The sequence below is a fragment of the Nyctereutes procyonoides genome, unplaced genomic scaffold (genome assembly GCF_905146905.1).
Source record: "Nyctereutes procyonoides isolate TBG_1078 unplaced genomic scaffold, NYPRO_anot_genome, whole genome shotgun sequence".
NCBI lineage: Eukaryota > Metazoa > Chordata > Mammalia > Carnivora > Canidae > Nyctereutes > Nyctereutes procyonoides.
In genome coordinates, this window is record NW_026575140.1 from 23,758,957 (window position 1) to 23,901,484 (window position 142,528).

General features: G+C 48.9%; 1 protein-coding gene across 4 annotated transcripts; it reads left to right on the forward strand.

Annotated features, from left to right (window-relative positions):
- Positions 1-9,223: 9,223 nt before the first annotated feature.
- On the forward strand, positions 9,224-115,003 carry BANP (BTG3 associated nuclear protein). Of its 4 annotated transcripts, none has more exons than XM_055305159.1 (13): positions 9,224-9,311; positions 35,419-35,557; positions 39,850-39,941; positions 40,852-41,051; positions 58,159-58,275; positions 59,833-60,008; positions 73,552-73,791; positions 82,139-82,306; positions 86,917-87,047; positions 88,680-88,751; positions 90,142-90,180; positions 110,798-110,941; positions 114,367-115,003. In XM_055305159.1, exons 2-13 carry the CDS (start codon positions 35,488-35,490, stop codon positions 114,436-114,438), a joined length of 1,521 nt encoding a protein of 506 aa, XP_055161134.1. In that variant the 5' UTR covers positions 9,224-9,311; positions 35,419-35,487; the 3' UTR covers positions 114,439-115,003. The 4 variants fall into 4 exon arrangements, with proteins under 4 accessions (XP_055161134.1, XP_055161135.1, XP_055161136.1 ...); XM_055305160.1 differs by having other exon boundaries at positions 88,689-88,751; XM_055305161.1 differs by lacking the exon at positions 58,159-58,275.
- Positions 115,004-142,528: the final 27,525 nt, after the last annotated feature.

Consider the following 142,528-nt stretch of genomic DNA (forward strand, 5'->3'; position numbering starts at 1 on the left):
GATCACTTGGGCTTCGTGAAGATGCTCAACCAACTGAGCCACCCAGGAACCCCTACATTAGTGTTTTTTGCTCTTTTTTTGAACTTTAGAATATTCCATTAAAAGATATACCATAATTTATCAAATCACTCCCCTTACAGATGGCCTCTTTTTTTTTTTTTGTCTCATAAATAACACTGCACTGAGCATCTTTGAATGGAATTTCCAGGTCTGACATCTGTGGGTTAATGGATACATGTATTGGAATAGAGGATACATGAGCCAACTTGCTCTCTTGAGACAGTGTACCATGTTCTATTCTATTCTTGCCCATGCTTCTTGTATTTTGAGCCAAAGAGCCTCACGTGTATTCAACCCAACACCTTCTAATTCCTTATTATCTCCCTTGCACATGAAATACCAATCAGTGGGCTCCATATGATCTATAATTATCTGCTAGAACTGAACATTTTTCACGGGAGTCTTGATGGTTAATTTTGTGTCAATTTGGCTGAGCCACAGTGCCAAGATGTTTGGTCAAACATTATTCTGGATGTTTCAGTGTAGGTGTTTTTTGGATGTGATTAATAATTAAATCAGTGGACTGTAAGTAAAGCAGATCATCCTCCGCGTGTGGGTGGGCCTCACCAAATCAGCTGAAGGGCTGGCTAGAACAAAGACTGACCTCCCCTGAGCAATAGGTAGTTCTGTCAGCACTCTGCCTCTGGGCTTTGCAGGTCTCCCTTAGGTCTCTAACCTGTCGATCTCCCCACCCCCCACCCCCTCAGATTTTGGACTTGTAAAGCCTCCAGCCACATGAGCCAATTCCAGACTGTCCTTCAAGATGGAGGAAGAAAAGGTAGGGATTTCTATCTCTATTTTCTCTCACACCAGTTACAGTGTCTATTTTACATGTTTCATAGAGCACACAGTGTCATACCTAATACAAAAGTATGATTTATTCATAAGTATACATGTGTTGCAAGGGCATGCCAAAAGTTTTTTACTGAACTGAGTGTGTGATCAGAGTGTGAAGCTCGCTGTTCTGTGAGACCCCTCAGATTTCTTGGCATCACTCTTGCCAAATAGGGCTTTATTCTTACATGTTAGAAATTCAAATCCATTCCTAAATGCGACTAAATGCTCCCCAAAGTACTTTAAGATCTCCAAATGATACAGACACTGTCCATAAAGAAATTCTATTCCAGTAGAAAAAAAAGAGGAAATAGGAGAAACTCTGGACAAAAATATTGAAAATATATGTACATTTCAATGTGCATTTCATTCGCAGCAATTTCTTTTGTTCTCCATGGATTTTTCATAGTACAGTTTTGGGCACACACTTTTATTGATCTAATGGATTTATAAACCTGTTTCCCTGACCCAAAGAGCCCAAGGGGATGTTTTGTAGTGGAAACCTCTTGTTCATAAGGATGCTAAGACCCAGCAGTGCTTTTGTGATATTCATCACCTGCCTGGCTTAATTACACTATATTCTGAGTCAGATGAAAAGAATGAATCACGACTGTCTGGGAGCCCAAAAGAAACATTTTCTCTTCCTTTGCTTAAACATATTCAGCCTCTCCTTCAGAAAGTATGAATCAAGAGCTTCCAGGGGACAAAGCTGCACCACTAGTCAGACATCAAAGTTGACATCACTGCTCACATGTGCTCGGTGTCTCTTTTGGGTCTTGTGAGAGCCCTGTGTCACACACGCTGGGGGCAAATGCTGTGTATGCCTGCCTGACACCTGGCCACTTTCCTCTAATAACACCTGACAATCGCCAGAGTTTTTCCTGGGACACTAGCCCTCTCTGAGTGGCTGTCCATGCTCAAGGTGACCCCTGTCCCTGATGTACCTCATGCTTGACCAATCAGAGAGAAAGGAATTTACAGGTAAGCTTAGCTGGCCAGTGAGCATTAGCCCTGGGGGTTTTGCTGCAATTATAGGGAAAAGAGGCACCATCTCTCCGTGATGATCATTAAACTGGTAAGATATGCACTGTATGCAGTTGCTGGGAACCCTTCCTCAGATCTTGCCCAAGAATGGAGAGAAGACTGAATCCAGGGATGAGAAGGTTGGAGAAGGAGAGACAGAGAGAGAGAGAGAGAGAGAGAGAGAGAGAGAGAGAATGACATTGTTTCATCTAAGTGATTACTATTCCTCTATCCTGAAGTGCACTTCCAAACTTTTCAGTTGTGTGACTCAATGAGTTCCTTTTATTTTATTCAGCTACTATACACTTCCTCTGAATTCCAAAGAGCCCTAACTTAGTAGGCACCTTGGTCTCCATCCTACGGCTGAAGGAACCAAAGTTCAGAGCAGTGATACATATTGTCTAAGTTCTGCCTTGCTGGGAAGTGGCAGAGGCAGGGCTCACACATGTGGCTGTAAGCTCATGATCTCATTGAGCCTTGCCTCACGGCTCCTCTTTGCTTCTAAGAGTCTACCCATGAAGTGCGTGCTGAATTGCAGAGAAATGGCCAATCACCCTTTCCAAATTCTTACCTCGTGCAAGGAGATTTGGGGTTTGGAATAAAAAGTGTGCATGGAAGGCTACACCAATTACCTGCTACTGCCTGACAAATCACTCCAAGGTGTGGTGGCTGAAGACATTTACTGAGCTTCACATGTCTCTGCCTCTTTCTGTGTTTCTCATGAATAAATAAAATCTTTATAAATAAATAAATAAATAAATAAATAAATAAATAAATAAGAAAAAAAAGAGGGGGGGGGGAAGCAGTCAAGCAGGTTTGGCAAAGTGTAGGCAGACCGGCAAGTTATTACGTGATTTCCACAAAGGCACAGCATTGGCACCTACAGAGCAGGCAACAATGGTGGCTGTTAATGCTTTATTGGCGATAATAGTGATGTCCAAGTCCTTGGCATGGATACAAAATTTTACAAAAAAAAAACTCTGGTAAGTGTCCGCTTTGTGCCAAATGCTGTGGTGAGCACTTTCCCTGGTCAATTTCAAAATTTAGACACACCTCTGCAAAGTAGATTCTATTGTTCCACTTCACAGATGAGGACATAGAGGCCAAGGAGGTCTTGTTACTGGTCTGGAGCCACACAGAGGAATGTGAGCTGGAAGTGGAATGCATATCAGGCTGAGCTCAAAGGCAGGTGATCTCACAGGTGACTTTTGTGAGGTCTTACCACCCCACTTTCCAGGGGCGGAGACGAAGTCATAGTGTAGTTTTGGTAGCATTCCCAGATTCACAGGACATCATAGTCACATGGCGGCGATTGAGTAGACTCCTTATCTTTCAAAAAAAATTTTAACAAGACATTTTTCAGCTTTATTGAGGTATAATTGATAAACAGCATGATAGTTTGATACATGTCTACATTTTGGAAGTGCTACCACAGTCAGGCTAATTAACAACTCTGCCACCTGACACAGTTAGCCCTGCTCTTCTTGTGGTGAGAGTACCTGAGGTCTTAGAGACTTTCAAATACACAGTGCAGCGCTACTGGCTGTGGTCCCCATGCTGTACATTAGATCCCCAAATGCATTCAACTTAAAACTGGAAGCCTGTATGCTGTGACCAAAGGATCCTATTTCCCCCAACCCCTGGGCCCTGCTAACCACACATAGCTACTCTCTGCTTCTATTGGTTTGACTTTTTTAGATTCTACATCTAAGTGAGACCATGCTGTATCTGTCTGTGGCGGCCAGGCTTACTTCGCTCAGTACCATGCCCTCCAGGTTTGTCCACATTGTCACAAATGGCAAGACATCCTTCTTTCTTAGAGCCGAATAATATTCCATTCTTTATCTATGTCATAATTTCTCTATTTGTTCAACCGTCGATGGATGCTTAGCTCATTTCCATTCTTCCTGTTGAGAAGAATGCTACAGCATGCAGACATCCTTTGTTCTCATTTCTTTTGGGTATTTACCCAGAAGTGGCTGCTAGGTCATATAGTAGTTCTGTATCAATTTTTTGAGGACGCTCTGTACTGTTTTCCACAGTGACTGCACCAGTTTGCATTCCCACCAACAGTGCATGAGGCTTCCTTTTCCTCCACCCCTACTGACACTTGTTATCAATTGTGCTTTTGATGACAGCCATTTTAAGAGTTGGGACATACCTCGTGGGTTTGATTTGCATTTTCCTGGTGACCAGTGATGTTTCATGCACTTGTGTGTCTCCTTGGGAAAAATGTTTATTCAGGTCTTCTGCCCATTTTAAAATTTCTTTCCTTTTTGGCTATTGAGTTATGTGAACTCCTTATACATTTTGAGTATTAACTGATTTTCAGATGCATGGTTTGTAAATATTTTCTCCCATCTTTAGGATGCCTTTTCAGTGTGACATACAAAATCTTTTTAGTTGGTTGTAGTCTCACATTTGTTTGTTTGTTTTGCCTTTGTTATGATTTTGGTGTTATATCAAAAAAATTATCACCGAGACCCATGTCAAGGAGCTTTTATCCTATGTTTCTTTCTAGGAGTTCCATGGTTTTAGGTCTTACATTTAAGTTTTTAATCCATTTCGAGTTGATTTTTATGTATGGTGTAAAATGGGGGTCAAATTTCATTCTTTTGCATGTGAATGCTCATTTTCCCTGACACTATTTGTTGAAGAGACTGTCTTTCCTCCATTGTGTATCATCTTGATGTCTTTGTCCAAGATTAGTTGACCGATTGTGCATGGGTTTATCTCTGGGCTCTCTATTCTGTTCCGATGGTCTGTGTGTCTGTTTTTATGCCAGTATCATACTGTTTTGATTATGATAGCTTTGTGATAGTAGTTTGAGATCAGAAAGGGTGATGCCTCCAGTTTTGTTATTTCTCTTAGGATTGCTTTGTCTATTCAGAGTCTTTTGCGGTTCCATATGCATCTTAGCATTGTTTCTTTTATTCTTGTGGAAAATACCATTGGAATTTTGTTAAGGATTGAATCAAATATATAGATTGTTTTGGGTAATATGGACATTTTAACAATATTAAATCTTCTGATCCGTAAACATTGGATGTCTTTCCATTTTTCTGTGTGTCTTCTTCTGTTCCTTTTATCAATGTCTTATAGTTTTCAGTGTACCGCTCTTTCTTCTCCTTGGTTAAACTTATTCTTAACTATTTTATTGTTAATGGGATTGTTTTCTTCATTTCCTTTTCAGATTATTTTTGTTAGTGTATAGGTTTTTGCATATTGTTTGTAAGTTCTGAGAGTTTTTTTGGTGGTCTTCAGGGTTTTCTATGTGTAAGATCATGTTATTTGCAAATAGAAAATTTAACTTCTTCCTTTCTGATTTGGTGGACTTCTTGCCTAATTTTCATGGCTAGGACTTCCAGGACTCTGTGGAATGTGGACTCTACCTTTATCTCATTTTTGGTCTCAGAGGAAAAGCTTTCAACTTTTCATCATGGAGTGTGATGTAAGCTGTAAGCTTGTCATACATAGCCTTTATTATGTTGAAAGTTTTTATCACAAAGGATGGTGAATTTTGTCAAATGATTTTTCTGCATCTTTTGAGGTGATCATATAGTATCAATTTTATTAATGCGATGTATCACATTATGGGTATGTTTCCCTCTGTGTTCCTGGGTGGGTGGGACTACACCAGTTACAAGTGGCTAGAGCTGGGTCTCAAGGTGGTTTCAGGAAGGCCTCAGCCATGGATGGCTGTTAAATTGTCGTTGCTGAGGGGAGATGTGATGAGAGAACCTCCTATTCCACCACGTTGCTGATGGACTTCCTGGTCCTTAAACCTCTTGATGGACCAGAATATGTGGCTGTGGTGGAACTATGCCAGTGGGGAATGAGGCTACAGTTGGATCTCAGTGCTACTTCTTTCCATTTCCCTGGAATTATCCTATGGACTTTACCTCCAGGACTCCAGGATGAATTCCCTTTCATCCCCAAACTTTATCTCTTCCCAGCAAGTGCTTTCGTATGAAGCAGAAAAAGGAGTCCTGGAGTAGGAGAGGAATTACAAAATAGCCCCCTTAGGTGGATAATTACAAAGAGACACTCTTCAAGGTTGTCTCCACAGCCATGGGTGGTGGTCAGTGACTGGTAGTGCCCAGAGTTTCCCATATCAGGGAATGGTGATTCCATCCATCTGGTTATCCATATTTGCAGACCCAGACAGCATCTCAGATGCCCCTCTCCCTTATCTCTGCCCCCAGTATCGGGTTTATGGTCAAATCCTGTTGATTTCACCCCATGACATCTCTTGATACTGTCCACTTCTCTGCGTCTCAGGCTCCATTGTGATCACCCCAGTTCAGGCCTCCATCATCTCTTGCCAGGACCCTTGCCACAGCCTCCGCAAGTGCTCTCCCCAATCCACTAAGAAATTCTCCCCTCCACCCCCAATTTATTTTCAACATTCTAGCTAGAGTGACTTTTGAAATGCAAATCTGATCATATCTACCCTTGTCCAAAACCTTATAAAGGCTTTCCATTATTTTAGGATCAAAACCAAACCCATCTCTTGGCCAACAAGGACCTGCACAGGCCACAGCCTAGCTGCCCTTCCTGCCATATCTCACAATCTTTCTCCTCAAAGCTCTAGCACTGCCTTGGCTTTGTGACCCTGGATGTGTTGCTTAACCTCTCTGAACTTCATGTTCTTCACAAAGAACAGAGATTATGTGTTTAGCTGAAGGAATGGCAACTTAACACAGGGTAATATGATCATTTCTTGAGTCAGACCTTCTGCTAAACTCTTTACAAACTCTACTTCACTGAATCCTCCTGATATCCCCATGAGCTGTAACTGTGAAATAACAGTTTCCAGAGGAGATGACTGAGGCTCACAAGGCCTCGGCATGCAGTTTGCTACAGAAAAGCTTGGATTCCAAGCCCAGGTCAGGCCAACTCAATGTCCTTGCTCTTGTAGACAATAGCACTGTTTTCTAGGCTTTTCTTCTGCAACTGAGAGTTTCATGAATAAGAGTTCTCTCCATCCTAGTGACATCTTCATGAATAGGACCCTTCTGGAGAATTCTATGGTTTACTTGAAGTGAGCAATGCACAGTTTTGAGATCTTCGCAAATGCCCAACGCACGCATATGGAAGGGGTCCCCCATTTCTGGTGCCATTCAGGCCAGAGTGCACCTCCTTCTCTTTTCATAAAGTCATAAATCCCCCACTAATGTGACACCAGTCTCATTAACTCCAGAACTGAACTGGGTTTTTTTTTTTTTTTTTTTTTTTTTGAGAGGGAGACAGAGTGGGAGGGGCAGAGAGAGAATCTAAAGCAGTGGATGTGGAACTTAATTGCACAACCCTGAGATCATGACTTGAGCTGAAATCAAGAGTCAGATGTTCAACCCACTGAGCACCCAGACATTCCTGGACTGGATCCTTGTATGGATTGACTGGCAAGGAAGAGGACCCTCTGCAATAAAGAAGAAACCCTCCATTGGTAGATAGCTGTCTTTGTCAGTTTCCAGCTATTGAATTATTTTTAAAACCATGGCTAATCAGCTAGATGTCAATACAAAGTAACATTCTCCTCTATTTGAGCTTCCTGGGCAGCAAAATTAAAAATAAATTAATCTGAATAATCAAAAACGTAAAAGAGAAGTCCATGACTCTGGCATAAGTATAATTATAATTTTGATTGGCTTAATTCCTGATGATGACTTAGCAGTGGTATAGAACCCAGTAGTGTGCTAGGCCTCGCCAGGAAGGAGCCAACAACCCATATCCACAACAGATCTACAGACAGAAGCTTTGTTGAGATTTTGAAATAACATGAAAAAGATCAGTCTACAAAAACAAAACAAAACAAAACAAAACAACCCCCCCCCAAAAAAAAAGATCTGTCTACATTTATCTACTCTGTACTCAGATATTTGCATGTCCATGTTAAGAATTCTTAGTTAAGTGTTTAGTTTTGGCTGTGGTTGAGGCAGAGGTGGGGACAGAAGACATTGCCCTCACTTATTTCTCAGGATTTGCACGTTTAGCTTCTGCCACCCTCTTCCCCACTATGAGCACACTCTAGACCAGAGTGTTTTTGGTTTCTAAACCCTGGTTTTGTGTTCTTCCAGCAGTGTGACCTTGCTGAGCAATTTCCCTTCACATCTCCCAGGACAATTCTCATTTCAATGTGAGCATCTTTTCCAGCACCGATCTTCTGTGATTGTTCTCTGTAATTTCTTCAAGGCACCTTTCCTGTAAAGCTAACCCAAAGATCAGCCTCGGTAGACCCCCAAGTGTGCATTCTGGAAGAGACTATTACTAGCAAGGTTGCCCAAGGGCAAGCAGCTCATTACTGCCTCCGAGAAACAGGTTTTTATCATCGGCAAAAAGGGAAGTAGGCAGGAAAGTTACAGCAACAGTAGAGCATTTTCTTTTCCAAATGAAAATAGCTCCACAGTCTTGTTTTTGGACAACCGAAGGAATTCTTGCTCGTTGTAAACAATTCAGAAAACAAAGGCAAGTATAAAGAAGAAAACAAAAAGCAGGGTAACCCCAACGCCCATGAAGAGCAACAGCGATACCAGTGAGCAGGAGTAACATTGCCGGATGGTGTGTACAGCCAGTGTTTATTCCCCATGAGCACCAACAGACCAGCACGTATGCTACACACGTGTAACACAGCCACATGCACACCGCATGTTCGTGTACATACGCACACACAGAGATTACTTCCACACGGGACAGGTCACACCACGAACACACCATTTTCCCCCACGCGTGAGCCCTGGGAAGTGTGGTCAGACTCCGGGGACCCGGAGCACCAGCTATTACTCCGGGGCACCCCTTCGGAGCCGCAGCGGCCTCAGGCCCCCCGTCTCCAACTACAAGTCCCAGCAGGGGCGGGCGCGGGCGCCGACGGGAGGCCGGAGTCCGGAGAGACTACAAGTACCAGCAGGCTTGGCGCACACGCCGGGACTACGACTCCCAGGAACCTCAGCTCGCGGCTCGCGCAGAGCCCTCCGGGATATGTAGTCGTCGCGCGCACCTAATTCCTATTCATTCAGCCTCTGAAGAAACGTAAATTCCTCTCGCGGTCCACCGACGCGACTTCTCACGGGGCTAGCGAGGAGACGGAGCGCGCGCCGGGAAAGGAAAGATTCCAGGCCCCAACCGTGGCGCGGCCGGAGGACGCGTGCGCATGCTCGGCGGTCGCCGGCGCCGGCGAAGGCGCGCGCGGGAGGCCTGGAGCGGCAGGCCCCGCCCCCTGGCCCGGTCCCCCGGCCCGGCGCGCCCCGCGTGAGGAGCCTGCGCAGACGGGGCGGGGCGGAGGGCCTCGGGGAGGGACTCGCGGCGCCTGCGCAGAGCGGCGGCTTCTCTCGCGAGGACGGACGCCATTATCGCATCTCCCCGACAAACACCACGAGAATTCCGCAGCCCACACGGTAATTGCAGCTCCCGCAGCCGGTCGCGTCTCCACCTCCCCCTTCCCGCGGGGCGAGAGCGAGAGCGAGAGCGAGATCTCCCCTCCTCCCTCCTCCCTGCGCCCTCCTCCGGCCGCCGCGCCCGCGCCCGCCGCCCCCGCCCGGGACGCCCTGCGCGGCCGCCCAACGGCCCGCCGCCTTCGGCCCCGCCGGCGCGCCCCGCTCCCGGCGCCCTCCCCGCCCGCTCTGGCTCCCCCGGCCGGCCGCCGCCGCCGCCGCCGCCGCCCCCCCCGCCAGCCTCCCCCCGCCCCCGCCCCCCGCGAGGGCCCCGCGCCGCGCCGCGGACCGACCGGGGCACAGGCCTCTCCTGTCAGTCGGCGCCCGGGGCCCGCGGGCAGGCCGACCTGCGCCCGGTGTGCCCGCCCCGCGGGGCCGAGGGCTCACGGAGAGGGGAGGGGAGGGGAGGGGAGGGCTCAGGCTTGGGGAGTGCGGCCTGGGGTTTGCCTCGAGCCCCCCGCCCCGCCCCCCCCCCCCCGGTGGGCGCCCTGCACCGGGCGCTCCTCGAGGACGCGGGGGCTCGGGGCTGGCCGCCCCTGGCGCCCTCTGCACCGGCTGCACCCCCAGGCCCGCCTCGGGGAGGGCCCCCGGCCTTGCCAAGGTCGGGGTAGTCCAGGGGGTAGCCCAGGGGTCGCCCAGGTGAGGGACACGGGGCACCGCCCGCCCGTTACTCGGCCTCCGGACCGCCCTGCATACGAGGATCTAGCGGCTAGCGGCGGGGAGACAGCGGAACAGCCCCCGAGATGAGGCGTCTCTGTCTAGCTTCGTTCTCCCTTGCGTTGCACCAGAGTGAGAACCTGTGCCCAGGATGTTGGATTCCGTCGACATCCCTTGGCCTTAGGGTCTGGAAGTGGCTGCCATGCGCGCGCTCTGTGCTGTGGCTGGGCCTGCGGACCACTCCCAGGGCTTCTCATCGCAGCCATCTAGAGAGGCGGAGGTGGCCACTTTGTAGAGAGAGGTGACCGGCGCCTGGAGGTTAGGACACTCGTCCAAGACGCGGAGAGCCAAGGCCTTGAACTGCTCTCTCCGAGGTCCGTGCTCTTGAATAATAATACATCCATCAGTCATGCACACGGTAAACCCTCAGTGGAAAACTTGGGTTGAAGAGCAACAGCCCCGTCTCACTCCTCAAAGACTTAACATCTTTTTGCTCTTGGAGAAGGTCTCCGTAGCTCTGGAGAGTACCTTGGTATTTTACTAGTCTTACACGTTGTTGACATTCTGTTATCATACGGTGATTGAGCCCTTCCTACCACATCCCACCTTTTCTATCCCCTTAATTCACTGTGTTCACTAAGCTCAGACTGTTTAAGACCGAGCAAAGACTGTTTTTCACTTCTACAGCTTTCTGTTTTTTTTTTTTTTTCTGTTGTTTGTAGTGGCCTTTCTTTTTCTTTGCATTTTCTGTTCCCATTGACTCTCTACGTTGTAAATTCTCAAGGGATAATGTCATCTCTCCAACTCCCCACTCCTCCCTCCCCCCCATCCTCCTCAGCCCTCTGTCCTCTTTTTCTAATCTGGATTGATTACTCAGGCCAGTACAAGTATTCTTCTGGTATTTTCCTTTATTATACATCCCAGTTTGTACAGGATTCCATGTTTTAATCTTGGCTTTCTTCATTTCAATATCATTTCTGCCAAATAGTCTTATTCCTTTTGAGTAAGGATATACATGTCTCCTTACAATCCTCTTTGGTGTTAGGACATTTCCAGAGTGCAGTAGGATGTGGAGTCTCACTGTGGATGTTCTGTGCTTCTGGGCGCTTGCCCTTCAGCTCTGGGAAATTCTCTTGTATCTGAGAATTTCCCCTGCATTTACTCTTTTATTTTGATGATGGACATCTTGGATTGACCCACTGAATCTTTTGTCTTTATCCTCTTTTGTCATTTTCTTCTCTTTTTTGGGAGAGGGCTTCAAGTTATTTTCCAATCCTGTTTTAAAATTTTTTATTTCCACAGTTGAAAATTGATCAAGAACTTATGTGTTCTCCCCGCCCCCCCCCATAGTAGCTACTTGTGAACATATTCTTGAGGATACCATATTGTTATCCATATTGTTGAGGATACCAACATGGAATTTTTTCAATTCTTTTGTTCTTTGATTTCTTATTTCCTCTAGTGCCATTGTTGCCTTTTAAAAAATATTGGCTTCATACTTCATGTGGCAAATATTCCTTAAATATTAGTAATTGTTTAAAGCAAGAGGAAATGGGCAGAGAGCTCTGAGTCTGTGGGGCTGGTTTTGAAAATGTGTGGGTCTCCCCTCAAGTCATTGGGAACTTGTTACTGTGTGGGACTTGGAGTGCCAGATTGCAGAGACTTTTCCTGTGGGTCTTACAGCTTAAGACCAGACCCCTTTGATTTGGGATTGGTCTACCTGGTCTAGGGAGGGTGTGAGCAGGAACAGCCTGTGCTCTGCTGAGTGTTCTGGCCTGCCACAGGCTTACCCACTTTGGCTGTACCCACTCCTGTATGCTCCAGATTGTGGTTTCCTTTGCCTCCATTAGATCCTATCAGTCTCCCAGAAATTTGCAAAGTATCTTGTCTGTGTCATATTTTCTTTCTTGTGGGATTGTTATATGCAATTAAAAATTAATTTAATGGGATGAGCAGAGATCACCTTTGTGGCAAGTTGCTCCTTGCGAGCAGGAATTACAGAGCCCGTTCTTGTGATTCTGCTCTGCTGCCTCTCTTGGTAATGGATGCCATCCATCAGTGGAACTGTTGCCTTGATCATTGTCCCCGTGGTCATCTCCGCGTTGCAGTGTGGGCGGATGTCGTGTGTTCCTCCTGGAGGTTCTGGCTCTGCAGCCTTGGAGGCATGCCAAGCTCAGCTGGGGAAGGCCAACCATAGACAAGTGTAGCAGAGGTTGTGATTTCAGACTCTAAGGTTGTCCTTATCACGCTGGCTTCTTATACCATGTCATTGTACTAAGGTAGCACTTCAGTGTGCCAAGTTTAAGGATTGCCTCTAGTTAAGCAGTGATTACTGTACATGAAGTGTAATCTTGGTGCATTTTAGTCAGCTGTCCTTCGAAAGTTGTGTACAGTGAAATATGTCAGCTATATCTGTCAGGGCCTAGCAAGGCCCACATGACGTGGTTCATGGGCCAGTGACATTACCATCACTGGGTGTTTGAGAGAAAGGCAAACTCTCAGGCCCCCACCAGACATACGGAATCAGAATCTGCAGCTTTGTAAACTTTTAATTTTGAGACTTTTAATTTTAGATTTACAGAAAAGTTGCAAAAATAGTTCATAGAGCTTCCCTGTTCCTGTCACCCACTTCCCGCAATGCTGACTTCTTACATAACCAGATATCCGTATGAAAATCAGGAAATTAACATCGGCACAGTACTGTTAACTAAAGTACAGACTTAACTGAATTTCGTAAGTTTTCCATTAATATCCTTTTTCTGTTTCAGGATCTAATCCAGGATCCCACTCTGCATTTAGTTGTCATGTCTCCTGAAGTCTCCAATCTGTGATCTTTACATAGCCCCAAAGTATCTCTCTAAAGATATTTATAAATTACAAGGGGAAAAATGGTAACTTCACAGTGGAAAAACCTACAAATACCACCTTAACATCATCAGTAATAAGACATATGATATCACGTACCCCAGTGTGATACACTGAGACAAATGCTTACCGTAGTTCAGTCACGAGACAACCCAAATTGAGGGTCACTCACCAAAATCTTAGCTGGTGCTCCTCAAAAAGTATCCAGGTCTTGAAAAAACAGGGAAAGACTCAATTTGCATGTAAAAAGATTGCTGGGTGTGGTATATGTCCTTTGATGCAGAAGAAATACTTCCTGTGCTAGATGGTCACCAAGGAAATGAGATAAAGCACAGTCTTGTTTTGTGGATTGCTACTTGGGTGCTTCAGGCACAGGTTCTGGGTGAGCTGTGGTAATGGTTTAGTGATAGCACCCAGTATAGCTGAGAAAGCCATCATCTTTAAGGTCTACATTGTATAAATCCTGACAACTTTAGCTGTATGGTTAAATACATGACCCACAAGACTAACTTTAAAATGTACACGTAACTATCAGTTTAGCTACTTAAGTCTGGGAAAAATAAACATTTTTCTCATTTTGAAGGAGCTCCTGGGGGAAAATAACATTAAGGTTTTCTTTTCTTTTTTTTTTTTTTTAAAGATTTTATTTATTTATTCATGATAGTCACAAAGAGAGAGAGAGGCAGAGACACAGGCAGAGGGAGAAGCAGGCTCCATGCAGGAAGCCCGACGTGGGATTCGATCCTGGGTCTCCAGGATCGTGCCCCGGGCCAAAGGCAGGCACTAAACCGCTGCGCCACCCAGGGATCCCAACATTAAGGTTTTCAATGAGAACGTCTCAGATAAAAGCTTTAAAAAGTCCTCCCTATAACAGGTAAATAAAGATCGTTACTGTGTTCTCTGACTTCACGTATATGATGGTCATGACAAAATCACATGATGGATTGTTCATTGGAAGTACTCTGAACCATTCTGAAATGTTCATTTTCTTGGGATGTGAGGAGGAGTTTTAGGGAATCTGAGAGCCAAGTACTGAGTGGCATCATATGACTGGAATTTGCTCTTAAAAAGCTACACTTGTTTTTTTGTTGGGGGCCAGTACCTGGAGGTTATTTAGCTCATGGCGGAGAATTAGAATCAGCAGTCACCCCTACTTTTCCCTTTTTTTTCTAACCCTTCGGTTTTCCACTTTTGTACAGGCTGTGAAACCAGTTAAAAATTAGAGCTTTAGCTAATACACTATCTTTGCCTCGCCTTTTGGCTCTGTTCATTGTCCAGGACTATGCCTGGCTTTTCCGGGAGAAAGTTCTTGACTCCTCACCCCCAGTGCAGTGATGAAGGTATGGCCTCCTCACAATGCTCCAGAGTACACCTCTAAGAGGAATCAGAACTGGGGATCAGCACCTGGAGCCTCCCATTGCTTGAAACCTGTGGATGTTGTTGAATTAAAATGTGATGGGAATATTAAGCCACAAGCAGGTAGTATGCCCAAAATATTGTGATGTCGCATGAAATTGATTCCTCTTTTAATTTTTCTGCACCTTTCATTTCTATCCATAGTCAGGAACTGTCTGATTTCATGAAATATTTTGGAGCCATATACCTCCATAGTAGAGTGGACAAGTAAGATTCACTTTCTGACTGTAAGAAGTGTCACATTGGAGGGGAGAGGTGGTGGTGATGGTGGATGACTGGTGAATAACCCATGAGCTCAGATTGCTCCCAGTGCATAAGTAATGGAAGAACAATATCATCCAACAAAGGTCCAGAGAAGGCAGAGATGAGAACGTGTGTTAATTAGATCGCTGACAAAGTAGTAGGTGGAATGGATGCGTATGTGGAAATTGACTGCCATTTCCTTGCCTTATATTATCTTGTATTCGCATATAAAAGAATTGAGCACACGTAGAGCACTGGAAGTGAAGGTGGGTTGGACAGGGCCCCCGGTTAGACAGAGGTCTGGCCACGAGGGTGGGAGTGTGGTCAGGAAACCAAGACTACGTTGAGCCTATCAAGCTGAGGCCTCAGCATCTGTGGGCAGAACCCTGTACTGACAAACTGTTTAGTAATAAAGATTTATATTCTGTGCTTCAAAAAGTGCTGTTTGTGGTTTGTAGTGATTTTTCCTTTTTTCACAAGGTAGAAAATCATCAAATAATTTGAAGCAAAGTTTAACCTTTCTGAGCTGGAAGGGGGTTTGGATGAAGCTAGCAGGGAAAACTTGGTGTGTGTACTGCTGGCACTCCCTCCCTGCTGTCAACTGTGTCCAGTGTCCCCAGGCATCTGAACCTCACAGAGCAGGGACGGATGGACTCAGGCTGCGGTTCCTGCTGTCACCGTGGTGCAGCCCTGTGATTCCGTCGGCAGGTGGATGGCCAAGATGCACCTGTCTGCTGTCACACCATCCTCCTGTGAACTCTCGTCGGCAGGAGCCGAGACTGGGCCTCAGGAGCAAAGTGCTGCATTAGGCTTCCTTGTCTGCCAGAACGCTTCCCTGGAGATGCTGTGTAATTCACACCCCTTGTGCTTTTACACTGAATTGGACAGAGAAGGCCGAGTGTCCTGTTGATTAGCTAAAAGTGGCAGCTGCCTGTTGGCAGTGAATTGGTCTTCTTAGCTTTGTAATTAAACATCTTGTGAATTTTTTAAAATTTGTGACATTCAAGTAATTTTCACATTTTTTGCAAAGTGAGGGTTTAGTATGTTATTTTAGATTTGTGTAATTCAGACCTGTACAATGCAATCATCCTGTGTTAGGAGAAAGAAAGTGGAAGGGCCCACATAAAATAATAACAAGTATGTAATGCTTGGCTTAGCACAGCTGCTAATAAAAAGTGCAGTTAGACTTAGTTCTTGAGTTCTGGGGATCATTCAAGAACTCCGTAAGCCTGCTTTACCTTATTGGGATTTCTATGGATCCAACTATAACGAATCAGAAGCCACTCTCTACGGCTGACAAGAGGTGGAGCAAGAAGAGCCAGTGGAGACCTGGAGACAGTTGAACCGCCCTGTAATAATAGTGCAGGCACCTCTTTCAGAGCTCAACATCCGTGTTCTACGGTAATAGGTCCTGATTTCTTTATTCTTCAGTCTCAAGGCAGTTTCAAGATCTGAAGATGCCACCAATGTCTCCATAAACACTTTTGAGCTCTAGGGCAGAAGGCAATAAACTTTTTCTATAAAGGGCCAGATAAGTGAATATTTTTGACTCTGGTGTCTCTGTCATAACTGCTCAGCTGTGCCCTTTAGGGTGGAAGCCAGCATGGGTGTAGTTGTTTTCTGGTAGAACTCTACAAAATAGCAGGATTTAGTCCCTGGGCTATCGTTTGTGAGTTCCCCAAGCTCTAAACTAAAAATACTAATGCAAGTTGGAGAAATAAATCAAAGTTGGGGGTTCAGTAACAGTGAGATGGTAGGAATACTTCGACTGATGCAAGTACTGTTCAGAGTGTGTCCTCCCCTTACGGGTGGTGGTGCTGTTCGCCAGCGGCATCACGCTCTTAATTACAGACGTCGTGACTTGGGGCAATCTGGAAGAAGGCCACTGAGCTGTCTCATTCACCTGCTGAAGGTGCTGAGAGTGTAGGTCAGAAATTTAGTTCATTTTAGGGAAATCTTGGAAAGGAAGTGTCAGTGGCAGCCTTTCAGAAATAGAATGGGTGATGACAAAGTTGCCTTCAAATGAGAATGCGTCCATCCATCCTCACTGCTGTTCCATGGAGAAAAAGCCTCAGCATCTCTTCGTAGCAATTGGGTGTTTTCAGACTTAAAAGTTGCAGGAATATTACAAAGAATTGTGACAGTCTTCTAGATTTTTAGGTTTTCTCTCCTCTCTACAAATCTATGTGTGTGTATTTTTTTCCCTGAACAATGTAAGATATGATGCCCCTTTGGTCTTAAATCCTTAAGAGGCTGTTTTCTATATTCCAGGGATATTCTTTTATACAACCACAACATAATTATTAAAATTCAGAGTTTCTCATTGATACAACTCTATTATCTGAGCAAGAGATTTAATTCGATTTTACTAGTAATTCCAGTGATGTCCTTAGTAAAAGAAAAAGGGACTCATACACTTTGACGCATCTGTTTTTCCTCAAGGATATTTTCCCTGGCATACGTAATCATAAATTAGGCCCACACTCCTTACAAACTATAAGTTCAGTAAAATTAAAAGTGTGAACTGTTGATGAAAATCACTGAATAACCCATTTCTTTCTGCCCTTCTGTTGAGAGAGGAATGGGAGGACTCATAAAGAGACAGAATGCTAGCTCTTTCTAAGGTCTGCTCAGATCCTTAGCTGCATGTGTCGATGCATTGTGATTAGAATGTACTAGAACAGTGGGTCAGAAATGAACATGACCTCCCATGGTGTCATTACCTAGATTTATTTTTTAAAAAGTTAAAATTTCCTAAGGTTCCTTTCAGGTAGATGTTATCCTATTGGGCTAGGTAAGAGTTCTTTTCCAAGGGTACCTGGTTAGTGCTGGACCGTTTTTTTTGTTTTGTTTTGTTTTGTTTTTTGTTTTTTGTTTTTTAAATCAAGAGTCTAAATATTTTGGGTTTCCAAGTTGAAATTTGTCCCCCTTGAAAGTCAGGTTAATGGGCTAAGGTGAAAACATTTTTGAGATGCAGATAAATTATGTCGTGTCTTTTTTTTTTTTTTTTTGTAAGATTTTATTAGAGCACGTGAGGGAGCAGGAACAGGGAGAGGGGGTGAGGGAGAAGGAGAAGCAGACACCCCATGGATCAGGGAGCCCAAGGTGGGGCTTGATCCCAGGACCCCAGGATCATGACCTGAGTGGAAAGCAGACACTCAACTGACTGAGCCACCCAGGCACCCCTATGTCATGTGTCTTTAATCAAAGGGAATTATTTGGTGTAGCAAACAGATTTTCTTAAAATATAAAAGTAAATATCATCTGGAAATGATCTTAACCTGTAATAGTTCTGGGCCCCTCCGCTGCTGTCCAGTCTGAAGTTGTGCCTGGAGTCCTGGTTTCCTTGGCCTCCTTGTTTGGTTCCCCCACTTTAGTCTAGACTAGAGTTCTGTGCTCCAGGTAGCAGGTGTTGAGATGTTTCTGGGTTTGGTGGAGTAGTCCTCTCCAGAGAGGCGTTTCAGCTCTGTCGCCCATAAGATTGTCTTAATGCTATGTGGGCTAGTAGAGTGTTGGGGCCTGAGACCCAGAGCTCCTTGTTCTGGCTGTTTGGCTCCTGCAGGGAAGGGCAGCCCTGGCCCCACATGCCAGGTGGTGTGGTGGGGAGCACTCCTGAAACCCTCAGCTCAGCATTTACCAGGCTTGCAACCTGGACTCTCAAGTCCTCATCCCACCGCACACAGGCTTCCTGATGTTCTCGAGCCCCAATAGGAAGGCCTACTAGTTTGAAGAAGATATTTGACTACTAAAGTGGCTTTAAAAAATTAAACTGTAGATACATGCTTTACATGGACATTTTTGTTGGTATGAACTTTCAGTCTTCTACCTGATCCAGTTAGTTTTGGGGTTCCAAGTGGTTTCTTTTTGTATCGTTTTCATGACTGAGTTTGGACTACATAATGAGAACTCTGAGCTTGACAGACCATACTGAGAGACCATAAACTTAGATCCCTGGGCCCTGTGACGATAGTGGCATGGGATGTGTCCACCATTCTTGAACCCGTGTGAGAGCTGTGCATGGGTCAGCCAGTGTCCTTGACATGACTTTAGCAAGTCTTCCTAGACTCTGTTTTCTGTTCTAGATCATATTAATTACTTCTCCTTGGTTATCAGCCGTGCCTCTGAGGGGTTGCACTTGCTTGACGTGTTGTGTGGATCAGAAACCTCTAGAACTGTCCCTGCATCTGCTACCTGTCATTGTTACTTATTTTAATGACTGCTCGAGTTGGGAGTTAATCTTTTGTTTTTGTGTTGCCTGGTTAGGATTACAAATCCCCTTAACATTTTGGCACATGCTAGTTGTTTCGTTTGGTTTCTGTGAAACTGCGAGGTGGAAAAAGCAGATTAGGACACCGTAGTATCCTTACCCTTGGACTGCTGACCACCCTCCTCCCTTGGCTTTGCAGTATGTGGCATTGAGCAGGAGAAACAGATGGGTGATAAAAGGCTTTCAGTTTCCGGAGGGAGCTACAGGATAGATGGTTGGGCAGACGCCAGGGAGGAAGAGCAAGCATGGGTGATGGATAACATATGGGCCCTGTTAGCAGGACACAGAGGTTTGACTGTGGAGCGTGCTCTGCTTCCTCCCCATCCCCACCCCCCATTTCTTCAGGGTACTCTGGTCTCATTTCCCTTAGTAAACATTCATACTATGTTCATCTAAGGGGAGTGTTTAGGGATGGGCCTGTCTGTAAAATGGGGGCACAATGGCCCCCATCTATTGTTGTGAAGACTGAATGATATGATGTTTAATACATGGCAACTCCTGTAATTACTGTTATCAGCATCACCTTCCAGGTCCTGGGTCGTCTTATGCTTGTCAAGCTTGTAAGGTGCTAGCTTAATTGATAGAAATTTTCATGTAGCCAGAATTTTTTTTTTTAAGATTTTATTTATTTATTCATGAGAATACACAGAGAGGAAAGAGAGAGAGGCAGGGACTCAGGATGGCTGTAGGCTGTGCTAAACCGCTGAGCCACCAGGGCTGCCCCCCTCCCTTTTTTTTTTGTAGTCAGAATTTTGTTTGTGGTCAACTTACATCATAGAATCTTGAAACTTTAGAACTGGCCAGAAACTTAGAGGTGTTTTAAATTAGTAAACTTGCTAAGGAAAAGCTTGGCCATGCTTGTAAAGTACACATTTATTGTAAGTGCAAGAACCTGCAATGACTTTTGTGTTCCTGCTGTGAGGGACTGGTCAGTATGTGCTCCACGGACCACTGTCCCAGCAGCCCTCCTTGATAGGCATTAGGTTTCAGATACCCTCTTGTTCTCTCCAGGGAAGTGACTTCTCTTGCACTTTTTATTGTAAATTGTGGTAGATGCTGTAACTACACAGTGCTGTAATTTGTGTTGTTATTCAATGATACGTCGTTGATAATTTTTTTTTTTAAGATTTTAAAAAAATGTATTCATGAGAGACACAGAGAGAGAGAGCCAGAGACACAGGCAGAGGGAGAAGCAGGCTCCCCATAGGGAGCCCGATGTGGGACTTGATCGCAGGACTCCAGGATCACCCCCTGGGCCGAAGGCAGGTACCAAATCGCTGAGCCACCCAGGGATCCCCTACTTCGTTGAGAATTTTAAATCTTATTAGATGATTTTAGACAGTTTGCAATAGTATGAATTCTTATAATCTTAGGGTCAATATTTCTTATATGAACATGTCTGTGGAGAAAGTGTTTAATTTGTCTTTAATTCAGTGTCATAAAATGAGCTATCTCTGGATTTAGGTATATGATCATAAAAATCAATACAATGTTTCTTTGAAACATAGCTTTCTTCTCTAGAGGTGGAAAAATTGGCCCATGTCATCTCATGCATTTCCACACGTCTGAATGTCTTCCATCTTAACTGAAAAAATAGAGGTACAGACAGGTACATCAAGTGTATAGGAGAGAGGTTGACTTTCAACTGCAGTCTCCAAGTATTGAATATTTTTTTCTTTTTTTTTTTTTAATGAGATAAAACCAAGATTTCTACTGTCCTATAGCTGAAGGGTTGAAAGACCTGTCAGGCCCAAGACCTGAAGCATGGGTTTCAGGATTATCTTTGTTTACAGGAACATTTGAACTGCAGGGTCATTCCTTTACTCAACTAGTATGTGTGGATGACTTCCACATGCCCAGCATGATTCTTGGCAACATTGGTCACCTAATGCCTACTGCAATGGTTTTAACATTAAAGGGAGACTTTCAGGCACTGGACAAATCCTTACAGCCCCAAAGCAGCCATAGACAGCATGCAAACAGCTGGGCATGGCTGTGTTCCAATAAAACTTTATTCATGGACACTGAAATTGAGTTTCATGTAACTTCATGTCACAAAATAGCATCCTTTTTTTTTTTTTTTATTTGGCTCGTGTACAAAAACAGGTGGAGAGTTGCATTTGGCTTAGAATACATTTGTTAGGTGGATGAATAAAAGGAGGCTATCAAGAGGCAGACGGGGCAGAGCCAGATTGGGGAAGGTTTTTGAAACCTAGGGAGAAATTTGGATGTAACACTATAAGCAGAGGAGGGCATGGAAGGTACTTAAGCTAGGCTTTGAGAGGATGAGCTTTCTTTGGAAGAATGTTAATGTGGAACTTGTCTACGGGTGGATGAGAGAGGATTGGTTTCTTGCCTGAGCCCTCTGTGGCTTTGGGATGGACCAAGGGGACACTCAGCCTGCCAGATTAATGGACTCAAATTCAGATTGTGTTACAGAGAGATGGTGCTGTGTGTCAGGGGCTAGAGGAGGAATTGGTGAGAAGCCAGTTCAGGGATGATGGGGCACCCAGCAGACCAGGTGCAATGGAAGGAAGCAGAAGGAGGAAGTGGAGGAGGAGGAGGAAGAGGGGGAGGGAGGGAGGGAGGATGGGAGGAAGGAAGGAAGGAAGCAAGGAAGGAAGGAAGGAAGGAAGTCAGGTCAAAATCAGCAAGCATAAAGAAGCCGTGGGGTTTGGTAATGGTTGGATACTTAAGGGTAGCAGAGCAGAGGAAGTTCAAAAAAGTCTGCAGAGTTCTTTGTGGGAGGGGTCAGGAGATTGGTGGTATCTCCTTGAGCTTTCTTGGGGGAAGATTAGTGCTGGTGCAGGAAGAGTTCAGCTTTGAAAGTGTTGGAGTGGATTTTATTGTTAAAGGCCATAGTGTGTTTGAAATACGGGGTGAGAGGGCAAGGTGGGAGATGGGGATTACTCCCAATCATTGATGTGTGAGCCTGCTGGCAGTCCTGGGAGACCATCTATCCATCTAGCATCCCAGGGCTATATCCTGGGGGCGGGGAAGGGGCCTCACTAGTGCCCCACAGCGTGTGGGTCATTTGGAACCAGGTGGATGAATGCTCCGCAGATGAAGGGGGGAGCGTTTGCAGGAGGGCAGAGGTACTGGGAGAAGGAGGGAGAAATGGAAGGGCTAGGGCCCAAAGGTACTCAGTCATTGATACAGGGCTCTTGTCTGGTCCCTTGGAGAAAAGCTCCAGTCTGACATTGAGTTTGGAAACAGTATTGTTTGAGATTCAGAGGGAGAGGGAAGAGACGTTGTGGATGGGCTTGGATGAGGGTTCCAGAACATGCCTTAAGAGTTTGGCACAGGAAGGATGTTATGGCAGCTGGTGGGCAGCTAGTGGATTGGAGAGTTTTATTATTTTTGTTTTTTTCTAAACATTTACTTAAGAGCTTTTATCAAATACATTGCGGAGTAGTATAGGTTGTTCTTGTGTATCCACACCCAGTTTCTCCCTGTATCGTCAACACACACCAGCATGATGTGGGCCCGGGGCCGTGACAGGGAGCACTCCAGGCACTGCTTGGCCTGTCAGCATGAGCAGGTTCTGTGGAGTCAGTGGTTCTGTGCTGCCCTTCCTCCCCTTAATCCAGAGAAAAGTTACTAGAAGAGAGCAGTGAGTTCACAGGTGTGTGTCCTCCATCTAGACTCAAAAAGGATTAGTATTTTGGGGCATTGTTTCATCCATGTGTACAGGCACCCCTTGGAGATACTGTGGGTTTGGTTCCAGACCTCTGCAACAAAGCAAATATTGCAATAAAGTGAGTCAAATGAGTCTTATGGTTTCCCAGTGTATATACATGTTTACACTATAGTTGATTAAGTGTGCAATAGTGTGCGTTATGTCTAAAAAAGCAGTACACCTACCTTGTTTAAAAACACTTTACTGTTAAAAAATGCTAATCATCATCACCTTTGCTTTCAGTGAATCATAATTACTGATCACAGATCAGCACAACAAGTAATAATGAAAAAGTTTGAAATACTGTGAGAATTACACGTTTTGGTAATTTTTGGTAACCTGTATTTTTTTCTGCTTTTGAAAATTAGTTGCAGAGATCACTGTATTTCACCACTAAATGCTTGAGTGCTCACGTCCTGAGAGCGAGAACATTCACATAACCTCTAAAAAATGAATATATTAAGTGTCACTGAAGATATAGTCCATATTTAAATGTCCCCCCAAATTTGTTTATGGCTGATGACCCCCACCACTAGGACCTCACTGCCTCTGGCAGGTCTCCTTAGGTTTTGTTAATTGAGAGCGAGCCTCTGTTAGTTTTATGCTGTGGGCTTTTCCATGGTCCTGGCCAGTAGACGTGTACCTTTATCCCCTCTTTCTGCCAACTCCCCAGATCTCTACGAGGGCTGTGGGGTAGCTGCCTCAACCTGTGTTCCCTCAGCTAGGCCTCTTCTTAGCTCTAGCTAAGCAGTAGATCCCAGGTGGATCCCAATTGTCACTTGTACTTAGTCACTATTTTATTGAATATCTTAAGGGCAGGGTCATGTTCTCTTTCTTTGTAGCATCTGTTGGGCGCAGTGCCCAGGGGTTATTTTTTGAAGAATGTGGGAATGAACGCAGGAAGATCACTTAATATTGTGTGAAAGAGTTCACAGAGACTAAAATTCCTCCTAGAATGAAGAAACAAGGCTGAAATATTTAAATCTGCAGTTGGGTGTACATTATCGTACTCCTGCATCTTTGGCAGAGGTAGTATTTTATGTTGTCAGAGTAAATACTTAACATCGTGAACAATTTATAGCTACCAGGGAAGAATTAAAATATAGGTATTATAATAGTAAACACCAAAAATTTTATTGCAAGGTAAACACAAGCTTCTCTAGTGTATTTACATTTATCTTTGGCAGTTGGTTAATCAAGTAAAAGTTGCTTGTAATTGTTTATGGTTTGTATTTTATACCAGAAGTTATCTGAAATTCACTTTAAGTCATACATGGTTCTTATGCTTTCTTTCTGGATATACAATACCTGAAAGCAGTGGTTGTTAAAAGTGTGGTCCAAGGAACCCCATGGGTGTCCTTGAGACCTTGACAGGGGGTCTGTGAGATCAGACGGTTGTCATAATGATCATAAGACGTCATTTGCTTTTTTTGTGTGTTGACATTTGCACTGATGGTGTGGGGTTGATGTGCCAAAGCTGCTGCCGCCTGGCTGCAGTTGGGTCCTTATATTCTTCACTGCAATTAAAAAAAGCCATTTTCACCTAAAAATGTCCCTGATGAAGTAGTAAAAATTCGTTTATTAGGTCTCAACGTTTGAGTACAACTCTTTTTAATACTCAGTGGGACAAAACAGGAAGTTTGTGGAAAACACTTCTACTGCATTTCAGAGTTGGAGCATTGCCTGGAGGACAAGCTTTTCTGCACTTAAGTTGCTAGCTGAACTAGCCCTGCTTTTTCATGGACCAACATGAAAGAATAATTGATAAACTATGGTTATTTCTTACTAATTGAACAAAGTTAGCTTGTTACTTCAAGGAAAGCAACTAATGCTATTGCTGAAGAGAAAATTTGAGCTTTCAAGTGGAATTGGAATTTTGCAAAGTATGCCTCTGCCACTGTGATCCTGACAGCTTCTCAATACTTAAAGATGTTTCTGATATCAGTGTTAATATTAATGAATGTAATGCTGTTGATAATACATAATGAACTGCGTTTGGAAAACTTGCATGACTCAATGAACCAGTATTTTCCAAATGATCAATGCATGATGTTGCAAAGTTGCATTTGGGTGGAAGATCCATTGAAAGTTCAAGACAGACCAATGGATTTGAAAGTAATAATTTGAAAGTAATAAAGTAAAAAGTTTACCGATAAGGTTTTAGATTGCACACTGCAACACGATTTCAGGGAAAAATAAAACACCTGTCGAGTGTTGGTATTGTCTTAACAAAGAGTACCCACAGTTTTCTGAATTGGCTGGTAAAATATTGTCCCCACAGGACTTCTTTGTGAGGGTGGGTTTTCTTTGTGTGCATCAACCAACATATTTCCTAGTGTAAGATTGAAAGCTGACAGATATGAAAACCCAGTTGTTTTCCATTAAGTCTGACATGAAGGAGCTGTGTGAAAATGCCAAACTACGTCCCTCTTCTTGCTAAGATTTTGCTGCTGTTGTTTTGGAAACTATAGTTTATCGTAAAAAATATTTTACATATAATATGTTGATTTTTATAATTTTTTGTTGATTTCTATAATTTTTAAATGAATAAAGAAGTATTCAAACATTTTCTGTTCTAATTTCAAATATGGTAACTACTGATGGATATACCTATACAAGCACAGGCTTTTGGGGACCTCACTTACTTTACGATGGTAAAGGGGGTGCTGAGCCCAGGATGCATGTGAACTGGGGCAGTAGGTGCTGTGGGACCAGTTTCAGTGCAGCCACTTTTCTTTCCTGCATCATGGTTGGTATTCGAGGAGGTGTGTACCTTTTGGAAAAAATGAGTAAAAGTGGCAAAGTTAATCAAACATGAACCCTAAGGGGAAGGACCTGCATCTGAGGCCCATTTGGGGTTCTTTTTCTAATTTTAAATGTAAACACATCTGGGCCAGCTGTCTTAACCAAGGAGTGGTGTGGCTGGGTTTTCCCATGAAGAAGGGGAAACCATAGGAAGAAGGGTTTCCTACTTCCCAATTTCCTTGTTTACCTGTCCCCAGACAGGGTGTTGATAGTTATATATTCCCTTCCTTCCCCAGTTTGTCTTTGGTATACTGCCCTCCCACCCTGCATTGATTTCAAAGAAAAAAAAAAAGCAAGCTGCGTCTTTTTCACATAATTATCTTAATTATGTTCTTACTACACTTAGATCCAAAAGAATTTGACCTAATGGAATGATCTTTGGTTTTGTGGAGGTTTCCCTTTTTCTGGAGATTCAGCTTCAGGTTCTACTTAGCCACTTCTTCACGTGGGAATGGAAATAATTGTTGTGATTTTTATGGTGTGGGCTTGACATTCCTGCTCAGGTGCACACAGAACCCCCAGCAGGAGCCATGCAAGATGAGAGGCGGTGGCTCTAGGGGCGCTGGGCAGGCTGCAGGACCTCCGTGCTGGCGGTCCTCGTCTGCACTGCCGTTTCAGGGCTCAGCATCCATTCGGGTGGTGGCACCCTGAGACTCTTGGACTCGTGTAGGGACGCTCCTACCCTCAGAATTGTTCATTCAGTTCACATCTTCGTCATGGACAGTGTGAAGTCACACCAGTAGTCTATTTTGAGGCCCCTCCAAGCTAGGGTTGTGCCTGACTTTCTCCCGCGTAACTGTGCCTCTTCCGCTGGCCACGCTGTGTGTATCTGATGGTGGGTAGCCTACAGTAGTAGCACAGAGTCACTTTGCTGCTGTGGGAGGTTGTGTGGAAAGACCCTCATCCAAGACAGATTCAGCATCAGAGCTTTGTTTAGGGGTTAATATAAGAAACAGCTTTGCGGGCAGCCCTGGTGGCTTGGTGGTTTAGCACCGCCTGCAGCCCAGGGCGTGATCCTGGAGACCCTGGATCGAGTCCCACATCTGGCTCCCTGCATGGTGCCTGCTTCTCCTGCCTGTGTCTCTGCCTCTCTCTCTCTCTCTCTGTGTCTCTATGAATAAATAAATAAAATATTAAAAAAAAAGAAACAGCTTTGCAAAGAATTTCTGCCCTAAAAAAACTGGTGGGAAAAAGAAACCTGTACATGTGACCCCTGAGACAGACCAAGTGATGTTGTTCTTGTGGTGCCAGAAGATCCCAGCGTAGACATAAGGAGGCTTTCTTTGTTTTGCTTATTTTTTTCTTGCTGCCTTTTTCCTAATGAAAGCTGATAGTCCGGGATGCCTGGGTGGCTCAGCGGTTGAGCATCTGCCTTTGGCATAGGGCATGATCCCGGAGTCCCAGGATCGAGTCCCTCATCAGGCTCCCTGTATGGAGGCTGCTTCTCCCTCTGCATTTGTCTCTGCATCTCTCTGTCTCTCTCTGTCTCTGTCTCTCATAAATGAATAAAATCTTTTTTTTTTTAAAGCTGATAGTCTGTCCATAGCATTTTGTGCTTTAACCTTTACTGCTAAAGTCAAGTTGCATGCTCAATTACAGTAGCTTTTCTTTTATTCCTGTTTTAATGGCCTTGTGGTTTTATTTTTGGGGTATCCAAAATATTTAAAAATTAGCAAAATTAAAAATAAATTTGTGGTTCTGTATTTCAGCTGATGAACAGCTGCTAGTGTCTGCTGCTGAAACTGATGAGCAGTTTGCTGTATTTTCATTGTTAACAACTGAAAGTGCCGTTCACATGAAGGTCGCTGTCATAAACTAAACAGACTTGGGACTTAATTATAGTCTAGACTTTATTGGAACCAAGACATAGATCCAGTACTTTGAAGACTTTACTCTCTGGCTCTTAAGTAGACATGCTGACAGTCCTAGTTCTGCATTGATGTGTGACCCCACCGATAAGTCCAGTGGATTTATCATCCAGGTGCTTGTCGTGGCCCAGTGTGTGCCAGGCTCTGTGCTAGGCAGGGAGCAAAGTGATTGAAATTCCTGGAGCTTCTCTTCCAGTTAGGGGAGACAGGTGCGTATGTAGTGAGTTAGGCTCTCAGTGCCTTGTGACAGGGCAGAAGAGGGGAGCAAGGAGCCATGCAGGTGCTGATGGTGGGTTTTGAATGGGTGTAGTTGTGTCTCTGGGAAGATGGTGTTGGGGCAGAGGCATTAGGTGGCAGAGGGCCCAGTGGATGTTGGAGGGCTGGGGCTCTGAGCTTGGACAGGTCCAGCAAGGAGCCGTGGGGAGAGCCTGAGGGGCACCGGAGGGTGCCAGCTGGTACACAGTTGTCTTCAGAGTGCCAGGAAGCTCATGAATTAGGAAGAAGCCTTTGGTGGGCTTTGAATAGATGAGGGATGTGGTCTGACATGTGTTTTAATGTGATCTGCATGGCTTTTTAACTAGGTATTGGGAATAATTATGGGGCAAAGACAGAGCAGGGGGATTATGCAGAGGCCAGTGCACAAATCCAGATGTGAGAAGATGAGGCCAGAGTGCATGAAGTGAGAGATATGCCTACAGCTTGGCTGTAAGAGGGACAAGAGCCAAGGACTGAAGGTTTTGACATGGAGAGTCGGAGGAGCAGGGTGGTTGTGAGGTGGGTATTGAGTGCAGTTCAGGTATGTTGAAACTGAGACCAGACACCCAGGCATGGTGTCCTGGACACTGTTGGCTATGTGGATCTGGAGTTCACGGGAGAGGTCTGAGTTGAAGGGTGGGCCTGCGTCATCAGCCACAGATGGTATTCCAGTGCTACTGAGTGAGAAGAGGTCCTCCACTGAGCCTGGGCATCCCGCCAAGTCAGGAAGATGATGAGCACCCCCATAGAGAGAAGGGAAGGCAAGAGAGAGGCAGGTGGAGGAGGTGGGAGCAAGCCTGTGCCAGTGTTGCTGGCAGGGAGCATGGACCCACCTGGTTGGTCTAATTGGGCTAGGTTCTACAGGGAATGGAGGCAGCAAGTCTAGGCAGCTCTTAGGGGGGTGGTTTGCTCTGAAGGGGAGGAGCAAGACGGCCAGCTGAACCCTGGGAAGGAGGGGCTGTGATGTGGAAGGGGGAGCAGAGAGGGAGGTGAGGTGGGGAGGGCCCAGGGCAATGGCGCTTCGGGAGCCCCCAGAGCTGTGTGGATTCGAGCACATGGCCGGCTGAGGCAGTTGCCTGGTATTTGTCAGGATTTGATGTGGTTGGACTTGCCTAAATACTTACCGGTTTTAGAGGGACAGTTTCATAGTGATAATAATACGTGCTTACAGAAGACTGAGCACTCAGCTGAGGGAGGATAAAGGATGAAAGTTGTCTGTACTCCTCCTCCCTGCCAGATACCAGGAAGTTCACCATGATGCCTTTACACATGCACATGGACCTGTGACTCCACAGGCATGCAGTTATTAGAAAACGGGATTGGGATCATATATGTACTGTTCTATAATTTTCCTTTTATATATATATATTATATATATATTTCTGTTAGTATTATATTCTGGAGATCTTTCCATTTGGTTCACATATTAAACCAGTCTCGCTCACATTAATGAGTGTAGTGTTTTACAGTGTGGTGTGCCATTGTTTATTCCACCATTCTCCTGAGATCGAACACTTTGGTTGTTGATTTGGGTTGGTGGGTCCTTTTTTCATGTGCCCCAGGGGAGATGCTCTCTTCATGGGCTTGCTAGGGTCGAACTGGTCATTTCCATCAGAGACATTATTGACATTAATCTCAGCTCAGCTGCTTTATTGTATTAAGACTGGACTACCTCCAGGACTTCTGAGAAATGGTAAATTTAATTTGCCAAAATGGCAGCCGCATGTAGTACTCTGCTCCAGTTTTCTTGGGCCTGTTGCCCTAGTTTTTCCTATTCAAACCTTCACTGTTAGCAGAATTTTAAATGACTCTCTCCTGGCAGCTGAACCGTTTTGAGTAAACGACTTGGATAACGTGTGGCGTCCTCATTGGGAAGAGCTTGGGATTGAGGATTTTTATGGTGAACTTGGAGGATTTTCTTAAGCTGCTCATAGAACTTTCCGAGACCAGGAAAAAGCTCGAACTAGGTGTTTGAAAACTTTCCATTAGCCCTTCGTGAGGGATGCTATTTAACCTGGAACCTGTGAACCCAGGGCCATCTGAACGGACTTGAGGGTGCCACACTTAAGGTTAAGCCTGGCTGCGTGTGACAGGTTCCAGAATATGCTGTTTAGTGCAGGTGGTTGGTTATTTTCCGATGAGGGAAGTCTGAGGCTGGTAGTTCTGGGACATGTGGCAGCTTCCGTCTTGTTCTTTGCTCTGCTCTTCTAGTTCTTTCTGTCCCACCCTCATCTCTGGAGTCCAGCAGCAGGAGGACAAGTGGGAGGGCCATGGCCACATACCAGCTGCCCTGTAAAGAGGTGTCCTGGAAGTTGCCATGCACCATGTCTGCACTTAAATCCCATCAGCGAGAACTGGTCACTTGGCTACAGCATGCTGCAGGAGTGGCTGGGGTAGGGGGTGGGGGGCGTCTGCCTGGTGGCCTCACGTCCCAGGAAATGAGGACTCTTACCCCGAGCATCAGGAGAACAGCTTCTGGGATACGCAGCTATGGTTGGTGTGGGTGAAGCTCCGAAACTTGGCACAATTTTGTCTCTCTGTGCTTTTTTTTTTTTTTTTTTTTCCTGGAAAAGAGCTCATAGTGTTTTGTTTTGTTTTAGATTTTGAAAGCAGTCTGCGACCTGAAAACGTTTAAATCCACCCCTCAAAGCTTGGGTGCGTGGTATTATCTCACTGAGGTCTTACTGCCTACATTAAGCGATTCACTGTGTCCTTTAACAGTCTTCACTTAGGTTCTTGATTTGGACAAAGGAAGACCGAGTTTATGGCATGAGGAGTTCTTAGAGGTCATCTTCAGAGGACACAGAGGTAGCACAACACCTGTTTCTTCACATCTGACAGGCTCCCATGTCCGCTCTGCCCACTAGATCTCCCTCCCACGGATGAGCACAGGCAGCAGCATTCAGAACTCTACTCTGCAATTGAGGCCGGAATGGGGAATCCCTAGCAGTTTATGCCCATGTTTAGATGACCAATATTTTTTTCCTCTTTTTTTTCAAGTAGGCTCCACACTGGGTGTGGGGCTCGAACTCATGACCCTGAGATCAAGACCTGAGCTGAGATTGAGCAGGATGCTTAACTGACTGAGCCATCCATGTGCCCCTATTTGACCATTTTTAAAAAGTGCTTTTTATTTCTGAAAAGGTGATAAATGCACAGAATAAAAATGCAGATATTATAAAAAGGTGAAAAGGGAAAAATAATTTCCTGTCCCTTGTATGTCCCAGGAATAGTCTGTGCATACTTAGCCTATGTCTTTAAGAAAAAAGCATGCTATACACTTCTGCCCTGCTTAATGTTCATGTAATTCCACGTCTTGGGAGGTGTTTCTTAGAGGCATCCGCCTCATTCTTACACACAACTGCTTGGTGTGTCCATTGTGTGTGCCTTGTTTTAAAAACTCCCTGTTGATGGACACATAGTCCACAGTCCCTCTTTTGCATCTAAAGCAACACCTCCGTTATTATGGGTTCTGTGGGTCTGCGGATCTCTGCAACGTGGATATGAATGTGGGTGCTGGAAGGATTCCTGAGTGGTATGTGGGTCTAGGCCATGGCCATTGGCATCGTAATTGCCCTTGCCTGCTGCCCTGGAAGGAGCCATACCCATCTACGTTGGCCCTGGAAACATTGGAGCGTGCCCACCCCTCACCCTCCTGGGAAACACAGTGGTGCTCCCCTGTCTGATGGTGGAAGATGATGTCTTGTTTAACTTTGCAGTTTATAAATTGCGTGAAGGGTTGAGTTCTCATGTTCAAAAGCCTTGTGCCTTCTTTTTTCTGTAAATTCCCTCTCATTTTATATGCTCATTTTTCATTAGGTTTATTGGTTCCAATAAACCAAGAAAGTGACTTTCTTGCAAAGTCACTCCTTCGTTTCTTAGTGGCAATACTTCCATGCAGAGATGCTTCTTACCATGGGACTGTTTTCTCTGTGGCACAGTTTAGGTAGAAAGCAGGATAAGTGTCCAATTCTTTGTTTTTATCATCAATGTTAATAGTTAATGACTGGGTTCATAGCACCTTCCGAAGCTGACCTTCTGTGTTGTTAGTATCATGAGGTCATGAACTTAAAAATAGTTTTTTGAGTCCACTGACATGGGTAACCTTGTTGATGGTCAGTGTTTCTTTCCTCTTTGGCGAGGAGGAGCTGCTTCATGTTGACTCTGCGCCCTCTGCGGCGACCCCAATATCTGTCATAGCTTCCTTACCTCTGGCCTGGCCAGGTGTTCCGGGCTCACTCTGCGTCATCCTTGTCCCAGACCTGGACTCAGTAGTCCTGGAAGCCCGGATTTCTTCTGGTGAAAAAGTGGTATTTAAGCATCACAGTGTGGGCTCTCGGGACACACATTGCTCCTGATTCGACCACTGTTTCTTTGCCTTTTTGGTGAATTCTTTCTTTTTAGAGAATTAGAGTGTGTGTGCAGACATACAGCACATTTGTTCGTACTTGCGACCCAATGCACAGCCCCAGGGTGTTGTCTGACCTCTGGTTCCACTTTCCTGGTTCCCAAGGAGTCAAAGAATGATAGAGTTGGAATATCCCGGAAGTCCTTATCTGCACATAGGGTGTTCTCAGGAAGGAATTCCAATGCCACCAGTCAGTGTGATCACAGAAAGTTGTTGGTATTTATTTTGTGTACATTCTTCCAATTTTTCTCCCCATTTTAAACAGTTAAAATTATATGTATATCAGTGGGCATAGGACTCTTGTGTACAGTGTTTTTCCTTTATATTCTTCACTTAGTTCTGTTTGTAAGTCTGGAATTCTTGCCACTAACCGGTTCTTATGTTGTCTCTTCAAGTGATTTTGGTTTTCTAAGGTTTGTTTTCTCGCAGTTTTTTCAGGAAGGGTTTATGGAATACCCTCCTGAGTACTAGATGTTTATAAATGTTTGCTACCTTTACACTTGAAAGTCATTTTGTCTGGATATAAAATTCTTGCCTCATGTTTCTTTGAGTATCTTAGTTATGTTAGTCTATTTTGTTGTTGTTGTTGTAGTTTGATAATTAATTTTTCCCCCTACTTTAAGTCACCTGGTCTTTTAGCTTGGATGTGTAAAGAAATTTCTCTCTTTTCTCTCAATAATGTTTTCATTAGAATGTATCTTGGGATTGGGTATCCGTCTTCACTCCCCCCCCCCCCCCCCAAGTTTGTGATGTGTCTCTTTCATAAGTAGTTTCAGAGTTTCCCCCTTCCAGGGAGTTGCCTTGACTCACACTCTTGGGCACTCTGTCCTTGGGCTTTGCCCTGCTTTTCCCTCCTGGAGCCGCCGCCTCCACGTCCACTAGGCCATCTTTGCCCACTGTTTGTGCTCCTCTTTCTTGAACTATTTTCTTTCATCTCTTATTCTTAAAATTTTCCTCCACTTCTCATTTCCCGTGCCTGGTTCCTTCTGGTTTCCTTCATCTCTGACCCTCTTGGGTTCTATCCCTGCACTTTTGTACTTTGTAATGCTGGCTTAGGGTTCACCGTGAACCTTGTCCCTCAAAGCATGCTTTCATGGTCTTTAGTGGCATTATTTTCCTCCTTATTCTCTTTTAAAATGTATTATCTTTGCATGAGATTGGACTTCAGTGTTTTCTGTTGTTCATTTTCATGTGGAATTAATTTTCCTGAATATTTAGAAGGCAAGCATGATTTAGAATAGTTTTTTCTAATTTCATTGTTCTAGAGCTCTATATTCTATTGATTTTAGAAAGTTTTAAAATGCAGCAGTTTATTTTCTGAGCTCTCCTGGCTTTGATTTTCTCCCCCATCCCCCCCCCCCTTTCTAAAGTAGGCTCTACACCTAACATGGGGCTTGAACTTACAACACTGAGATCAAGAGTCACATGCTATACCAGCTGAACCAGCCAGGTGCCCCTTTCTCTCCCACCTTTCATTTCATTCCCACCAATCAGACTTTCATTTTCCTCTCACTTTTCCCTGTCCTATACATCTGGTATTCTATTCCTAGTCATTTCTTTTTAGTGTATTTAGCCTAGAAGGGAGGATAATTAGCTCTGAAAGTTCCTGGGGCCCAGACTGTCCTAGGCCTTCTGGATGCTTCTGCAAAGGCCTTTGCAGTTTTCTGCCCTTGGACTCTGCTCACCTCCTGGTTGCAGCTGCTGTCATCAGGTGGACCGATTGCTTCTTTCTGCTTCCTGCTTCATCCCTGCTTCCACCACAGTGATCTTGTAGCTCTCAGTGGTTTATCCCAACTTGCTGGTATTTTGGGGCTCATTAGGAACACCTCATCACTCAATCTTGTTGTGGATGTTGACCTGGAGTTTGTTCTTACTATCCTAGTTGCTCATATGTTTTTATGGGGGGGGGGGTTGGGGAGGGTTGGAAACTTACGGCACTGTGTCCTGGTGCCTGGGGAGGCCTCCTTTCCCTTCCCCATAGTGTGTCATCAGTTAGGGTTAGTCTCCTTTGTTGAGGACCGTTGGTGCTTGAGTACTTCATTCAGTGTTGTGTCAGGTGTATTAGCTGTGAATAAAAATGCCTTTGCGATCTTATATTTGATCGTGCATTTATGTAAAAATGTTACACATACTCTATAAAGGAAAGTTTAACGTAGGAGCTTAACATATGAGTTCCTCCTTTTACAAATTTTGTCTCTAAGAAGTTCTATAAATTTTAAATCTGGTTGAAGGAGAAGAGCCACACTATTTAAAGGATATAAGAATGTGTGTGACACCTCCAAATTTAACTTCATGCCTCTTGGACTTACTTATTAAAAGGAGATGTCGGGATCCCTGGGTGGCGCAGCGGTTTAGCGCCTGCCTTTGGCCCGGGGCGCGATCCTGGCGACCCGGGATCGAATCCCACGTCGGGCTTCTGGTGCATGGAGCCTGCTTCTCCCTCTGCCTGTGTCTCTGCCTCTCTCTCTCGCTGTGACTATCATAAATAAATAAATAAAAAATTAAAAAAAAATAAAATAAAAGGAGATGTCATTAGGCCCCTAGTTGAAAGTAGGTGATCTGAAAGTTAATTTGACTCCTCCTGCCCCACAGGAATGGTGATTGGGGGCTGTGAGCACTTCAGTGGTGAGAGGAACTGTGCCACAGAATGGAGGGCATTGCTCCTGCCCCCAAAGAACATGGAGCCAGGTTGTGGAAAGATCAATAAATGGTTTATTTTAAAAATATTTATTTACAAATAATTAAAACATAAAGTATAATATGTGAAAATATTATGGTGACATTGATCCTAAAGATCTCCAGGACATCCTGTTTTTAAGTAGTATGTTTAGATCTGTGTATAGATAGCCCATATCTGGCATAACGTGAACTCATTTTTGTTTTGGAAGATAAGGTCCTTCTTGACCTAATCAAAGTGTTTCAGGAGCAAGAATAAAGGAACTGCCTGTTCCAGATATGGTTTTTGGCTCAGGGATGATGGCTCAAACCCCTGCCCTTGAGGGTAACAGGACAGCAGTGCTCCCAGGGCCATGGTTGTGAGGTGGTGCTGTGGTTTGGGTCTGCTCTGGAAGCCAGAAGAAAGCAAAACAGAGGCACTTAGTTGGCGGGGGGGCACTTTGAGTAGCAGAAAGGGAATATGGGAGCACCCTTGGAGAGGAAGGGTCCACTCAGGTAAAATCCAGGAAGCGGGGTGCGTGTTCCAGTTGGAGAACAGCAGTGGGCATGCAGTAGTCCTCCCGGGTGCAATACAGGTTGATGATGGGCAAGTGTACTTCCGTGGAAGGCAGGGGCCCACTGAGACTACCAGCATGGGGATGGCCTGGTCAGGCCATCACAAGAAGCTGGCTTGGGAGGTGGCGTAGGGAGTGGACCAAGGAAGTGGGAGACCGTCAGGTAGGGGCTGGTCTAGTGGGCAAAGATGGAGACAGCAGGGTTTGCGAACTGCTTCCGGCTTCTCAGAGAACACTGCCATGTGGTGGTCTGAAGCCAGGAGAGCCCTGTATTAAACCTTGCGCAGCACCTGACGTGCTCTGAGATACACCTGCTTAGTAGTTTGTCTCACGTCCCAGGTCACGATCGTGATCTCCCTGTCTGTCTTGATTTTGTAGGTGGCAGAAACCCAGTCCTCCGTGAATCTGATTCCTGCCCCCTCACCGGCCACTCTCTTCTCTCTCTGGATGATGTCAGAACAGGATCTGGCGGATGTGGTGCAGATTGCTGTGGAAGACCTGAGTCCTGGTCACCCAGGTACGGCGCTGTGGGACAGTAGGTGGATTCTTATACTCTCTTCTTCACAAATCCAGAAGCACTTCCAGAAATTTTCTTTCCTTTAAAAGTAAAGTAAGAGAAGAAGTGATACATGTGCTAGGCATGGAGGGTGGACATATCAGCGCCACATCCATCCATCCTGAGGGGCAGCCCCCCAGCACCCGCCTGCAGCAGTCCTGTGACACTCAGGCTTCCACAGCTTTCCTCCTTACAGTTTCCTGCCTTTACAATCCATTCTGTAATGCACATTAGAAACCTTGCTTTGTTGGTGTGGACAAATCTGCCTCAGGTGTAGCCCAACCGCTGGACCTCTTTCCCATACACACCATTTACCTTGTGTGCACTGTTTTCCCTCCCTGTATGCCCTGCAGCAGAGAGCCTTGCTGGGATCTCTTGGCAAATATTTTTGTAGGGTAAGTTCCCAGAAGTAGAATTGCTCTGTATGTTCAAAATTTTGATAAGACACTGACAGATTTCCCAGAAATGTTTATTGATTCTTTCATTGACTGTGTGTGAGAACAACTTTATTCCTGTACTTTTGTTAAGGCTGGTAATTTTTCTTAATGATGCTAACAGCACACATCTACTTTGAAACTTTAAATATTTGTTTTGAGAAGACTCTTTATAAAAGAAACTGTAAAATTGAGGAATTCTATCTATGAAAAATCTTTGTCTATACATTTATTTTAGAAGATTTCTTTGTAAATTTCTTTTTCTTTCTTCTCTTTTTTAATGTTTGAAGTGAGAAGTGCACACAACAAAATCACTGGGTCTTATAGTTGCCTGGTTATTATTTTTGGAATAGTAGGATTGAAATGCTGACTTTTTTTCCCCCCACAGAAAAGAGGATTTAGAAATCTCTTAAGAAAGTAGGAAGATGTGTATCTTTTATGATCTGTTTGATATATTAACTGAAAAAAATTCATTTGAAAAATAAGAGAAAAAACTTCATTCGGAACGTAGTTGTGGTCTGGAAGGGAGAGCAGTGTAAATGATTTTAGAATTAAATGAGCGGTCACAAAGAAATAGAGGCACTCCTTCAGAAATGCTGTGCCTTTTTCCTTATTTTGCCTCTACTTTGCTTGTAAGAACTGCTGTCACCTATTGGCTGGTGAGATCAAGAGCCTGTCAAGTCATTGGACAAAGTTAGGGCCTGTGAGTGTAGCTGTGTGACCAGTCTTTTCTGTGAAAGCTGACCAATTTGTTGAGAGTGAGAACTTGCAGCCTTGGCCTCATTAGCACCATGCCTTAGATGCCACTGAGATAAATACATACATACATACATGCATACATACATGCATACATAAGAGAACCACTATCACTGCCCATAAAAATTTAAAAAATAACTTCGTATTTTGGTAGGTGAATGACTGTTCCTTTAGAAAACACACTGAGATGTTATAAAATAAAAATGTTTCAATTACATAAATTTTAAACCTTTTTAGAACAATTAGAATTCTGGACTGTTAACTTAATAAATTGTTTCTCTGGAGATTATAGTTCAAATAAGGCTTAGAAAAACCATTTCTAACCTTGGTTTTGTCCAGTCTGTGTTCCTTACATAACTGGGGACTATAGTTTATTGACTGTTTGATGAGACCATTATGTGCACGGCTCTCTGAGGCCTTCGTACACAGAAAGCTTCCAATACCTCGTCCAGAAGAGCTTGCACACACCCAGCAAATACCATGGTGCATACATGTGTTTGCCTTCAGAGTGGGCTTAAGATGGAGATGATTTTGTCCTTCATTTCTAAAATACAAACTTTTAAAATTTAGAAGTAGTTAAACAAGTAGGAGAAATAAAAGTGTCCCATGATCCTAGCAGTAGAACTGCTTATTGACATGAACATCTACTTTTTTTCTGATTTCCACTTAAAACAAAGATGTGTAGGTTTCTCTGCATCTGCACATCTTCCCCATGTAGCTGCACTCTCTTAACCTATCTAGCATGGATGTAGGTTTGCAGACTTTATCAGGCCTGGCCTTCCAGTTGATTGGTCTGGCTTTAAAATGAACATTGAGTTCTTTTATGTAATTCTAAAAGTAATGTGTGCAAAATTATAAAAAGCAATGCAGGCAATGTGTGTAAATATAGCAAAGGATGAAGAAGGAAGTATATTTGCAACTGTACCACCCATAGAAGGTTGTTGCTGGGGATCCCTGGGTGGTGCAGCGGTTTGGCGTCTGCCTTTGGCCCAGGGCGCGATCCTGGAGACCCGGGATCGAATCCCACGTCAGGCTCCCGGTGCATGGAGCCTGCTTCTCCCTCTGCCTGTGTCTCTACCTCTCTCTCTCTCTCTGTGACTATCATAAATAAATTAAAAAAAAAAAAAAGGTTGTTGCTGGAACGCTGGCATGTCCTCCTCCATCATCCGCCGTGGACACACTTCCTTTGACGCGTCGCTCTGCTGCCCTTTGCTTAAAGCTGGAAGTACTTCATGCTGCTGCAGGTCATCTTTTCCATAATTATAGGAACTAGCTGTGTGGCTCTGGACAAGTTGCTGAACCTCACTGGACTTGCTTCCTATTCAGCAAATTAAAAGAACTGGAATAATGACTGCCAGGATCTCTGTCTTCCAGTCCTTGGACAGTTCACCAGTTTCCAATGGTAGTAAATAGATGAAAGTTTTTGAGAACTTGTGTTTTGCTAACCACAAACACTTGTAGGCATGGATTTTTCCTTTTACTTAATTAAATGGGCATTGATTTCCACACATTTCTATGGAGGTGGTTGAGCATTCCCTGCTGCCCATGACCCACAGTGTGCTTCGCCAAACCTTTTGGTAGGCAGGGTAATTCTTGTTTTGTTGGTCCTTGGCTTGTTTCTGCAGATACAGATAATTTACCTCTAGGAAATCAGTTTACAGCTCTTATCTAGGATGCATGAAGGGTTTGTGTTTGAGCCACGGGACTAATCATCATCTTTAAATTTTGGGGTTTTGTGATGAGTCATCTAGTATGTACAGGCTTCAAGGCATTGGCACGAAACAAATCGAGATTCTGATTTGGAACCTCAGTGTGCACAACCTGTCAACCTGTAATGCTTTGATCGAGGTGGGGACAGGGCACCTGGCTCTCCCTGAAGCCTCCCTCAACAGATAAGGAGGACAGATGTGGACAGCTTTGTGTGAAGGCAGCAAGGGAGAGGCATTGTGCCACAGCTGGGATCACAGTGGGAGCTGGTTTGAGTTCTAGCATCCACACGGGGCTGCAGGGAAGGTGACTCAGTCTCCCTGAGTGGAGGTGGCTGGGCATTTGATGGTTCTGGGAGGGCTGTGGAGGAGCAGGGATGTGCTCAGACAGCATTGTCTGAGCAAGGCAGATGGTGGTACCTGTCACAGCCAGTCTGTCCTGCTTGACTGGAATGTGGGGTGCACTTGAAAGGTGGGATGAATGATGCCCCAAAGTGTACGTGCGCTCTGGCTTATTCCCATGAATGCCATGGCAAACATGCTTCTGCTCATGTTCCACATGTACACTGGTATGGTCCCACTCACCAGTACTCACTCTGTAAAATACATTCCCAAACTCATATGACCATCAGAAAGTGAGTTGAAGCCACTAAGCAGGAGGGCCAAGTGACAGATGTCCATGTGTGGCAGTGCAGGATGAAGGAGAAATACTCTGTGCAGTGGACACTGGCAACTCCAGGCAAGGAGAGGACAAGGGAAAATACTGCAGTGATGTGGGAAGGTCCTCATGGTAATCCCTGAGGACAAATGCTGAATTGGGACATTCTGTCCACAACTGCAAGTCTGTTTCTGGGTTGGCGATCTGCGGCCAAGGTTCAGGAATGGAGAGAAGTGTGGTTCACAGAGATGATGTGATTGTGGACAGTTCTGGTGTTTGTGTTTATCTTTGGTGCTGTGCTTGTAGTGAACTTGGGATAGAAGGAAGGGGGCCGGCCCTGACCGTGGGTGGAGCCACTGTGGGGGGGCAGGAGCTGGGCGTAGCAGCACCTTGGCAGGGAGTGCTTGCGGTATGGCCATGTCTCGTCTGAGCCTAGGAAGGTGATATGCACACTGTGGGTTTGATTTTCAAATGAGGTAGCCAATGGACAGGCCTTGAACTGAAGAGAAGGCCTCACTGTTCTTGGGTTTTGTGAAGCTGGAAGCCCTGGGGCAGAGGTGCTGGCTCCTGTGTGCGGAGTCTCAGAGTGGCAGGAGCTAGGACAGAGTCTGGTGCCTGGGGATGGGAGGCTGAGCCACATGGGTGAAGGGTGGCGGCAGCCGCAGTGCTCACACTTGCTGTGTCTGCGTCGGTTTGCAGTCGTGCTAGAGAACCATGTGGTGGCAGACGATGACGAGCCGGCTCTGAAGCGCCAGCGCCTGGAGATCAACTGCCAGGACCCCTCCATCAAGGTAAGAGCTGCCAGGGCTGCCCGCACCCTTGTACCTGGGGCCCCACGGAGGGTGGTCCACCGACCCGGAGGGGTTTCCCACATGGCCCTCTCAGAGTTGGTGAAGACGGGACTTCCCTGTGCCTTTGCAGCTCTGTGGTGAGGAATCCACTTGGGCTGGGGGCCACTGCTATCACAGGGCTGTGATCAACCCATGGCTGGCCAAGACACAAGCATGTTGGTTCTTGAGAAGCTCAGTTGGCTACACGTGCACTCACGGCCCCCACAGCCCCGCTCCTGTCCCCTGTCCCTACATTCCCCAAGGTGTCTGCTACGGGCATTCCTCCCCTTCCCCCCCGCCCCAAAGTTGAGGGTGGGAGAGAAGAGGACAAGCAAATTCCCATTTGTAGAGCATTGCCCAGGCTGTGGCCAGCTGTGGGGACCAGTGCGAGGCGTTCCTGGGTGCGGGCGTGGGTGTGTGGCTGGTTGGCTCAGCCTGGAGGTGGGGGCTGGGGGTGGGGGTGGCTATGACTGTCACAGGAAACAAGGGGCTCTCCAGGCCGAGGGTGGGCTGCCAGGGACCTTGCTGGGAGGAAGCAGGGGAGAAAGTGGGCCAGTGCAGGGTACCTGAGCCCTCAGAGTGGCAGCTGGAGATGCCGTGCTGGCCACTGGGTGGCAGGCTTGCCGTGCACAAGCGGCACCCTGAACTGCTGTTGTGTGTTCTGCTGTGGGCTGGGCTCCCGCCTGGGGATGGTGTTCCGCAGTGACCCTGGCTCAGTGGGAGCGCCTGTCCTGGTGTCTGCGTGTGCTTCTGCTGAAACAAAGGAGCCAAAATGCAGGGCCACTTCTGTTGCTGTAGATGCATTTGGAATTGGGCAGCCACCCTGCAATCACAGCATCCCTTCTGAGCAGTTTCTTTTTTCCATTTGCAGTCATTCCTGTACTCCATTAACCAGACAATCTGCTTACGGTTGGATAGTATCGAAGCCAAGCTGCAGGCTCTGGAGGCTACTTGCAAATCATTAGAAGAGAAACTGGACCTGGTCACGAACAAGCAGCACAGCCCCATCCAGGTCCCCATGGTGGCAGGCTCGCCACTCGGTGCGACCCAGACGTGCAACAAAGTGCGATGGTAAGAGTGGTATGGAGGGCGGGCCTCCTGCTCACCAGGCTTCCCGGCCTGGTCTGGCCGCTGGAGCCTTGCATGTGGCTCTGTGGCTCTGAGTTTAGTTAGCTGCAACCTTGACACGTGACACCCAGCCCGACTGCCTTGAAGTCGTTCCCGTGGTTTCTGTTGGGCAGAAGCCACACTAATGCATCTTCTCTCTGGAACTGAGCCATCAGGTCTTTGAAGATGTGCATCTCTCTCTTTTTTTTCTGTTCTGCATGGCTTGTGTACACATAGGTAGCGTTTATCAATTTTATTGGAGAGACCAGATTTTCCATTCATAGCAGTAGTTTTTATTGTGCCTTTAAAAAAAACCTTTAGAATCTCATGTCAGTGATGGGTGTAGTAGTCTCTGTACTGTTTGAGTAGAGACTTGATAAGAATTTACTTAGATGGAAGGGGTTCCTCAGAGTGTTCATGTATTGGCCTGTTCACGTTCGTCCTTGGGACCTGTGAGGTGCTGGCGCTCCTGAGGTGAGCTCCGTCAGTCTTGGTATCCTTCTCTTCTCCCACAGCTGGCTCCTAAGAAGTCCTGTCTATGGTGGTGGCAGAATTTGTCTTTGTAGTTGAGAGCTTGAAGCATTTTTGCTGGCAGGCCCCTTCTGTCCTGGCCTTGCTGCAGTGTCTGCAGAGTCAGAAGCAGCATTAGGGGCCTGGTGGACTTTTTCAGGGGGATGTGGGGGTGGAGGAGGGGTTCCTGGTGTGCTTTGGGGATGCCACATGCTTCACTTTCACGGTAGCCACCTGTCCTGGTTTGTCCGGGACAACTGTGGATGACACCTGCTGTGTGGATATAACTAGCAGTGTCTCCAAGGACTCTGGAGTGTTCTCGTGTGTTTGCCACACTGCATGGCCCCACACCTCCTCTCTGGGCCTGAGGGAAGAGGGGATAGTCCACGGTGTTGCTCTGAGACAGGCCTCTGGCCCTGTGTTTCTGCCAGCAGACATTTGTTGAACTTGCTCTCTGCAGGCAGGGACACTCAACCCTATCAGAACCAGCATCTTCCATACAGAATAATTTCTTACCCTAAAATATGATGTTTAGAAAATATTTGTAATGGAAAAATGAGTGTAATGTCTTAGGTGTAATGTGAAGAGAAACAAAAGGGTAGAAGGTATAATAAAATAATATGTGTTTTTGACTTGTAAACTATTGGGTGAAGTACATAAGGAGGCAGTGAGTAGGCCAGATGCCCAAACCTCGTATGTGGAGTTGTAGTGACAGGGAGAGCTGTTGTGCTTGACCACACAATGCTGGGAACTCAGGTACCAGGTAGAAGTGGAATCTTACAAAGTGATGAGCAATGCTTGATGAAGTTCCAAATAATGCAAAATGTAATTTTTTCTACACTTGAATTCCTGGAAAATTTGTTACAGTAGAACTATCCAAAAGTATTTTGTGTATAAACATTGAATAGAGTAAGATTTTAGGCTCAGAAAGTTGTTAACAATCATGTTTTTCCTCATATGAGCATCTGGGACATTTGAAGTTTGTGCAGCAAGACTTTTTGTTAGATGAGTCTCTGTCATGTGCTGAAGGATATTTTAATCTTCTTGGCCCACACTCACTAAATCCCAGTAGTGTCTCGTAAATGTGATGACCAGTGTGTTGTACTGGATTTCAGAGCCCCTGGCCCACCCGACCCCCAGAACCTCTCTTGGGTACTGCTACTCTGAGGAGTGAGAAGGGAAAGCATGACCTGCAGCTTCCATCTCATAGGCACGAAGCTGGTGTGTGTGGATGATGGTCTCCTTAGTTTGTCACTTTCTTACCTGTGCTTGAAAGAGCTACTCTTCATGATTTGGGAGACATGTAGACAAAGTACATCCATCCACATCCCGCTGTTGAATACTTGTGACAGTTCCAGCAGGGTCACGTGGACGAGTTCAAGGTCTGAAGAGTGCTGTTGCAGGTGTGGTTTGGACCTGGCAAGCACCTTCTTTTGGGATTCCTTCTGTGTCCAGAGCAGGGCCCCCATATTCTTGGGAGAACAGGCCTCTTCATGCCACACAGGCTGCCCTGGTCTGAAGCCTTGGGGTGACCTGGGCTAGGTCACATAGTTTTATCAGCTGTCCATTTTCACTTTTCCTCTTCTTGAAAAACAGGACAAGATGAAAGTGACCTAGGCCTGCCTTCGGGCTCTTTTGGCCTCTCCTATAGTTTAAAGGATGCAGCTAATGGTTGGGGGAGGAAGCGGCCCTGCTTCTTTTGGGCTTGTGCCTCTAGACTGGTGTGCCATATTCCTCTGGGCTTTGGGTTGTCTGATGACGGAGTGGCTCACTTGGATAAAGGCATTTCCAGGCTGCAGGAAGCAACCGGCTTTTTCGGCTCTCTTCAGCATTTTTGTGATTGCAGGGCTAGTGGGGAGACCCCATCAGTAGAAATTCCACCGTGCTTCCTGCTGCCAGCCATGGCTTAGACCTGCTATGGTTTTCTCCGTGTAAGATTTCATGGAGTAACAAGAGGTAGAGTAAAAGGAAAGTTTTCAGATACTGACTCAGATGTCTAATCTCGTCAATCCATTGTCAGTTAGGTTTTCTACCTTTAAAGAATTGTCCTGGTGACAAAATCAAACCATTATAGAATGCATTTACTATGGCACAAGGTCTCAATATTGTTAGTGAAATGATTACATACAGAAACTGACAGGAGAGTGATAAAAGGGACGACAGTCCTTTCTCTGTTCTCTCTGAGGCATGGTTTTTTTTTTTTTTTAAATATATGAAAGTGTTTTTTTTAAATTTTTATTTATTTATGATAGTCACACACACACACACACACAGAGAGAGAGAGAGAGAGAGAGAGAGAGAGACAGAGACACAGGCAGAGAGAGAGGCAGAGACACAGGCAGAGGGAGAAGCAGGCTCCATGCACTGGGAGCCCGACGTGGGACTCGATCCCGGGTCTCCAGGATCGCGCCCTGGGCCAAAGGCAGGTGCCAAACCGCTGCGCCACCCAGGGATCCCAGAGGCATGGTTTTAAATAGGATGTATACATATGATCTTTAAAGAAATGAGAGTTGAAAACTGCTAGCATAAAATTTTGGGGAGAATAGATAAGAATTTAATCCCAGTATATCAGTGAAGAAATATATAGTTTAATTAGCAAGTTACTAATTTGTGAACACAGAAATCATTGAAAATTGTACGTATCAAGTGTGGATGGTGAGTGGGACAAAGAGGAGGGAAGTTTCCAAAACAAACTAAAAATCACTTAACATTCTGAGTAATGAAGTACTTTTACCAAATACTTATTTGGCCTCAGGTATTTAAGATAAAAATTAGAGGTATATAAGTTCTGGATAATTTTATGTGCAAACCATATGCTTTTAAGAAGAACTTAAGATCCCTTAGGTCCATTTGCATTTGTTGTGCATGATTGGTGGGGAGTCTGAGTATAATTGGGGCAGACAGATGGAGGTATGTAGAGGTCTCTTCAGGTACAAAAGATTCTGGGTAGTACATGAGAAGCTGTCCCCTCAAACAGTTGCCCGTCCATTCAGTGAGGCTGCCTGTGGCCCAGGTCAGCCCCGACCCCGCGGTGTGCAGCTCAGGCCCTCCACACTCCAAGACTCACTCACCTGCTGGTGTCTGCTGACTGCAGGCCCACACAGGACTGTCCTCTTAACTCTAAGAGTTCCTTACGTCTCCTTACTCCCTGGAACGCAGAAGGCAACAGAATGCAGCCAACCTCACCTGCCATCTAGGATCCAGATTTTTCAGATTCTGCACCTGTATGAGATTTACTATATAAATTCAAGAGAAAGCAGTGAAATAAAGAAAATGTTTTTCTTTGATGCTAAAGCTTACTCATTGTACTACAAATGTCTGTGAGGGTGTTTGGAGGGGTTCCATGCAAGGATGGTGCCCTCCCTGGGGGAGAAGGAGATGGACTTGGATCACTGCAGGTAGATGCTTTAGTTCCTTGAAGGGGCACCACAGATTCGGATTTTGCATAACCTCCAAGGCTTGACCGCTGAGGCTGCCTTCACGCTGGTGCTGAAAGTGGCAGATGGCTGGAGAGCCCCATCATGAGCTGTGCAGTCCCTATACGGAGGCTCATCCTCTCAGGGACTTTTCTGTCTTACAGTGTGGACTGAAGGGATCAGGTGTATGGACAGGGATGCTTACATAGATGGGTATAGAAATTCCTCCTTGGCACTTCTTTGAAGCTAGACACAGCTATTGGAAGAGAGTACAGTGAGCAGGACATGGCTGAGTGTGGCTCTGCCCCTGTGGATGGCTGCTCGAAGGCTGGCAGGACTGTGCCAAGCAGTGCCCAGCTCACGGGACAGGGTACCTGCTTGTCCAGCGGTGTCTTGTAGGGATGGGTCAGACAGCAACACAGACCTGGGTGTTCCAGGTTTGTTTTCATTAATGGATGTACTGGCTAATTAGAAAAATGCTTGTGTTTCTTTGTGTGTTTCTTTTAAAAGTGTGTTTTTATATTTTTGTGTACAAATGGTTTATTTTTATTAAGATGTAATTGCCCTACAAAAGTTTATTTTTAAAAACTTAATTTTTTTTTTAGAGTTTTAGTGTGTTTCTACAATTTTATTTATTTATTTTTAAAGACTTTATTTGTTAGAGAGACAGAGACAGAGAGAGCATGAGCAGGGGTTGGGGCAGAGGGAGAGGGAGAAGCAGGCTTCCCGTTGAGCAGGGACCCCGACGTGGGGCTTGATCCCAGGACCCTGAAATTATGACCTGAGCCGAAGGCAGATACTTAACCAGCTGAGCCACCCAGGCACCTCTGTTTCTACAGTTTTAAAACAGTTGCGGTAAGTCAGCAGACTCTTTATAATACTCAGACATAAAAGTGGTTTCTCTTCAAAATCATCTTTTCCTTTAGAGAGCTATGTCATACAAGACATATGGAGGAGGAAAATTGTTTTATTTTCCTTTAGGCTGATTACCCACAGAGAACTGAAACATTTGATCAAGAATTATTTAAATTCCCTCTGCTCTGCTGGTTGCTGAGTCTTTATTTGCCAGAGGACCTTTTGTTTTCAGTGTTGATGGATATTTGTGGAAAGTCTCTTGGGGCCCTTGTGGCTTGTGGATAGAGAGGGTCCCCTTCTGAACATGTCTCTCTCGCGCGTTGGGGCACTAGCAGACATCTGTGTTCAGAGTGTCTCTACTCTGGGCCGTTGACCTTTCTAATCAGGAGGGTAGCATTTAGTAGGTTTGGGAATGTGACAAACTCCAGATGAGGCTGTTTGAATCGTGAAGAAATGGTTTGGTCTCAGCCATGATGGACTTGTTTACAAATTTTGAATTTTTGATGTTTCTACTTAATTTCTATACATAGGTTTCTCTTTCCCACTACCTACACAGCTGCACACTCGTAGTGACCTAATCACGATACCTGTGCGTGACAGGGCTAATTATGAGCCAAGGAAAACACACAGCTTATGCACATATGATTTGTGGAATCCTTAGCATAGTCTGATGACTCAGATACAATCTGATAACCAAAGCAGATAAGAAACACACAGTCAAACGTTTTCTTAGATCATGCCTGTTCTCAGAATTTGGAGTACTTCTCTAGTGTTAGAATAACTCATACCTCATTGATTGGGGTCTGTGGATCAATGTGGAGAGAATTGCCACCTTACCACCATGGTGTCTTCTCCCCTTACACAGGTCTCTAACGTCTTGGTTTTAGTGTGCAGCTCTTACTCCTATCTTGTTAAATTTTTCTCTAAGTACACCCTAATTGTAGATGCTGTTGTTGATGGTACTGTATTTTATTTTATTTTTTTAAAGATTTATTTATTTATTCATAGAGATGCAGAGAGAGAGAGAGAGGCAGAGACACAGGCAGAGGGAGAAGCAGGCTTCACGCAGAGAGCCTGAAGTGGGACTCGATCCAGGGTCTCCAGGATCACGCCCCGGGCTGCAGGCAGCGCTAAACCGCTGCGCCACCGGGGCTGCCGGATGGTACTGTATTTTAAATCCCAGTTTTCAGTTGTTTATTGCTAGCATGTAGGCGTACAGTAGGTTTTTGACGACCGACCTTTATCCTGCACTATTTCTAAATTCACTTGTTATGTAGCTTTTATGTAGAATTTAAAAGCAAGTGGAATGTATGTGGTCATACTTTTTTTTTTTTTTTACATAAAGAAAGTTTTATTTCTCAACAGCTTTCTCTACCCTTTCTTACTTTACTTTGGTGGCTAGGATCTCCCATTTCAGTGCGTACTTTTTTGTATTTTTACCTTATTTCTGATCTTTGCATGAAAGCATCCAATCTTTCACCATTAAGTGTGGTGTTAACTGTAAATCTTTTGTTCTTTATCTGATTGAAGAAATCCTATTCTTGATATCATGGTTTTTTTTTTTTTTTTTTTTTTTTTTTTTTTAAATCGTGAGCAGGCATTGAATTTTCATGTGCTCTTTATCTCCTTGAGACTGTTGTGTGGCTTTTCTTCTTGGTTATATTGTTAGAGTGAGTTACACTGCATTTCTGTCACAATAGGCCTGATGGTCATAGTGTATATTATGCTTTTTATGTATTTTTGGATTGATTTGCTAATGTGTAGTTAAGGGTTTTTGCATCTCCCTTTATATAGGGGATGTCAGTCTGTTGTTTTTTTCTTAAACTGTCTTTGTTGCCAGTGGTAGCGGGAGGGGCGGGAGGAGAGAGAAAGAGAGAGGATCCCAAGCAGACTCCACTCCCAGGGAGGAGCCTGACATGGGGCTGGGTCCTGGGACCCTGAGATCATGACCTGAGCAGAAATCAGGAGTCAGACACCCAACCAACTTCACCACTCAGGTGCCCCTGAAAATGTTTCTATAGGATGTTTTATTTTTTCCTTAAATGTTTGATCCACTTTGCCAGAGATTTATGAATTCAGTTTTTTTAAAAAATGTGGAACTTCTTGAGTCAGTATTGTTTAATTTGTATTCTTGAGGGATTTTTTTTTTTCATCTAAATTCTGGAATTTACTAGCATAATGCTTTTCATAGTGTCATCGTGTTGTGGGTAGGTCCACAGGACATTTAGTTGCCCTGTGTCCTTGGGCTCCTCTGGTCTACGATGGTCTTATAGACTTTCCTGGTTGTTATAACTGTGAGGAGTGCTGGTCAGGTCTTTTGTAGAATGTCCCTTGATTGGGATTCATCTGGTGCTTTTCTCATGATTGGACTGGGATTGTGGGGTTTGAGAGGATGACCTCAGAGGTGATGTGTCTCTTTGATTACACCTCACTGAGAGCACATGCTGTCCTCATGACCAGACTCTGTTGCCCTATGTCAGTGGGCTGAGGTGACAGTCTTCAGATTTCTCTGCTGTCAAGTTCCACCCACTGCCATCCTGTGCTCTTGGGAAGGACATCATGAGCTCAGCCCCAGCTTTGGTGGCGGGGTGGTGGTGGTGGTGGTGTCATGCTCTACCTCCTGGATATATTGTTGTGCTTCTGCACAGGAGATTTGTCTCTTCTTCCCCTTTTATTGATTGAACCATTTACTTATGTATATCAGTGTTGACTCAGGGATATTTATTGTATACTTTGGGTTAGAATCCAATACTCCTATATTTTGTTGCTCAGATGTTCCAGCTTTGGCCATTGGGAGTGCTCTTAGGTGGCCCCTTTGTCCTTTGACATGCCCCTCCCCCATCATTTTGGGGTTTTTGTTTGTCTTGAGCACTTCCTTCCTTCCTAGTGCCATAAGATGCTCCAGGCTCAGCTTGCATGCTCCCTGTACCAGCCCTAGAGTCTGTCATTTCTTCTTTATTGGAAGATGGCATTAGAGGCCAGGGTCTGGGTGCTAGGTCTCACTGCTGTGGTCACCTGCAACCCCACGCCCTCTGTGTGGTACCTGCTACAGAGTACCTGCTCCACCCAGGAGTCCCTCTTGTCGTTCAGTTTTTCCCTTCCTACTTTTTTTCTTTGGTAGTCATTTCTGCAGCTCCTTGCAAGGGAGAAGAAAGAATATGCATTCCTAACCAAGGTGCTCTTCTGATCTGGGACTGTGAGCGTGCATCCAGAGGATTTTGTCACCATATAGCATGACTTATTTGGGATTAGAACTCGACCCCTCCAGGGTCTGTCTGCTCCAGAATCTTCTCTCTTAAGCTGCTAGTGGTTGAAATTTGTTGTGTTTGGCTATCCCCATTTCTCTGTTGCACTTGGTTATTTTGGGGGAGTTGGTTTTTTACTGTATCTTGCTCATCTCATTAGATATTGGAAATAATTTTTTGAAGTAAATTTTTAATGCTAATTTATCCTTATCCCCAAGAATATTGTTCTGAGTCATGTTTTTTATGGCTAATATTTAACCTGCAAAGAATGGAACTAAACCCTGTAAAACAAATTTCAGTGAGTATTTCATTTGAATGCTTTGTGTATATGTTGGGGGCACGAGCTGCTCTGATATAGGATCCTCTGAATCTGTGGGGTGACAGTTGCAGGTTGGCACATCCTGTTTCTAGAAATGGAGCCTTGCTCCCGTTTACCTCCCATCCGTGAACACCTGTCTCAGGGCTCTGTTTGCTTCGTGGGGACCTGGGAATGTAGCCTGACTGCATCGTGGCTCCCAGGAATGGAACCACCCTATGTGGAAGGTAGGGGAGTAGCCCTCTTGCCTCTCTGGGGCTTAAAGACCTCAGTTACTGTGTAAGTAAGGGTTGCTCCCCTGCTAGTGCTCCCCTGGTGAATAGTTCAGTGTTTGTAAGGACAATGGACTGCACATGGTGTGTTTTATTATGACCCAGATTCCTTTTTTTTTGGCAAAATATAACTTTATTGAAAAAACTAAACAATATCCAACTTTATTTAAAAAGCATTTACAATACATGAGCTTTATAAAAATGTAAATTAAATTTAATTAACATAGTGTATTATGAGTTTCTTTTTTGGGGGGGGAAGGACATCTCCTTTATTATTTTTTGTATATTTTTTTTATTGGAGTTTGATTTGCCAACATACAGTATAACACCCAGTGCTCATCCTGTCAAGTGCCTCCCTCAGTGCCCATTACTCAGTCACCCCTTCCCCCCGCCCACCTCCCCTTCCACTACCCCTTGTTCGTTCCCAGAGTTAGGAGTCTCTCGTGTTCTATCACCCTCTCTGTTATTTCCCACTCACTTTCTCTCCTTTCCTCTTTAATCCTTTTCACTATTTTTTATATTCCTCGAATGAATGCAACCATATAATGTTTGTATGACCCAGGTTCCTGTGTGCCATTCAGGAGTACGTTTGTGAAAGCTGGTAAGAGAGTATATGTGCTTAGGGAATGTATGCATATCTGTGGAGTTTCAGAAGCATCTGCAAACCTGTTTTCTTATGAATAGAAAGTGGAGTTACTTGAGATTTTTGCTAGCTCTCTTTTGTTAATTGAGATTTTTTTTCTATAAAAAATTTGTATTATATCAGCTTTACCCAGCTGAACTTCACAAATGTTACTTTGAATTGCAAAAGGATCAGCTGTCAGCAGAGTGTGGTGCAGAGAGACTTCGGTGTAGGGGGGAGGGAAGCAGAAAAGTTTCCATATGTTTTTCCAATGTTCTGGCAGGATTCCTCCTCCCCCAGCCATGAAACACAAAGCTGGATATCCGTGTGTGAATAGAAGCCATACCTGAGCTGCCTGCCTCACACGGGTGGAGAGAGGGAGGCATGGTAAATTAGCCAGCGCTGTGAGAAAACCTTGTCAGCAAGGTCCCTGCCAGGTTCAGGTTAGTACACATGGCAACTGGGAGCACCCTGAGGGTGGGGCATTTCTTCTCTGCCGGGAGCAGGGCTCTCACTTCAGTGAATTCTCATAACATTCAGAGGCACTTGCTGTGAGTATTTTAAGTAATTTAAATGTGTGTCTGGAAGGTTAGTTTCTCCTAGGATAGTCATGTTCTTAGCGCCTGCCTGCATAAGGTGAGGTTGAGGCCGAGAACACAGTTGTGGCCTTTCTTTCCTGCCTTGCGGCTGATGAAGGGTATCTGCCTCACCCCAGCCACGAATGTTGGTTCGCTGAACATCCACGGGCATGCCTCTGTTGATGATTAATCAGACTTGCTGGCAGTTGGCTTCTTTTTTTTTTTTTTTTTTTAAATTTTTATTTATTTATGATAGTCACAGAGAGAGAGAGGCAGAGACACAGGCAGAGGGAGAAGCAGGCTCCATGCACCGGGAGCCCGACGTGGGATTCGATCCCGGGTCTCCAGGATCGCGCCCTGGGCCAAAGGCAGGCGCCAAACCGCTGCGCCACCCAGGGATCCCGGCAGTTGGCTTCTTATTTCCTGGATGAACACTAGTGTGGAGTAAAAGCAGGCAGTGCCAGTGGACGTTTCCTTTGGTCATTAGGACCTGGAAGCAAGGACAGACCGCTTATGCTGCTCATATGAACCTGACTTTGCAGGGGCGCCCCATGCTGCAGGGGAGCTTAAGAGGCATTCTCCTGGGTACTCCCAGTGCACCAGAATTCTTGGGTGGGGAGGAAGTCAACCCCTTGCCCCACCATGCCCGTGGCAGACTGGCAAGTTGATGGCTGCTTGTCCCCTCTGAGCTCACAACAGCTTCAAACTCCAGTCAGCGTGCTGTTTCACTAGGGTGGAGCTGGCTGCAAGCCTTAAGCTCTCTTGTCATCCATGTTGAAGGGGTTCTTGTGTTAGGACACAATGTAGGTTTGGGTGTATGCATGCACATATGTGTGTCTGCATGTACACGTGTACATTCAGAATCCAGTTATGCGCCCCTGAAATCTGTGTGAGGAGTTAGCTAATTCAGTTAGAATTTTTATCAAGTTCTCTAAGCTTACAGAGATCTGACATGAAGCTCTTCCAAATAACTGTTGAAAACTCTGGGTTCACCTGACTTGATGTGATTTGTCGTCTTCTCTTTGCCCAAGATCTGTGTGTTTCTTGCTGGGCACTCTGCACGTCATATGCTGAGCTCCTCTTGTGTCGGCTGGGTTTTGTCCTGGGTGCCCCTGCCCTTCCTCCTCCCTGGGTCCCTGCCTGCATTGACCATGGTGTGGTCCTAAAGCTCTCTGTGTCAAACCAGCTTCTTTTCTATTTTTTTGTAATAAAAAGTGGAAAATACTGACTTGTGAAAAATAGTTTAAATCCAGCATTTTTCAAGAAAATATTTAGGTCTTCTGTTTTTGTGGTTTGTTAATTTTTGCATAGTCTTCAACTGAGCCCCTTGGCATATATGCAAATGGTAGTCCTGTTTTATGTGAGTGATGGACAAAGGGGACAGAACCATTTGTGTTCTAAATTCTAGTACAGGTACCTCTAACATGGTCACCAAGCAGTTTCCCGAAACAGAGGAGACATTGAAGACCGCGTTGTAAGTGTACCTTGGAAAATGTTAGCATGATGCCTCTGACAGCTGAAGAGGTCTTGTTTTAAATCCATCAAAATAAAATAGTTTCAACACCCAACCCTGAAGGGGTAAGTGTTAGCAGTGATTGACATCGGATCCTTTCTGGTCTTGGCTAACAGGTGACAAGGAGCATGACAGGCTCTATTACCCATAAGTGGGAGACCTTGGGCACATTCATACCCTTGCCAAGCTCCGGTCTCCTCAGTACAGTGAGAATAAAATAAGATGTAAGGATCACGGTCCTTGAGGTCCTGCCTATAAGCACTTGGTGTACTTTGACCCTCAACACCCTTATGAGGTTTAAGAGATTAATCCTGTTAAGGCTTCTTGTTCACTGAGGGTCTAATACCATCCAGGCCTCATGGTCACCCTGAGTGGATTGCAGCGCCCTAGGCTGTCCTTTGGGTGTCGTTTTGTTGGGTTTCTGTCCTGGCTCTTGACTCTTGGTCTCTTTGAGCACGTGGCCCAGCAGCATGAGATCAAGGAATCTAGCTAGAGGCAAGAGCCAGAGCACTGAACAGTCATGGAGCTTATTGTTGAATTTATTCATGTGTCAAACATGCAGGGTTGCCTGTACTGTGCACTCACCTAAGTAGCCGGGGTACCTCCTTGAGAAACGGACAGATTGCTTGTGTGGGGGATGGCCACATGACAAGTTAAGCTGTAGGAAGTGAGCCACGTAATAGGTTAGCATTGTGGGGAAACAGCGAATGGAGTGGATTTGTGCCTCTTACACAGGGTTGAATATGTGTGTGATTTTGTTTGTTGTTTGAAACCAGGGACACCCATCAGAATCATCAGGGAAAATGATTAAAAAACAAAAGCCTTGAGCTCTCTGGGGGTGACCCCTGGATTCCCCAGGAAAGTCTGATGTTCAGAAAGTAGTGGGCTATGGACTGTTGCTTTGTTGGTGTTGGTTGTTAGTCTCTGGAGGATTTGAGCTCAAATCGAACTTGGCTGTGTGAGCTTGGGCAGGTTATTACATTAGCCTTTCTGAGCGGTGGGCTGCCCGTCTGCACAGGGAAGGTAAGGCACGCTTCGAGGATTGAGTGTGTCTCTACCACCTGGAGCCCTGGGGGCAGTGCTGTCCTTTGGCTGCCCCTGGGGGGGTTGCTAGAGGCCCCATACTCACTGTCCATAGAGAGGGAGTGGTTCTTGTGACCCTTAGTCACAGGTCACTGGGCCACATCACAGAGTAGCTCTTACTTCTGAATGATACCATTTTTATGTGAGAGTGTATGATGGGTAATTAACATATCTTAGAATTAAAACAATCAGGATAGTCTGTGAAGCTAGTCTTTCCCACTTTTCCTTAATTTTGGTTTTTATTTAATAGGAACTGAAAAAGCAAAATGGCAAACATATAATTAAAGGTATAGGACATGATTTAAGATTGCTAAAGAGTGAATTGAGCACATCGTTTTTAGAAAACAAGATGAGAGATGAGTGGAAGGAACATCACAGAGAGCCTAGAACTAGGCCCACTGAGCTTTGACAAGTGCAGAGGCCAGTGAGTGGGGGAAGTGCAGCCCCTGAACACCTGGAGCCAGGGCTTGGACATCCGCAGAAGAATGAGAGAAAGGACCCTTGGTGTCATGTCACACCTGGAACAGAAATTAATTTGAAATGGAGCATAGATGTCAGTTTACAGCTGTGAGACTTGCCGATGCAGCTGTAGGAGACTTGATACTGAATGTACTGCCCATGAAAACAGTGATGAAAATGCTGAACTTAGGCTCCTCTAGAGACCAATAAGGAAGATGAAGGAAACAGGCTACATACGGGGTGGAGGGAAGGCTTGCACACCATACACCTGACAGGGATGGATGGCTTGCTCACCTGCAGGAGAGCAGCCCAGTTAGAGAGTGGGCAGGAAATGTGAACAGATAGGTTGCCCAAGAGGAGATTTGGATGGCAAGTGAGCACATGATCATTAGTCATCAGGGAAAGGCATGTAAGTCCAAACCACACAGCGTGTGGCTCCACATCGGTCAGAATGATTAAATGAGAAATAGTAACACCACCACATGCTGGCGAGGATGTGGAGAAACTGGGTCTCTCATCCACAGCTGGTGGGAATGTAAAATGGGGCAGCTGCTCTTGAAAAGTCTGGCAGGACTAACTGTATGGCCCAGCAGTCCTATTCCTGGGTGTTTAGCCCGGAGAATTGAAAACGTGTGTTCACAACCTCTGCATAAATGTCCATGGCAGCATTAGTTTTAATAACCCAAACCTGTGAATACCCCATGTGCCCTTCTGGTGTTAAAGATTAAAAAGCCTGGGCTGCCCGTAAATAAAGCTCTGTGCCGTAGGAAAGTCCTCGGCAGCAACACCAGTGAAACTGAAGGTGGGTGCTAGCAAGATCTTGGGGATTCTGCTGAGCACAGAAGCCAGTCTTGAAGGTCATGAGATGTGTGATTCCACATCCCTAACCTTGCCGAAGTGTAAGAACCATAGGTGAGAGCAGGTTAGCAGTTGTTGGGGAAACAGGAATGAGGCTGGGAGGGTGGGTTTTTCTAAGAGGGCAGCACGAGGCTGCTCCTTGGCAGCAACACAGGTCTACACATGGGGTCAATCCACCCAGAACCACACATGCATACAGGAGGCATGCAGAACTCATGAAATCTGAGTAAGGACTGTAGACTCATTAACCGAAGTATTCCAGGGTGAAATCCTGTTTTTGATGCTGTGCTGTATGACAGGTGTTATAGGATGCCACCCCTGGGGACATGGGACGTTATGTACTACTTTTATTATTTCTATAGTGATTTCAAAGCAGAACTGGGAGGGGATACATTCCTGTGTGTGTGATAGGAGACGAGGGACGGCCACAGTACACCCGGTGAGGGTTTGTTACTTGGAGTTGGCTCACACGGTTGTGAGGGCAGCCAAGCATGTTTCCAGTCCAGGGCAGGAAGGGGAGAGCAGGATCAGAGGAAGGAGCCAGTTGGTGTCTCCAAGACCGGGAAAGAGAGCCTAAACCTCCCACCTGATCAGGCCAGGCTCACCTAGGATAGGACTTTTAATTACCCCTGCAGAATAATTGCTTCATAGCATGTGCCTGATTGAATAATTAGAGAGAGTAATTCAGCCTAGGCAAAACACACTTATACTATTGAACCAGTTTTCCCATAGCAACCTTTAGATGACTATTTCATCTTATTAATGTGACATGGATGTTTCTTAATTTTTGAAAAATGAAATTTTTTAATATAATTTGAGGTTGATATAAATGCATTTGATTAGTCAGAAGGGTATAATTTCTGGTACATTGTAATGTTGATTTATTACTTTCTCAGATGTTTGCATTATAGTCTAAATACCATCATCTGCTTAAAAGTACCCCACGAATGAGCTTTCCACCATTGAATTTCACCTTATTCCTTTGCTTTTTGACAGTTCATTCCCATCTCATCCCCTCCCTGTGCAACGGGAACACAGAAATTGGAGCTGAAAAATGTACTTCCTGTTGCCACAGGCCCCAAGCCTTAAAAAGGTCTTTTGGATTGAGTTCTCCTGACAGTCATTAGTACACATTTGAATAAAACAGAATATGTGTATAACTAATTCTTAATAATTCAGTGTTGTGAATGCAGTCTTGAGATGGATGGGGCTTTTGTTTTGGCTAATTTTTGAATCCGCCGGTGATCATGACTTATCACTTAAAGTGAGAGAAGGTTCAGCCCTGTTCCTGCTTCCAGTGTTTTTAAGGTTTTAAATGCTGAGAAACCTTGTTCACAGAAATAACTACGTGGGAGGAGAAGTGCCTCTCAGTTCCTCAGGTTGTGTCAAAGGTCTTTGTAAGCTGCTGTCAAAAATGATTTTTGATGTCCTCTGAGCTGAAAAGGCCAGTAGGTCCTCTGTCGGTTTTATTGAAAGCAGAGAACACTAAAGCATTCACATGCTCTGGGGTGCTTCGTTGGTCGATGGAGGTGTCTCTACGGCTTTCTCATGCCCAGCGGTGTCCCCTGGGGTGTTGATATTCCGGATGGACAGTGCACATCTGTGCATTTGCAGGGACAGGTCATTTTCTTTTAAGGTGGGAAAGGGGCTTTGGGAGAGGGAACAGAGACCAACCAGGTGCTCTTTCAAGGGGAAAACATTGTTGTTAGGAAGGAGTATGCAGTGTGGGAATTCGGACGATGGGCTGCTGAGAGCTGTCCATGCCCAGGAACCCCCTGGGCATCTTGGTGGACCTCTAGGGCTACCTGTTTACATTGAAGCTTGTTGCTTAAGAATATTACTTCTTTGACCTTAATGAGAACTGTTAGGTATATTTAGTCAAATAATTTTGCTAGATGGTGCCATGAGTAAGTTTCAGTCTGTTTCCTTTGGGACTTCTGAGACTGCTCATGTGCTGCCATCTGGGTGGAGTCCCATTAGGGGGCCCTGTAAGCCCCAGGGTGGCTCCACTTTGCTCATGGAGGGAGAGAGGTGGAGAGGCACATGTGGGACCCTGGGGGACAGCAGGGTTCCTTGGAATATACTTCACGAAAATACCAAATGCGTGCAAACCTGTCATCTCCTGTTGTGATACGTAAGACCTGAAATCTTGAAAGCCTGCGTGTGACCACAGTACCAAGCTGAGGTCACCCAGGCCACTTGTGATGCCTGCCCTGTGGATAGGCTGCAGGGATTTGGTGGGTTACTTTCGCTATCACCGAAGAACAAGTAGAATCCCTGAAAAAATACTACATTGGAATGAAATGGAGTTGATTTTGCTTTTATTTTAGAAAACCACCCCATGGTCCTGTGATGTACTTGGGCATGGAATGGCACTGTTTGTGTCTCTCATTTTGGGAGGGGGCATTTAACAGCTGTGTGGCTGTGACACAGGGCTCCATTTTCATATGTGCTTTTGGTTCTATGAAATCTTTTCCCAGAGTTGTGAAATTCAAGAATGACACCTTCTCAGGTCAGATTTCCATGCATTCCATGGGAATACCAGTCCATGCATGGTATTCCCATGCATTCCCAGTGCTCCCGGCCGCCTCATGACACAGCATGCTCAAATTTTCTATGGCCATAGCACCACTGGCCAGAAGCTTAATGACTGAGCATCTCCAGGAGTACGTGCCTTGAGATAAGCTGTTGGCCACTGCTTATTTGACCATACCGTGCCGCCTCTAGGAAGGCCTCCTGATGGGGGCTCTATTCCTTCACATAATCATGTTCCTTCAGAGACCCGAGGCCCTTTGTGGTTGGTGCACCCCCCTAGTAGAACATGAGGTGATAAATGTGTGGTTTTGCCTGCAGCCTTCCTGTCACATTTGCCCCTGTCCTTCCAGAGCTAACTAACGTTCTGGAATGATGTCGACAAGCATGGTGGTTATGAAAGCCTTGATTTGTCACGTAGGGGCGGAGTGAGTAACAATGTCAAGCTGTGTTTCATGCAGAAACCCTACTAACTGCAGAAGACCCCGGGACCCCCGCTGCCTTCTGTATGAGGGTGTCCGTGTTCCTTTCTCCGCCCACCTGGGACTACAAGCAGCAAGGGTCGAGGGTCGAGGGTCAGTAAACTCTCTCCTAGGAAGAAAGCAAGCAGAGGGAAAGGAGAAAGAAAGCCCCACCCAGGCCACTCCCTGCCCAGTGTCAACTGTAAATGCCGCGTGAGCCCCGCGGGGGCCCCCCCTCCCCTAGCGCAGGTCATTGGGAGCTGACTGTATTGAATGACTCTTATGTGCTCTTCAAATGAATGTTGTTGTGTTAAGGTCTTCTTTTTTCTTTGTGATTCTTTTGTTCCGTAGCGTCGTCCCCCAGACCACAGTAATACTCAACAGTGATCGGCAGACCGCCACTGTAGCCAAGATGGACGACCCCTTGAGCAACAGGGCGCCGGATTCCCTGGAAAATATCATTAGCAAGTCAGTAGCCACCACACCAACCCCAGCACCTCTCACTGCCACTGCCACCGCGATGAGTCCCCCCGAGGACCAGTCGACGTTCCGCGCGGGGCACGGCCCACGGTTCTGTGTGGTCAGGGGGCGGTGCCGCGCCCGCCACAGAGGGGTGACGCGGCCGGGGAGACGGCTCTGCTGCGTCCCCCTCCCTGACCACCACGTGTTCTCACCTGTCTGTCTAGCAGCGTGTCAGGCCAACGCACGGCCTTAGTCTGCTAAGTGATGGAGACCCTTCAGGGTGACAATTTTTTTCCTCCCACCTTTTTCTCTTGAGACTTTGTAAATGCAACCTTGGTCAGACACGGGAGTGCACAAAAGGCATCATGCGATGATGGAGGCCACCGCGGGTGCCCCTGTGTAGGGCTCAGGGCCCAGCGTGGCCTGGTAACATGCCCCGAGAGGGCCCCTCTGCTGATGGCTCCCCTCTGTGTGTTCACAGAGCTCCATTTGGCCTCTTCTCTGGGTCCTGTCTGCAGATCGTTCCTCCCCCAGCTGTGTCCTGTGCCCTTTGTTGTTCTAGCCACTCCTGAGGGCCCCATAGTGCTGCGGCCTGCTGTGCTGGGGGGCGGGAGAAGGCCTGGCTAGATGCTTGGGGGCCAGGGAGCTCTTGCCAGTGGTGAGACACAGGGTCAGGCATGCCAGGGGCTGACCCCGAGCGATTAGGAGCCAGGGCAGCTTGAGCAGGCTGTTGTGAATCGAGTCCAGAAGGCGGAGCCCCCTTCCCGTGGCACAGCCAGGATAGGAAGCATGTTTTGTCTCTGTAAGCAGGGAGGTGGCATTTCTTCCACTTTCTTTGTGCCCACTAGTGCCCGCGAAGGGTATGTTGTTGAGGCGGTCTTGGAAGAGCTGCGTAGCATGTCTCCAGGCAATAAATACAGATGCTTTGGGCCTTTTTTGGAGCTGGTGACTTATGTCCTGTTTTCCTGGCAGTATCTTACAGCCCCATATCAGGACCCCTTAGGGTGGTGAAACTGTCCCTTAGGAAGTTCTTGGCTGGCTTTTTAGATCCATTTCAGTGGATTTTGTTGGTGGGAATAGTTGGGAGTGATAATGGCCATTAACAGAGTCTAGTTGCTTCTGGTAGGTCTAAGTAGGGAGTGGATTGGATCAGTGAAAAGTCTCCAGGTTCACTTTCTCTTAATCCAGTCTTTCCTTTGCATAGCCTCAAAAGTTACTCAAATGTCCACGTTTTGCAGGATCACCTCTGTGATCAGAGAGTTGCATTCTAGGCCTTGAGTCACAGTGGGTTGTGATTTTTTTTTTCTCTTGTGCTACAAACATGATTATAAACTTTGCAATTTCATACAGTTTCTTTCCAACCCCAGACTATTTCGTGCTGCTCAGTTGCTGTTAATCTTGGTAGGGAGAGCTGTATGGGGAGACTTGTGAGCTGCTGCTCCATGCGCAGTTAGTCTCTGATAAATGAAGGTGAGAAGAACATGGCAGTGCCTCAGTGCTAGTGTCTGCTTGTTGCTCATGGCACACTCACAACATTGGCTGGTGTTTTTGTTTCCCGCTCAGCGCGGTGCCCGGGCGACGACAGAACACCATTGTGGTGAAGGTGCCGGGTCAAGAGGACAGCCACAACGAGGACGGGGAGAGCGGATCCGAGGCCAGCGACTCCTTTTCCAACTGCGGACAGTCGGGAAGTCAGAACATTGGCAACAACGTCACCCTCATCACTCTCAACTCAGAAGGTGCGCCCGCAAAGCTTCTTTCCTTTGCCTGAGAGGCGGTAGGTACGGCTTCCTGTCCTGTTCTGTGTGTTTGCCGCGGAGGAAAGCAAAACAGTCAGCCTCACAGTGTTTCAACTTGATGATGGCTCACAACCAATCCATGCTTGGTGGAAACTGTACTTCAAATTTTGAATTGGGGTCTTGTCCCCGGGCTGGCAGCGTGCAGTCTGGTCTTGGTGATGCGAGGTAGTGGCTCCCAATCAGTGGATCCGTTTCAGTGGATTGGTGCCGTGGTCATGCAATCAGTAGCCACCAGCCCGACCACTGTTCCACACCTCCCCCGCAAGCCCTTCTGTTTGCCCCTTTCAGCGCGCTGTGTTCGGTAAGTTCCATGAGCTCTCTCACACGGTATTTGTGTGACATGATTTTGCCCAGCTGTAGGCTAACGTGGATGTTCTGAGCACGTCTAGGGTGGGCTGGGCGAACGTGTGATACTTGGTAGGTTAGGGGTGTTAGATGAATTTGTGACTTAAGATTTTTTCAACCTATGATAGGTTTCTTGGGACATAGCCCCATCCCCAGTTGAGGAAGATCTGTACATGTTTACTGTTTTTAAAAAGTGATGGAAGAAAGTGAGAAAAACATAAAATTTCATGTCCAGAGAGCTCTGTAGAATCCTGTGGGCTTTTTCCATGTGAGCATAAACATGGTATGATTCATGGTGTGACACGGACCTCATTCATGCATGTCTAGTCAGCTTCTGGAGGCTTTCTAATGACAGGCATTGTGCTTCTATAACTAGTAGCTGGTCACTGCCTTTGACCATAGGTCTCTATCCACGTCTCTGTTGAGGACCAGACACAGGTGCTCAGAGGGGATTGTACAACCTTTCATGAGATGTAGAGGGAGCTGCTCTGCTGGCTGGACGTGAGCCTGGACGTGAGCCTCTTTCACCCACACCAGGGCTCCTGTCCCCCCGTCTCTCCTGCCAGGGTCTGATGTATGCTCTCGACTGGCCCTGGTCCCTGCTGCTGGCCTGATGTGCCTCTCAGAGGCTCCCTGCTGCCTGGCACCTTTGCCCTGCCTTTGTGGGCCAACCTCGGCTTCCCACATGGCTTTTCATAGCATGGGGAAGAGGGCAGATTGATGGTTTAGCGCTGTGTTACTGACTTCTAAAGCCTCTGTTTCATTTACTAGTAAACTTGTCAGGTTTATTGGTTTTATGTCTGAGTTGTTGATTATTACTAGAAGCACAATATCGATTCCTAAAGGCAGTGATGTAGATTTACTGAGCAAAGATTTTCCTATTAGGTTACCATATCTGAAAGATTGAAGACAGTGTTTTTCTCAAAGTTTTGCTCAATTCTGACATAAATTGCTAGGATTGGGACAGCACAGCAGGAGTGGGGAGAGAATCAGAGTTTAAGGACAGCGTTTTTTAAAAACTTAGATCGAGGGCAGCCCGGGTGGCTCTGCGGTTTAGCGCCGCCTTCAGCCCAGGGCCTGATCCTGGAGACCCGGGACAGAGTCCCACGTCGGGCTCCCTGCATGGAGCCTACTTCTCCCTCTGCCTGTGTCTCTGCGCCCCCCCCCCCCCCATTTCTCTCATGAATAAATAAATAAAATCTTTAAAAAAAATAAAATTAAAAAATAGAAACTGAGATCGAATTTAAATACCATAAGGTTGACCATTTTAAATAAGCATCCAAATCAATGGTTTTTAGTACATTCACACGGTTGTGCAGCCATTGCCCAGGCTAATTCCAGAACATTTCTGTCAGGACGGAAGCCCTGCTACAGTCACTGGCCATTCTCTCTGGTATTCACCAGTTCACTCTCCATCCCCGGAATTATGTGTTGTAGGCGCTTCACACACGGGGGAGCCGTGTAGAGCACACCATCCCTTCTGTGGCTGGGTCCTGCTCCATCATGTGGGTGCACCACATTTTGTCCATCCATCTGTTCATTTGTCAGTGGACACTTGAAGTGCTTCCAGTTTTTAACTGTGATGACAATGCCTATCTAGGTAGTTTGCGAGAACATGTGTTTTTGTTCCTCTTTGTAGGCACCTGGGAGGGGAATCACTTAGTTTTTTTACACATTAAGTTTGAGGAAGAGAGGGATGCCATCAATCTCAGCTAATGGAGATTTACCATCCATGGTAGAGATGGCGTCTGCAACTACGTGTTCTTCCTGTCTGTGCACGTGGATTCTGGGTAGATGCCCACATAGGTCTGGCTGGCCACTCAAAGCTTCATGTTTGTTTGGTTTAAACTGCATCAGGGAGCATAGCACCTAGTTCTGTGAGTTTCTCAGGTTATCATAAAAACAAAATATTTCAGCTTTTTATGTGTCTTACTGTGATGTGATTAATGTAAGATATATTTCATTTGGGGAAACTGCAGAATGCTGCTCAGTGAACACAGAAAAGAGTCCAGCTTTGAGGTTAGTAACATCTGGGAGACAAAATACAGATTTTCTTTTTTATCTGAGTCTGAGCTCTTGATGAGCTGACGCACTTTGTGGAAAGCATTGCTTTCTAGTGGACTGTGTCCATTGGGCATGATGGATGGAGAATGCCTGTTGTTAGGATTGGGGCAAGCTAGAGAAATCTCTCTGATGATGAATTTTACTTTGGGGAGATCATAATTCAGGACCATTCTGTTTGTCTCACGAGGAGAAAGCGTGCTGTGTTGTGTGCATCCTGCTGACTCTGCCCTTGGAGGGTCTCCCCCAGAAGTTTGACTGCTGTGAGGAGGCCAGGCTGTGCTGCCCCAGCCACCACCATGGTCAGGGTGAAAGGACATGGAGGCGGACAGGGTCCTCTTCATGTGGTTGCCGTGTATGGAAACATTGAGGAAAAAAAGCTCATTCATTTGTGTCTCTTGTATGAGATTTACTGTTGACCTGTAGTGGCATCATGGGTTTAGTCCTCTGAGATAGACGAGTGTGCTGAGAGGTGGATTAGCACTTTCCCTGCCTCATCCTCCCTGAGACCTGCGTGGCTCAGCTGGAGACAGTGTCAGGTCAGCTAGTTTATGTTAGGGAAGCTCTTGTTCACATGCAGAGCTCTGAAGGGCCCTGGGCTTGGCGTTTGTTTGTGGAATCATTGAATTCCTGATAATGGCCCAGAGCTGCAACTAGACAGATTGTTCTTAGAACAGTATTTAAGTGGCTGCAGTTCTAAAAAACCATAGGTTTCAAAATGGTTATTTCTTAAGAATTCCAAATGGTTTACACGAATTGATGTGTGTTTTATATCAATTTGGAGCCCATTATTTACTCCAAGGCACCATATATATTTTTTTTCTTAAGAGAGAGCAAGTGAGCATGTGGTGGTGGGGGGGGGGGGGGAGAGGCAGACTGAGCGAGGATTTGAAGCAAACTCCCTGCTGAGTGAGCCAGCCTGGAGCCCAAGGTGGTACTCGACCCCAAGGTCATGACCTGAGCTGAAATCCAGAAGTGGATGCTCGACCCACTGCCACAGGTACACCAGGCCAAATCATGTGATGCCCATGTTCCTAGCTCCTCAGAGTGAAGGAGGAGTCTAACTGCCATGGGCACCTCGCTCACCTGGGTTCTTGCTCCTCTCATCTCGTGGCTGTTTGGTCCATTTACTCCTGCCTTTGGAAAGTACTAAGTGTGAGAAAGATAAAGGGACTCTTTTATACACTTTGATGAATCTGTTTTTCCCCAAGGATATTTTTCCCCAGCACATGTAATCATAAATTAGGCCCACATTCCTTACAAACTACAAGTTCAGTAAAATCAAAAGTGTGAATTAATTGTTGATGAAAATCCCTCTGAATAACCATTTCCTTCTGCCCTTCTGTTGGGAGAGGAACGAGAGGCCTCAGTAAAGAGACAGAATGCTAGATCTTTCTGAGGTCTGCTCAGATCCTTAGTTGCAAGTGTCGATGCAGTGTGATTAGAATGTGCTAGAATTGTGGGTCAGAAATGAACATGACCTCCCATGGTGTCAATAGCTAGATTTATGTTTAAAAAGGTTAAATTTCCTAAGGTTGCCCTCAGGTAAACGTAATCCTACTAGGTGAGGTAAGAGTTATTTTCCAAGGGTACCCAGTTAGTGCTGGACCAGTTTTTTTGTTTTTTGTTTTTCTAAATCAGAGTCTAAATATTTTGGATTTCCGAATTGAAATTTGTCCCCCTTGAAAGTCAGGTTATAATGGGCTAAGTGAAAACATTCCTGAGATGCAGATAAATTATGTCATGTGTTCTTTTTTTTTTGTTTTTTTTATATATATATATTTTATTTATTATAGCATGAGAGGGAACAGGAGCAGGGAGAGGGAGTGAGACAGAGGGAGAAGCAGACTTCCCACGGAGCAGGGAGCCCAATGTGGGGCTCAATCCCAGGACCCCAGGATCATGACCTAGCTGAAGACAGATGCTTAACTGACTGAGCCCCCCAGGTGCCCCTGACATAAATTCTTTATGTTGTCATGACATTAAAAAACATTTTATTGGTGATCATAAATGGGGTCCTGAGAAGAGGGGGATCACAGACAGGTTAGTGACCAGTTAATACCAAGTTAGTGAAGATGACTGGAAGAAGAATGCCAGTGGGTCTTTGAGTGTGACTGGTCAGCAGGGCTCTGCTGTTTGGCCCATCTCACGGAGTTCCAGAATGGGTGGCATGTGATACTGATTTGTGATACCCTGTCTGTGCCCCATGGTTCCCACTCATTCATGCCCAGGAGGATGTGCCCTAGTCATGATTGAGATCATGATGACTTGTGCTCAGTAGGTGACCAGGCCTGGTCCGTGGCCTTCTCCCTCACTCAGTGTGTGCTCATGTGGTTTCTGTGGAATGTGCTTAGAGTTGTGGGGGAAAGTGTTGGCTTCAGTACCGAAGACCGTTTGTTTTTTTCCCTTTTCCTTATTATCTTATATGTAACTCGACCCCCTTGAGTAGCCCATTTAAAAACCCCAAATTATCCATCTGTTTATAGCTTACAGATGTCACATCACTCCCAGATGATCATGGTTGTTTGGGCTATGGGTACAGAGTTGACTGTGCCTAGTTCCAGAAAGGCAGGCCGTCTGGTTGTTTAGGTTGATCTAAGGGCGGAGTGTTCTTGGTGCTCATTTCAGGTGACACACGTGAATAATGGGCACGATCAGAACATGCCCAGTTGTAAGTGTCACGTGTGATCCAGTGTTGGGAGGGCATGTTTTGGAAAGCCTTGGTCAACTCGTTCCTAGGGCTGTTCTCCATGAGCATAGCTGAGCCTCTGGTTCCCCTCCCCAGCCTGTGGGCCTCCTTGTCCTCACTGTCCCCCCTCCACAGGGCATGGAGAACGCCATACTGCATCAGTCCCTACTCCGGAAGCTGATGATGTTTGCTCCTGGAACTCTCTGGTTCAGGGGGACGTGGTGAGTTGGATGCAGTGGGGAGTGAGGGCCAGGGGAGAGGTGAGAGTGGAGCCTCTGGAGGAGTGGTTGGCACCCTCTAGGTGAAGGCAGAGTGGGCAGGGCAGTGCAGTGATGGGCCTGGGCATGGAGTTAGTACCAGCTTGGAAGAAACTCTTAAGTCCCTTGTGGTCCATATATTACTGCTGATCCCACACATTTCCTAAAGTAGCTTCTGTGACTCTGACCAGGCCTCGCAGCCTCTGAAAGCAGGAGTGGACAGTGGAGCGGGGTTCTGTAGCCTCAGAGCCCAGAGGGCATTAGGGTAAATGAGCAGAGGCTCCCAGGTAGCCTTTTCTGTTTGGTCCTTTTTAAATGTACAGAAGCTGTTGGACTTCAGCTTGGGTGTGTGACAGGGTGTGCGTTTGCTGCACTGCAGGACAAGGTTGCCACCCTCTTGGTAGCGGGAAGACCCCCTCTGTTCCCTCAGCCCTGAGGGCACAGGTCCCGCCCAGCACCTCATAAAGCCTTCATCGGGGTGTTGCCTGTGCCGGGCTTCCTTCTCTCTGGAGGCTCTCGGCCTGCTCCCAAGCTGTGGTGGCAGAGAAATGGGCACATTAGTTAAACTGTGGCCCCTTCCCTCATCAGACATGTAGAAGGATGGGGGGTTGTGCAGGGCAGGATGGGATGGTGGGCTTGAGGCACAGGGAGGTTGTGGTGTAGATCTTCCCATGGGGAGCTCAGCACATGGCCAGCTGGGTGCAGACTGCTTCAGGCATGGTTGAGTAGAATCATATTTTCACCTTAAGAAAGTTTTGAGTGTCCTTGGTAAAAATTTTGTAACTATATAATTGATTTAAAACTTTCTACTCGGGACACCTGGGTGGCTCGGTGGTTGAGCATCTGCCTTTGGCACAGGTCATGATCCCTGGGTCCTGGGATCAGGTCCCATATCGGGCTCCCTGAAGGGAGCCTGCTTCTCCCCCTACCTATGTCTCTGCCTTTCTCTGTGTGTTTCTCATGAATGCATAAATAAAATCTTTAAAAATAAATAAATAAATAAAACTTTCCACTCAACAACAACAAAACAGAAATAATCCATTCTGAAAAAGCACTTTGGAAGAAAGTGGTAGGATGTACCAGTTCTGAATCAGAATCTGTGTAATTTGTTGTAGTTTGTTGAATGTCAATTTTATGGATTTGGAAATTCTCCAGTTCTGTTTCATGTGATTGTAAAAGCCCTGGTTTTGAAGGAAGGACAACCTATTGGGGGCCACCTGGCCCCCGCTGCTGTCCTCTGGGCCTGCGGCCATTCATGCCATTTAAGACCTTTCTCTTTAGATCTTCCTGACCCTCTTCTCATGCCAAGTGTTCATTAAATATCCACTGATACACAAGGATGCTTTTGAAACATCTGTATGTGGTCTTCATAGAAGTTTAGCTAGCAGATGGCCACAGCTGACAAGTTGTGACAAGTGTGCTTTATTTTTGCATAAAAATAGGTTCCAGTATCCTGGAATATCCTGGCACATGATTTTTTTTATGGGACAGATAATTGTAGGTAGCACAATGATCAACTGTTGCATGTATTACATGCAGAATTCTTCTTCTTCTTTTTTTTTAAAGATTTTATTCTTTTGAGAGAGAGAGAGGATGCATGCATACACACGATGGGGGGAAAGTAGAGGGAGAGAGAATCCCAAGCAGAATTTGTGTTGACCCTGAGGTCATGACCTGAGCTGAAACCAAGAGCCGGGTGCTTCATTGACCGAGCTGCCCAAGCACCCCCCCCATTTGGTATTCTCTGCCTCAGGTGGAAGAAATTCATGATTTCAGGTGCAGTCAGTCCTTGTCCGGTCCCCGGAAACACGGAGCTGTGATACTTGGGTGAAGCAGAGCAGCCTGAAGGCTGCTGGCACTGGCCTGCCATCACCTGCCCTGTGAACTCTGTGGGTTTACCCTGTGGTGGCATTCCTGCCTGGGACCATCTCTTCCATTTGCTGTGGCATGTTGCTTTTGAAATTCATGAACAGTTTGGGCAGTCCTGTACAAAAGCCAGATGAAAGTGAATTTTTGATATAGATGGAGGATACAGCCTGACACCAGTCCTGACCACGAATCTGTTCTTTGAAGACTTGCCCGGACATGGGAGGGAGCCGACCTTAAATGAGGTTGACAGGAACTTTGCTGTGTTGGGGAGCTGGCACCATGGTCTCTGTCTTTGAACAATCCTGGGGCCCTGGGTGAATCACAAAGTGTTGCCTTCTTTTGGTTTGGTCTCTGTCCTATGGGTAGTGTCCCCTCTCACGACTCTGGAGAACTGAGTATGTGGAGTCTCAGTAATAGCCAGCAGACACTGCTGTGACAGGCGGCTGTCAGTGAGCATGTGGGGCCTCCGGGGGTAGAGCTGAGACCCCTGGCCTTCCCTCTTTGGGAGCTGCGGACATGTGGGATGCTGTGCTGGCAGGCGGATCACCATGGGCAAAGCCTAACGGCATCCGGAGTGGCCGCTCACCTGCTGGATTGTCCCCTGCCATGCCACTCCGAGGTGATGCACAGGTACGTGCAGCAGTGCCATGAGTCATGGCGCCTCTGGATCAAGGCAGCTCAGCAGGGAGCCAGCCCTGTGCTGGCACGGGGTAGGTCACGTTGATGCTGTCTGGGAAGAGAGATTCATGCAGGAAGTTGGCCCTTCTCTCTTTAGCCTGGCCGATGGTGGCTGCACGGCCGCACTTGCATCTTGGGGCTCTTTTCTGCTCATTTCATCTTCCTGGTGCTGAAGTAGAACCTCAGAACAGATATTTTGTACTGAAGTGTGTGTTTAGTGGGAAGAACATTCCAGTTACTGCTGAAGGTTTTTTTTTTTTTACTATTATATTAGGTTTTTCAGAAGTGCTAGTTAATTTCATTGAAGGTTTAAATAATTAGAATAGAAGGTAAGTTTATTTTTCTTATAATTTGGTAGTTTTTAAATAAGGCCAGTGGAGTCTTTCTATTATTTCAGATGCCCAAACTGACCAGGCTATTTTAGTAAAATAAACATATCCTTTTTTGAATTGTCAAGAGGTGAATTTCTTAAATATTTATGTAGGAAGGTGTTTTCATTATCTTTTCCATTTAAAAGACGTGATTCATTGTCACTGGTGAGAAGCTAGAGTCTAGCCTGGCTTCTTGCTCCCAAGTTGGAAGTGAGGTAGTAACAACTGAGTATTTCCAAGGGGAGCAGAGCTGAGCCAGGGGTCAGCCAACATGACCTGTGAGGGACCTGCACCTGAGGCCTGTCCTCTTGCCACAGGGTCATGGAGGTGCTGCCCATCTCCTGGAGGACCACAGATAGTGGTGATGGTGGTGGTGGAGCCCCAGTCCCCGTTCCCACAGGGATGCTTCCATGGTGGGGATTTTTCATTGTGTTACTCAGGGTGTAGTCCTTGTCTGCCTAGCTTGACTACTCGCTTTAGAGATGAGTATGTGCCTGTCATTCACAGGGCATCTAGTGAAGTTAGGGACGAATAAGTTATAAACAGGTCATAAAATGCCTTGTAAAAGTTTGAGATGTTCGATTGGAATAAAGTTTCTGGATCATATTCTGTGTTGTCAGAGAAATTTAAACTATTATTTTCAGGAGTGATAAGGGAGCAGGGGATAAGGAAAGTTAAGTTTTAGCCTCATTTACTTTTTTTTAAAATTAATTAATTAATTAATTTATGATAGTCACACACACACACACAGAGAGAGAGAGAGAGAGAGGCAGGCAGAGACATAGGCAGAGGGAGAAGCAGGCTCCATACACTGGGAACCCCACGTGGGATTCGATCCTGGGTCTCCAGGATCGCGCCCTGAGCCAAAGGCAGGCGCCCAACCGCTGCACCACGCAGGGATCCCAGCCTTATTTACTTTTGGGAGAGGGAAAAGCATCTCCTGAAATAATACTTACTATAGGAGTCTAGACTGACTTCTTTCATCCTCTAGAATATTCTTTGTGCTTGGCATGGAGGACAGGCTCCTTTGTCCATGGGCAGGTGTCAGCATGGAGCAGGGCCCTAGCTGGACATTGAACCAGTGTCCTTTGTTGACTTGGTGAGGGATCTCCCGCATTCTCCTGCTTCTGTTGGAGCACCTTCAGCTGCAGCAGAGGTGCTGGGTTCATGTAGTGCCTTCCATGTCCTGTTCTGCGGCACCACTTAGCAGAGACCAATTGGCAAATACAGACTTACCCATTGCTGATCACTCTTACTGATGATTATTTTTGATATGAAAAAAAAATGAGGTTTAACTGTCATTTGTAAGTTTTCTCACTCATTTAACATCGTATTTTGCTTTCACATAGATGAAATCACTTTTTCATTCCTTCCTATGGAATCACTTTGAAAATACTCGCATTTGCACTTTTGGAATGCAGGCGCAGTGTTGCTCTGGGACCCCTGTGGCTCAGGATGCCACCACCCCTCCCTGCAGGCTCACGTGGATCCTCCTGTTCAAATACTTAGGTCCAGAGATGCTGCTTGGTGTCACTAGACACCAGACCTCTGGTTCGACCGTAGTTACAGTTAAATCAGCAGTGAGTGTTGGAATGTGGGAAGGTTTCAACACCACAGGTCCTGAACTGAGCCCTGGTGCTTCTTGGACTGATGAGTAGCCCCATCAGCAGTCATGTGTGTCCTCTGTCACCGCCCTCCCCCCGAACATCCCCTGCCCTTCAGTCCTCAGCATACACCAGGTCACTCCCCTGTCCTTCCTATTTCCCCTACTTGCTTTGTGGCTTGATTGACTGCTGCAGGTGGAGGGAAATCTTTCCACTCTGTGTGGTGTAGTGAAGACTGGGTTTACTGAGGGTTTACATCCTGAGCATTAGACCCGGTGCCAGGCATAGATAGAATTGGCCAGTAAGTATTTATAGGTGAATCAATAAATGCCTGAGAAGTTACAGCTTTTTTGACATTCCATATATGACTTCAAGACAGCCCCCTTCAAGTCCCATCCCATCTGTACTTAGGTTACTTGTCCGTTTTGTTTTTCTGTGGGTAGACTAACCGTGTGATAGTAGCTGATCGATGTTCAGAAACACACATCTACTGAGCACGTGCTCATACATTGATGTTTCTCAGAAATGATACTGCTTCCTTGTGGCCTGTTCTGAATTGCAGAAGTCAGATTTGTGTTTTGTTTTCCATCCTTAGGAAAAGTCAGGAGCCTAGCCTCAACCCCAGCTAAGCAGTACTTCCAGCTGCAGATCCGCCCCGATGGCGACGTGGTCCTCTGGACAGGGTTGCTGAGGCTCGCCTGATGTTCATGCAAATCTCGTGATGCAGGAGCTCAGCTGGGAGGGGCTCCCCGTGAGGGGCTGGGTGTGTGAGTCACCGCTGGGCTGGCCACTTGCTCTGCTCCAGGCCTTCGGCAAAGCTGGGCGGGGTGGGCTGCCCTTTGTGGGACTTCTTCCTGTGTGTGGAGGTTGGAATGTAAACATCAGGACATTCGAAACAAAGCTCATGAGAAATCCTGAAGTGGTGATGACCTGGCTGTGGCGTGATCTAACAGCCACTTGACAGAAAGCTGGTGTCCCTCTTGCATCCCAGCTGCCCAGGGGAGGTTTTGTCCCTCCTTATGAGCATCCTTTCTCTCCCCTGGTGGCCTGTTTATGCAGGGGCATGCTCACACCCTAACTGGCTTCAGTGTTGGGGTCAGAAGAGGTTGGTAAGCTGCTAGGTTTCCTGGCAGAATCGATGATTCTCTTGGTTTGTTTCCTTCTGCCAAAGGTTGAGGCTCCTTTAAGTTAGTGTGTATTTGAAGCCCTTTCACATATAGACTGGGTCACTACCATGGCTGGAAAGCTGTTCCAGGGAGATGGAATCCATGGTTGAGCAAAGCCAACCCCTTTGCTCTGAGGGTCTAGCTCGGAACCAGGGGCTGGCTGCCAGCCTGGTCTCTGCCTCATGGTGTCCTCACTTCCTCCAGAGAGCTGGATAGGTGCCAGTGGATGTGTGGCTGGCATGGCCCTGGTAGAGAGGTTTCCCCACTGCCTGCCCCCATCTCTGCCTTGTGCCTGTCTCATGATCATTGCTGTGGCTTTGCTAAAAGTTGAGAAGATGAGGATCCCCCTCCCCCCTACCGTGAACGCTGAGCTCTGGGTGTTTGCATCTCACACTGTCCTTGAGAAAGCCAGAATTTGGGGTGTGCAGTGATTTTCAGTTTGCACAGGAGAGGCTGGAATCGATTGCCGGGGGGTGGGGTGGGGTGGCTCTGCCATCTGCTGATTCTGGAGCCCTCCTCCCAAAGTGCTCTCCTGTGGACAATGGCCAGAGATCAGACTAGGCAGCTAGATGGGGTAGCTAGTCTGGGTGTGAGGGGACCTGGAAGAATAAATGATGCTAGAAGTAGCTGGAGCACATGGCACCCTGTGGAGCAGCACCTGCTTCCAGACACATTTAAGGATGTCAGGTCTGCTGAGTCAGAGGTCAGGTCCCAGCAGAGCATGCAGCCCCCTGGGTACCCAGGTCCTGGAAACCTGCAACTCATCAGGCACCAGATCCTGGTCCTCCTGGGGCCCTGCTCCTCCAGGGCACCCCGCTCCTCCTGGGGACCCCGCTCCTCCAGGGGACCCCACCTCTCCTGGGGATCCCACTCCTCCTGGCCCCCCTCCTCTCCAGGGGACTCTGCTCCTCCCTGGGAACCCTGCTCCTCCTGGAGATCCCGCTCCTCCAGGAGACCCTGCTCCTCCTGGGGACCCTGCTTCTCCAGGGGGCCCCGCTCCTCCTGGGGACCCTGCCTTTCCTGGGAACCCCACCTCTCCTGGGGATCCCACTCCTCCTGGCCCCCCTCCTCTCCAGGGGACCCTGCTCCTCCCTGGGAACCCTGCTCCTCCTGGAGATCCCGCTCCTCCAGGAGACCCTGCTCCTCCTGGGGACCCTGCTTCTCCAGGGGACCCCGCTCCTCCTGGGGACCCTGCCTTTCCTGGGAACCCCACCTCTCCTGGGGACCCCGCTCTTCCTGGGACCCCTGCTCCTCCTAGGGACTCTGCTTCTGTGATCAAGCAAGGCTCGGGGGGTTTCATTCTGCAGGTAGTACCTTTGAGATTTTAAAAGCACAGATGGTGCACTCCTTCGTGTTCAGGAAAGCATGTGTGGCAGGGAATGAAGTTTCCACAAGACAGGGAGGGAGATCACAGTGCTCTGAGGAGGAGGTTAGAGGTGCTTTAAATCGATAGACTTCTCGGTTCACTCTGAGAGGCCAGAGGGGGGAAGGGAGTGGGGGGCAGGGGGCATCCACAAAGCTGGGCAAGGGGGCGCCCCATCCTCATGGAAGGACTCCACAGCAAGGAGGAGAGCATGGGCTGGTCAGCCCACACCTGGAGCCCTCTGTCCCGCTGAGTTGCCGGCTGCCTCCTCCACAGTGTGGGGCAGTGCCACTAACGTCCTTCGTCTCAGCTAGGATGTGCCTGGCCTTCCTGAGGCTTCTTCTCAGAGCAGTGCTGAGGAGAGGCATGAGGGACAGGGTTGCGAGTAGGTTTGAGAGGTGGTCCTGCCACTCAGGGCCTCCAGAATGGCCATCGGAACCGTCCCCTGCCCCGGGCGCCAGAGGGCTCAGCCCGCTGTTGTTCACCACCCTGCCAGATGCCAGCAAACCTAAAACAAACAGAGTTATCTTAGGTTATTTGTGGTGCTTTCCCCGCCAGGATGTGAGGAGAATCTGTTGTTCGAGGCGAGTGCATGCCTGGTGTCACCTCTTCCAGACTTGCGGGCCAGCATTTGGGTCTGGGTGGCACGCGCGGCTGGTGCTGCGGGGCCTCCTGTTAGACTGGCAAGAGTGGGGGGCAGGCCTGGCTCCCCGGCACGGCCTGGCCCCAGGGCAGGCGCTCTGCCTTGTGTTTGCTCTGAACTGAGCTTGGGCGGGGGGCCGTGCGAGCCAGCCTGGGAGGCGAGAGGGCGTTTCCACGTGGCAGCAAGTCTGCTGTCCATCTCTGAGGGTGGGCGGTGGGAACCAAGGTGACTCTCGTTGGAACGGTGTGCCAGTTTCTGTTCATCACATGCCCTTTGTGACCCTGGGGGCCGCCTCCTGTGCTCCCAGCCATGCTTTGGAAATTGGGGGAGCTGTTCACCAGCAACCACCACGCAGGATCTGTGTTGAACGTATTTGAGCTGAGCTCGGGGCGCTTGGGCTTGTGAACTTACATGAGACTGTGTCTCCTCTCTTTCAGAGGACTACCCCAATGGCACGTGGCTGGGCGACGAGAACAACCCCGAGATGCGGGTGCGCTGTGCCATCATCCCCTCCGACATGCTCCACATCAGCACCAACTGCCGCACAGCCGAGAAGATGGCACTGACGCTGCTCGACTACCTGTTTCACCGGGAGGTGCAGGCTGTGTCCAACCTCTCTGGCCAGGGCAAGCACGGCAAGAAGCAGCTCGACCCCCTCACCATCTATGGGATCCGCTGTAAGTGTGGCCTTCCTGGGTGCCTGGTCACAGGCCACGGCTGGCTGAGCCTTCACTCTGGGGTTGGGGGGCCTGCTGGCCTTGGTGCTAGCCACAGAGGCTCCGGGTGGAGCATCCCCTTCAGTAAATAGCGCTGGTGCCTGCCGTGGGAAACATGGGGACGTGGGCCTTTCAGACCCTGGCTCCACCAGTCCTTGGGCCTCTCTGGAGGTCGGGGAGGAGCAGAGCCAGAGTATTCCCTGCCCTCCACTGAACATGGCCTTTCCTGGGCTTCCCGGTGGCACAAGCAGGGTGCCATCTGCTTCCTCCTTCGAGAGAGGGCTGTGTAGTTAGGGGCTGACCTCCCCGACTAGCTAGCATATAGTACTGGTCCTGATGTCCTCACAGCCTCCGTGGTGTTCCTCCTCTCTGAACAGTGCCCTACCTCAAATCAGTAATCCCTATATCCTGTTGGTGACATTTAAGGGGGGGGCAGGTGACCCATGTCTTTCTCCGGAAGGGAAAGGAAACCTCTCTGCCCTGGGCTTGTCCACTCCACGAGCTTGCCTGACTCTGGGAGACATTGCTGTGGCTTATGATCCAACGTGAAATGAAGCAGTGGACTTAGGAGATCCGAGATTTCTAATGGAAGGGCTGGGTAGCCGGGTGTGAGACACGGATTCCGGAGAACCACTGTGCTTGAATGTCGAGTTTAAGTCTGAGCTGGCACAGGGGGAACGAGTTCACCCAAGTTCACCATCTCAGAGCAGAGAGAGTGCTGTCCTGTTGGGAAAGAGCTGTGTTTGTCACCGGAAACTCTAGTGTGATCCCCGAGTCACCTGTTAGGAACACAGAGAAACAGGCTGGCTTTTCCACAGTTATTGTAAGACTAGCGGGAGTATTTTTCTCTATGGCCACTTATACAGACTTTTGATTAAAACTGAGGGTTTCCTGCTGACTGCTGAATCATCTGGTTATGTCTGAGACATGGAATCTAGCTCCCTGCTCATGCTAAAATGGCTCATTATCCTGGTTTCCCTGTCTCTTGGCCCTGGGCTTTCTCCCACTCCTGTCTGAACCACTGGGGGGTGGGGAGGTCTGTCACAGACCCTCAGGGCCCCCTCGTCTGTTTTTCTGGGAGACTGTTCGTGTGGCCAGGTGATGGCAGCTCCTCAGATGGGGCCAGAGTGGTTCAGGGATGAGCAGAGAATTGCAGGAGGGCCACAGCAGTGGATGTGTTAGGCTCCATGGGCCTCGGGGTCTCTTGTGACTGCTTAGCTCTGGAAGCAGCCACAGGCCAAACACAAACAGACCTGCTTGTATTTGAACAAAACGTCATCTTTAAATGCAGGTGGTGGGCTGCTGCCAACTGCCAGCCCCTGCTCTGGAGCAGGATGCTGACCAGAACCCTCCAGTGTACTCGCTCACACCTCTCCGGTCTATGACGAGGCACGTGGTGTGCGTGCAGCCCGAGAACACATGGTTGTGTGTTGACAGGGTGCTGTGCGGTGGTGTGTGATTGCATGATCCATAGTGCCCCTTGCTGGAGGTTTGTGAAGATGAGTGTGATTAGTCCACGATTCCCAGTAGATTCCACGTGTGGTCGGTGTTTGTCAACAGCCAAAGCCCTGGCTGGCAGTGTGCTTGGGAGGTTAGAAGAGGCAGCCCTAATGGGGAGGCTCCGTGAGCAGCTTGGACCAGGACCAGGACCAGGCCCAGGCTGTGTAGGCATGATGGCCTCTGGGGGGTGGACTGCTCTTCCCATGGGGAGTTGACAGCTCCCAGAACCTGAAGCTGGAGCATGGTTGCCTCTCATTTGCAGATGTACCTCAGAGCATCTGTCAAGGAGTATGGGCTCCCTGCGTACAGGCTGTGACTTGTGGGTTGTTAGAAGCTTGGAAGAGGTTCTGGAGAGGGGTGGAGAAGCCAGGTGATGTGGGACAAAGAGCAGAAGCACATGGTGATGGGATCGACATGCTCATGCCCAGAGAGACTGTGTGGTGTGGGGGAACGTGCTGAACTGACCAAAAGGGCCAGCCCTGTTTCCTGTGTGTAGAGAGGTTGGCCTGCCTGTGAGCTGTCCTCCATCTGGGAAGCACTGCTGCCTTCCCAGGGTATCAGGAAGCATGAGGTAAGCATCTTGCCTGGTAGCTGCCACATAGCAGCAGCTTAGCAAGGGAGCATCTGTTTTCTCCTAGCCCTGCAGACTTCAGGGCATGTCCCCCTGGGGGGACTGTGCTCAGCAACAGGGAGTTGCTGGCTGTGCTCACCAATCATGGCACCACATGCACCCATGCCAACTGGGCTGAACCCTCCACCCCAGAAGGTAATGCCCTGCAGGTATGCAGTCCCCCTAGAAGGCCTCTGGTCATGACCTCCTGTGGGATGGGAGTGCTCCAGAGTCCATGTCCATGTGACCAGTACCACCCTGCTGTGTGGGTAGTGTAGCTTTGGTAAACGAGCTCTGGGGAGGGAGGGTCTTGGGCTGGCTGGCTTTTGGGGAGACAGAAGAAGGATGGCGGCATCTTAGAGAGGCCATGTTGGGAGACTGATGAGGGTGTCCAGCCCAGGTCTGCAGCAGTAGAAGCAGAGGGGTGCTGATGGATTCTAGAGATTCTGGAAACATGAGCAAGGCTTGGCTAAACAGAAACTCAGAAGGTCGCCTTTATCACTGCATGCTGAGGAAGATGGCCCACTTTCTATATAGCAGATGACTAATTTACTCTCATAAACCTCTGACTTACCAGCAGAATGGTTGTATTTGCATTGAAGCCAGGTGGCAGGACCCTGTGAGCACATTGGCAGGAGAATGGGCCACCCGTGTCCTCTCGTGGGAGAACAGCGGGGGACAGAAGGGTTCTGGGGATCAGGCTGTTCGGGGCTGGTGGAGGGCTGCTGTGGATAGCTGCTTTCCGTAAGCAGGCAAACTTGGCCATGTGTCTTTCCCATGCAGGAGAAACCTGTGGGTCCTTCCTGACCCAGACTATGTACATTTGTTCTTTTTCATGTGTAATGTGTAAAGAATGAAGTATCTTTTAAAAAGAAAATCACTGGAATTGAGATGGACCATCTACAGGGAGTGTCCCCTAAGAGGCAGGGCCTGCCCTCACTGGGCTTCCATTCCTCCAAGGCCACTGCTGAGGGAGTGGGCGAGGAGTCCTGTTGGTAGGTAGCAGCTGTGTCCTGGAACTAGCCATCTAACCGTGGCTCTGGGTCTGCAGCATGCACGCCCGTTCACCATGTGTGCCCCATGTCCACCGCTTCCCAGCAGAAGAGCAGAGGGTTGGGGCCTGTAGCACTGCACATCTGGTGAGGGCTGTGCCTGTGGGTGATGCTCGCAGCTTATCATGTGCAGGTTGCTGCACCCTCAACAACAGAAGCCATCAGGCAGCACGCGAATTCCTGAGCATCCAGCTCTGTCATGTTCAGAGTAGGTGCTGGTTTGGCATCTTCGTTTGGAAGCAGGGAGTGGCTGTTGGCCTGGGTGAAGCTCGGGGACAAGATGGGCAGGAGAGCAGAGCACCCGGTCTGGTTGCACAGGCGCTTGCCTGTGGGTTCTCCGAAGCCTGGGCTCCCCCTAAGCCCTCAGCAGCAGGGGGCGGGTGCACCAAGGCATCATCCTGGGGTAGAGCAGTGCAGTCAGGCCGGGTTTCAGTCAGGACTTTGGAGAGTTAATCATGTGACTTCGTGCCAGTTCCCCCTTGCCTCTCACTCGTACATAGAGAGCAGACTTGGGGCCGACACCCTCCCCCCCTGCATACAGTAGGCCCTGGCCGTGTCCCTCTCCCTTTGACTCCCATCCCAGTCTTACTGGGGAAAAAATTACCATTTTAAAACATACAATAGGCTGTGTTTCTAAGAACTGCCTTTCTAATGAGGGAACAAGGAGGTTTTTTTGAAAGCGAGAAATAGTGCATAAAATATTCCATGAAAAGCATGTTTGCTTTTCAGGGTGTCAGCTTGTTTAGGGCTCTCCAGGACTGTTGGGCTTCCCCAGATTTGGATAACTTGACCCTACCGTTTGTGTGCTCAATGCCTAAGTAGCATATTATTGTAACTTTAAAAATTGGGAACACTTTCCTGAGGGATGTCACCTAAGAATGCAAGCAGTTGCTTTTCTCCCCTCGAATTGAGAGTATAGTATGGCTTTTGTTCCTGGGTTCATCCTAGCAAATCACGTGAGCCTCTGCTTAGACCGGGTGCTAGAGCATTGTATGAGTTGCTAGGAAGGAAATGAAATCGCATGTCGGATAGACCACTCTGGGTCTCTGAAGGCATCTGGAAACCTGCAGACGTGGAGGAGAGATCCTCACGAGGCTTCTGCGTACAGAGGACTGCAGTCAGCCCATTCGGTCTCGTTAGCCACGCTGGCAGAAGGCCATGCTTCAGGACTGCTCTTGCTTGTATGAGTTTGGGTGTGCTGACTGTGCTGCCCTGGGCTATGGGGTGCAGGAGCGCCCTGGGGCAGCTGTAGTGGAGCCCTTCACCCTGAGGGGACTCACGCAGCAGGAATTTGCTGGCTCAGCCCGGGAGGCTGCAAGTCTGAAATCACGCTATCAGCAGGGCCACGTGCTGAGCTCTGCCCCTTCCAGGAGCTTCTGGTGGTGGCTGGCAGTTTGTGACAACACAGCTCCCATCACTGCCTTGTGCTGACACTTGCGTCTCCTCCCTGTGGATATGTTTCTCTTCTCTCCTTATAAGGACACCAGTCGTGTTGGATCTAGAGCCCACTAGACTCCTCATATGACCTCATCTTAATTAATCACATCTGCAAAGACCCTGTTTCCAAGGGAGGTCACATTCTGAGGTCCTGGGAAGGACATGCATTATGGGGGACACTCGACAGTGCACAGATAGGGCCTGGGTTGCTGGAAACTTGGTGATCAGATGTAGTAGTGTCTGATACAGCTTATTGGGGGTGGAGGTACCCAACACGTGTGTTTAGGGACACTGAGATGGCCAGTGGGAGTGCAGAGCTGGGAGGCCGGGTTGGTGAGCATAGGTGAGAGACCATCGGAGCCCTTGCTCATAGGTTGCCCAGCCACAGGGAGGTCCTCAGGCTCCACTCCCATCATGCTTCTCGGTTGTTGAGGCCTCCGCTGCTTGGAGAATGGAGGCTTACCTGGCTCTGACACCAGGACACAAACGGTGCATGGAGAGACATATCGGCTAGTCCCCCTCACTCTGGGGCTGAAGGGTTCTGTTGTTTTTCTGCATTAGTCACTATTAAGTCGGGACTAATTTTAAGAAATAAATTTCTCACACTCAGTTTTCTGCTTTTCTTTCTGCTTGAACTTGAGATTACATTAACAGTGATGGTGTTTTCATTCCTCTGTGTATGATAAGCCATTTACCACCCACCAAGGACATGAGATTACCAGTTTTGTTCCTTTTTCCCACAGTGAGTCTCAGCCCCTCTGTGGGGCTTGTGGGTACAGGAGTGGGAATCTGGTTTTATGGGTTGAACCATCAGTGTCAGGATAGGCATTCCAGGAAGTTGGAAGGCAGTTAACGGTGCAGCAGATGGAGCTGCAGCTCTTTGGTGGGCGGGGGGGGGGGGGTGGTGGCTAGACAGCTTGCCAGGGGATCTGGGGAAGAGGCTCCAGGGGCAGTCTTTGGGGGGGTGGGTGAGGTGCTTGCCTCCTGAGCACTCTCCTTCAAGATGGTGAGGGGACAAGTGGCTTGCCTTGCAGAGGACACAAGCCCTACAGGTGTCTGGGGACCCTGTATGCTGGGGCAGGGCCCTGGAAGCTGCGTTCAGGTTGTGTGTCTTGCATGGGGCAGCCAGGGTGGCAGCCTAGTGCAGGGAGGTCAGGAGAGGAGGCGCTGGTCTCCTGTGCGTGCATGGGGTGGGGGGCTTGGATGCAGGGCAGAGGGAGGCACCATTGCTGTTCTATCTGGGTGGGTGCCAGGAGGCCTGGATTTTATGATCATTTCTCACTCCTAACTGATAATTGGACAGAAACTGAAGCTAGGGTATTGGCATTCTTATTTCGTGAGGTTTTCTTGTAAGCATCAGATAACGTGAGAGAAGATGCTTCAACAAGTGTGAAAAAAGTTAAAATCAAAATAAGTTTCTCATTAAGACTTTTCCTCCTCTGTTCATTAAGCTGAGGTTGCTTGGGTGCTGTTAGAGAAAGCAGCAGTGTCAGGTTCCCAGGCCAAGGCAGAGCTGAAGCCAGAATGGCATGCACCTAGGGGTGCACTCCCCACCTTAGTTCAGTGCCCTCTGCGAGGGGAGGAGGCTGTGCTGCGAACTCCATATGGTTTCCTGGCAGCGGGCAGGGTGGCTTTTGCTGTCCAGGTAGAGTCCGGGCTTGCTTTTGGAAGGAATACGTGATGGGAGGTCTTGGGAGAATGTGTAACTGTGTGAATGTATGTTTTTTCTTCAAAGGATGGAAGCCAGGTTTTGAACTGGTTGAACTGGCAAATTGGTTTTTACAAAGTTAAATTTAAGTATCAGCATTTTCGCTTATTATATTTATATTCCTTGTAGGTGTTGTAGATATTCATTTCTATTATTAACAAGTTTTTAAAGTTCCACACAATGTCATTTATCCCAATTCCACAGATATCATTAATCCCTGGAGGCATCTGAAAGGTTTCTCCCTGAGTTGAAGGTGGGAGAATAGGAGGACGGTGTAAAATGTTCCTCTTCATTGAAGCGTGTCCCTGGAGGGCCTTCTGGGATGTGTGACTGCTTTTTCTCCCTTGGGGACCACTGCTGCCCTTGGCTCCTGAATGACCGCAGCCCATAGTTGGGCTCCTGTCACCAGAGTTGGTAACTAGCCCAGAACATTCTGAGTTAGCCCCTGTACTCAAAGCCGTACATGGCATGTGGCAAGTGCGTAGCAAATACTGATTAATAATCTGTGGTTATTTTAGAGATGACCTGAAAATCAGCAAAGAGTTGCCACTTCGTGTGTGTATTTCCTTTTGTGTACAAGGATTATGAAGGGCTGCTAAAATACTTTGGATTGTTTTTCTTTCTGATCCTGTAAATCCTCCTCCTCCTCAACCTAATTCCTTTTCTCTAAGTTATAGAAATTTTGGTCGTCATGTTTAGAGTCAGATTGGTCTTAAGCATGTGCTCATAAAATCAAGAAGTGTCTTTCCAGGAGGAAAGAAACTCAACACTTATATAGAATTTGGAAAACAGGTGCTCACTCTGGTGATGATCTCTGTGTAGTGGTCTTGGTGGGAGGTTTTAGGGATCATGTGTCTGTTAAACTCCATGGATGGTGGAAACTCAGCCCTCCTAGCAGTCAGAACAGGATGTTGTTCAGCTCCTTTTTTTTTTTTTATTATTGAAGTTTTGAATTCCATTCATTTATTTTCCCGTTTATCAGTGAAGTTTCACGAGCCAGCTCCAAAAGAGGTCACCCCCTTGAAGAGTGTTTCTTGTGGTTCCCAGGCTCGTGACTATTACTTTCTGTTGACTTGACACCAGGAAGAGGTGAAGTGTCTAGTGAGGGTCTCCATCTGCCACCATCCCTTGGTGGCCTCCCTGATGCCTGGTTTCCTTGTTGGTGAGGAGGTCACTGGGGACCAAAGGCATGTCCTGAGAGGCCTGTGTTGCGGAAGTGGTTAACCAATGGTGGGTGCCAATAAGTTGCTCCCCTGGGTGGCGGGAGAACCACGGCAAGGCCTCATGTACCCATGGCTGGCGGCAGAGTGGAGGAGATGCCCTTCCACGGGGTGTGCAGGGTTCTTGAGGATGAAGACTGATGTGCCCTAAGGTGGTTTTCTTCCTGCTGGACAAGCAGAGGGAGGGGCACCCTGAGTCATATAAGCCACCCTCGGACTCGGGCTGGAAGAATGTCTTCAGCTGAATTGTCACCACCCTTTAGTGCACTGATTGGTGCTGGAGCATCTGCCATGTGCCTGGGTCATCTGGGCTCTGTGGCGTACCAAACACAGTAAATATATCAGTTCTCTGAGGTGCTAGAGAGGTGCCTGGGGTGCAGGGGCCCTGGGGTCCGATGGGCTGGTTAAGGGCAGCCCTTAGGCTGAGGTTGTGTCTGAGCAAAGACTCGGGAAAGGGGGGACAGCTGCAGACACAGAGGCACAGGAGGAGGTGAGTTGGTGATTGGAAACGGGGCTCCAGTAGAGTCATGGGCCCTGGTTCTGTTCTCAGGGTTCAGGATAGCTACAGTGCCCTGTGTGAGGTACGGGTGGTCAGAGTTGAGTGTGGGCGTCCTGGGGGCCTGTGAAAGTTCATTAGACAAGGACTTTTTAACATCCCAGGTGCACCTGTAGGGGAGACTCTCAACCCCAATCACATTTTGTGTTCCAGTTGCTCCCACGTGACCAGGATGCAAGGAGAGGCCTTTATCTCATATCCTTCCACATGGGTGTGTGCTTTCAGGTCACCTTTTCTATAAATTTGGAATCACGGAGTCTGACTGGTACCGAATCAAACAGAGCATCGACTCCAAGTGTCGGACGGCCTGGCGGCGAAAACAGCGAGGCCAGAGCCTGGCCGTCAAGAGCTTCTCAAGGAGAACGCCGTCATCGTCCTCGTACAGCACTTCAGGTATGCTTCGTTCAGCCGCGCAGAGCATTCCCCCTGTGGGACTCGAGGGCCGCGGTCCAGAGTAAGCCCGCCGGCCTGCCACCATCCACGGCCACGTACCGGGGCCACCCACTGGGTCAGAGCGCAGTGACTGGAGCCCCGTTCTGTGCCCCCTGCAGGGTGGGTTACCTCCAGGCCTTCCTGGAAGATTTCCAGATGGAGGGCTTTGAGAACCAGACCTCTGAGGAGGCCTGATGCTGGGAGGAGGAGCAAGGTTGGGACTGCTTGGTCCCTGTGAGCCGCTGTGCCGTGTGTCCCTCCACCCAGTCCCTGAGCACAGTGCTGGTGTGGGGACTGCAGAGGGAGGGAGCAGCAGTGCCAGGTTGTAGTGCTCATCACTACTGCTCTGAGAGCAGGGCCTTAGTGAGACTTCCCCAGCACAGGTGGGGGACATTCTAGACTTTCCTCGCCGGCATGACTGGAGGACTATTTTTTTCCTGAGGAAAATGTTCACTAGGAACAGCAGTGTGATTTTAGTATTGCCTTTCACCCCACACATCTCAAAATATTTTAACAAAAACATTAAAAAAAAAAAATCTCCACAGGGGCTCCCTTGGCGATGGCTCTTCGAACCTGAGCTAGGGTCAGGATTTCAGGGCAGCCCCAGCAGGGTCGGCCAGAACTCTTATTCCGGAGCCCTGTGGTGACCGGGTCACCTGGAGTCCTCACAGGGTTTTGTCTTTCTGAGGCAGACCTCAGGATGCCGCTTTCCTCCCGTCATCTTGGCAGTAACTTGCCAGCAATTCCTGAAGATGGGAGGTGGCCACACAAGTTGTGCCCCAAAGCCCTGCTTTTGTGAGCTGCTGTATGGAAGAATCTTCTGAGGAATGTAGGCCTCTCTGTTACAGTTAGCAGTTCTGGCTCCGGAGCGTCAGGAGGTAGCGGTTGTGGGACGTGCTGACACAGTGACTCCTCGAAGAACTAGACCGTCTCTGTGGGTCCTGGGAGGGCAGGCGTGGGCAGCGTTAGTTCAGGGAGGTGGGCTTTAGGCAGAACGGGGTTTTGTCGTCCTCGCCCTGGGAATCCGTGTGGATTTGAGCTGGACCCACGATCAGCACTGTGTGTGTCCTGAATACATGGGGAGGAATGGCAAGATGGAGCCCATCTCTGGAGGTTCTGGCGAGGCAGCGTGGCTGTTGGGGATCGTGTTCAGATTCGGACTCAGGATGTCCAGGCAGTGGCTGAGACGGTGTTTCTGACAAGGGGCAGGTGATACCCTTGAGCTGCCGCAGACCACCCTGGAGTGTGGGAGCTGTCTGTCCGAGCAGGGCTTGGGCCGCTCTGCTGCTCGCCTCAATGAGACTTGAGCAGTCTTTACCTCCTACTCAGGTGTGGGTCATGTTATGTGGTTGGAGATTATAGGACTTAGTTTCATGCTTTTTGTTTGGAACTGTTCATCGCTCTTCCAGTTGTTAGCATTTCTTTAAACTGAGTGACAGTAATTCAGTTTAACCAGAGATGAGTTTCTTCTGTTTTTCCTTTGTTTACAAATGTCTCCATATTTCTTCAGAGATGCTTTGGGTTTGAGTAAGTCTCAGGTGCTGTTGGCGTCTTGTGGGCGGTGAGTAGCCACCACGTGAGAGTGTGTCCCATGCCCAAGTCCTGGGGGACGTGTGCCCAGTGTCTCAGGATGTGTTGTTTGGAATGGATGGTTTCAAACACCGGCTGCACCAGTGGCTTTGGAACAAGCACAGAACACAGCAGCACTTTTCGTGACCTGCGTCATGGCCCTTTCCTCAGGAGCTTACCACACATGTGCCCGTGGGGCAGGGACACAAGGACTTGGGAGTGGGTATCATTGCACAAGAGAACTTTGCTGCCTCTGCCACGGTCTCTGCACCCAGCTGTGAGCAGGGAGGAGGGTGAGGAGCATAATTACATTCCTGTGGCCCCAGGTGTCTGTCGAGGGAGGACTGGGACTGCCTTTCTGAGCTGTGACACCCGGCCTCACATTCTAGCTCTTTAGTCACAAGGGCTGTTTCCTGTGCGGTCCACCAGCAGCCAGAGGCTTCCCAGGGAGCGCTGGAATTGAATTTCTGAGAGAAACACAAAATGTATTTTTATTTTATCAAACTTTTTAAAAAGTACGTGGCTTTATTTATTATATCTTTATTTTATTTTTTAAAAGATTTTAGTTATTTGAGAGAGAGAGAGAACGAGGAGGAGCAGAGAGAGAGGGAGAAGCAGACTCCCCGCTGAACAGGGAGGCCGATGCGGGACTCGATCCTAGGACCCTGAGATCATGATCTGAAGGCAGACACTTAACCCACTGAGCCACCCAGGCGCCCCTGGTTTTATGTTTTTTAAATATTTGTTTATTTGAGAGAGAGAGCAAGGGAGACCCGGGGGTGGGAGAGAGGGAGATGGAGAGAGAAACTTAAGTGGAGTCCTCACAGAGTGCATAGCCTGTTGCAGGGCTTGATCACTTGACCTTGAGATCACCACCTGAGCTGGAACCAAGAGTGGGACACTTCGTGGACTGCCCCATCCAGGCGCCCCTAAAAAGCACATGGCTTTGTAAATTTCCTTTGCTGTCCTTGTTTCTGTGTTTATTGTACCACATTCTTCATTAAAATCAGATAGAGCAAAGTAGGTGGTTAGTTCAAGGACCTCTGGTGGTCTGTCACTGCTCCGTTGGCATCTTCCCAGCCTCCCAAGGCAAATCGGAGATGGTGACAGAAATAACCCAGTAAAATTCCTGGATTCCTGGCTGGCTTAATTTGGAATTGGTAGTGATTCCAGCTGTGTGCCTTGTTTACTTTTGAATTATCAGCAGACAAAAAAAGGAACTTCTAAATATGTGCTATAAAGAGATTCTAAGCCCAGGTTCCTCTAAGTCTGAATTAGTGCTATCCCTGTGAGCACAGACTGTGAAATTACTAGTGCCAATGGATGTTTACAAAATCAATTCATTAAGACATCTGCGTTGCGCTTTCCTGTCTGGTAGTATCGTGTGAACTTGTGTACTGCTTAAGTGAAAGACGGCTGCATCTCCCTGTGAAAGCTGCCTCTGCACGCCCTGCAGCCCTCATCAGTGAGTTGAAAGCCTCGAGGGAGTGTCTGTGCAGTGCCTGTAGTTTAGGCTTGCGGAGGACCAGCTTGTAACAGTCTGCTGCCTGCCCGTCTGTGTGTGCAGCTGCCTTTCTTCTGGATGCAGAGAAGAGCCAGGTCAGCAGAGGGGGGCCCTTGGAGCGGCCTGCCTTCCTGACTTGCGCTCTTGACAGTGGGGCGCTGTGGTCTGGAACCTTCACCAGCGTCAGCACTGTCGGCTCTGAAGGATTCCTGATCACAAAATAGTCACCAACATGTTTTTTTGCACTGGGCTTTGATATCAGTACAAATTATGAGACATGAATTTAAACCGGTCTACATACATTGTGTGATTTTTAGGGAGTTGTTGACTAATTGGTAGATGCAAATGTTTGAATCTTAGGTTTGGAAACCATTGACTTCATACCCACATGTCCTGTGTTCTGTAGTTTCTTTAGAACCTTGGGGACCATCATTATTCCTGTATTTTTGAACCATTTGAGAACTGGCAAGATCACTTGATTTTTTTTTTATTAACACTAGAGCAGAAATTATTTGGGAATCTATTAAGTTATGTAATTCTTATTTACTAGCAGAGTAGACTTTATTTTTTTATTTTTATTTGTTTATTTTTTTTAAGTTGATATTTTAAAACGTTGACACCTAAAATTGTTCATTGAAATCATTAAAAAGGATGTAATTTCTGACATAATACAAGTGTTAACATTTTCACATCACCACATTACTTTTTCACACGTAGTCAATGGAGTCAATATCCCGTGTCAGTTTAATTACCACCATTGAGCTGTTAAAAAACACATGAAAATCTTTTGCTGGGCAATCAGACATTTTATGTCCTTGTTTTTTTTTCTCCTTCCATTCGTGTTAGGCGTCTGCTTCTTACCAAGTTTCATCCTGCTGAGATATGTGTTTTTCTTACCATCCGTCCACTGTAGTTCAGATTTTATGCTGAAAACTGTGCACAAAATCAATGTTTTTCTGAGGCCTTAATATTCTAAGTGTCTAAGAAAATTCTGTTAAGATATCATTATAACTAAAATTAATATATAGCACGTCAGCACAAATGTCTTATTTTGGATTAAATGAAGGAAGTAAAGTTTTATTGGAAACGTATCTTTAAAGAAGTGGATGGGGATTTTTCCCTTTCCCCTCAGTGAGTTTAATTGTACAAGAACAAGTATTATTTGCTGCCGGTGTAAAATAGACTTTATTATCAATTTTATTCCTATTTTTCATTTTTGCCGATAAATCCTGAGCAACTGCATTTAACCAGTAGATGGGAATCCTATGTCTCAGGAGTCAGTCCTTCAGACTCTTTCTCTTTCTGTCCACAGGTCAGAAATCTGCATTCCCTTGCACTTAGAACTAATGGTGTGTACAGAATGTTGGGGCTCCTCTGTCGGGCCCTGTCGACTGGAGTCTGGTCCTTTCCTCTCCGTGGGAGTGTGGGCCTGGGGAGGGCAGGAGGCCCAGAGGCGTGCACGTGGCTGGTTGCTAAGGCCTTCTGTACTTCCCCGCAGAGACCGTGTTGAGCACACCACCCCCCGCCAGTGAGATGCCACAGCCCCCGCCTCAGGCCCTGCACTATGCCCTGGCCAATGCCCAGCAGGTCCAGATCCACCAGATCGGAGAAGACGGACAGGTCCAAGTAGTATGTACCCTTCTCACTATTCTGCCTCCACGAAGGCCAGGGGAGGCTGGGGTGGGGCTGGGGCATGGCCAGTGGGGAGGGCCACCACCAGCCTCCCCTGCATTTCTGGGTCATGCTGTGGTAGCTTGGGGTGAGGTCAACCTACCATTTTAAAGGAGAAGTTGTTAGGAGTACCAGTTCTTGCATTTCATGAATGAGGGCAGTTCCTGAAGGGATGTGTCCTTGGTAGTATCCCATCATGGCTCCTGAACATGTACTGCCCTGGTGCCCACTGTCAGCTCTAAGAGTCAGGCTGTTCGACCATCCCTGCTTTTGCCTGTCCTGCTGAGAGGCAGTGTAGATGCACCATAGATGATTTTCAGTTCAGGAACACAGGCACCATTTTACTGAGGGAAGAAAACAATCATTTCTTTCTGTGATCAGTAGAGAAAGCTAGTGACTTTGGGTAGTGTGAAGCACTTCCTTGGAACTTTGTGATGTGCACTAAGTTTGTGTGGCAGTTAACCCAGCATTTTGCCAACAAACCCCTGTCTCACCCTGCTTTGCATGGCATGGCCAGGTAGAAATTCCTCCAGAACCTTCCTGGGTCCTATGGCTGGGGAGAACCCGAGGGCAGGAGCTTTGCTAGGGAGCTGCACACTTTCTGCATACTCTGGGCTCCTGTTGATGCTCTAATCCCACCCAGCTGCTTCGCTGCATGCCCGCATCAGGAGGGCTTTTTCCTGGAAGTTTCAGGGTGGCCTTAGGTCTGACATGGCACTCACAGTGCTGCTTGGTAAAGGGAGGGCTTCCAGAAAGCGCTAACGAGTGCTTTTAGAGGGGGGTTTTCTTCATCTTCCAGAGGAGATAAAGCAGTGATGAATGGTGAATTCTCTGTTTAATTGACAGTTACAAAGGCAGATACTCTTATCTTAGTATAAGAAAGTCTTTGAAGGAATCCCAGGACAGATAACATTGATCCAGTTTGCACAGAGTAAAACCAAAGCAACAGAAAGTTTTGCAGCGATGTTGAGCCACTTTTGCATTTATAGGAGTTGTCTGCTGCCTTGCAAACCTAAATGTGCTTTAGCAGGGTTCTTTATTGGTGTTTACCCACCTATTTAAATAATTTTGTGTTTCTTTAAGACACATTGCTTGACACATATTCAGCATAGACACTCATGTATAGGCTTCCCACCACTCACGCACTGCTGTGTGGCCTTCCAGCACTCTCAGGCCCCTAGGAGACCACCTGCTTCTTCCTTGGGGTTTCTGGTCCCTCCAAGTTGATAGTGTGTTTTAAAAAACAATTCTTTTAATTTTCTGGGAAATTTCTATTTCTCTTCTTCTCCAGATGTCTTTCCTATTATTGAATTTCCCTGTTTGGTAACATTTGAAGATTAAACAGATCTTTCCTAGGCCCCAGTGTTTCTTTAAGAATCATTGCAAAGTCTTCTTTCTGTATGTGTTATACACCAAAAGTTTGATTTCAAGGGGCTGTATATACCACATATGTGTTGTGTCATACTATTTAGGAGTTAGTTGTCTTGAATTGTCAGCAGGTAATCAAGGACAAAAATTTCCGAAAGCATTTCTTGTTTCCTGTGGCTTTCATTTTCTTCTGATGCTTCTCGGTGTCTTCTCTTGCTGCGGATCCCACAGGGCCACCTCCACATCGCACAGGTGCCACAAGGGGAGCAGGTGCAGATCACGCAGGACAGCGAGGTGAGTCCCTGGGCTTCCTCCACTCTGACCTTGGTCACATGAGGTGGATGGCTGCCAGTCGCCAGATGACACAGATGTCCAGCAGTGACCACCAGACTCCTGTTTCCTCAGGAGGTGGTTGTGTTGGGAGAGGGACCATGGGGAGATGGCCTCGGGACCTATTACTGGACAGAGGTGCTTTCACTTGGAGGCTGTGTCCAAAGGGAGGAGGCACAGGGGCTCTGGGAGTGGGTGAAGATGTCCTGCTGAATCAGTCCTTGCTTGTTCACCTGAGGGGAGGGCCTGACATTCAAGAATAGTCAGTTCATGGGTGGGTAGGCGGGCAGGCAAGCCAAGGCAGGAAGCTTGCTGGAGCAGCAGCAGCATTGGATGGGGAAGGAGAATAGATGGTGAGGTGGGAGGAGGTTGCGGGCATGGTGTTTCCTTGAGGTGGGGAAGCTCCCTTTTAGGGGTGAAGAGAAGTGTGAGGCCCAGCTAGTGGCCGGAGACGTCTGCCAGGATCCTTCACTGCACAAGGCGCGCATGGTTGGCTGGTAGCCTCCTGGAGGAAAATCAATATAGATTTGCTTTTGTATTTTTTTTAATATTTTATTTATTTATGAGAGACACACACAGAGAGCGAGAGAGAGGGGGGTGGGACAGAGAGAGGCAGAGACACAGGCAGAGGGAGAAGCAGGCTCCCTGTGGGGAGCCCAGTATGGAGCTCAATCCCAGGACCCCAGGATCAATACCTGAGCCAAAGGCAGACGCTCAACCACTGAACTACCCAGGCGCCCCTATGAGATTGTCTTCTTAACACAATAAAACTTTACCATGTTCATTTAAAAATTAAATATTTTACAAGATGAAGGTATCTGCAAGAAGTTTTAACAGTCTGTTAGACCTAAAACAATAGTTTTTCCCTAAACAAATGAAAATACATTTATACCCTGGTGACCCCAGTGGGGCTGTGACATGGTTGGTTGTGTTGTGTCCTGTGTGCTTCTGGGTTGGGATAGCACACCCCATGTGTGTAAGGCGTCTCCGTCAGGGGTGCTGGCTTATGTACATGGGACCTCCCTGTGTGACTTCTGGTTTTTCCCATCCATCTAAAATTGTTTCAAAATTAAAAAGTGGGGAAAGAAATGACATTTTCATTTGGTGTCAGGGTGGGGGTGGGTGAGTATAGTGTTTTCTTCAGTTTGTTTTCATCAGAAAAAATAGTATCTGTAAACTCAGTTTTTCTTTTGCTTGGGTTTTTTTATTGCTATAAGGGGTTGAATTTTTGTAGAACTGACACTAATGGCTTTGCTGGTTATTCACAGATGGCATGGGATAATCCTGCCTCTGTGTCACTGTATCTGGAAGTTGTTCTGGTTCTTGATCTCTCCTTTTTTCACCCATTCTGCAGGGTAATCTACAGATACACCACGTAGGCCAGGATGGGCAGGTAAGTGCTCACTTGCTCTCACTTAATACCCACTTGCTGTGTGGGTCACCAGACCTTGCCTTGCCATGGGGAGGAGTGGGGGCAAGACGGTGGTGCAGCGTCAGCCTTAGGGAAAAGCTAGCTCTACCCCTGCTGGCACAGACGTCCTAGAGGGTGTGGACACCTGGACATTGGGGCTCAGGGCCACATTTGTTTCTTTGTGGGATTTTACGTAGCTTTTTGCTTTGTAGATGACACTCCACTATCACTTTAGCATTGTTGTCTGTGAATTTACGTGAATGCTGTTGATGGCCATGTCTGTACAACAGCTATATATTAGGATAAGGTAGGGTTTTTTTCATGGATTTTACTGCAAAACGCCAATCACCAGCCTTTTAAAAAAATCTCTGACAAAAAGCATAACTGAAATAGTCACTGTACATACCAGATATGAACTATCTTTACAAGGCCGAGTGTTCCAGCCATCAGAGTTTCTAGGGAGGGATTTGCTTCCTAAGATCCAGTGAAAATGCTGGTGAATTTGAGGATTGACATTTTTATGCCCTTCTGAAGAGTTTCTGTTAAAGAGACATGTATAATCTTTGAATAATTATGAAAGAGAGTCTGGAGAATCTTCCTTTTTTATAGAACATGACCTGGAGCCACAAACATAGAGCCTCTTTACTCTCAAGACCATAGTACTTGGTATCCTGGAGACTAGCCATCTGGTCTCCCCCATCTGAAATACCCGTGTACGTCTGTCACCACTGGTGGGGGCCTGGTGTCGGCCCTGCATGGGGGCCTGGGGATTGTGTTCCTGGGCTCAAACATGAGGGGTCAGCAACCACACCTCTTGGGTTTTATCTGGAACCCCCTGAACACTTTGGGAGAAGTGTAGCAGACCTTAGATTAAATCACTTGTTTAGATTGGAGTTCCTCTGCTTTCAGTTTCATCTGGAAACACACACTTGAGGTTTTCATCAGAGCCCTGAAGCACCTGAAAGCTGCAACAGTGCAGAGTTAGCCCACGGTCCCCAGTCATTGCTTCCGAACCCTGTCTTGGAGATAAGGTCATTGGGCTGGACCTGTGGAGGTCAGTTCTCAGCAGGTTATCGTTGTGTGTTTCTCATCTCCTAGGCAGGAGATGTCCCACCTAGCTAGGGTCGGAGAGGTCAGGTCATCGTCTATAGCTGATCTCTGCCTTTGACCACTTAGTGGTTTGTATTTATACTAATTCACAAGAAAAGAAAGTGTGGGGCATGACTGTTCTTCTTTGTCTCTATTTCTGAGAATTTCACTTGGGATTTTTGAACAGTAGAAGGATCAGGTTTTTATATTATGTTAGCACTGTTGTTACCACGTATGGCTAGAGTCAGCATGTCCTAAATAAATCATGAGAACAGAGAGCCCAGTCTCATGGCCGAGACAGTGGCACAGCTTTCAACCCAGGAAGGACTCCTGGAATGTCCGTCAGAGGAGCCCGTCTCTGAAAATGATGCAAAACCAAGGTGTTTTGTACACTTACCAAGGGTTGCCTCCTCCAAGTTGGTGGTCTTGCCAAGGCCTGTCCTAGGGAGCAACATGCTCTCACAGACACTCCTCCTGTTCTCTCACCACCTCCTGAGAAGGGCAGTAGAGCTCCTGTGCTGATGGCCGTCTGTGCTACACAAATCATAATTTATTGATCATCTGGCTCAGGTTGCTTGTGCCGCCTCACCTGCCTTCCCTAGCTCTGCCTGGGTCCCGCCGTCCATCCTGTGTGTGGGACGTGCAGTCAGAGCTCAGGAAGAGGCAGCACACACTGACATGGCTGGAGGAGTTGTAGTATCTGCCACCTTTTGCTTCCCTAAAGGAAGCTCAGCTTTCTGATTTAAATAAACAGTATGTGTTTATGTAAAGCTGCCTTCTTCTGGTCAGTCTGTTTAGCTAATCCTTTTTTGTTTTCCCTTTGTGGAAATTCCGTGTCATTTTATCACTTGGCTGGCTCTTGTTCCTATGAAGTTACTCTGCTCGTGACAGCTGCATTTTTTAAGTTAACTGAAAATTCGCAGAACAGAATGATGTTTCGCAAGACCCAGAACCCGCCACGCCACTCAATGTTGCTGGTGGGGTGGCTACGGGGCACAGCAGTGCAGGGAGCAGGGGCTCTGGGGTCACCCCCCCAGCTCCCACCCCACTGCCCCAACCCCCCCCCCCCCACAGGAGGACAGCGCTGGGGTCTGTGGCTCCTTCCCCTGCAGTTGGGCGGGGGCTTGCCACCCTACAGCTGCTCCCCCCATTTCCACGCCATGGGGCCTTTGCTGGTCCTGTGCCACCTTACCTGTGGGGCAGGTAGACCTGGCTCTGTGCATCATGGAATCTGGAAAGGGAAGGTCTAGTGTGCCCCTCTGCTCTGTTAACCCTTGTTAGAGCCTGATGATCAGTACCCTGGGATTATGAGTCAGAGTTTGACTTTAGTGAAACACCCTCACTGTTCAGATTCCAGGTCTTCTGAGTACGTGTGTGTGGCTCTCCAGTCTCATCCCCCAAGCAGGAACAGCAATGGTCCATTCCAGCCCATCCCAGATGAACCACTCTCAGATCAGGGATATATCTGCTTTAGTCAGGGCCTTTCCGGCACTGGTGTCCTGATGATGTAGTGCTTTGTGAACTTATCATGGTGTTTTGTGCCCTCACAGCACTTTGTGCTGAAGTGTCAGATGTGAATTATGCTTTCTTTTTGCATGGCTAGGACTGTGTGCTATAATTAAGTGAAAGTGATTTTAAAGAGACCATCTAAATTTGACACCAATTAGTAGTGTCCCCAGGTGTTGGCAGAAGCAGACACTGGGATTTAAGGGGGCAACCCTTAGGATGGTGGGGGGAAGCTGACAGGTGACAATGGTGGGTAAGCTCAGATGTAATTACAGGAGAGGCTTCAGCCTCTCAAGAAATCACATGCCACACCATAGTTGATTATGAATTTGTTACAACAGTTTTTTAATTTGAATGGTGAGTTTTGGATAAAAATGTTGCCAAGTCTTTGTAGGGAATATTTAGACCCTCTGGGTTTAGATAGCAAAAGATACTATACATGCTTTGATTCTGATTACTTTTATCTAGTTGAAGGCTTGCCAACTGACAATTTTTCAGATTTATCTAATCAGTTGGAAGAACAACTAAATAATTATACTCTGTTTAAGAGATGGTGATGCAGTCATAGAATTACACGTGGAAGTACGGACTTCATGCAGAGAGGTTCAGTTTGAGTAGTGGAAGAAAGAAGTGACCAGAAAGAAAGGATTTTTATTCTGAAAATACTCTCAGTATTGAATTGGCTTCCACAAAACAAATTGTGATATGAAAGCATAAGATATTAAAGTTTGCATCATTGTGACAAGCGGGGCAGAAGGTGGTTACAAAGCTGCAGGATGTGCCCTGCTTTGCAGTGGGTGTAGTGTGGGGTCCCAGGAGGAGATGGGCCTGGCTCTGGCACTACAGTGGAAGCAGGAGTGCTCTGAGGTCTCATGCTGGAGACATGGAGCGCCCAGCCACATGACTTCACATCAAGACCAGACATCTCCTGTAACTCATTATGTTGCTAAAATGAAAATATTTTATTTTTTCCCCTCTTCCTTCTCTAAAGTACTTGTTTTCTTGGGGGGGGGGGTTTAGATTACATAAGGCATAGGAAATGTGTTGTTTGAATTAGAGCATAATGTCATAGTGCTCAGATTGAGAGCACCGTGTAGGGCAGAGCGGGGTCTTTGCCAGCCGAGCATTTCAGTCATGTTAGCAAGAATATAAATCTTGTCTTGTGGGTTTGTTTGGATATTTAAAGCAGTATGAACTGGGGTAAAGGGAGTTAAATACAGACAAGATACTTTTCATTTAGTGTACCTACTGCTCTTGACACATCCACTCCTTGATTGCTTGAGCATCTTGTGTTGCCAGTGGCTCATCTCCACTGGTCATGTAAGTGGGAGTGATGGTTGGACAGAAAGGGACCAGATCTCTAAAGATGGCAGACATTAATTGACATTGGCATGGCAGAGTGGGAGAGTCTAGTCTAAATCTTCCTGAATTAGAACCAGTCATGAGTGAGTCATGCTTCAATTACATGCAAGTACAAATAAGCAGAAATCCATAAGTTTGGGTAACTGTGTATGTTGTAATTAGAACTATTTGATGCTAAGTTGCAGGCGCTGAAAACCTTATAGTAGAGCTGTAGGCATGGGGATGGGGACACTGTTAGGGAATGTAGGCTTGGGAACAGGAATGCTACTCGGGCTGTAGGCAATGGGACAGGGATGTTAGTCGGGATGTAGGCACGGGGACACTACTAGGGCTGTAGGCACAGGGAAGCTTCCCTGTATAAGGAGTTGAACTGTTACTCTTGCTTTAGTGACCTCTTGATGTGCAACATACTGCCCCAAAACTAGGGCTGATGACCACAACCAGTCATTATCCTGCCTATCTCCATGGTTTTGCTGGGTGCAGTGGCATCACTGGGGTGGGTCATCTGGAGTCTGAGCTGTCTGGCCTGTTGTAGGGCCCACATCCAGGGCTGGAGCTGGGCTGGGCTACACCTGGGGGCTCAGTGAGGCCATCCTCCTTTGTGCAGGCTCCCCTTGTGGCCCCGGGCCTTGCACAAGGTGGCAGGGTTCCAAGAGGTGATATAACTGAAGCTATAGACCCGCCAGCCCCTTTGATGACCCTGCCTTCTTTATGGGTGGTGTGGAATGTCTGTGCTGTCATCTGGAGCTGGAAAGGATGAGGCAAGGAGGGTCACAGCATCTCTCGGCATCCCCTCTGCGTCCAGTGTGCCTTGACTCTGAGCTCCTTCAAGGGGAGACCCATGCTGTGCCGGGGAGGGCTCAGCCCACGTGTACAGCAGGGGTGCAGGAAGCATGGGCGGCAGTGGCAGGACTGCAGTGAAGGACACAAGTATTTTTAGGGAGACCTTTACTGGATGAATCACACAGCACATTACGGGCCCCAGAAATGACCCTCCCTGTTTGAGCTGATGGGTTGAGGGTAAGTCTGTCAGCACCAGTGTCGTGACCTCAGGCAGACAGCAGCCCACCCATGTGGCACAAATCCACATTAAGAAACTTCATGGGATTTATTAACAGTGTGCTTTGTTGGGGCAGCTTGGCTGATGATCAAAGTCGGATGCATTTTTCTAATTATACGTTGTGAAATAATCATTGAACTGCTGAAAGTCTGAAGTCTTTTTTGCATTTACAAAGTCTTTTTTGCATTTACAAAGTTTAGATTTTTAAAATTTAAACTTATATAATTTCTCAGATATCTTTTCATTCCATTTATGTCATTTCTTTGGGAGTTTAAGAAAGCAAAGCAAAGCCCTAAACATGTATTCATGTGACTAGAAATAATGCTCCAAGAGCGATCTGTTTCTGGATAGCTGGCCGCCACTGGCTGCCGTCCAGTTCATGTTGGAGCACCGCATCCGCGGCTCTTCTCTGCTTGCTGGGCTCTTCACCCAGGGACAGGCACTCAGTCCTGAGAGGGCGCCAAGGCCTTTTTTTCTTGCAGTTGATCCTAAGTTGTTGTTAAAGATAAAAACACAACCAAGAACAAGGAGCTAGAGGTCACTTTAACCTTGGACATCATGTAGCAGGGTTCCCAACCGTGAGTGGGGAGCCTCCTGCCCGCAGGGCTTCAGGTACCCCTTTCTGGGGCCGGACATGTTTTCTCCTGCATCATAACGTCTCCTGTGGCATTCCTGGGGAGGTGAGGAGAGAGGTTCAGGAACTAGGTGGCTGTTGGTACCTATTCTACATGTGGGGACAGGATTATGCAGGGAGGTAAAACCCAGGACGGATCCCATGACCCCTGAAGCCCCAAACTGCCTCCAGTTCTCTAGAACAGCCTCACCACTACTGTTGCCACCACCACTGCCGCCGCCACTTGGGGTTGAGAGGGATTCTTTATTTTCTTGAGCTGTGTTCTGATCTATCCTCTCTACTTAGGACCTTCTGAGTGCTATTTGGTGACCCCACAATGGCAGTACTTCCATTTAGCTTTTAGCACAGTTCCTCAGCATGTCTGCTATGGGCTGCAGATTGAGAAAGGTTTAAACACTCTCTTTGTACCAAACTCTGTTGCTAGGCAATATCCTATCTGTTGAAACATTGAAATCTGGGTCAATTATTTCTCTACATGTGGGAGATTTTTAGCCATTTTTAGCCAATCCGTAAAACTTGGGCTTTAGTCATGTTGCTTAGACCATGAATCACAGAATGGTTTAGTACTATTTCAGCTAGATGTGTGTTGTGATACTATTTTTTTTTTTAAGTAGCTGTACCTAATGTTCTAAAATGTGTATGAGAAAAGTTTAATAGGTCTATAAGCTAAACAGTCTCCATTGACGTGAACACCTGGAGTTTTGTGTGTGTTCTGGTAGTAAGCCCATCTCTGTAATGACGAATGCACCAGGCAGGCACACAATTTGTTTGTATCAAAGCTAAGCAACACAGCGATAAATCCAGGCTGCTCCCACTGCCCTTGTGAGGTGACTTTACCAATAGTTAACAATAGCTTGGCATTCTTTAAACTTTTAAACCTCTCTTGACTTCTTTGGCATTTGTATTCCTCCTTATACTTGAAAGTAAATTTTAGTAGCTTTCAGAATTTTTTTCCGTGAAATGGGGCCTTCTAAACTCAGCTGGGGAAGAGATTAGCAGAGACAGGAAGTATCCAGCATTTTATGTGCACGACTCTTTTTGAAGTGGGTGAGAAGAAGGAGCGTGGATATACAGAGAGTGTGTTGTATGTGTGCAGGAGGTGTGGGTGGTGGGGGCCATTGTTGTCTGTGGCGGTAAAGGAGTGTGGGATTTCTGCGAGGTGCGGTCCACGATAGATGGTTTGCCACAGCAGGCAGAGCATTCTCCACCTCACAACAGCATACACTGTGTCACTTCACTTCTCATAAAAACGTTCCATTCAAGAAAATATGTTTCTGCATTGCATGCCAGACACAAACAGAAATCTTGGAGGACCTAGGTAGTTCAGGGAATGAATCCCTTATGGAAAAGCCTTCCCTAACTAGAGATGGTGGAAAATATAATTTAAGCTTATAAAGGCCAGAGCAGAGTGAGTTTGGTGTTGATTAGTTCCAAAAATATCCTAGAAAAGTCACAAAAACAAGTGTGCATCTCCCTGGTTGAGGAAGCCTAGCCTCCTGGCTAGCCCCAAGTGCGTACAGGGCTGTGGGTCACCCCATGTGAGGCGGCCGGCCTGGATGGGACACAGGGGCCACTGTGTGCCCTGCTGCTGGCTCTAGGTCTTAGGAATCGTCTTGGATTCCAGCAGAGTCTTGTCATACAAAGTGACATGGGCTGGCTGCAAGCGGGTGCAGAGGACCAGGAGCTGGTTCTGGACTGTCTCGGTCTCTGAGCAGCAAGGATAGTCATTTCAGTCGTCTCAGGGGGACAGCCTGTCATGTTTCCCTGCGGTTGTCGCAGACCAGGCTGGTTCATGCAGGACACAGGGTGGGAAGGATATTATGATGCTTTCTTGAGAGAAGTTGGATGCACTGGTTACTTAAATGTGTGTTTTCAGAATTGTGTGTAGCTGGAACGAGGTTGTCTTTGAGTGGGTTACGAATTGTTGAGGCTGAAGGAGCTTTACCTCAGAGGTACTCCCAGCTGTTAGGACAGAAACTCTATGCTGCTCATACACCCACGGCCCAGCCTGAGCCCCTTGGGGTGGAATTCATATCCAGGTCTGGTGCCTCCAGTCAAGGAGGAGTCTTCAAATCAAGGGCAGACCCTAAAATCATTTTCAAATATGTTTAAAAGGTTAAACTCTAAATAGTTTTAATACCATTAGGTCCACAAATTTTATTCATTTCTGTTCCTTACAGAACCCAGTGTAGTACCATGCTATCAATTCTTGATAATTGTTGGTAAATGAATACGACGATAATTATTCCAAATTAGCTGTTGGTTATTTGTAAGATATAAGTAGGAGGCATTTTGAAACACTTCATTTTGAAGCTATTTAGGAACACAGCCGTGTATTCCCTGGTAACTTTAATCATGAGTGACAACCTAGAAACGTATAGAGGTGTGCTTATTTAAAATTTACAGCTCAGTAGCCTGAAAAATCGTGACCTCTGAGTAATTCCAGAATTTCTTTTTGGTGGGATCCAAGTTGAACTCTCTGTGTCAGGGAGGTGTGCTGATTTCCTTGGGCCTTTCTGCCATGGTCTTTGAAATGTGTCCATGTCTCTTGCAGGTAAGCCTGGTGTGTCATGGGGGGAGCATCCCCATGCCTGGACGGACAGTGGGAGCCCGCAGCCTGTGCCATCATGCCTGCGATTTGGCTGATGGCGCAGAGCAGCTAAGGGCTCTCTACACCCAAGGGTTCTGTTCCAGGTGCCATCCCCCCTGGGTGACATCTGCTGAGAGGAAACCTGCTGCCCCGGAAATGGGATTTCTGAGTTTCTGGCTTGTGGAGGGAGGGTGAATGGAAGGGGGCCTCTTTGCCATTGCATGGAGTTCACTTTTCCTTTGTCAGAGGTAGGGTATGAAAGAGGTCATCTCTTAGGACATTTCATCTCTGTTCTCTTTTTTTTTTAAGATTTTATTTATTTATTTATTTATTTATTTATTCATTCATTCATTCATTCATTCATTCATTCATTCATGAGACACACAGAGAGAGGCAGAGACACAGGCAGAGGGAGAAGCAGGCTTCCCGTGGGGAGTCCATTGTGGGATTCAATCCCAGGACCCCGGGATCATGCCCTGAGCCAAAGGCAGATGCTCAGCCACTGAACCAACCAGGCAACACCATTTCATCCCTGTTCTGATCACACCCGGCCCTTCCCTTGTGCAAACTCAGGCACTCTGACAGCCCCCCTGCATAAAACCCAAGCCTCTTCCCTGCCCTCCATGTGGCCTCAGTGCTTACACTACAGAAGGGACAGTAGCCAGTGGAGAAAGCACTGGGGGGTCAGGGCTGGGAAGGCGGGTGACATTGGTCTTAAGGTTTGGAGACCTCAGAAACACGTAGTCGTCCTTTGAGAAACGAGCAGGGAGGGCCATGGAGGGCCATGGAGGACCCGCCCACTGGCCAGCATACTTGTGAGGCATGCCATGTGCCGAATCCTGATGGATAAGATACAGGAGCCCAAGTGATGTCACACAGAGCCCTTGAACCATCACATGACAATTACTGCAGAATAAAATGTTTTCAAGCCCAGGATACCTTCCCACTTTTCTTTTTACCTGCTTCAAGAATGCACCACTGAGTATTAAATTCACGGTGTTTTCATGAGGAATCTTTATTTAGAAATCATAGGTTCATTGTGCCTGGGAGCCTGGTTAACAAAGGAGCGCTGCTGTGTGAATGGGCTGGTGAGTGACTTCAGAGCGTACTACATGATTTCGCTCACTCACTGATCTGGGGAATCTGGAGGACGGTGGAGGGGAAGGTCCTAGTGTCCCTCCTCAGGAGCCTGTGATGAGTACAAGTGTCCCATGTACAGAGGGTACGGCCCAACAGGACCATACCGTGCTGTGTGCAACTTACGCACCTGCAGGGAGGAAGCTCCGTCCTGGACTCTGTGAGGATTGACATTTAGAAGCCTGCAACAGCCCACAGCAGGACGGTGCAAATGTCAACATGAACACGTGTCACGCGATGCGGAGCGGAGGTCAGTTTCTGACCCAGGAACAGATCACACGGTCTCTGTTCTGAGCAGCCAGGAGGTTCCTTGTTTCTCTCACCTGGGTACTGAGGGGAGTACTTGGAAATCCTGGGTGAGATACCCTCCCTGGAAGGATTTGTAGTCCACAGATGAAGCGTGAGTGCCCCTGGCTCTGGGCTAGAGAGAGAGAGAATCTGAGACGTCCAGTGTGCGGTGTGCAGGAGGGAGGCGCCAGCAGACTGTTGGCTGCTCTCTGCATGACACGTGTGAAGGGTAGAAACGTAATCTTGGAATGGTTTTCACATGCAAACACATACTGTCACTTATTTTTAAAATTCAGGCCATTGTTTTCATGGGGACTCCCAAAGCAAAACAAACAAAAAGCTTGTAAAGTGACCCAGACTGATTTTTAATTCTGCTTTTTCATCTACTCCTGTGAGCTTGTGCATTTGCTTTCAGCATCTGTTCTCACTTCATGTTTCTGTGTCCCAGACGTGTGCATAGCACTGGACACTATGCACTTGGCGTCAGGGACAGTCCTGTGCTCACCACTTCGGGTTGGCCTGTGCTCTGCATTTGGCGTTGTAGCTGGAGGATGGTGAAGATGCCCACACACAGGGGATCTTATGATGGAAGCCTTTGGAAGAGTAATGACGGGGGCCCACAGTCCAGTGATAGCTGCCCCAACTGTCAATGCATGTGTCCCCCCTCCAGGAGTGGCACCGGCAGAGGGACACACGAACTTCTCAGGTCATGTGCCCGGACTCAGGCCGCCAGCTACAGGTGTCTTGAGGAGGTTGTGCGAGGGGCCCAGTTAGCGGGAGCTTGGCTGAAGTCATAGCAGTAGGCCTTTGTGGTGTAACTAGCAGGCGGGTCTCTGAGAGAACGCCTGTCCATCTAGGATGACTCTTCCTCAGCACCCACAGGGGATGTGGGCAGTGGTCAGCAGGAGCTCTGGCAGGAGACGAGTGGGCCTAGAGACACCAGAGCCCTGCGGCTGTTTTCTCCTCGCCGCGAAGGCTGAGGTGGCAAGGCTTCTCCTAAACAGTCTTCCTCAGTGTTTCGAGCCCAGTGGGGTGCTGGGGGCTCCCAGCCCCGTGGCTGGTGTGCAGTCGCTCTCTTCACTGTTCACGGACAGTCTCTGGCCATGTGCTGTGGGCTAGCTGGGCTGGAGTTGGCACGGCTGTGCTCAGAGCTGCTTCTGTTTGCTTGTATTTTTACTGGCCTGTGGACCCAGCTCAGAAGTTAGCCTCTGAGGCTCCATTTCCTCCCTGGCAGAGTGGAGCTAATGACAACAAACAACATGACATCTCTGCCAGATGCCCAGTGCTACAGACTTGGGCTGAGGCCCCAGGACCCGGCCGGTCCTGCTGCTCCCGAGCAGGCTCCTTGACTCCGACGGTCCTGCTCACACTTGGGTGGAATGATGATTGATGACCAAAATATTACATATGTGACCCTGATACTCGTCGCCATCGGCAGCTCTCTGGAGCAGACCCGCTATGGCTGAGCGCGAGAAGGACATGCCTGGGTCTGGGCCACTCTCCTCTGGCTTCCTGTGGGTTTGGCCAGTACACGGTGCAGGGGGCGGGAGCCTGAGCCGGGGCACCGCTCAGCTGCATGGACTCCTCTTCAGGAGGAAAGTCCCCCGCCCTACCACCTGGTTATTTGTGCTGCTGACTTCCCGTTTTCCAGGCACAGTGCTAACGTGAGCATACCATGGGCCATATTGGAGCACATTGGAAAGTAAAATGTGAACTCCCACCTCTTGAGCGGCCCACTCGCTCCTCCCCACAGGCAGCCCACCACTGGCCAAGTGTGAAGTGTTACTCTCTGAGCAGTTTTAGTCTTGGACAAAGTTGGAAGACATTCTCTACACCTGCACCGTGTCTGATGCCTGGAGTCCATTCATCTCACCTTGAGCGCACCATGCGGCCACATGGTTCTCAGTGCAAACGTGTCTGAGAGCGGTGCTCTGTGCCCTAAACCTGTGGGCACTGCTGCTCCCGTGTGTGGGCACGCGAGGGCTGGGATGCCGGGCTGGGCTCCTGCTCCATCCCTGGGGGCCCGGGGACCCTCCGGACACTGGGGCCCATGTCCTTGACTGTCTATTTTCTACTTTCTGAACCCTGGAGGTTAGAAACAAGGTCTCACCCCATCCGAGGGCCAAAACAAACCTTCTGCAAAGTCCCTGGTCGAGGTGCCCTGAGAGATGTGCCTGCTGGAGTTGGGATCCAGGGCCTCACTAGAGGGGTTTTTCCAAAATTGAACTTGAAACGACTAGGTCTCTGAGGACCATCCATGAGTGCACAGCGTGTCTCAGAGTGTCCATTCCACTGGAACATCCTAGAAAATGAGTGCCAGTGGGTCTGAGCCCAAGACTGATGTATCCAAGGTGCCTGTGGGTCCACTGGTGGGTGTTTTCTCACTGCCATCTGTCCGGTTGTCTCTGAACTTATCCATGCCTCGGCCACCCTCTTGCCGAGCCAGCCTTGTGGTGATTGGACGGTGATTGGAGGGTTCCTGAAACTCCTATCTTATAAGGATGTCTTACCCATGTCACTGGGAGGAAGGGCGTGTGTGTCCTCTGCCTCTGCATGCCAGCAGCTCTCACCACCAAAATGGTGACTGCAAATGGGGCAGCTTACACAGCAGCCCCTGATTTCTTACGGTCCTGGAGGCTGTTGGCCTGATGTCAGGTGTTGACATGAGGGCTTCTGATGAGGACCCCCTTCCTGGGGATGTACTCACACGGCCTTCCCTGATGCCCATGCGCAGACACCATGTGTGTCCCACTCCTGGAAGGGTGCTGGTCACATCCCAGGCTTTCACCCTCCTGACCTCATTTCCAGACTATCACACTGGAGGTTTGGGGTTCCACACAGGGATTTGGGGGGGGGGTACACAGACATTCAACTCCTAGCACTCAGTCTCTTCTTGGAAAGAATTGGGCTGCTGTGACCGATTTCTCCTATGGGCACAGGAAGGGAGTTTGGGCCTGGAAGCATTTTTGGCTTCTTGTCCCAGACAGCTTTTGTGTAGACAGTAACCCTACTGTATCTTACTCCCTCACCATGGATTTTCAGACACTGCCACACACAGGCAGGTCCTGGGACAGCACAGCCCCAGCGGGGAGTTGGGTCCAGTCACCATGTACCCTGTGCTGATTCGGGTGAGGAGCATGCCATCAGCAGTTGGGAGGAGGCTCCCTTTCTCCTGCAGACTAATTAGGAGTTGGTCCAGAAGAGGCCAGTTCTTAATAGAAAATGGGAATTTGGCTTTTGAAGAGAACATCACTTGTTTTGTCTCAGTTTTGGCAGCTTTCTCTTGATGGTCTTTAGGCGATGTGCATGTCTTCAGGTTTCTGCCAGGGTCCAGCTGCTCTTCTCCCCGGCCTGGCCCTGACTACGTTCTTCCCCATGAGTTTCGCCCAGCGGTATCTTTTGTGCGCTGGCTATGCTTGAGGCCTGCCTGGACCCAGCCCGACTCAGCCCCACACCTGTCAGGGTATCCAGGGAGCACACATCCCTGCTGTTGGGGATAAGGAGAAGGCTGCCCTTAGAGCCCACCTGGAGGACCTGTGTATGAGCAGCCAATCGTGATGAGGGAGAGGGGAGGAGCTGTCAGGATGTTCTCTGGAAGCCAAAGGCCTGAGCTCAGTCAACTAGAAAACTGACCAGGTGGCCCTCGGCGTGGGGTTAAGGGAAATCACCCGAGAGTCTGAAAGCGGGTTGTCTTTTCCTGAGCTATCATCCCAAAATCTGTGACCCCCACTACTTGGCTTCAACAGAAATGTGTTCTCTCACAGTGGGGAGGCCAGAGGTCCAAAATCAGGGTTCTTGGGGCTGCATTCCTTCTGGAGGTTCTGGGGGGCATCTTGCCTGCCTCTCCAGGCAACCCTGGGCTGTGGTGGCCTCCCTCCACTCTGTGGTCACGTGGCACCTGCCTTCCCATGTCTTGCCCAAATGTCTGTCTTCTTAGGAAGACAGTTGCCATTGGATTAGGCTCATCTCCTGTGTGACTTCTGCTTAACTTAATCTCATCCTCCCAGACCCTGGTTCCACATATATAGGTACTAGGGGTTAGGATGTGGACATTTCTTTCGGGGGATGCAGTTGGAGGCACAGCTCCCCTCCTCAGACCCACGTGCCACGGAGATGTGTGGTGAGCCCCGAGCTCTGCACCAGGGAGCAAGGTGCTCTGAGGTGACAGGTGCTTGGTGAAGGAGGGGCCTTGGGGAGATGCCTGCACCCACCCCCTATCTCCCTGTTGCTCTGGCTGTCCTTAGATTGTGGAATAGGAGGGGGCGGTTTTCTGTACGTCAGGGTGTACTTTGAGCCTCGGCTGTAGGGCCAAGAGTTGCCTCTGGAACTGATCCCAGAGGCAAGGAAGTCATCCCTTGCTAGGCCTTCTCTGGTGTGTGATTAATCTTGCTCAGTATAGAAATCTATTTCTGAACCTTTCTTCTCAGAGTAGAATAGGAACAGTGCATGGATTGAGGACACAGCACCTAGTGTGGGGAACATGCAGACGCTGTTAGCCAGCAGCTCACTGTGAATATCTGGCCACATGAACAGCAGACCCGTGTGTGTTTTACAGCCTCATCAGCCATTCACATTTCCTGGCTTCCCCTCACGCTGGGAGGAAGTACGCTGGCATCTGTGGTCCCTAGAGCACAGACCTTATGAGTACTTCCTACTGAGGTGAACTCTAGGAAAGATGGCCTTGCCCCTTGCAGAAGTTCTTTCTTTGACCCCACACAGCAAACACGAGAAGCTTTCTTGTTCTGCAACAGTGAGTTTTCTGAATTAGAGCAGTGACCAGAGCCATGGGATGGGGCGCTGAAGCAGCGTGCACTTCTGTGGCTGGCCCTCCAGCTCCTCATAGTCCTGGAGGGTGCAGGTTGGCAGGCTGGGTGCCCCCAGCCACCCCTCCCTTCCCCAAGTGGTGGTGACCCACTAGCACACGTTACTGACACAGAGCTTTCATTTTCCTCCTGTTCTTTCTCACTTGCTCCCCACCCACCCCTTGTGCCCCTTCTGGAAGCCAGGGGCCTGGAACTCCTGGGAAAAACTGAAGGTCTTCGGATTTGACTTTGGCTGAATTATTAACCCCACCCCAATCTCCTGGAAGGTCTTAAAGCACATGGTTAAGATTTGTTCCCAGGAATGCTGCCTTATCTGGAATGATGGGAGATGAATACCAAGTATCTCCAGACTTCCGCTTCTGCTTTATTGTATTTTTTTAGGTTTTGTTTGCTTTTCCCCCAGATTGTGTTTGAGGTTTGTGCCCTGATGCTGGGATGAGCTCCAGAGCAGACAGCAGGAACTGCTGTTACTGCTGCTTGCCACACAGCATCTCTCTGTGAGCGGATCTGGACCGTGGCTCTGGGGCAGTTCCCTGCGCCTCTGAGGAACGACCCCAGAGGAGTGGCCTTATGTGCTCATTTCTGACCATGTGCTCATGAGTGACTTGCCTTATGAAAGCATTCGCAGTAGAACCTGGGAAACATGGCTCTTCCCATAAGACGGTTTAAAAGCTTAAGAATGATAATTCGTTCTTGGCATTTGCTATGCAAATATATGAAGAAGATTTGGGGGCTGGTGGAGCTCCTGGCCAGTGGTGATTTGGGGCATCCCTGGGACGGGCTTCCCTCTCTCAATGCCTCGTGCTTTTGTCACGAGGAAGCTGCTCGTGAAGTAACATCTAGATTTGAGAAGATTGGCTTCATTGATGGTGTTCCCTTAATAGGCTGGGTGCAAAAGGTGATGTCAGGAACGAGTGACCACGCTGTTCCAGGACACCTTCGAGGTTCGTGTCTCATCTTTGTTCCTGGCCACACACACATAATTAAACTGTGTTGAAAGTGTATCTTGTGATGATAGGAGAGTCTGGGTTTGGTTTTTTTGTTTTGCTTCAGTTTTTTTCCATCTGAGCAGATTCTTGGTTGGATTCAAAATTTTACATCTAAACATTACAGGAAAGTCCTTGGACTTCTTGCATTTATTTTAGGCTTTGCACCAGTTTTGCATTATTTCAGTTGGGTATCAAACAGAGTTTCAAAATTGGCAGTATATCGAGGAAAACCAGATGTGTGCACTTAAAAAACCAGTGCTTTTAGATCTAGGATTTGCTTAGTGGGCTGCTTCAGATGCATGCCCTCTGGGGGGACTGGAGGGCACATCCTGAGGTCAGCCACAGGCTGCTGGCTGCTGGAAGCCTGGAGGTGATGCTCCTGGCTGCTGACCTGGGAGCCCACTGCATTCCTGTTAGATTTTTCTACATTCCAGAGCCTGTTGGGAGAAGGTTGCAAACCCCAAATGAGTGGGAAGGAGCTGGAAACTCTTCATTGGAGACTTCTTGCTCATTCTAGAGCAGGAGGGAGTAGGTGGGATGCTGGCCTCCTGTTCTCCCAGCAGATCAAGGATGGGTTGTGCACTTTCAGTGGGCTCTTCTCAGGGCACATACTGATCCATGTCACAAAAGCATGTGACCTCATTTTTTGCTGCTCTACGTTTCAGATTTGATGTAAATTGGTTTTATTCTTCACTAGTTTAAAATGAAGTCCAAATCTACACATTGTGTCCAGCCTACTGTGTATTTCAAGAGGCTGCTTAGAGCTTTGAAGTGCTTTCAAACCATAGGCAGTAAATCAGATTCTTGTGGGATTGATTTTTGTAGTGTTGTTTTCATTTTTACTTATTTCATATGTGTTAGCCTCGTAAAACACAGCTGCCTCAAGGACATAATTGCTGGAGCGGAGGCACAGCTATACCTGGAATGTCTACTCCCTCCGGGTTGCCTTATGAGTGGCTCAGGCTGCAGAGCCTCCCTGAGGCCCCCTGGGGCGACACCTACTGGGTGCTCACCTCTTAGCCTATGTCTCTCTTTATGCCCCAGTCACTGCCTGCTGTGTGCCAGCCACTGACACCTTTCTCTGCCCTGACTGCGGGCTTGAAAGGAGGGGTCCTGCTGGGGCTTCCAGGTCATCCTGCGCCGAGCTCCACCCAGGTAACAAGGTTCATTCTTTTATTGTCAGACGACACTGACTAAAATAGAAACTGCCCCACAAGCCTGATAGTGAGTGGATTTTCCTCCTCACCCCACAGGGGTGCCTGCCAGTGGTGGCTGCTGTGCCCTCTATACTTGAGCTCCTGTAGGTTCTTCTAAACACAGAGCAGTGCCACATCTTTACCACCTGCTCTTAGTAAGTACGTACTAATCGCTGAGAAACCAGTGACCTGTTACTCGGCTGTCCCTTGGTCTGACCTTCTAGAACTCCTCATTCATGTGTCATCCCTTTAGCGGAGTGAGAACGGGCTCTGCTGTGTGTAGGTTCAGTGCGCATCCGGAGGCCTCCTCAGGCAGGCTATTGATGTTGTTTTGTGGATCAGGGTAAGAGACCGTGTCTCCTCCTGCGGACGTGGGCAGAGAAAGGTGTCAGCTGTGTTTTATGAGGCTAACACATGTGAAATAAGTAAAAATGAAAAAGAGAAGAAAAAAAAAAAGAAAAAGAGAGATGACAGGATGCTCTGCCAGTGAGGAGCTTCAGTGGCAGGGAGCCTGGGACCCTGGGCAGGATGCTCAGTGGGAAATAGTGCCAGCTTCATCTCTCTTTCTTCTTCCACAACTGAACTTTAACAAAATCTCACCTTAAAAGAGCTTTCCAAATTTTGAGGACTACTGAAAAGCATCCCAAATTGCTATTTGTGAAGTGCTGTCTCTCTGCAGCACGAGGCCCCTGTCAGGGTGTCACTGCCAATGGGTGTCTAGAGGTGTCTGCGATGGGGGGATGTGCCCTTCGGGGGAGCTGAGGGCAGCCACAGGAGGAAGCCTGCAAGCCAGGCAAGGCCGGGGCCACGGGAGGTCACAGAAGACACTGTGAGACCTATGTCTCAGCTGCTGAGCTCTCTCCACAGCCGGCCCTGCTCCCTGTGCTGCAACCGGCCTCAGCCTGGGTCTAGTCTGAATGGGCTTTCCGTCCACTGAAGGGGAAACCGTGCCTCCCATCAAGAAGACTGACTCCCTTCAGGGCTCTCGCTGTTCCCACCTGAAGAATGGTGTCACCTTCTGGTCATGCTGCCGGCTCCTCGCTGGGAGGGCCCCGTGGGAGGGTTTCCTCTGTGGGGTCCGGGGTGCAAGGACGGGCACGGGCACTGACAAGGTGGCTGGAAGGCCTTTCCCGCCAGTCCTGTGCGCTCATTGACTTTTTGACTCCTTTCCATTGCCAAAAGCAAACCAGTGCAGACATGGGGAGGAGGTGTGTTGGGATGAAATCTCAGGTGAAAACATTTTCCCGTTTTCATTTTTGTTTGCCAGCCAGGCTGGTAATGTGCCTGCTTTTGTTATCATAATGTAGCACGTTGAGATTCTGAGCTTTCGGGCATTCTCATCCTCAGGATTTAATCAACTCTGGAGACCGTGTGAAAAGTCTTGTCACTAGTAGGTTCTGACAGGAAGCGGCTCACCCCCAGGACACCGTTAAATGCCCCATGTCACGGGGGTTGTGGCTCACAGCCCAAACCAGAGGAAGGCAGAGCCTTCTCAGAAAACCGTTTCATGGAGGCATGGCTTTCATTAAAGATGGTTGATAATTTGACCTGAAATCAGCGTATTAAGAGATCTTGCACGGCACGTGGTGGTGACAGAACTGTGACTGTATTGCCTAACGTTTTGCTCCCGTGTTTCAAGACGTTGCATGGTTTTTACATTCAATCCAAGATCTAGCAAAACTGTGCCAAGTGAGGTTCACCACGGGGTACCAGTGACAGTTCAGCCCCTCCTTTCCCTCCTTCACCCACCAAAAGGCAGATTAATGTGCGGTTTTTGAGAACCCCCTTCCTTTCTATCTTTCCCCTGTCCTGATCTTTCCTTGCTGCTATGGAGCAGAGTTCCTGCCGCTGTGCAAGCTCTGCCCTGCACCCCAAACCTCACCCAGTGGGAGCGTGCCGCACGTGATCCCTCCCCAGCTGAGAGAGAGGCCGCCCACCTGGGAGGAGCAGGGGCAGCCCCTGCCCGAGGCTGCCGTCCCGTGGGCCGTGTGGGGGCTGCCTTGTGGCTGCAGAAGCCTAGCTACAGAACTGGGCGAGACTGGGTCTTATTTTATGACGACGAGAAGTTGGTGGAGAGTAGGTCTTGGGGAAAAGAAAATGTGAGTAATACAGGAGACTTCAGTTTTCTCTAGTTTTTTCAAACCTCTCTTTCAAACACTCGTTGGTAGAAATGGCTCATGATGGAAAAGGAGCTGTTATTGTTGGGTTAGCCCTTGGGGAGCGAGAAGCCAGCTCCTTGGAAGGTGGCAGCTGAGGAAAGGCAAGCATGCTATGTGCATATCCTGTGGCTGCAGGGACTGGTGGCCACCCGCTCATGCTCCATGGTCAGGAGGTCCACGTCCAGCTTGGGCGTCCCGGGGCTGAAGTTGGGGTGTCACCACCCGGAGGCCCCAGGGAGGGTCATTTCCTGACTTCCCCAGCCTCCAGACCTTCCCATCCTCCATCCTCCAACCCAGCAGTTGCCCAGACGGCTCCTCTCACATTGCATCTCCGTTCCTCCGAAGCTAGGAAAGATTCTTTGCCTTTCCAGGTGCCTGTGTGAGGCTGGGCCTGCCCACTAGCCCAGGGTTGTGCACGTGTCCAGGGGTGCTAGCCTTCCTAGCACAGCTAGCCGGTATTAGAATGTGCAACTGTCTATACATGGTTTCTGAAGACACAAAAGGAAAAGTAGTTAATAACTTTCTTCTATTCTAATACTTGAATTTACTGGGTATTTTTTTTCCACCAAAATGTTCGTTTTTAGAGAAATAGAACTTTTGCTCATGGAAGACCGTAATGCTCTTTTAAAACTATAGACTCTTTTATACACAGTTGATTTGTACCCAAGCCCGCCTTTGCCGAAGTGGACAGCCTCTTCTCCCTCAGAGTACCCCCACCCTCTTTGCTTTGTGGGGGCAGGCAGAGGTTGGGTTGGTCAGGAAGCATGCTCATTGTTGTCCTGCTGTGGACCAACAACAAGAATCTGGAGGTGGGCGGTGGATGCAACCCGAAGTATAAACCCCCACAGTTCGTGGCAACTCCCTTACGAATGCCAAGCCTCGAATGCCTTCACTCCCACCTCCCTATCTGGCCTGCGGGGCAGCAGAGTGTCCACCCACCTGCCCAGCTATTGGAGCACCAGGTGGGGATGCCTTGTGAGTGGTGAGGTCATCCAGAGCCTGTCTCCGGGGTCCTCATCTGCCCTGTCCTTTAGGCACAGTCCATGGTGGAGTCCCCCAGGGACTCAGTCTCTCCCATCCCCTGGTGGTTCCCCTCTAGCCACCAGAGTGTCCGCCTTCCTGACGGCAGCTCCTCACCCTGAGCTCTCCCTGAGCTCTCCCTGTCCCCTAACTTGCACATATTTCTGCCTTGCTTCCTAACTGTGTTCGTCCACTGGCAGGGGGCTTCCCCATCTCCCGGGCTGTTAAGCACTCCAGGGGCTGGCTCCCCAGAAGAGCCAGTGAATGTGTCTTGTGCATGGGTTGAGGATGTGATACCACCTCCAGGCTGCCCTTGGGGTCTCTCCTCCAATGAACCTCAAATAGTGATTTCCAGAAGGATGTCTGTGCTTCAGCCTCTCCATCCCACATCCCACTGTCTCCTCGCCAGCCTTCTTGGATGCCTCTCAGCCATCCTAAGAGGCATGAAAAGCCGTCATTCTGTCCACTGTATCTGTGTTGGAGGGAGGTGGATCTGTGGATCTGACCTCTGTGGATGTCGCAGAACAGCTTGGTCACACGTGCGCATTCATGTGTGTACACCTTCACGCATGTACCCTTACCAATCAGATGCGGTTCCAAAGTGACTCGTGAGACAGGTGGACCCCACGGTGTGGAAAGTGGTCCTGGGCGATCTCCCTTAGTTCACGTGGCCACCACAGAGTAGCCCCCGCCCCTGCCCCGCCGTCTGCTGTCTGTGCCAACGGTGATCTGCTTTGTGTCTCCAGGTGCTGCAGGGGGCCCAGCTGATAGCCGTGGCCTCTTCCGACCCTGCTGCTGCTGGGGTGGACGGCTCGCCTCTCCAGGGTAGCGACATCCAGGTCCAGTATGTCCAGCTGGCACCAGTGACTGACCACACCACTGCGGCTCAGGTGGGTCCTCTTTCTGGAAATGGACGCCCTGTCTGTGGACAGGTCCTGCGGCTTTTGCAGGTGTGAACATAGCCCGGGTGTTTTTCCTTCTCGTGTTCTCCCACAAGGACAGTAAATTATCATTGGAAGGCATGGAAGTCCTCATGTTTTGTAAAGCCTGCAGTGAGGAGTTAGATCCCCGTCCAGATGCCAGTGTTAGGCCAATTCTGGGGATATTCTGGGTCATGTCTTGCCAATTCTGGAGATATTCTGGGTCATGTCTTATCTCAGTTCAGAGGCAAGAATTAAGGTATGTCGACCCATGTCCTCAGAACCAGCTCTTGGGAACTGCAGAACGTGAGGGTCCCCGTTCACCGGAAGCCTCATTGCTCCTCTGTGAACAGCAGGGCCCATCCCAGGGGTCAGCGTTCCTGCAGACCACGGTCTCTGCTTGTGTAGTCCCAGCCCCCACCCGCCCCAGCTCTCAGCCTTGATCCTTTTCCCAGGGGCAGCTCATGGGTCCTTGCCCTAAGTGGAGGAGATGCAGGAGAGCCCTGGGCGGCCGGGGTACACCTCCCTTGGTCCTGAGGGCCCTTTCAGGCCTTGTTTCCAGCCTCCCACCTGGTAGCCACAGGGCCTTGCTGGGGGCTGCTCGTGCATGGGGTGCAGTTTCCCCTCCATTCCATGTGTGCTTGCTCAGCACACCACCTGACTGGTGAGCACCGGCTGCCCCCTGAGCCCTTGCCCCTGAAGCCCTTGTCATCTGGTTTTGCTGGACTGTGAGTCTTGTCCCCATTGCCTGTCCACCGTGCTTTCCCACAGTATGGGGACAATTGGCATCCACTCACTGTTTGGACCCCTCCTGAGATGTCAGATAAGGAGCTGCTTCTGTGGTACGATGCGTCTGGAGTGGCCCCTTGGTGGGTATGCCTGGCCAAGCGAGCAGCATGCCCTCTCCCGGGCCCCCCATGCTAGTGCGAAGAGCCTCCTAGAAGCCGCCTTAGGGGACAGTGTACTCTCCATCTCATAGGTTGATTGTAGAACAGCTGGGCCTGTCTCTGAGAGTAAGCTAGGATGAGTCCTGAGAGAGTGGGGGGTCTTCCTTGGTACAAAGCTCAGGCTGTAGGTGGTGGGAGCGATAGAGGTGCCTGTTGCCTGTGTTCTCAGACCTTGTGGCTGCTGCTGTAAGTCGCTGGCCTTCCTGCTGAGACCAGGGTCTGATGCAGGGGCCGTCGTCTGCTCTAACCCAGGCTGGTGGCTCCTGCCCACCCCTCTCCCCTCTGCATCCTGGCACCAGGGAGCCACGTGTATCTCCATACCACTGGCTTGTGATGCTCAGAATGGAAGCCCCAAATTTCTATGCAGTGCCTCTCCCCTTTCTCGGCTCACACGCTGCTGGGAGGAAAGGAAAGTCTCCTTTGCTTGCTCATGAGGTGGCTGCTGAGGAATGAGCTTGGAGTAGCCAGAGAGAGTGCCCCAGGTGACCCTGGGACCAGGTGGCCAGCTGTGTGAGCTTCTTAATCTCCTCATTCATAGTGAGGCGTTGCCCCTCTGTCCCCCCAAGACTCCTTCGGCCACTCCCTCGTGAATGGCCACTGCAGCCTGGGCATGTGTGGGTCCATCTCCTATGTGGCTTTTGTGCAGCAGTGACCACAGAGGCCCACTCCACCCTGAAGTCCACTGGAGCCAGCAGTACCAGGGGGCAGGGGAAATCTCTCTGGCTGCCTCATCTGTTATGGTTTGCGCATAGCCTGTCCTGGAATTAAGGGCCCCTGCAGGCCCAGCTCTCCTCATGCGGGGTAGCTGGCATCTGATGCCCACGTCATAAGTGGGGTCAGTGCACTACCTGGCAGGCACGGATGGGTCATACAGTGGATGTTCAGACCTGGGGTGCTGTGTGGTGGTTACTGGACTGTGAGTTCGTGATCGTTCTACAGACTTTGGAATTGAGGAAGGCTGTGTCCATGTTAACCCCTTGCCACCTTGGCTTCTTGTCTGCATTCCTTGTCTCTTCCTGCCTGGCACGTTTGTGGGACCTGCTTATTGGAGTGTGTATGGAAACAGGCCAGAGAATATCTGTGTCCACAGGGGTGCTTTCTGTGGAGGACACCCCATTGGCCTGGACTCCAAACAGCCGGCCATAGAGCAGCAGGGCGCCCCCAGTGTGGCCCATAGCGCGTGTCCCTAGGGCCTGCACCTCCCATCTCATCCTTGCCGGTGCCTCCTATAGACGGGGCCACGTCTGTCTCTATCAGCATGCAGGCCCCCCACTCTCGTTGGGTTCACTTTCAGTCTGCTGGTCAGACAGGGTCACGTTCCTAAAGTCATTTCTGGAGAAGGCTGGGTCTGGCTGACAAGAACCTCCCAGGAGCCCCAGGGACCATAGGGGGAGTCTGGCTTTGTAGAGGATGGGCTGCTCTCAGTAGGAGGCCAGGATGCAGGCGCCCACCTCATCTGTGTGCCACCTTCTGCTTGCTTGAGTCCAAAGCTGCCTTTCTGGTTGTTCATGGGGAGGGGCTCTCTACCCAGCCTGTAACCCCCTGCTCCCTCCGCTGCAGCCACTCCCTGCTCACTCCACCTCTCCTCCCTGGAAATCTGTAGGGAACATCCGCTGTCTGTGTCCCAGGTTCATCCTCTCTCCTAAACTAACCCCTACTGGTCACGGCCCAGGGCTCTGCAGGCTGCGCAGGTGATGCACATACTAGGTCCTGAAACAGCAGTACCCCTCCCTGCTCTATGAAGCCCCATGTGCAATCCTGGGTACTGTGTCTCTGAAGTAGAACCTTACGCCGTAGTGTGCTGCCGCCACGGCCCTACAGCTCTGGGTTTCTGCCCCTTCTTCCCTCATGTCCTCCCGCCTGGCCCCCCCAAGCAGGTTTCCTTCCAGGGCAGCTTGGGGGATCCTAAAGAAAACCCCCCAGTTAATCTCTGTTTGAGGGTCTATTCTGGTCGTGGATGGTTGGTGACTTATTCTAAATAGAATTTTTCCCTTTCTTTTAAAACTGTAAATATACATTTAAAATTCTTTTGTCTGTAACTCGTTGATTAGAACTTCTTTCATTAAAGAGAAAAAGGTAACTGCCCCTTGGGTTTTTTTGGAACAGTGGAACACATTTTATAAGAAGGCATAATGGTAAATAGGATGGTGCAGCCACTTGGAAGGCATCTCCCAGGGGTGAGCAGGGGTGAGACTCTGAGCTGCAGACACTGTGAGGGAGGGTGGGTGGCGGAGGCGTGGAGAAACCGAAGTTCTGAACAGAAGGATCATGGCCCCTGAGAGTCCTCTCCCAAAGCAGGGGTGAGCCTAGGGCTCTTGGCCCCTCCCAGCTCTGCTCTGTAGGTTTCTTCCAGGCATGAAAGCCTTTGGTGTTTTATGAGCCGTGAGCAGCCTGGACTTGCACTAGTAGGTACTTTTATAGAAAGCCCTCGTCTCTCTCCTCTTGCAGACGGCTGAGACCCTGCAGCCCACCCTGCAGCCTGAAATGCAGCTTGAGCATGGAGCCATCCAGATTCAGTAGGCAGGACGGGCTGCCCACCCACAACAGGACCTAAGACAGCCGCTGCTGCCGTGCTCAGTGCTGGCTCCAGCCAACCACCCTGTTCCACACGCGCCCTGGCCCCACGGCTTTGCACGGAGGTGACCGCACATGTTCTGTTCAAGTGCGTCTGAGAGCCTCACCGCGGGGGAGAGTCCCAATGAATAGAAGGTGACAATAACAACCACCGTCCCCACCAGAAGACCCTTGAGTCCCACTGTTGACGTCCAGAGAAAGAGCGGGGAAGCATAGTGTGGATTGCATTAATAAGTACATGCGGAAAATCAAGAACTGATATTTTTCTCTGTTCAAACAGCTTTTTTTAATTTGCTATGGTGTTTATAACAAAAAAAGAAAATTGAAAAAAAAAAGTGGAGTAGCAGAAGCCTTTTGCTGTGTGCTCTGTTCAGTGTAATGAAAATAGGTATTTGCAAAAGACAACTAACGATTTTGACGGAAATATTGCTTACCTACTTTTCTAGGGGGAAATGCTCTCAACACTGTTAATTATGCATTTCTAATGAAATAAAATGTATTTATGACCACAGAGCTTTGTGTCATTTCCCCAGAGGGGATGGTTCCCCAAGGCCGGCCTCATTCCTGGTGGGTGCTGGGGAGTCCGCCGTGCTGATGAGAAGGTTATGGTTGTGTCTTCCAGTCCCAGCAACAGGACCCGAGCGCTGGATGTGGTGTGCCCTCTCGGATGCAAGCACCCCTGATGCTGTGTGAGCCCATGCCAGTGTGCAGCAGCTCCCATGAGCAGACCTCGAGTGACACATGCCTTTCCCCACCCTATAGTTAGAGTCCTGGGGGTCCCTATGGAAAGGCACACCTAGAGATGTACACCTGTCATGGAAAATTTTAAAAAGAAAGATAGCTCCAAACAGAAGTCCCAGAGGTGGTTTTGTGTGGCCTGTGCCTGGCGCCAACTGGCCTCCCCATCTGCCATGTTATGGCAGTGACGTTAGTGGGGTCTGGGAGGTACCTGCCACAAAACTGTGCTCACTGACTTGGACTGGCCACTCAGTGCTTTCTCAAAAAAGGATTCAAAGTTGCTGTTCCCCAGCAGCCGCACCTCTCCATGCCATGCCATTCGGGGTCACCAGGCTGGGTGAGTGGTGACGGCAGGCGGGGAGAGCAGCCCCTGAGAGGGGGATGACGTCTCTGCATCTCATGCCTCTATCTACCCTCCAGGGCTGGGCAGTAACCTGGGAGGGGCTGTTCCCCTGTAGATGGAAATGGGAACAAGGACTGTGTCTGGAATCCTAGAAGGAGAGAAGAAAGGTGACATGTAAGGGAAACAGAAACAGAACAGATCCCAAGTAGATATAAAAATAAAATCATGCCTGAACACCCACCCAGTGTTAAAGGCAAGGCTCATTCTGAAAGCAGCCAGAGAAGGACAGCAGCAGAAGCACCGCCGACTTCTCCACAACCACCAGGACTCAGAAGCCCAGGCTAGTGAGAGAAGGCGTTGAGAGAAGGAAATTCTCAATTCCTATCTGTGTGCTCGGGAACACTATTATCCAGGAATATTTGAGACACTTACCATTGAATCCTGCATTTCCACTCTTAGGTGTAATGTATTCACCCAAGGAAATTGAAAGCACATGACCACACATAAACTTGTGCACAAATGGTCATTGTGGCATTATTCATATTAGCCAAAGAGCGGAAGCAACCTAGTATCTATCAGCAGATGAATGGGTAAGCCAAATATAATCTCTCCATCCATACTTGGAATATTTTTTTTTTAAAGATTTTATTATTCATGAGAGGCAGAGACACAGGCAGAGGGAGAAGCAGGCTCCATGCAGGGAGCCTGATGTGGGACTTGATGTGGGCCAAAGGCAGGCACTGAATTGCTGAGCCACCCAGGGATCCCCATACTTGGAATATTATTTGGCATAAAAAGAAACGAAGCTCTAACAACACTACGACACAGACGAACCTCAAAAACCTTGTGCTGAGTGAAGGAAGCCAGACATGATAGGCCATATATGCTACAATCCTATTTCTATGAAATGTTCAGGATGGGGCCAACCCATAGAGGCCGTGAGGAGAAGCAGATTAGTGGGTGCAGCCGCTAGCAGAGGACAAGTGGGGAGTGGCCCTAAGGGCGGGGTTTTGTTTGAGGCCACAAGAATGTGTTGGAATTAAATGACGATGTCGGCCCAGCTGGCAAATACACTAAAAGTCGCTGAAATACACACTTATGAAGAATGTAAATTTTTTGGCATATGAATCACATCCCAAAATTATAAAAATAAAGGATATTTCAGAAACATTTTATAGACAAAATGAGGGTGTCACCTGCAGATCGTCCCTCCTATAAAGAAACTCGCAATGAATTTCTTTGAGAGCAGGAGTCGGGATCCAGGAGGAGATTTTATTTACTGGATTTTTTTTTTTTTAGATTTTATTTATTTATTCATGAGAGACACACATAAAGAGAGGCAGAGACATAGGTAGAGGGAGAAGCAGCCTCCATGCAGGGAGCCTGATATAGGACTGGATCCCAGGACCCTGGGATCACGTTCTGAGCCAAAGGCAGATGCTCAACCAATGAACCACCCAGGCGTCCTAAGGAGGAGGTTTTAAAGAAAGAAAGGTGGGTGGACAGGTTTGTCTAAGGGCTGTGCCCTAAAGCTGCCTCACATCAAAATTTTCAAGTACAATAAGCTACTGGAAGAAATTGATAAGTTGGGGCCAGCAGGAAGGAACTAAACTTCTTTAAAACCACTCTTTATTGCCCTGGAGAAAGGGGATCAAGATACTGCACAATTTCAAGATGTCAGCTTTAACATCCTTGACGAGTGTTGATGAAATGTGGTATATCGAAATTGTCAGAGTGGCAGGTATGTGAACGACATGATCAAGGAACTGGGCACAGGTGACATGCAGAATGCAGTGTCCAGCAGACACAGAGTGCTCAAGTTTCTCACGTGCTCCTGGGAGCGTTATCAACATTGGCCACATGCCAAATTGTAAAGATCTCCACAGACATCAAAGGACTGAGATCCTGCAGACCGCACTCTGACCAAGTGGGATTGAGTTAAAACATAATGAGAAAAAATGAGTACATTTGTCAATGTTTGCAGATTAAATAATGCCCATGAGTCAAATAAATGAAAATGAAAAGGTATTTTTAATTACCAATTAAATATGACAGAGTGACATATCAAAACTTGTAGAATTTGTCGAAAGTTGTGCTTAGAAAAAAATTGTTTCCTTCGGATGTATTCCCAGAAGTGGGGCTGGTGGGTCATTTGATAATTTTATTTTTAATTTTTTGAGGATCCTCCACATTTGTTTTCTGTAGTGCTTGTACCAGTTTACAAAGCAGTGCACAAGGGGTCCCTTTTCTCTACATTCTCACCAGCATTTATGTTCTCCTGTTTCTTGATGGCCATTCTGACAGGTTTAAGGAGGTACCTCTTTGTGTTGTTTTGATTTTTTTTTTTTTTTAGGAGGATAGAGAGACTCTTAAGCAGGCTCTATGCCCAGCATAGAGCCAGACGTGGCTCTCCATCTCACAACCCTAAGATCACAACCTGACCCAAAATCAAGAGTCCAGAGCTTAACCAACTGAGCCACCCAGGTGTCCCTCATCATGATTTTTTTTTTTCTCATCATGATTTTGATTTGCATTTTTCTCTTGATGAGTGATGTCATGCACCTTTCCATGTTCCTGTTGGCCTTTCATAGATCTTTGGAGGTATGTTTATTGAGGTCCTTTGTCCACTTTTTAATTGGGTTATTTGTTTTTTTTTTTTTTTTTTTGCTGTTGTACGAGTTCTTTATGTCTCTTGGGTATTAATCTCTTATCATAGAGATGGTTTGCAAATATTTTTTCCCATTTTGTAGGTAGTCTTTTCACTTTGTTGATGATTTCTTTTGCAGTGCAGGAGCTTTTAAGTTGCATATAGTCCCACTGTTTATTTTTTATCTTGTTGCCTGTGCTATAGGTACCCTGTCCAGACAATCATTACCCATGTCAAGGAGTTTTGCTCCTGTTTTCTCCAAGGACTTTCATGGTTTCGGGTCTTATATTTAAGTCTTTAATCAATTTCATGTTAATATTTTTGAGTGGCGTAAGATGTGGATCCAGTTTCATTCTTTGGCATATGAATATCCAATTAGCCCAGTACCACTTACTGAAGAGATTATCTTTTCTCTGTTGAGTATTCTTGAAGGGTCCCCACTGTTGCCATCTCTGTTCAACACATTACTGCTAGTCCTAGCCAGAGTGATTCAAAAAATAGAGCTGGCATATGATTGAACAATTCCATTTATGGGAATATATCCAAAGGAAACAAAAACCCAAAAAGATATCTGCATCCCCATATTAACAGCAGCATTATTTACAATGGTCAAGACATGGAGACAAGTGTCCATGGGTAGATGAATGGATAGAGAAGATGTGGTGTATGTGCACAGTGGAAATTACTTATTGTGCCACAGTAAAAAGGAAATTCTACCGTTTGCGACAACATGGATGGACCTTGAAAGCATTATGCTAAGTAAAATAAGAGAAAGACAAATACTATATGGCATCACTTACATGTGGAATCTAAAACAAAAGACCAGACTCTGAGAGAGAGAGCTCAGACTTGTGGTTACCAGACGTGGAGGTTAGGAGGAGGGGGAACTGGAGAAAGGCCATCAAGAGGTACAGACTTCCAGTTAGAAGGCAAGTAAGTACTAAGGGTGTGATGTAAGACATGATAACTACAGTGAACACTGCTTATGACACACAAGATAAATCCTAAGAGTCTTCAATACAAGAAATTTCCCTTGTTCTTTATTTTCATTTTTTTTTGTATTTATATGAGAAGGTGGATGTTAGCTGAACCTACTGTGGTAGTTCTTTCACAATATATGTAAATCAAGCCATCATGCTGTATGCTTTCCTTATACAGTGATGTATATCAGTTATTGTTCAGTAAAATTGGAAGAAGACTGAGTATCTTTGTCTTGTTCCTGATCTTAGAGGATAAGCTTTCACCCTTTCACCATTGAGGTGATATTAGCTATGGGCTTGTCACATATGGCCTCTACTAAGTTGAATTATGTCCCTTCTCTACCCTACTTACTGAGACTTTTTTATCCTGAAAGGTTGTATTTTGCCAAATGCTCTTTCTGCCTCTATTGAGATGATCATATGATTTTTATCCTACATTTTATTAACCCAGTGTATCATGCTTATTGATTTGTATATGTTGAATCATCCTGGCATCCTTCGTGTCCTCACACTTGATCATGGTGTATGGTTTGCTAGTTATTAAGAATTTTCACATCTATGGTCATCTGGGATACCAGCTTGTAGCTTTCCTTTCCTGTAGTGTTTTCATCTGGCTTTGATATCAGGGTAATACTGGCCTTGTAAAATGAGTTTAGGAGTGTTCTCTCAAGGTTTTTGGGACAGCTTGAGAAGGATTGGCATTAATTCTTCTTTAAATGTTTTGAAGAATTCATCAGTGAAGCCATCTGGCCTGGGCTTCTCTGCATTAGAGGTTTTGATGACTGTTTAATGTCCTTGTTATTGGTCTGTTCACATTTTGTTTCTTTGTGAGTTAGTGTGGTAGGTTGTATTTTCGAGGAACTTGTGCATTACTTCCAGGTTGTCTAGTTGGTTGGCACATAAATACTCAGGGTAATCTCTCAGAATCCTTTGCATTTCTGTGGTATCAGTAGTAATGTCTCCTCTTTCATTCCCAATTATGTTTGAGTCTCTCTTTTCTTCTTAGTCTGGCTAAAGGTTTGTCAATTTTGTTTCTTTTCAAAAAAAACAGGACCACTTACTGTATATACATTTTTAGTTGTAATACCTCTTCAGTGTATTGGTGAATTAACCCCCTTATCATTATATAGGGACCTTCTTTGTCTTATTACAGCTTTTGACTTAAAGTGCATTTTTTAAAATGTAAGCATAGCTATCCCTGCTGTGTTCTGTTTTCCACTGGCCTGGATATGTCTTTTCTATCCATTCACTATGTGAGCCTATGTGTGTCCTTAAAGCTGAAATGGGTCTCTCTTTTTTTTTTTTTTCTGAAGTAAGTTTTTGTTGTTTGTTTAATGGGTGCAATGTGCAACTCTGGCATTTTTATTTTTTTATTTATTTATATTTTTTTGTAAATTTATTTTTGATTGGTGTTCAATTTGCCAATATATATAGAATAACACCCAGTGTTCATCCCATCAAGTGCCCACCTCAGTGCCCATCACCCAGTCACCCTGCCCTGAAATGGGTCTCTTTTTAGAAAGCATGTAGTTGAGTCTTGGTTTTTTTATCCATTCAGCTACACTGTGCATTTTGATTGAATAGTTTAATCAATTTATATTTAAAGTAATTAGAATTACTAATGCCATTTTATTAATTGTTCCCCCATTCGTGTCTTCCTCTGTGAAGTGGTGGTTTTCTACTGTGTTACTCTTTGATGCCATTTCCTTTATATTTTGTGTATCTGCTCTAGGGTTTTGCTTTACTGTTCCCGTGAGGCTAACATAACATTTTTTAAAAAAGATTTTATTTATTTATTCGTGAGAGGCACACAGAGAGAGACAGAGACATAAGGCAGAGCAAGAAGCAGGCTCCCTGTGGGAAGCCTGATGTGGGACCGGATCCCAGGGCCCTAGGACCATGACCCGAGCCAGAGGCAGACGCTCAACCACTAAGCCACCCAGGCATCCCCGCCTCCTTTTTTTAAAGATTTATTTATTTATTCATGAGAGAGAGAGAGAGAGAGAGAGAGAGAGAGAGAGAGAGAGAGAGAGAGAGACACGTAGGCAGAGGGAGAAGCAGGCTCCCTGCAGAGCCTGATGGGGGACTCGATCCCAGGATCAGGCCCTGAGCTGAAGGCAGACACTCAACCGCTGAGCCCCCCAGGCATCCCTTAACATAACATATTTTTAAATTTGACAACAACAACAACTTCAATCACAGGAACAACTAACTACTCTTTATCCTTACCCTTTTTTATGCTTTTGGTGTCACGATATATATCTTTTTATATTGTGTATTCGTTAACAAATATTGTAGCTAGGTGTTTTTTTTTTAAGTAAACTACACCCAGCATGGGTCTTGAACTCATGATCCTGAAGTCAAGAGTCACATGCTCTTCCAACTGAGCCAGCTAGGCGCCCCCAGACAGTTATTTTTAATACTTCTATTACTTTTATGCTAGAGTTAGTGATGAGCACATCAACACACGTTAGAGTATTCTGAGTTTGTATCCTTCCCAGCATCAGTGCGTCCTGTGTTTTCCTCTGTTTTGTGTTACTGAACACATACCCGTCCATCTCCACCTGAAGATCTCCTTTCAGCACTTCTTGTAAGACAGGTTCGCGGTAATGACCTCCCTCCATTTGTCCCGGACAAACATGCACATCGCTTGCTCTGGAAGTTCTCCTGGAGCTCCGGTTGGGTTTCTTCACGTGTTTTCCTTCCCTTTCCTATTTGCTTCCCTTGCTGGAGGAGTCAGGGGACGTGTCTCTGGCCCACCTCTGCCTCTCCTGCTGGACCCGTCTGTCACTGAAGCTTTCTGCAGAGTGTTTGTCTCATGATATTCTTCAATGTTAGGATTTCTAGTTTTAGAAAAATGATTTCTGTTTCTTTGCTGAATTTCTTTCTCCTGTTGTTCATACATTGTTTCCCAAATTTCATTGTTTATGTGTGTTTTCTTGTAGTTTATTGGATTTCTTTGAGAAGATGATTCTGCATTCTCTCTAGACGTTTCCTGGCTCTCCCATCATTAGGGTCAGTCATTGTCACTTTTTTTTTTTTTTTTTTGGCTTCCTTTTAAGGTGTCATGTTTCCATGATTTCCTGTGATCCCTGTGGCCTTGTGTTGGCATCTGGACATTTGAAGAAGTTGGTACCTGTTCAGGTCTGCACAGATGGGCTCCGGCACTCAGCCTGTCCAGGAACCTGGGTGAGACTTCCAGTGGCATTCCAGGGGGCTCACTGCTGGAGTCCTTGGGCAGGCGGCCTGATTCCCAGGTCTGCAGGGTCAGGTCTGGGCTCTGGGCTCACTGCAGGCCAGTGCTAGAGTCTCTGGGGGCATTCAGATGTACCTGGCCCCCCACCGCCTCCTCTGGGGAGCGTGTCTGTCTCAGTGCTGTAAAAGCATCTTTTGCCACCTGGGTGCTATAACCCTTACCTGCACTCCTTTGCTCTTGTGAAGGTTTCTCCTGTGGGAATATTTGTTCAAACTGATTTTTCCAAAAGGGGCTGATCACCAGAAAACTCCTGTGCTGCCATCTTGCTGATGCGACTCTTGATAGTTCCCGTCTTTATGAAATCTCACCTGCAGCTTAACATGTCATCAGAGGAAAACCCCAAGCGCAGATGACTTCTCTGTTGAATGTTTAGATGTGTTTAAGAAAGAACAGCAGCCTGTTATAAACTCTTACACAGAACAACAACAGAGAGGCTCATGTCCCGTCTTGTTTTATGAGGCAGCATAACCTTGATGCTAAAACCTGACAAGGACATTTCAAAGAAAAAAGAAGGAGGGGAGGGAGAGAGGAGAGAAAGATGGTTATAGAGCAGTGTCTCTCTTGAAAATCCCAAACAATCCTAGACAAAGTGTGAGGAAGCTGGATTCAATAATAGTGAGAGGTAATATATTACGACCAAGTTGGGTTGGGTTCAGGAATGCAGGTTTGTATATTTTAAAAAATCCATCAGTGTAATTCACCACATTAATGAAGAGATAAACCATATGATCTTGACAAGCAGAGAAAACATTTCTATACTTCAACACCCATTCATGATTAAGAGAACTTTTAGCAAACTAGAGGTAGAAAGGAACCCCCTTAATCTGATCAGCCAAGAACTCGGTGGCAGATATCCTGTCTGATTGCGAGATCTCGGCCACTCTGTCCCTGAGGTGAGATTGAGACAAGGCTGACTGCTCAACACTTCTCTTATCCCTGCACCACAGAGCCTGGGAGATGTAAGGGTGTACATCTTGAGAATCCAGAAATGAAACTTCCGTTATGTGTAGAGATATGGAGAAAAATGAAGAAAATCCAGAGAAATCCACAAGCAAGCTATCAAAACCAGTGAGTAAATTTAGCAAGGATGCTGGCTACGTGATCAACCTACAAGAATTGATTCTATTTCTCATTATGGGAAAAGTTAATAGTGATCCCTGATTTTATTTATTATAGCCTTTCAGACACTTAAATTGTGTAGAAATTAACAAGAGATACCTGAGATAGAAAGCTGTAAAATACTATTGATGAAAACCTAAGAAATGGAGATACTTGGCACATTTGTGGATTGGAAGCTTCATGCGATCCGTTCTTACCTAAGCAGTGGATTTGGTGCAATTCCAACTGAAATCCAAGCAGGGATTTTTGTGGAAATGGACAAGCTTCTTCTGGAATATATTTTGAAAATGCAAAGGACTGAGAGTAGCAGAGACTGTCTTGAAGACTTTGAACTACTCTGAAGGACAGTGTGGGGTTATGAGCGTGGACATAGGGCATCGGGGCAGGATGAGGCACCTGAGGGCAGACCCGCTGCTACAGGGTTTCTGGTTGAGTGATGAAGGGAGCTTCAGGGAGCAAGGGTGCTGCGGCCCGGGGGGCTGCTGGGTCAGTAGGGTACACACAGGGGAGCAATTGTGAACCTCTGTCTATAACATGTACGGAAATCCGTGGGGCAGCTGGTCCAGGGACCCCACAGCACGCCTAGGACTTGATGAAGAAGTTCCCCTCATGACCTTGGGGTTCCAGAGGTGTCTCACCCTGGATACGGAAGTATGGCATGGAAGGAGACACCCGATGGTGGAGGACTCCAGTTCATCCAAAGGCTCTGCTGGGGAAGGGGCAGGAGACCAGAGTAGGGTAGGTATTTCCCACCCTTCAGCCAACGGAGGACACATATCTGGGATCCGTGAGGTCGTGAGGTTGCCTGTTACGGATGGAGCCCCAGGCGCCCCTAAAGTGTTGCTTTTTAAGTAAAACAGAAGACAGAAGTTTGCCACCCACAGACCCACACTAAAAGGAGTTTTAAAGACGTCCTTCTGGTGAAGGGAGAGTGATCCTAGACAGAAGATCCTGAGTGAAAGAGGAGCAGGGAGGTGCAAGCCTGTGAGTAGTCTGAAAAACTCAGCCCATTAAAAATATTGTCTGTAGGGCTTACAGAGAAACAGAATTATCCTGTCGTGGAGTACTCAGGAGGACGGCAGGGGACAGCCACGTTTGGGTTTGGGTCTAGTGAGCTGTAGTCCCTTATCCATCACAAGCCTAGAGACTGTGTAAGCATCTGAATGGATGGGGGAGTGGGAGGTTATAGTTCGGAAGAGCCCCTGGCCATGCAGAAGGTGGCAAGGAGGAGGAGGTGGTGGGGGCTCTGCTGGGAGTGCACTAGGCAGGCAGCCCCTGAGAGGAGCACCTGCAGGAAGCGTGCAGGTGTGGGCTGGAGGTCACAGACCAGCATGGAGAAGAGCGAGAAACCCACGCTTACCTGGTGACGGCGGGGGGGGGGGTGGCTTGCACTGAGGTCGTCCTCAGCTGCGGTTTCTCAAGCCTCAGGGCCGTGAGTCCTGCTGCGTGCTCTCCCCACGGCGTCTCATGGGGTCCCGCCTGTGACCTCACGATCCAGATCTAGGGATGCAGTAAAATCGCCCCCGTCTGCCCAGTGACGTGAGACAACTGAAGCAGCATCTCAGTGCCTTCCAGGTGTGACCTGACCCCCGGAGCCATTTGCATGCCATGGGGGCCCCGTGTGCCAGGGGGCGGGCGCTCAGCAGGCGTACTGCTGACACGGTGTCCATGAGCGCCTTTCCCCCTCACACCCCACCCACCCCACAAACGGCTGAGGCCAGGGACTTCTGAGGCCACTGCACCCTGGATCGGGGTGGGGGTGAGGTTCAGAGCTCAGACCTCCCCCCCATTCTCGTTTCCAGAAGAGCTTGTCTGCATGTCCCAGAGCTGCAGCCATTAGAAGTCACTGGCCCACGAGTGGGGCCTGGATTCCGTGTGCAGACTGTGCCAGGCAGAGGAGGGCAGAGGGGGGCCCCGGTGCCAGCCGGGAGGGACCCGAGCCCTAAGGGCCCCATCTCAGGTTGGCAGCCGGAGCTGAGCCTAGGGCTGCCGGCAGGTCAGCGCCAAGGCTCCTGGTTGCCCAGCCCCCCCCCCCCCCGCTGGGCCGCATGAGGCTCTGGCCACCCTCACCCTCCTGAGCCGCGGCCGCCACACCTCCTCGACCCTTTCTCACCCGCCTGGGCTACCGGGCGTCTGGCTCCCGCCGCACGTGCAGCGGCAGAGGCCGCTCCCCACGCCCGCTCCTGCCGTCCCGAGCCCTGCGCCTTGGCGGGGGGCAGGCCTCGAGGGGGGAGGTGGCCCAGGACACGCCGGAAGTCTGCACCGCTGCCTGCTCCAGCCCCGTTCCTCGTCCTCTTCCCCGAGCTTTCCCTGGAGAACGAGCGCGGCGGAAGGGGCGCAGGGCAGGGAGCAACGTGAGCCTATTGCTCTTCTGGTCACGTTACCAGCAGGCTGGTTCCCAAGGACCCGGCGGCCACGTCCAGATCCTCTCACGGGCAGGAGGGGCCGAGGGCGAGCCTGGGAACGGGGCTGCCCAGTCCCCCTGTGTGGGTCGGCCCTGTGCTGATGCTGGGGATGCGTGGACGGGCCCACGCTGCCTGCGCCAGGCTTTCTATGGCCAGGGGACCGTGCTCCCATGACCATGCTCCCGTGGTTGTGCTCCTGTGGATGTGCTCCCGTGGACCTACACCCGTGGATCTGCTCCTGTGGACCTGCTCCCGTGAACCTGCTCCCATGGACGTGCTCCTGTGGACCTGCTCCCATGGACGTGCTCCCGTGGACATGCTCCCATGAACCTGCTTCTGTGGACCTACACCCGTGGACGTGCTCCCGTGGACCTGCTCCTGTGAACCTGCTCCCATGGACGTGCTCCTGTGGGTCTGCTCCCGTGGACGTGCTCCCATGAACCTGCTCCTATGGACCTGCTCCCGTGGACATGCTCCCGTGGACCTGCTCCCATGGATATGCTCCCGTGGATGTGCTCCTGTGGACCTGCTCCCGTGGACGTGCTCCCAAGGACCTGCTCTTGTGGACGTGCTCCCATGGACCTGCTCCCGTGGACGTGCTCCCGTGGACCTGCCCCCGTGGACCTGCTCCCATGGATGTGCTCCCGTGGACGTGCTCCTATGGACCTGCTCCCATGGACGTGCTCCCGTAGACCTGCTCCAGTGGACGTGCTCCCGTGGCTGTAAGCTTCCATAAGGTTGGTGTTGTGAGGTGTCCTGACTGTGTAGAACTGTGGCCACCATCACTGCCCACCCCCACTATTCCCCCTGGTGCTGGCATTGCAGTAGCACTGCGTGTCTGGGGCCCGGTCAAGAGGCAGTGAGCAAGGACATGTAGTATTTGGGTTTAGAGGGACATGGTTATGGGCTTGCTGTCTCTTCTAGTAGAATCGAGCCACTGCTTACTGTGCTGGGTGCCGGAATGGCGCCCAGTGAGGTTCTGACCACCCCAGGGCTCACACACCCAGGGATACGGTGGTGATGCCAGCTGGCACCGTGGTGCCCACAGCAGGAACTGTAAGCACTCACTGCTGTGCCCAATCTGGTGTCCATGATGCCGGTATTCCTTTTCTTGAAGACCTCACACAATACCTGGATCTGTTCTTCATCTCATCACCAGCTCTCAGATGTCTCAGAACTGGGTGGCTGAGGGACCCAGGGGGAAGGCTGACAGTCATGGGGCCGGAATGTGGGAAGTGGGTTTGGTTTTCAGCTCATTTCCTATGCACTGTCCCTGGGAGCCTTCTGGTTACTGACCTTCCCAGTACGCCATACCTACATCTGCCCCAACCCTGGGCTGAGCTCAAAACCCTAAGCTGGGGGGTGCTTCCTTGTCGGGAACAGACACTGGCTTCTCCCCTGGGCAGCCTCTGCTTCCCTCTTGGCCCTGCCTGTCACAGGAAATGGACCCAGAAGACCCTCCGGAGATCCCTGCCCAGCTCTCGCCTGCCCACAGGCCTGATCTGGTTTAAATGTCCCTCCAGGTCACTCTGTTTGACCATGTCCAGCCCAGCCCCGCTCAGACCATCCAGGCTGTCAGGAGGAGATGAGCTGGGGGTCCAGGCCTTCACCCCTGACTGCTGGCTCTGTTCCCTGCAAGGACCTCCGGGTGTGACCACCAGGGGCTTCAACTGGTGGCCAGGCCAAGTGGGCGTGGGTCAGGCCTCTCCACGGATCCCAGGCTCTGTCCGCCTGCCCCGGGATGAGGCATAGCTCAGTGAGGACTTCATGCTGGCCAGCAAGCTTGGGGCAGCTCCAGGAATCCCCTGGCTTATCCCAGCGAAGCAGCTCCATCTTCCTGCTGGCTTCCTCCAGCCCCCACTGCGTCTGGGATTGGTGGATTTTCAAGAATGATCTCAGTGGCGTGGGTGTAGCTGATTTTGGGCCATGGCTGCTGATGACAGGGAAAACCTGTGTTTGTTCTTAGTTGCAGTTGGTCACAGACCTTGCTGATGGATCTCTTGTGTCCTCAGTAAAACTTGCTCTACTCTCATGCTTTTTTCTCTAGCCAGGACCAGGCCCCAGAGGCTTGGGGGACCCTGAAGACTTGCAGCCTGCCTCAGCCCACCCTCCTCCTGCTCAGCAGCCAGGCCAGGGGTGTCAGTTCGCCACTCAGCCATGGGTGCCAGAGCCCTGTAGCTTAACAGGGTACAAAGGTGGGTCGTAGGAGGACTCTGTGGTTCTCAACCAGGAGTGATTTGGACTCCAATGGGACATCGGTTAGCATCTGAGGATGTTTTTGGTTGTTACAAGTGGGGAAAGGGCTGCTCCCAGCATCTAGTGAGTGCAGGCGGGATCCAGGACCTGTAGGTACAGGCATTAGAGTGAAGAGGGAAGGAGGGAGGAAGATGGAGAAAGGAAGGGAGGAAGAAAACAAAACATGGAAGACTCCACTTCTCCAGTGAGGTGAGGTGTCTCTCAGAGCACGGCTGGTTTCCCATCTGCATGGCATCCTTTCCTGTCCTTGGCCGGGACTTAGGGATGGCAGTGGAACACTATAAGAGCAGAGGGGAACAGGTATGCCCTGGCCCAAGGGCTCTGTCAACCTGGTGTCTGCATGCAGTGGCTGTTGGAAGAGTGGGCACTGGATGGACTTCCTGTGGATGCTCAGGGGCAAGGGGCATACCTGTCCCTCCGGGCCTTGCTTAAGCCCATGCCCTGGGGACCTCCTCACTGACCACCCCCAGGGTGGCCTGGCAGTCTACAGCCTAGACCTTCCTCTGGGATGAGGCTCTCAGCAGCAGAACATGTGGTGGACGGTGGCAGGTTTCAGCTCAGATTAGGAGAGGCTAGTGGACAGGCTGGGAGAGCTGAGGACCAGGACTAACACTGGTCCAGGAGATGGAGATGGCCCATAGATTTTGACTTTGGCTCTTCCTGTGTGCTCACCATCAGCTAACTTTATATGACTTAACATGGTCACCCTTCTGGTCTCACTTGGTCATTTTCAGGTTGACTAGTCTGTGTCCCTTGACCTTTCCATTGCTTTTCTCTGAACTTCTTTCATTTGGACCTCTCTTTAGGACAGCACCTCTCAGATGAACCCATTAATCCATGCTGTTTGGTTTTTAATCATCTTCCCATCTTGATTCAGGGCTGGGTCAAGTGACCAATGGAATGTGGCAGAGTTGGTGGGGTCGACTTCTGAGGCTGAGCTATAAACGGTGCTTCCTCTTGGTCTCTTGGGTCACTCACTCTGAACAATGTCCATTGTCACTGTGACACTCAGGTAGCCCCACAGAGAGGCCACTTGGAGAGACACTGAGTTTTGTGGCCAACCTGTCAGCTCTTGCGATGGAGCCACCCTGGAAGCGATCCTACTGCCCCAGTCATACCTTCAGATGAGACTGCAGCCCCAGCCTCTGTGAGCCCATGGCTGCATGAGAGGTGCCAAGCAAAGATGCCCCATCAAGCTCTTTCTAGAGAAAAGGGGTCCCAGTCACATAGTTGAGCAGTGTTGTTGCTTGCAGCAACATGGAAAATAAACCTAATGGGCTGAGTGATGGAGCAAGATTCATGGGGGAAGCTCCATGGGCAGCTTCTCCCAGTGGCTCGTGAGGAAAGGCCTCAATGAAGAGCAAGAAGCTCCCCACAGAGGGCTGCTGGTATCAAGGAGACACCTTCTGTGTCTGAAAATATCTTTCTCATTTGTTGTGGCCAACAGTGCTAAAAATAAGAAATGGGGGCAGCCCGGGTGGCTCAGCAGTTTAGCGCCACCTTCAGCCCAGGGCATGATCCCGGAGACCTGGGATTGAGTCCCCCGTCAGGCTCCCTGCATGGAGCCTGCTTCTCCCTCTGCCTGTGTCTCTGCCTCTCTCTCTCTCTCTCTCTCTCTCTCTCTCTCTCTCATGAATAAATAAATAAAAATCTTAAAAAAAAAGAAAAGAAACAGATGGGATGTGGAGCATTTGGGGAATCAGGGCAGACTGTGGGGCCAGCCTCCAGGGTTGTGTCAGTGACCCACTCCTTGTGGTGTTCACACCCTGTGCATGCCCCTCTCACACTGAACCTGTGCCGGGCCTGCATGTGCACCCTAATATGGTGGGAGTGACAGCATGTGGCTTCTCCTTGATGGGAGACTGTGGAAGCACTGCCACTGCCCCCTTGGTCTGTTGGGGAAGCCAGCCGCCATGCTGTGAGGACCCTCAGGCAGGCATGTGGGGAGGTGATGGGGCCCCAGCCAAAGCCAACCAGCTTGCCAGCCAGTGAGGACTCCAGTGCAGCCTTCAGATGAGACTGTGAGGCACCACCCGAGGACCTCACTCCAGCCTTCAGATGAGACTGCGGGGCACTGCCTGAGGACCCCGGTGCAGCCTTCAGAGAGACCATGGCTCACTGCCCGAGGACCCCAGTGTAGCCTTCAGATGAGACTGTGGGGCACCACCCAAGGACCCTGGTCCAGCCTTCAGATGAGACCATGGGGCATAGCTCAAACGAAGACTGCCCAGCCAACAGAAAGGGTGAAGATAGTAAGCGATATTTGCTGTTTGAAGCCAGGAAGCTTTGGGGTGATTTGTTATGCAGCGATAGATTACTGAAACAAGTCCCACCCTGCAGAGAATATAGATGAGTGGACGCACCATAGTTTTGGACCAGGACAGATGGAATCATCCATTCTTTCCCCTCTAAGACACTTCTTAAGATCCTGGAGTAACTGTATCCTGACCAGCATAAGTTACCTGCTCTGAGATTTCAACTTCCTCTGGTTCTGGATTGTCCATTCCCACGTGCAGATCACAAGGGGGGCAGTTAGGTCAGGCCACTTGACAGCAATGTGTCACCCTTTGGTTCTTGACTCCTCCCTGCAGTTAGGCCATGCCACCAGCAGGAGGCATGTCCTGCGTCTGCCCCACAAAGGAGGATGCTTTATCTGAAATGCCTGAATCAGAATTTTTGTAGGTAAAGCAGCTGCACCGGGCATTGGAATAGCAGGGGGAGCTTGAAGCCCGTGGTCCTGCCCCTGCCCCAAGACTCTGGTTGGGTTGTCTGGGGCACACCAGGTACCCGGACGCTGAGCCCTGCCTGGGAGCGCTGATGTGAAGCCACAGGTGAAACCACCAGTTTTGATCGGCCAGGTTTATGCTAACACGGTTTTCTCAGGCCTTGTTCACAAGTGAGAGCCCAACAAACCCACAGTCTTAGGAGATCGTTGTTCTGGAAACGGTGGCCTGGCCTGAAATGGTTTACACTTAATCGCATTTGCTAGAGGAAAGTCTGCCATGGTGCTGCGGAGGGCAGGTTGCCCAGCCTGGCTCGTTAGTTGGAGGTGGACACAGAGCCCGTGGTTAACCAGTTATGTGAACAACCTTGCAGGCTATCCTGCCACCAAGCTCAGTTAGCAGCTGAAGCACAGCACGCGGCAGGTGTGGTTAGGCCACGAGGCTCCTTCCACGGCGCATTGGGAGAGCTCAAAGGCCAGGCCCTGCAGCCCTCAGGGCCCTACCAGAGGCCAAGCCAGCAGGAGGTTTTACACACAAAGGTGTGGATGTTGAGACTTGGGCTCTCAGGAAGTCGGCAGGGCAGCAGGAAACTCGGCTCCCCCCCCCCCCCCCCCCGTCCCTCAGCAGAACAGGGAGGCCACCTTCCCTCGGAGCGTGGTCCCCTTCACCTGGAGGTCAGCAACGCTGCCAGGCACCTTCCCTGCAGCACATGCGGTTTTAAACAATGAGGGGCAGGGGTTCCCACCTGCCGACAGGTAGCCCTGACCCCCCCACCGCCAACCTCTGCCTGGCTCCTCCACCTGTCCTGGCCATGCCCCCGAAGGAGCCACCTGTTGGGATTCCGTCCCCAACACACTGAGGTGGCTCCTCCCTGGGCTGTGTGCCTGTCATCCCTGTTGATGTGTCGGCTTGTGCTCTGGACACCAGGGAGCTGCTCTCACTTGCTGCAGAGTCCCCGGAGCTCGGGGCACCTGGCACATAGGTTGCTGTTAAAAGTACTGTTGGTTCCATGGCCTGTGCACCAGTGCACTCAGGGTGCCTGGCACACTGAATTTGCCCACCAGAGGCTACTGATGGGGTCACTCAGGGAGGTTGTGATGTGCACCCTGAGGCCCTCACACCAAAGGGTGACATTGCAGACGAGCCCTAGAAGGGAAGCACCCGTGAAACTGGCATCTTTCCTGCAGGTCCCCACAGGGTGGGGTCTCTCACCTCTCGGGATGGCTCCAGGCTCTGCTGTAAGACGGGTTCAAGTCTCAGCCCTGCCCTGGTAGCTGGGTGACCTGGGCAAGTCACTTCGTACTCTGAGCCTCATTATTCCCATCTGGAAGATGGGCACAGTGGCGCTGGTGACCCCAGGTTTGCCGTGGGCTGGCGGTGTCTCTGGGAGGCGGGAGGCGACTAGTGGCTAGACCGGGAGAGAAGAGATGAAACAAAAGAAGAAATGAGAAACATTCAGAGGAGGACCCAAGGACAGAATGATCGTGAAGTCAGAGATTGCCTTTCTTGTTTTTAGATGCCTATTTCCTGATTACAGCAGCACCCTCGCTCACTGTAGGAAACTGCAAACATATGGACGAGCAGGGGGAAGGAGGAAAGACCCCCTGTAACCCTGCCATCCACTGAGCTGTGTGGTGCCTTATTTTGGGGGTGTTACTGTTCATTCTTTTCCCAACATCTCAGGTGAGGATGCACTAGCAGTTTTTACCTGTCTCAACGCCAGCCCTGTTTCTGTTCCAGACAGAATCATTTACATCCAAGTACGTGTTTAGAGAAAAACCCTGCAAGAGTAGAAGGCCTTGAGCTATCACCCCATGAGCAGCTGGCCAAGCCATTCCATGACCTTTCCTAATTTACCCCTCATGCACACACACATTTAGGGGCCTTGAGCTTCCGATTAGTTAGCATCTTCAGGAGAATGTTTTCTGGATCTTGGATTTCCCCTGGCGAAGAGCAGATGCCATGTGATGACTGCATCAGACATTAAGAGCATTTCCAAGCCTGCAGATACACATGAGCAAGTGGGCTGTAGCCATGCGAGTGAGTGCCTGGGGTTGGCCCCCGCCTGCCAGCCCCAGCGGTGGGACCAGCGGTGCTGACAGTGTCTCTGGGTTTCCCGTGACTGTGCTCCCAAGACTGTCGCGTGTGCTAGTTCATTTAGCCCTGAACCTTGTCCCCAAGAGAATGGATACGACCTGAGTTTTGCTGAGCTCAGAGAAGTCAAGCAACTTGCTTTAACCAGGCCAGCCAGTAAGTGGTCAAGTCAGGGTCTGACCCCTACACGCTGCTGCCTCCGGGGGCCATGTGGTGTGGATGCCCCGTCCTCCACATGGGGGCCACAGAGCCTCTCAGGAAGGGGGCCCCAGGATACACCCCTCTGGGCTAGAACTCGGGCATTAGTGAGTTCTGGCATCAGAAACCAGAACCAAGATTGGGGATGGGCCATCCAGTCTCCCAATCAGGTGGCTACTGAGGGTCCTTTCTGATGGCACTGTAGTTAGGAAGGGCCCTGAAGACCCCAGGAACCCTTTGGAGGGTGTGACACCCTCATTTGATCCCTCTGGCTGGACAGGATTATGGATGTGAGCACATATGTGAGCGTGCACGTCCTGAGCATCATGTGGGAGCCTGCGTGTGTGAGCGCGCCTGGGTGGGGAGTTCTCTGCAGGGCTGCCGTCCTCCAAGGGATCCCCCTTGCCATCTCCTTTTACATCTGCCGTGGAATCCCCATCTGGCTTATGGGAGGAGCTCATACCTGCTTAAGGGAGGGGGGTAAATTATGACCTTGTTAAGGTCTCATGACTCAGTTTCCCTGGTAGTTCATGAGAGCCAAGGATGCCTGGTAAGCAGATGGGACAGGCTCCTCTGGGGCCATAGGATGCGTGGGCTCAGAGGAGAGACAGGCTTTCCTGTTCGTGATCCTTGCCTCTGCCGGGTACATCAACAGCTCCCCCAAGCTTATCGGTCAGTGGGTGCTATTTACCTCCTGCAGATGTGGCCTCGGGGGCTCACCAAGGAACACTCGACGGGCTGAGTGTCCACGGAGCAGAGGAGGGGCTGGAATTCATCCCGTCACGCTTCTCCCCTGTGCCCACCACCCTCCCTGAGCCTGGGGGTGTGTCTGAGCCCCTAACTCCCCTGAGGATGCCCCAGGAAGGAGCCCAACACAGGGCAGTGCCCCGTGAGACCTGTGGGCCGGGAACACCCCCAGGAAGACGGCTCCTGAACCCCCCCCTGCAGCAGGTGCACCCCTCCGTGGCCTGAGGAAGCAGCCCGGAGGGTTAAGAAAACCAACAGAGGCTCACAGAGGAACATCTTCCGGCATCTTCCCCACATGCTCCAGTTCATGGAGGAGCAAGCATGAGAGGAGCCTGCTGCAGACCGGGAGCCTCCCCTGCGCCCCAGAGTGCAGCCCATGTGTGTCCCCGAGTGTGCAAGCCCGGTTTCTTCGGATCCCTCCTTACCAGGCAGCATCAGGGTTAAGTGTGTGAAAGGGGAGGGGGAGTCCCAGGCTGTCTGGGACTTGAAACTCCCCAGCCGAGGAGAGGCAGAGGCGGCCACCCTGTGGTTCCTGCAGGCACCTGGTCCGGCGCCGTCCGGGAGCACACGCAAATAACTGCCCGACACCCGACACACGACACGCCGCCTGCCAGGACGCGCAGCAGCCCTGTCACCGCTGCCTCCAGGGTAAGTGCAGGCTCCCTGCGCCCGCGCTGGCCCAGGCTGCCAGGGAGGTCGGAAACTTAGTGCTGTCGTTAGGAGTTTGGATGTGATGCTACCCGGGCGTGCTGTGTTTTTATTATTGTTAATGCATCCAGACTTGCAGCCAAATCATGGGAACAGATGCCATCTGGGGACGTCTTCAAGGCCAGCAGAGCATTGTTTTCTCGTAGAGTAGTCCAAGTCTGGACCCAATGCGAGCTCAGAGGCTGTTCCGTTTGCTGGGCCCAAGACCCATGGGTCCACAGGCTTTGATGTGCTGCCATCAGGGGCGTCCCTTCGTCAAGGGTTTCTCTCGGTTGTTGTCTGCATTGTTTCCTCTCTGTGCTCCATCCCCAGGCACGGCCTTATCTCTCAAGGCACCCGCTTCAGATACACTGTGAACTAATCCGACGAGTTGTACTCTTTGCTACATGTGCATCTCATTACAGCTTTTCTGACTAAGCGAGCCGGCCGGGCTGGGTCCCCGACCCGCGGGAGCAGAACGGGGCTGGCGGCTTGTGGCTGCATGCAGACTGTCCTAGGTGAGGGCCGGTGATTCCGAGCTGTCCCTGCAGTGTTTGTGAGCAGTGGTCCCCTCCCAGCACCAGCGCCCTGGGGGCAGGGTCCCCAGCGGGTGACCCCTGTACCTCCCACCATGCATCCGCTTCCGCTTATAAAGTTGGGCAGCGCATGAGAGTGACAACTGTGGTTTCCATCCACTCCCTGCGACTCCCTGAGAAGTTGCCTCCAACACAGGCAGACACAGCCCAAAGCCCCGTGCTGGGTTTGCCGTGGGTTCTCCTGGGCTTGATCTTCGTGGCTGGGGAGGACGGCAGCCCTGAGGGACGGATGGGATGGGAAGTGGATGGGGTTTCCACGTTCCCCTGCAGTGGCTGCGAACCTCCCCTGCAGGAGGGTTGTTGCACTTTGAGCCAAAACCGGGTGATGTAAAATCTCAGCGAGCTGGTGCCCTGTGCTGGCGGGTCCTTGTGCCTGCCATGTTCCACGCTGTGATGGGAGGGAGGCGGTGGTGGTTTTTGGTTGTTGGAAACACTGCAGGGTTCCCCGCCCTGGTGACAGTCTGAGAACACGGGGCTTCCTGGCCACCCTGCGGCTTCCATGGGTCTGTCCTTGCTGGAGCTCAGTGTGTCTGGGTTCAGAAATGCCTCCTGTCGATGGTCACAGCTATCTCCCAGAAACAGACTCCATGGAAAGAGTCCTTCCAGACCCGGAGCTCGGCCCAGGCTGAACAGTGAGAATGAGGTGCTGGCGCTGGATGCCAGGCACCTGGCCCACCTGCTCCTAATGTGTGAGCCGCTGTGATCCGAGTGTGTATGTTTCCACATCATCCCCTGTGACCCTGTCCCTTTGGCCTGGTCCCATGGCACCTGCCTCGTGGCTGTGACCCCAAAAGGGAAGATAGCCAGGTTCCTGGAGGATGCACCTTTCCGTGGTTTTGGTTTTTCTTGTTATGGTGCCCTAATGTGCGAGGGTCCGCAGACACTCCGGAAGCAGGCCTGGCTCTCTTCCGACTCTGCAGCCCCGGGCAGAGGTCCTGCTGCCATTTTTTCTGTGGCTCCCACCTCTGAACTCCATGATTCTGCAGCTCTGAGCTCACAGGGCCATGAGGCTTGAGAAGTGCCATCACTGCAGGCACTGGGGTCAGCAGTGGTGGTGGGTGGGCTCCCGCCTGCCTGTCTGGTGGCTACGGCCCGAGCAGAGGCCGGCTGCTGCAGGGTGGGTGCCCTCCCCTCTGCTCTGCATTCGAGCAGCCTGGGCTCCTCCCTTGAGAACCGCCTGGCAGTGGGGATCCTTGCAGGGTACTCCCTGAGACAGTTGTGGCTCTGACCCCCAAGGCCCCCACTATGTGGTACCAGGGGCCATGGTGGGTAGGTGTGGGGGCTGGTCCCCCTTCTCATGCCGCAAACTGCTCTCACCCTTGGGAAATGTCAGGAGATAGTGGAGTCCTACCCCCTTGCTCCTGGGTCTGGGAACCACCAGGCCTGCTTCTGAAAAACCAGCCTTACTGTGTCTCCTTTGTGCTGGTGGCTGAGCCCCCAAAGCCCTGGGCTGGAGGATGTGTCCTAACACCTTCTTGTGGTCACAGGAATTGGGCCTCAGGGGGGTTGACACTTGCCAAGGCCACCTGGCTGGAAGCCTCTGAGCCGGCTGGCATCCTGGCCATCCCATCCTGAGGTCATCTCCCTCCCAGATGCCACCTACCAGAGTTCATGGAGATACACAGTCTGGTCACTACAGGGGGACAACTCTGGGGTGTCTGGGGGTATTTACAGAGCTGTCCACCCTCACTGCTGTCAGCTTTACAACATTCTCATTAGGACAAGCCTCAGCGCCTGAGTAGCACCCGTCTCTGCGGCCAGGCAGTCCCCGCCCACCTCTTTCCCAGGCCCTTGATGTGACCACACCACGTCTGCACCCTGTGGCTGGCCTGTCGCCCTCAGCATCGCGTCCCCCAGGCCCGCCCTCATGTAGCGCCGTCTTCCCACCAGATCTTGGCCCTTCCTGCCTAGCCACGCCGCCTCTGGAAGACTCACGAGCCCCGGCACCGTCCAGTGTGGGCCGCTCGCCCTGCGGCTGACCGTGCAGGGACTGGAGGCCACCCCACTGCTCACCCCCACCCGGCACAAGCGCGGGTGGCCTTCAGCCAGGGGCACCTTTAGCAGCCTTACCTGCTCCTCACACTAGTGCACGTGCCCCCAGCTGGCTTCCTTCTGGGGAGGACACCCCGTGGGCACTCATAGGAGTTTGACCTCCGTGACCGTCGCCGCATTTCCAGGGGCTGCTGGGGGACGCTTTCAGAACAGCGTGTGAGGCGTGTCTTTGAAAGCAAACGTGACCTCAGGTAGGGCTAGTGTCAGTCCACGTGGGTAAAGTGCCCAGGAACTGAAGGGCCACGTTGCAGGATTCCAAGGCCCCAGCGGGAGTTTCCGTGATTGGTGAACACTGCCCGCAGCGCCCCGGAGGATGGGGTGCCAGGGCACATACCCGACTGCTCGGAAGGCAGGACAGCGCTGGCTCCCAGACACCAGGGCCAGGCACACGCAGAAGGCAGGTGGTCGCACCAGCATGTGCGTGTGGATGGAAGGGTGCAGCCCCACCCGGCGGGCGCTGACCAAGCCACGTTTCAACTGGCAGAGTCTGGGCAATGGCCCAGCAAGCTGGTTTCAGGGAGTCTGTGTGGAAGTCGCTTCCCAGCTCAGCCACCTCTGAGTAATCGAGGATTGAAACCCCAGAATCTGCTGCCTGGCCACATCTGGCCGTGTTCGGGCCAGCACAAAACGTTTCCTTCTTGGCCGGTGAGTCCCCGCGGAGGGAGACAGCATGGATGGGCGCCAGCGCCTCGGCCGGCTTCCACGTCCCCCCGCTCGCCCCCACACCTCTGAAGTCAGTACATTGCAGAGGAGTTACGAGCCGTCCTGCCCCCGCTCCCCACTCGTTATTGATGCGTGGCCTTTGGCAGATGGGGCTCCCATGGGAACACTGCCAGCAGACGGGGCGCCGAGTGCAGAGCCCCCACAGAGGACGCCGGTTGCCCAACAGGGAAGCACCCTGTGTCCTTTCTCCAGGGAGTGGGTATGTGGCCTCGGAGTTCCAGAACTTTCCCTCCATGGCCCCTTACTTACCTTCTCCCTCTGTTTGCCACCTCCCACCTCATTCTTTTCCTTGGAAAGGTCATTTTTACCCTTAATGACCAATCCAGATGGCACACGTAGTTGGAGAGAGGAGCATACATTCAGGGTCCCTGCGTAGGGGCGGACCAGAATCTCCTCTTCCCTGGGGTCCTGAGATGTCGCCTACCATCTCTGGCCTTGACAGGAGCTTCTTTCCATGGCTCCCCCTGGTCCTGAGAGTCTGGGGGTGCAGGTGGTGCTGCCCGCCAGGAGAGGGGGTGCTTGCTGTCACCAGCTCCTGAAGCAGGGGGGCCTGAGCTCCACGGCCACCTCCACTGCCCATGGCAGGGGGGCAGGGGGGGCTTGTGTTCTTAATGCCTCTGAGGGCAGGTTTGTGACTTCCTTATTTTAAGACAAGGTGCTAAACTGAAAATGGCATCATCCTAATCCCTAGAACCCATGACTGTGTGACCTCACATGGCAAAGGGACTTTGCAGGTGTTATGATGTTAAGGATCTTGCAGGGGGAGATTTCTCAGGATTATCCAAGCAGGCGGGGGGATAATCACAGGATCCTTACAAGGGGGATGGGGACCTGGCACAGAAGAGGAGGGGGAGGCCACGTGACCACAGAGGCAGAAGTTGGAGCCATGTAGCCACACTTGGAGAGCCCCTTTGGGTTCCCGCTCAGGCTGGACTGGCAGCCCCCACACCCCCTCGGGTCCCCATCCGCTGGTTTGGGACAGGCTGGGTCCGGGGCTGTCACGGTGTCCCCAGTTGGTTATAATCGGTGACCCCCAGGGCCTGCAAGGGAGACCCACAGGCCATGTCACAAAGTGAGCGGCTTCCCCTGCTGGCAGCCGGGGGCTCGCTGGGCTCCTGCCTTTGTGCTCGGGGTGTCCCTTGGCGTCAGTGTGCACCAGCATTGGAAATATGTCTAGATGTTCTCTGTGGCTCCAGAGTGTGCCCTTAAAAGTTTATTTATTTATGTAGTTTTAAGTAATCTCTATGCCCAACTTGCGACCCTGAGATCAACAGTCACAGGCTCCTCTGGCTGAGCCAGCCGGGCGCCACCCAGAGTGCAGCCTTTAAAATCCACTCATTGTATAGGAGCTTCCCCAGAAGAAGCACGGCTTCCCCGTTGGGGGAGGGAAAGAAACGGCCCCTGGGAATTGAAGTGGCTGGATTTTGAGCAAGGCCGACCCCTGAGCCCCCCGACCCCAGCAGCTGAGAGTGCCCTGCATGCATTATTCATGAGCGCCCAGGTGAGCCGAGAAAGACAAGCTCCTGCAGGTGCCAAGCCCATGACATCTTGGCCCCATTTGCCTTTTGTCCTTCCCCCTTCTTCCTGACTGGAAGGCAGATGTGATGCTCAGAAGAGCAGCAGCCATCTTGTAGCATGAGAACAAAAACTTTACCCGAAGCTTGATGGGATGGAAAGAGATGGGCTGGGTCCTGATAGCACCAGGGCCCTGTCCTGTCCTTGGACTCCCTGCTTCTAGATATCTGCTTAGATCCTAACTGAGAACTCTTCCTGTACCCATCTCACCCACTGGGTGCAACCCCATAGGACCAGCCAGCAGTGCTGGAGGAGCTCCCTTCAGGTTGGTGATTGTGCTGGGAGAAGGGGCCAGTTTGAGGAGGGAGGACACACGGGACCAAAAGAGCAGCACCCAGGAGGCCACTTACTAAGAGGTAGACATTGGTGGTTGAGGAAATCAAGTTGACATCTGCCCAGAGGTTTGGGAAGCTTTGGAGGTGCCCTGCCCAGCCAGGGACTTGCAGAAGTGCCCACTGAGTGCACAGTATTTCAAACACTTGTTTTTAAAAAGGGGGAAATAGGGATCCCAGGGTGGCGCAGCAGTTTGGCCACTGCCTTTGGCCCAGGGCGCGATCCTGGAGACCCAGGATTGAATCCCACGTCGGGCTCCCGGTGCATGGAGCCTGCTACTCCCTCTGCCTATGTCTCTGCCTCTCTCTCTGTGACTATCGTAAATAAATAAAAATTAAAAAAAAAAAAACAAATAAAAAGGGGGAAATAAAATTCAGCAAGAATTTCTATAGACAGAGACAAATTTATTCTAGACTTTATATGGGAAGGTGAAGAACCCAGAATACTAGAGCAATTTTGAGAAAGTAGATTAATTGGGAAGAATCCTTGTGCCTGATTCTACTGCCGAGCTGCAGTCTGCAGGACAGCGTGTGGTGCCGATGGAGGGACAGACACACTGATCAGTGGGACGGAACCAAAACCAAAGGCCCAGAGAGAGATCCACACAGACATGCCCACTGATTCTTCACTGAGGCACAAAGCCAGTCCATAGAGGGAGGACAGCCCTTCAACAGCTGGACGTCCAGGGACAGAAGGTGGGCTCCAGCCAACCTAACACCTTGTCCACAAATTAACATGAAATGGGCCATACGCAGGTCAGTGATTGAGCATCTGCCTTTGGCTCAGGACGTGATCTCGGGATTCAGGATTGAGTCCCACTTTGGGCTCCCTGTGGGGAGCCTGCTTCTCCCTCTGCCTCTGTCTCTGCCTCTCTCTCTTTCTGTGTCTCTCATGAATAAATTAATAAATATTTAAAAAATGTAAAATGAAAAACTATAAAACTTTAGAAGAAAGAATCCTAGAAAATATTTGGGATCAAAGGCCAAGAGAAGCTTTAGATGTGATCCTCAGAGCACCGCCAGCCAAAGGATCCCCAGAGATGTACTCAAGTCCATCAGGTGGACATGATCAAAATAAAAACTCTGGCTTGCTGACAGATTCTGTTAAGAGGATACAGAGCAGGAGCAAACATTTGCAAACCACACCTCTGACAAACGGGGTCTGGGGTATGTCCAGAGCTCCCATGCCCAACAGCCAAAAGCCAAATAACCCGATGAGAAAACGGGCAAAAGACATGAACAGACGCTCCACCAAAGAGGAGATGCAAGTGGCAAGTAGGAGGAGATGCTCAAGGCCGCTGGCCACCAGGGATGGCAAATCAAAACCATAGCCAGACGCCACCACATGTGGTCCGAGTGGCTGCTGTAAGGCAGTGACACCAAATGCGGGCACAGATGCAAAGATCCCCACCTCTCATCGCTGGTGGGAATGCAGGATGGTGCAGCCACTTGAAAAGACAGTTTAAAGTTTCTTCTAAAACTAAACACACACCCAACAATTATACTTTTGCGGCATTTATTCCAGAGAAATGGAGGCCTATCTTTGCACAGAACGGACAGAGATATTTACAGCAGCAACAGACTGGAAACAGCTCAGATGACCTTCATCAGCACGGAGTCCTACTCGGCCTCATGGAGGAGCGTCCTTCTGGATAGAGGGCTTGTCACACACGGGCACTCAGGCGGCACACATGTGTGCACGGAGGACTGGCGGCATCTGCTTGTGCTCCGTGGCCTACAGCAAGCTCCTGTGTTTGCTGTTGTGATGTCATCACTCTGTGATTGTGCAAGATGCACACAGCAGGGAAAGGGCGTACAGGCCCTCCTACACCTTTCTGCTCCATTTCCAGCGAATTTATCACCATTTTACAATTAAAAGTTTTAGAGAAGGGGAAAAGCAAGGAAAAAGCACCACAAACTCCTCCTTTGTCTCTTTAATCCTTGTTTAGCTTGGAGAGGTGACCGGGGTCACTAAGTAGTTGGTGTCTGAGTCACTGAGAACTCTGGAGGCCTGACTTCTGAGGCTCAGACGGAGGCCAGGGGCTCCAAGTCTCTTCCCAGACGGGTGACGGGAGAGGTGGGGCTTTCCCGGGAAGGCCTTGACCCCATGGGCTCCCTGGGGACTCAGCTGATGATGTGTAAGCTCCGCAGTTGTTGGTCCCGGCTGGGCGGGGGAGTGTTCTGAAGGTGGTGAGGCCTCTCCAGTGACAGTGGCGGGTCTTCCCTTAGTGGTGCCTGCCCAGTGTCCACTCGGTGGACATTTATCGAACCCGTAGTGTGTGCCAGCCCAGAGGGGGAAGTGAAGCACAGAGGTAGAGCAGCTTGCCCCGGGTCACATGACGCATGAGTGGCGGAGAAGGGATTCGAACCCAGGCTTGCTGGTGCCTGAGGCCACATGCCTGAGCCCTGCTTCAGCCAGCACCTGCTCCCACCCCCTTCCTCAGAGAGGACACTAGCTCTAGAAGGTGTCCCTCGAGCCTCAGGAGCATGGGCGGTCACTGCTGGCAGCATGGAGGCTGTGTCCCTGGCCATCATGGTGCCGTGGGAGTTGGCAGGGGCAGCTCG

Excerpts from the sequence above, each read along its gene's own strand:
- BANP (XM_055305159.1), top strand. The coding sequence starts at position 35,488 with ATGATGTCAGAACAGGATCTGGCGGATGTGGTGCAGATTGCTGTGGAA. Across the intron at positions 88,752-90,141 it reads AGATCACGCAGGACAGCGAG|GGTAATCTACAGATACACCA; the intron begins GTGAGTCCCTGG and ends CCCATTCTGCAG. Across the intron at positions 110,942-114,366 it reads ACCACACCACTGCGGCTCAG|ACGGCTGAGACCCTGCAGCC; the intron begins GTGGGTCCTCTT and ends CTCCTCTTGCAG.